This window comes from Fundulus heteroclitus, unplaced genomic scaffold (genome assembly GCF_011125445.2).
Source record: "Fundulus heteroclitus isolate FHET01 unplaced genomic scaffold, MU-UCD_Fhet_4.1 scaffold_41, whole genome shotgun sequence".
NCBI classification, from domain to species: Eukaryota; Metazoa; Chordata; class Actinopteri; order Cyprinodontiformes; family Fundulidae; genus Fundulus; species Fundulus heteroclitus.
Window position 1 is genome coordinate 1,934,719 of NW_023396824.1, and position 140,106 is coordinate 2,074,824.

The 140,106-nt window shown below is 48.2% G+C and overlaps 7 protein-coding genes and 4 long non-coding RNA genes across 22 annotated transcripts; 4 read left to right on the forward strand and 7 right to left on the reverse strand.

The window, feature by feature from the left end:
- Positions 1-1,501: 1,501 nt before the first annotated feature.
- Positions 1,502-8,150, forward strand: LOC105922556 (tripartite motif-containing protein 16). The gene is made up of 3 exons (XM_036131058.1): positions 1,502-3,091; positions 7,337-7,439; positions 7,909-8,150. The coding sequence occupies exons 1-3, from the start codon at positions 1,502-1,504 to the stop codon at positions 8,148-8,150; spliced, it is 1,935 nt and encodes a 644-aa protein (XP_035986951.1).
- camta2 (calmodulin binding transcription activator 2) lies at positions 7,498-42,420 on the reverse strand. 8 transcript variants are annotated; one of them, XM_036131061.1, is made up of 28 exons: positions 42,352-42,412; positions 39,816-39,899; positions 34,077-34,180; positions 33,904-33,971; positions 33,694-33,829; positions 33,360-33,431; positions 30,389-30,536; positions 30,170-30,298; positions 29,921-30,098; positions 27,900-28,743; positions 23,054-23,683; positions 22,453-22,579; positions 21,555-21,689; positions 16,631-16,809; positions 12,309-12,375; positions 12,149-12,278; positions 11,949-12,027; positions 11,601-11,850; positions 11,295-11,519; positions 10,640-10,839; positions 10,002-10,177; positions 9,508-9,712; positions 9,355-9,426; positions 9,241-9,261; positions 8,859-9,052; positions 8,538-8,612; positions 8,366-8,461; positions 7,498-8,316 (listed from the first exon to the last, which is right to left on the reverse strand). In XM_036131061.1, the coding sequence occupies exons 2-27, from the start codon at positions 39,847-39,849 to the stop codon at positions 8,407-8,409; spliced, it is 4,533 nt and encodes a 1,510-aa protein (XP_035986954.1). In that variant the 5' UTR covers positions 39,850-39,899; positions 42,352-42,412; the 3' UTR covers positions 7,498-8,316; positions 8,366-8,406. The 8 variants fall into 8 exon arrangements, with proteins under 8 accessions (XP_035986954.1, XP_035986955.1, XP_035986960.1 ...); XM_036131062.1 differs by lacking the exon at positions 7,498-8,316 and having other exon boundaries at positions 8,334-8,461; positions 39,816-39,902; positions 42,352-42,420; XM_036131067.1 differs by lacking the exon at positions 7,498-8,316 and having other exon boundaries at positions 8,334-8,461; positions 12,149-12,266.
- LOC118560242 lies at positions 24,747-27,727 on the reverse strand. The gene is made up of 3 exons (XR_004929208.1): positions 26,309-27,727; positions 25,039-25,610; positions 24,747-24,889 (listed from the first exon to the last, which is right to left on the reverse strand). It is a non-coding gene; the product is annotated as an uncharacterized LOC118560242 (long non-coding RNA).
- Positions 42,421-45,413: 2,993 nt separating the features above from the next.
- Positions 45,414-53,416, reverse strand: zgc:85858 (uncharacterized protein LOC405879 homolog). The gene is made up of 3 exons (XM_036131154.1): positions 53,104-53,416; positions 50,369-50,444; positions 45,414-48,670 (listed from the first exon to the last, which is right to left on the reverse strand). The coding sequence occupies exons 1-3, from the start codon at positions 53,185-53,187 to the stop codon at positions 48,630-48,632; spliced, it is 201 nt and encodes a 66-aa protein (XP_035987047.1). The 5' UTR covers positions 53,188-53,416; the 3' UTR covers positions 45,414-48,629.
- Positions 53,417-55,948: 2,532 nt separating this feature from the next.
- On the reverse strand, positions 55,949-58,788 carry si:ch73-265d7.2 (C-type natriuretic peptide 2). 2 transcript variants are annotated; one of them, XM_036131152.1, is made up of 3 exons: positions 58,424-58,788; positions 56,601-56,728; positions 55,949-56,446 (listed from the first exon to the last, which is right to left on the reverse strand). In XM_036131152.1, exons 2-3 carry the CDS (start codon positions 56,691-56,693, stop codon positions 56,138-56,140), a joined length of 402 nt encoding a protein of 133 aa, XP_035987045.1. In that variant the 5' UTR covers positions 56,694-56,728; positions 58,424-58,788; the 3' UTR covers positions 55,949-56,137. The 2 variants fall into 2 exon arrangements, with proteins under 2 accessions (XP_035987045.1, XP_035987046.1); XM_036131153.1 differs by lacking the exon at positions 58,424-58,788 and adding an exon at positions 58,268-58,359.
- Positions 58,789-61,358: 2,570 nt separating this feature from the next.
- Positions 61,359-73,176, reverse strand: eno3 (enolase 3, (beta, muscle)). Its single transcript, XM_036131109.1, has 14 exons — positions 73,064-73,176; positions 69,165-69,254; positions 68,993-69,088; positions 68,858-68,916; positions 68,052-68,121; positions 67,827-67,960; positions 67,281-67,397; positions 67,085-67,190; positions 66,803-67,000; positions 64,695-64,771; positions 64,491-64,615; positions 61,811-61,919; positions 61,675-61,733; positions 61,359-61,604 (listed from the first exon to the last, which is right to left on the reverse strand). Exons 2-14 carry the CDS (start codon positions 69,247-69,249, stop codon positions 61,535-61,537), a joined length of 1,305 nt encoding a protein of 434 aa, XP_035987002.1. The 5' UTR covers positions 69,250-69,254; positions 73,064-73,176; the 3' UTR covers positions 61,359-61,534.
- A 20,490-nt stretch (positions 73,177-93,666) lies between these two features.
- pfn1 (profilin 1) lies at positions 93,667-95,945 on the reverse strand. The gene is made up of 4 exons (XM_036131151.1): positions 95,836-95,945; positions 95,605-95,746; positions 94,169-94,361; positions 93,667-94,026 (listed from the first exon to the last, which is right to left on the reverse strand). Exons 2-4 carry the CDS (start codon positions 95,743-95,745, stop codon positions 93,929-93,931), a joined length of 432 nt encoding a protein of 143 aa, XP_035987044.1. The 5' UTR covers position 95,746; positions 95,836-95,945; the 3' UTR covers positions 93,667-93,928.
- Positions 95,946-99,614: 3,669 nt separating this feature from the next.
- LOC118560239 lies at positions 99,615-101,735 on the forward strand. Of its 2 annotated transcripts, XR_004929203.1 has the most exons (4): positions 99,625-100,228; positions 100,317-100,558; positions 100,658-100,866; positions 100,900-101,735. It is a non-coding gene; the product is annotated as an uncharacterized LOC118560239 (long non-coding RNA). The 2 variants fall into 2 exon arrangements; XR_004929202.1 differs by having other exon boundaries at positions 99,615-100,074; positions 100,251-100,558; positions 100,658-101,735.
- A 9,383-nt stretch (positions 101,736-111,118) lies between these two features.
- On the reverse strand, positions 111,119-116,515 carry slc25a11 (solute carrier family 25 member 11). Its single transcript, XM_036131118.1, has 9 exons — positions 116,288-116,515; positions 112,455-112,607; positions 112,230-112,347; positions 112,061-112,149; positions 111,890-111,980; positions 111,729-111,819; positions 111,532-111,631; positions 111,393-111,444; positions 111,119-111,295 (listed from the first exon to the last, which is right to left on the reverse strand). The coding sequence occupies exons 1-9, from the start codon at positions 116,350-116,352 to the stop codon at positions 111,140-111,142; spliced, it is 915 nt and encodes a 304-aa protein (XP_035987011.1). The 5' UTR covers positions 116,353-116,515; the 3' UTR covers positions 111,119-111,139.
- On the forward strand, positions 112,649-113,970 carry LOC118560237. 3 transcript variants are annotated; one of them, XR_004929195.1, is made up of 4 exons: positions 112,649-112,892; positions 113,210-113,368; positions 113,685-113,843; positions 113,946-113,970. It is a non-coding gene; the product is annotated as an uncharacterized LOC118560237 (long non-coding RNA). The 3 variants fall into 3 exon arrangements; XR_004929196.1 differs by having other exon boundaries at positions 113,923-113,949; XR_004929197.1 differs by lacking the exon at positions 113,946-113,970 and adding an exon at positions 113,901-113,924.
- On the forward strand, positions 113,977-114,686 carry LOC118560234. The gene is made up of 3 exons (XR_004929192.1): positions 113,977-114,103; positions 114,160-114,318; positions 114,500-114,686. It is a non-coding gene; the product is annotated as an uncharacterized LOC118560234 (long non-coding RNA).
- Positions 116,516-140,106: the final 23,591 nt, after the last annotated feature.

The following is a 140,106-nucleotide window of genomic DNA, read 5'->3' on the forward strand; positions in this document are numbered from 1 at the left end:
AACTGTGTGTAAAAATAGCATAACAATTGGCGTCCCTGGGTGGGAATTATCACATGGGCAGCTGGTTTATAAAGCTAATCCAGATGTACACTAGCTAATCATGAAGGAGCAGCTGACTGAGGACCAATCACAGAGCAGCGAGCTGTAGTGAGTTGTGAGGAGCCAAAGGCCCTCAGAGCACCAAGGCTGTAGTGAGTCTCATATGGAACAGGAGAAATAGGAGCACATAGCAGCAAAAACTATATACCGGTATATAAAAAATAATGACACTTATAATGTTTCTGTCTTTACTCAGAGCTTTGCAACACATTTTCTTCCATTGTAAATTGTGAATATGCCGTTGACTGATAATAAAGCCTGTCTAGGTCCATGTAGGCTACACCTGGTTCCTAGTCACCTGGTGACCGGGTGACGTAGAGCTGTGTGTCATCTGCATACTGCAGTTTGGTATCTGATGTTGTTGATATTTATAATCTAACCTAGAGGGAGCATGTAGATATTGAATAGAAGAGGATCCAAAATGGAACCTAGTGGAACCCTGCATGTGATTTTTGTGGTTTCTGATGTAAAGTTACTTACGAACTCTAAAGATGTGCAATCCTTCAAGTAAGGATACTACTGTACCACAGAGACTGACCCAGTTTTCGACGCGCTCCACACGTGATCACTATAATGTGGCTGAATACTTACATCTGTTTAGGACTAAAAGCTTTCTGGTTAAAGTTATTCCTACTTTGTAAAAATGATAAATCCCTAATTTCTTTGTTTATTTGGGTTTTAAACCCCAGTCTGACAATGGGTGGAGCCAGTATGCAAAAGCTAATTTGTTAAACAAAGCTGAGAGTAGTTTCTGTTCTCCAGAAGTGAAACAGCAATGCTGTTTGACAGAAGGCAAGTTTATTTATAAAGCACTACACTTTAGTAAATATATACTTACCTGTGTACAGGTGTGTTATCTTTAGATCCTTCCTTCTGTCATTAGTTCAGTTTTCTGTTCAGTGTTTATGTTAATAGTTTATTGTTGCATCTGTTAGAGTTTTAGTTGGTTACGCCCTCACTCCTTAGTTTCACTTCTCCCTCCATCCCTGCCAGCCCACTGCCCTTCCTCTCCTGCTTAATTGCTTTACCCCCCCCCCCCTATACAGTGGCTTGTAAAAGTCCTGACACAATCTTTATCCTGTCACACTATTCATTAAACTGTTACATTTTTATCCTGCAACTCGAAACTTGAAATACCCCAAAAGTTTGGATTTAAACGCTTTCAGTTTAAAAGTATCTGAAGTAAATGTCCAGCGAAGGTGTTCCAGGTGTTCTGGACCTTTTCCCTCCCAGCAGCACTCCTCCCTCTGCGCTCCCTGGTCCCCTCCCCTCCTGATCAGGAGGCTCGGGGGAGGAGCCGACGTGCATTTAAGAGCTGAGGGACTCCCTGCACAACCTGTGAGCTCAGCTGGATTCCTGTTTTAAGGACCTACAACTCGTACCTGCTCTTGTCAGACCTGCCATGGCGCACAAACGAGCTCAGCTGGAGGAGGAAGACGTGCACTGTGAGGTCTGCTTCGACCTGCTGAAGTTCCCGGTGACCATTCCCTGTGGACACAGCTTCTGTATAAACTGTATCAAAGGCCACTGGGATGAGGAGCCAGAAGGAAGCCACAGCTGCCCTCAGTGCAGGAGAACATTCGAGGCGGGGTCGTCTGAGAAAAGCTCGGCTCTGGCTGGTTTAGTGGAGCAGCTGAAGAAGATCAGGATCAAGGATGCTGCTCAGTGCCATGCCGGGGCTGGAGACGTGCTCTGTGGTTTCTGCGCTGGAGGGAAAGTGCAGGCCGTCAGCTTCTGCTTCGTCTGCCTCTTCTTTTACTGTGATAAACACGCTCACTCTCACCGGGAGAACCCTCCTTCAAAGAGACACAAGCTGGTGAAGCCCTCCGCCAGCCTCAGGCAGGACGTGTGCTCTCGCCACGGCGAGGTCTTCAGCATGTTCTGCCGCACCGATCAGAAGTGCGTGTGTGGCCTGTGCCTGCTGGACGCACATAAAGGCCACGACACGGTGCCGGCGGCGGCAGAGAGGGCCGAGAGGCAGAGGCGGCTGGAGGCCAGCCGAGGAGGCCTCCAGCAGGGCATCCTGGACAGGGAGAAAGACGTGAAGCTGCTGGAGGTGGAGCTGGACTCCCTCAATCGCTCTGTTGACCAAACAGTGGAGGACAGCCAGCAGATCTTCACGGCTCTGGTCCTGTCCGTGAAGCAGCAGCTCAGATGCCAGCAGGAACGTGAGGTGAGTCGAGTCAGAGAGCTGCAGGAGAAGCTGGAGCAGGAGATCTCTGAGCTGAAATGGAAAGACGCTGAGCTGAAGAGGATCTCAGACACAGAGGACCACAGCCAGTTCTTCCAGAACCTCCCCTCTCTGTCCGCACTCAGCCAGTCCACGCCGTCCTCCAGCGTCGCCGTCCGTCCTCTGAGACACTTTGGGGACGTGACGGCAGCTCTGTCAGAGCTCAGAGAGAAACTACAGGACATCCTGAGGGACACGTGGGCCGACATCTCACTGAGAATCACTGACGTGGAGGTTTCACTGTCAGAACCAGAACCACAGACCAGAGATGACCTCCTGAAGTACTGGTGCAACATAACGCTGGACCCAAACACAGCAAACACCAGCCTGTTCCTTTCAGAGGGGGACAGGAAGGTGACACGTGTAATATTTGGTCTTCCTTATTCTGCTCACCAGGACCGGTTCACTGAGTGCCACCAGATCCTGAGCAGAGAGAGTCTGACCAGACGCAGTTACTGGGAGGTGGAGTGGACTGACCATGACGTTTCTGTGGCGGTCGCATACAAAACCATAAGCCGAGCAGGGCGTGGAAAACAGTGTCGATACGGGCAGAATGACCGGTCCTGGGCTCTAGTTTGTTCACAGCATGGTTATGAGTTCTGCTACAACAACACGGAGACCTCCATCTCAGGTCCTCACAGCTCCAGAATAGGAGTGTACCTGGATCACAGAGCCGGAGTTCTGAGCTTCTACAGCGTGTCTGAAACCACGACTCTGCTCCACAGAGTCCAGACCAGCTTCACCAAGCCGCTGCACGCTGGAGTTAGGGTGCATTACACCGATGACTCTGCTGAATTTATTCAGCTTAAATAGAAAGATGAAACTTGATTTTAGTATTTCCTGCTCTTTAAACTGATGTTGGCTTTGGTTCTTTAGGTTAGACGTTCCTTTTCCAGCTCAGTAACAAAATAAATTATTTCCCAGGCTGAAAATGTGAAACCAGTTGTTTGTGCTTGTTCACATTTTGTTGAACCTTTTCTCCATTTCATGCTTTGTTGATTTTCAGAAGAAACTTGAGAATAAAGCTTTTATGCATCTTCACTGTTTAGCTCTGTTGATGAGGGCATGCTGCCCCCTACAGGACGACTGTGGTGTTAATTAGATGTTCCTGATGCTTCATTATGGTTAGTGATGCAGAACTAAAGCTTCTAGAATGGGTTTGTTTTTTCAATTTAAATAAAATTATTATTGGTGTGATTAAGTCTGTGTTTGTGAGCTCATTTCATGAAGAGTTCTTTATCAGTTTTTTTGCTATTAAGTTGTTAAAGGAGGATATTTTTATACTTTGAATGGCTCCGTTAACATCTATATTAGTATAGAGGCTCTGTAAATCCACGGTGAAACGAAGGAGTGTTCTCTTCAAGTTCAAGAATTTATTAACAGAAATAAATGAACATCCAGAGAACATCACAATATAATGCTGTTTATCTGAATTAACTCTATATTTCGATCACCAAATCCTCGCTACGAGGCTAGTGAAACTTAATTAAAACTACTAAGCAAATTAAGATAAAAAGGAACTAAAGAACTTTGTACACACAAAAGACAAAATAAAATGGTTGATAATCATCAGAATAATTCTGTGTCCTGGTTCACGGCAGATCTGAGTCAAAGAACCAAAGTTCATCTTAAAGAATGTGGAATGAACTTAAATTAGCTTAAATAACTTAAAACAACATTTGGTATGTGTTTTAAATCATTCACAATGCAAAACCTGAGTTAAACAGAACATTATATGATAAAAATAACATTGAAAAGAATGATTTGCTCAGTAAAATCAATAATATTTAGGACACTTTAATGTGATTATTCCTCCGGGAGCTAGGGGTCGCTGTAGTGATCGGTCGCTAAGGGGGTTAATCCTAAAGTAATACAAAAAACCTTTAAATCAACATTAATGTTTCATATTGATGTGTTAATAATCCTCATAGCACTATCAAACGATGGTGGAGCAAAACAAAAACAAAACTTATGTTTGAATCGAACCGTAGTTGTGTTGTCGAATAAATGTTATCCAGGAAGCTAATAGCATTATGCTAGCAGACGTTCAGCGCTAATTTTAAAAGGCCTTATGTTCTATTTTGGTCTTAATGAGCGGAAAGCACAAACATTACTGTTCCATCAATGTATAAAAACCGTAAAAAAAACCACTCAAATCAGCAACTCTTGGTTTCAAAATGCTAACAGGAGCTATATTTTCTGCGGCCTGATTTATGTGTTTCTTCGGTTGCTGTTGTGAATCCCAGTCAAACTTAGGAAGCTCTGCTGAAGTAGATAAAGGAAACTGCTGTGTAACTGCATCTTCCAAGGAAGAAATTACTAAAGACAATAAAGTTTCATCTGGCATATGGAACGTTTGAGCATCATTTTCAACATCATCTGCAGCAGAAGCGAGCACACAACATCCTAAAATGGCTCTACAATCAGCCAGGACCAGTTTTGTGCCTTTAGTCAGATGATTTAATCCAGCCGGCCACGATCGACCACCAGCAGCAATGCTGGGAAGTTTATTCACCAGGGGTTACACATCACCAAATGAATAAGGAACATATTCCTCTGCTCCTAAATTATTTTGTAACAAGGGCATTTGCATTTTAGTGGGAGTTTGAAAATGTGGTTGCATATGATGAATACTTTGGGATCCGTCCTTTAATTTTGTCTGTTCCTGCTAATTTCTGCCGATAAATTAGTATCTATAGTAAAACGATGCAAACCATTAACATTTGTCATACATTCTTCAACATCAGCTGCTGCATTTGAGGATAACTCCAAAACTGACTCATGACTAGATGCAGTGTTAACAAAATCTATTAAATCAGCAGCATTGTCCTTTTGCCAAACACGATTAAGCTCCATTTTAACCTTTAACGTTTAACTTTTAGTTCTGCTCACTCGTTATTCCCAGAGCTACAATCAGCAGAAGCTGTTAGTGGACTGTTTCCTGCTTTCATTTCATCAACCAGATTTAAGTCTGGTGTATTATTTTTAAACTAGGGCTGTCAAACAATTAAACATTTTAATCACAATTTAATCGCACATTATTTTTTTATTTCTGAAAGTGTAAAAGCTCATTTGGGCATTTTAATATGCAATTTTGCAATAAAAGACACTAGTTAAAATTATGCTTGTACAAAAGGTATCTTCCTTTTTTCTTTTTCAGTTGTCTCAAACAAATGTTTAATTCTCTCCGAAATATCAAACAACTTTTCCCAACTTCTAACCTCTTTCTGACTTTTAGCATACTGTTTTAATAAAAATTTCATATCCTAGCCAAATTCTCGCTCTAAGATGAACATGTTTTTACTTACTCCTCAACGCAAATGAAATCAACTCCAAAGTAATTTTCCACCACAAATCGCAGACACACACACACACACACACACATTCGTGTAAGACCTATGGAGTGAGGACCGAGTAAAAACACCTACAAAGTGAGGACCGGTAGTTCTGAGCTACTTAGAAAGATAACGTTTTTATTTTCTGTCACTAGGTGTCACCGACACACAATACACCACTTCAGATTTTGCAAAATTAAATTACCAAAAAAGTTTTTTACCATCAGTGTGAGGACCGAGGAGTTCAACTAACTTTTTTGACATTTTAAGTAATTAAGAAGTAAATGTATTTAAGATTTGAAAACATGTTTTTTACGTTTTACTGATAAATGCACTGAAGAATAATCCAATGCTGTACTAAAAATGAAAGCTTGAGGTTGTGTGGCTCTGATTTATTACCCCCTGATAAATTAACAATTTTAACAAAATAATCCATTGTACTTTGAATAATGTTTATTTTAGGGTCTGTTTATCAGTCCATCCTGGTCTCTGTCCAGATGTCCTCATGTCCAGATGTTCTCCTCAGCTGTTTGGTTGATCGTTGCTCACCTGGCTCTCCTGCAGTACATCACTCCTCAGCCTTAGCTAAGGTTCTGGTTCCTCCTGCTGGCCTCTGTTGCTCCTCGGTCTTCTAAGTTTTAGTTTCATCGTTAAACCTCATCGCCCCATCACGGCCCGGCACCGTCCCTGCCGCACCACAACCGCTCATCAGGACATCTTTACATCCTGTGAAATCTTTTCACTGCACCTGAACGGGCTCTCAGGGGCCAGCAGGTAGCGTTCTGCAGCTAAGGGTCTTGCTCAGGGACCCAGAGTGGCAGCCTGTGGGAATCAAACCGAGAACCTAGCAGCCTGTCCAGCAGACAACCTCTTCTTTGAGACACTGAGGGCGTGTAGAAAGGTAACCCTGAACAGGAAAGCGTTACTCAGACTGCCTGAAGGCGACCCAGGCGGCTGAAGCTAATTTCACACAAACCTTGAAGCGTTTAACTGAGAAGCTTCACTTTGTTTCTCAGTCAGAATCTGGAGGTTCCACAGAAACCCAAAGCAGACCCCCGTCCTCAGGTTCTGACCCACCAGAATCAGAACCATCCCACAGTTTTATCATTTACAGGCTTTCCTGTTTAAATCAGAGACCAACGATGAGCTGCATCACAGCGGCGGACCTGCAGATGGCGCTGCTGCACCTTAAAGTCCATCAGTCTCTGCAGACAGCCATGAGCTGACGGAGGACAGGAGGAGCTTCCACCAAAGCTCGGTAACCTTTTCTGCTCAAACTTCTAGTTTATTCAGATCTTTGTGGTTCTGGATCTGCTGCTGAGGCCGGCGGGCCCAGAGTGAAAACGGGCCTGATGGGAAAAAAACCAGAGCGCTGCTGGGAGTGATCCTGAAGGTTGTAACGCCGACCCGTTCACCTGAAAGGTTCTGACCCAGAACAGTTAAACTAAACCCACCAGCACCACGCCTCTGATCCTCCTCAGCACCCTGACTCTGACTGAGCTCTGTAAAAGAAACAAGGCAGGAGTCACACTGCGGCCCGTTTGGTCCGGTTAAAGCGGACCAAACGGGCCGCAGTGTCCTGGTAGCTGAGTTTAAAGGTTCTATTGAAGGTCCGTGGTTCCTGCGTTCCATGGGTTTAGGTGCATCTGTGTGGTCTTTGCGGTGCCTTCAGGGTCTGACCCTGGTTCTGGTCCCTGGTTCTGGTGCCTGGTTCTGGTGCCTGGTTCTGGTGCCTGACAGGAACAACAGCTCCAGGAGAATCTCGACCCGGTTCAGTAAGTCTCCCTGTGCACCAGCAGAACCTCGGCTCTTGGAGCAAGAACCAGACAGAGATGAGTAGTAAACAGCTGATTTATTGTCAGAACTTAACATCCCATAATTTCAGAAGCACAACAATGAAATAAAAACTCGTGCAAAGCTTCACGGCAACAAGAAAAGGAAGGTTCAGGTCCAACCAGCTGGTTCTGGAGAGCAGCCGGTGGTCCTCCAGTCTGTGGGACACTAGAAAGCAGCTGGGGGGGTTAAGACTTCAGTCAGTGCAGCACGACAGCAGCAGCCAGACGCTCACAACACTTCATGCTGTAATAAATAACACGTAGCAGCCCAGAGGTTCTGGTTCTGGTTCTGACTGCCTCTGCTGGGTCCGCTTAAATACAAGCAGCTGGGATTCATTTACAAGACCGCTGAGCTCCGTTCACAAGAGTCGCAGCTGAGACACGCAGACCATTTATACTGTCTGCTCAGCCAATCAGGAGACGGCCGACCAGGAGACAGCCAATCAGGAGACAGCCAATCAGGACAGGGCCAATCAGGAGACGGCCAATCAGGACACGGCCAATCAGGACACGGCCAATCAGGACACGGCCAATCGGAAGAAGGCCAATCAGGACACGGCCAATCGGAAGAAGGCCAATCAGGACACGGCCAATCAGGACACAGCCAATCAGGAGCTTTGTCTGCTGAGGCGTCTCAGTCTGCTTGTGTGAGTCCAGGTGGGCTCTGCCTCCTTTCAGGCAGCACTCAGGGCAAACTCCAGCAGGACCTTGGTGAACGGAGCTCTATGAGCTGCAGACAGACAGCTGCAGACAGACAGCTGCAGACAGACAGCTACATTCAGCGCGGGGAGACCCTCCCTCCCTCCATCATCCCTCCCTCCATCATCCCTCCCTCCATCATCCCTCCCTCCCTCCCTCATCCCTCCATCATCCCTCCATCATCCTCCCCTCGTCCCCTGCGGAGGCCTCAGGTGGTCAGTCCTCTCCTCTCCAGCTCCCTGCTCTGTTTCAGCTCCTTGATCCTGCAGAGAAGCAGCAGACATGAGCGGCCATCACCTGAGGAGGAAACACCTGCCTCACCTGCCTCACCTGTCTTACCTGTGTCTGCAGCGCCGCAGGAACCTCATGATCTTCCTGGCCGCCTGGTCCTGCTTCTTGGTCAGGAACGTCCCCCTGAGGGACAAGCAGGAGTCAGAACCCAGAGCCGTACTGTGGTCAGGTTCTGCTGGGGTTCTGCTCAGACCCGGTTCAGACCCGACTCAGACCCGGCTCAGACCCGGCTCAGACCCGGTTCAGACCCGGTTCAGACCCGGCTCAGACCCGGCTCAGACCCGGCTCAGACCCGACTCAGACCCGGCTCAGACCCGGCTCAGACCCGGCTCAGACCCGGCTCAGACCCGGCTCCACGGCCGTACTTACTTGATCTTGGGGTTGTGGGCGGCGCCCCCCCGCGGCGCCTGCTTCAGCCTCTCGTACTCCTTGTAGCTGCGGTAGTACTGCTGGATGAGGACGGCGGCCCGCCGGCTCTGCTGGAAGCGCTTCTGCTCGTAGTAGGACCGGAACTTGGACTGGATCAAGATGGCCGCCTGGGTCATCTTCTTGTAGAGGGCGTACTGCGGGGGGAGGAGTCAGAGCGTCAGACGCAGCAGGTTCCTCCCGCCGGAGGTAACAGCCTGGTAACAGCCTGGCCACCTGACCCACATGGGGCGGGCGGGGCCCACCAGAACCACATGGGGCGGGCGGGGCCCACCAGAACCACACTGACACACCGACCACACACTACACGTCTACTGGCAGTTACCTTCAGAGCTATCCATGTTAGCTATCCAGAGAGAGAAAGACAGCAGGTTAGCCCGGTTAGCGGCGCCGCCACGCACACGCCGCCACGCACACGCCGCCACACGCCACCACTCACCTGTTTGTACTTCCTGTAGCACCTCTGGATGACGGCGGCCGCCACGTCCTGCTGCTCCTTCAGCCGCCGGCCCTGCACACAGACACACAGGCGTCATGCCTCCACCCGGCCAGCAGGTGGCAGCAGGTCCTACCTGGCCGGCTCCACGCCTACCTTGTACCTCCTGAAGGCGTTCTGGATGATCCTGGCGGCCTCGTACAGCTCCCGCTGCTCGCCGTCCGTCAGCGTCAGCAGGGCAAAGTCTCTCTCCATCTTCCCATTGGCCGAGGCGTTCAGGAACTCCGCCCACGCCGCAGAGGAAGGGGGGCGGAGCCTCTGGAGAGCCAGAGCACTGAGGGGCGAGGGGGGGCACACCCGTCTGCAACAGAAACACAGACCTGTTCATTCCTGAAGGACCTCAGTGCCGGTTCTGGACCCTGGTTCTGGACCCTGGTTCTGGACCCTGGTTCTGGACCCGGGTTCTGGACCCTGGTTCTGGACCCTGGTTCTGGACCCGGGTTCTGGACCCTGGTTCTGGACCCTGGTTCTGGACCCTGGTTCTGGACCCGGGTCCCTGGGGGTCCTGAGGATGGATGGATCCAGCCTTCGGACCTTGGGGAACCAGGGAACCTTTCTGCAGAGCTCTGTGGGAGCCGTTCAGGCCTCACCTGGGCGGGGAGTGGCTGTCCACGGTTTCCAGGTAGGTAGCCAGCCAGGTGTCCTGGATAGCAGGGTTGTCCCGCCTCTCTCTGAGCGGAGACTCCGCCCCACTGGGGAAGTCCTCCTGTTTGATTCGCTCTGGGGTCGCCTCAATGATCTGCTCCGCCAGCGTCGCCATGTCGACCTGAGGAGTGAACAAGTTCATTCAGGTGCGGTCTGGACCCACAGATCTACTTCCTGGACCAATAGGTCTACTTCCTGGATCCACAGATCTACTTCCTGGACCCACAGATCTACTTCCTGGATCCACAGATCTACTTCCTGGAAAAACAGATCTACTTCCTGGATCCACAGATCTACTTTCTGAACCTACAGATCTACTTCCTGGATCCACAGATCTACTTCCTGGACCTACAGATCTACTTCCTGGACCCACAGATCTACTTCCTGGACCTACAGATCTACTTCCTGGACCCACAGATCTACTTCCTGGACCTACAGATCTACTTCCTGGATACCCAGAACTACTTCCTGGACCTACAGATCTACTTCCTGGATACCCAGAACTACTTCCTGGACCTACAGATCTACTTCCTGGACCCACATCTACTCCCTGATGATGCATGAGGGCAGGGCACTGACGTACCTGAAGCACCTCCTCCTCCAGGTACTCCTCCTCTCCTTCGTTCTCGGCGTTCTCGCTGTAGCTCAGCAGCTGCTCCTCCAGCGCCGCCGCCGGGTGTGGCAGGCGCCCCCCCACCGTGTCGGGGCGTGCGTCAGTGGGTGGGGCGTTCTCATAGTCCATGAGGAACAGGGAGGCGTCTCTGGAGCCGCCGGTGCTCAAACCTGTGACCAAGATAATGCAGTTTAGGAACAGCTTAACGTCATCACTGACAGGTTTGCCAGTTCTAGGCCCAGGTTGGTACAGAGGGACATGAAGACACTGAGACAGATTAGGACGGCACTAACGTCTCCAGAGGACATTAGGACGGCACTAACGTCTCCAGGGCAGGAGACGGTTGGACCGGATCAGCAGAACCTGCCGTCCTGAGTGGCTGTGAAACTAACGGGTTCTGTGGAGTTAAAGGGTCTTAACCTTAAAAGCTAAGGTGTGGTTAACGGCAGCAGACAGCGCCGCAGTGATCGGGTCACGACCCAAACATGTAGACAGAACCGGGTCAACTGGAGCTGATACAGAATTCATCTCTAGTCTAGAATCGTTCTGGAGGCGTCAGCCTCTGTTCTGGTTCCTTAACCATGAGGAACCGGACCTAGACGTGTTCTGGGTCAGATGAGGTCACCTGTGCTGAAGGCGGGGTCAGGCTCCTCCCTCCACATGGACACCGCAGGAAGGGAGGCGAGAGGGAAGGAGGGGGAGGGAGGAGACACGGGGAGGGAGGAGGAGGAGAGAGAGGACGGCGATGAGGGGCAGGTGTCCATGGGGGCGGGGCCGCTGGAGTAGGCGGAGCTTGGAGACGGCGAGGCGGGGTCACTGGGCGACGGGAGACTGCTGGAGGAGCTGAGACCTGGTGGAAGGAGACAGGAGACGGTTACAGCCAATCAGAGGGCAGGAATCAGGCCAGGTGAGCCGGGGGCGCGGCCGTTACCTGTGTCCGGGCTGGTGGACAGAGGAGACGGCGGCGGCGCGTCGGCTGCAGGCGTGGACGCGTCCCCGGCGTTCACCTGAGCGCGGCGCGTGTGCAGCTCCTCCAGGGCGGCGGCGAGGCGGGTGTGGCCCCGGGAGCGGGCCACGGCGAGCGGCAGGCGGCCCAGCGAGTCGGGGATGCCCAGCGCCCGACCGTTCCAGGTGTACAGGAGCTCCGCCGCCCTCTGGTGGCCCAGCGCGCACGCCCACATCTGCAACAGACACACCCCCGTAACCACGGCGCCCAGGTCAGTCCAGGTGAGTCCAGGTGAGTCCAGGTGAGTCGAGGTGAGTCCCGGCGGACGCTTACCAGCGGCGTGCAGGAGAAGTGGTCGACATTCAGCGGGTCGACCTCCTGCTCCAGGTCCAGACTGTCAGCGTTCTCCGTCCTGCAGCACAGCAGCAACAGGTGAGGGCAGCACCAGACAGGTGGGCAGCACAGCAGCAACAGGTGAGGGCAGCACCAGACAGGTGGGCAGCACAGCAGCAACAGGTGATGGGGGGGGTTACCTCCAGTGGATCAGGGTGTGGATCAGGTGAGTGTATCCCTGCGCTGCAGCCAGGTGGAGCAGAGTCATCCCCCGGTGGCGAGCCGAGTGATGAAGCCGGTCTCCTCCTCCTCCTCCTCCTCCTCCTCCTCCTCCTCCTCCTCCTCCTCCTCCTCCTCCCCCCCAGCGGGCTCCTCGCATCATCCGCTCACAGACGCCCACGATCCTCCTCTCAAACCACTGCGACGACTGAAACACACAAACACAACGCCTCAGAGACGGCCCTGCTGCTGAGCAATCACACCCAGACCCAGAACCAGACCCAGACCCAGACCCAGAACCAGAACCAGAACCAGGTCATTCCTGCCAGCCAGGTGGTTCATGGCTAGCAGGAGCAGAGGAACCAGCTCTGCCACCCTGACCCACGGACAGAGAGAGTAAACTAAAGGTCGTGGCGTGTCGTCCTCTCTGACAGAAACGTCTCTGACAGCAGACCAATGGGCTCGTGCCTTCCAGGTCACCTGACCCCCCGCTCCCCCCGGCATGAGCGGCTCTTCCTGTCCCAGAGTGACGCAGGCGGCCGGGCGAGGCTCCGTCTGATGGACGGCGTGGAGAGCGCTCCTGGCTGTCATCACTCCACACCTCCGTCCACCTGCCGTCCCTCCGTCCTGCTCCCCGACAGCTGCAGCACCAGAGCCCCCCCGGACACGCCGAGGGTCAGCTGGGTCCTCGTCTCAGCTGGGTCCTCGTCTCAGCTGGGTCCTCGTCTCAGCTGGGTCCTCGTCTCAGCTGGGTCCTCGTCTCAGCGTCCCACAGCGCCGGCCCGGCTCTGGTGCTGCAGCCAATCGGCCGGCAGAACCCGTCGTCGTGGTAATCATGACGACACGGAGGCTCTGGGAAGGTTCACGAGTGTTTTAATCTTTATAAAGCTGGTCACGTTCCTGTGTCTGGGACCTAAGACCGGTCCAGAGTCGGGTCCAGACCCGGTTCTGTTCAGGAAGCTGCTGCTTTCACTGGACAGACCAAAGCCTGGTTTACTGGAGTGACGTCAGAGAGGAGAACCTTCCAGGTCCTCCTCAGAAACCCAGGAGGACCGCTGCTCTGGTTCTGGCTACTACTGGCAACACCAGCCAACACCTGTTCCTGGCAGCCATGTTGGATCCATGTTGGACCCTGGCAGCCATGTTGGCTCCATGCTGGCTCCTGGAAGCCATGTTGGCTCCATGTTGGATCCTGGCAGCCATGTTGGATCAATGCTGGATCCATGTTGGATCCATGTTGGACCCTGGCAGCCATGTTGGATCCATGTTGGATCCATGTTGGACCCTGGCAGCCATGATGGATCCATGTTGGACCCTGGCAGCCATGATGGATCCATGTTGGATCCATGATGGATCCAACATGGATCCATGATGGATCCATGTTGGATCCATGATGGATCCATGTTGGATCCATGTTGGATCCATGCTGGATCCTGGCAGCCATGTTGGATCCATGCTGGACCCTGGCAGCCATGTTGGCTCCATGTTGGACCCTGACAGCCATGTTGGCTCCATGATGGATCCTGGCAGCCATGTTGGCTCCATGTTGGACCCTGGCAGCCATGTTGGCTCCATGTTGGATCCTGGCAGCCATGTTGGCTCCATGTTGGATCCTGGCAGCCATGTTGGATCTATGCTGGATCCTGGCAGCCATGTTGGATCCATGTTGGCTCCTGGCAGCCATGTTGGATCCGTGTTGGCTCCTGGCAGCCATGATGGATCCATGTTGAATCCTGGCAGCCATTTTGGATCCATGTTGGATCCTGGCAGCCATGTTGGATCCATGTTGGCTCCTGGCAGCCATGATGGATCCATGTTGGCCGAGCACAATGTTACTACAATGTTAATGCAGTCTGGAGATGTTGTGCAGAGACGTTGAGACAGAAATGCATTATGGGAATGTCTGGGAAGACACCGACAGCAGAACCAGCTGATCAGTCCTGTGATGTAGAACTTATTCAGCTATGTCTTTCCATCTCCTCTGTCAAACATTAACTTGTAAAAACTGAAACAGAGATTGAGGAAGTTATTTTGAATAATACCGTTCTCCCGTTAGATATTTCTAAATGCACATAAAAACATTGATGGACACACGGCTGGTGATGATTCTCTTCCCTCATGCTGGCTGATCCATGGTTCTCAAACTGTGGTACCGGTCCCACTGCTGGTAATTGGGCTGCTTTAGTGGTACTGAAGCTGACCCTAATAATGTAAACGTAGAGAAAATGAGGCCAAACCAACAGGAAGACCAGCACTGTGCGCTCTGCTTCAACTGGACCGTGCAGGTGGAGAGCAGAATAGGTCAATCAATCACAGGGAGTAGAGGGAACAAATCCTTACGCTCCATTTTCCTCTGAAACCACCAGCTGGATCCAGGAATAACAGCTAATCCACCTTGGCCCGGACCTCCAGAACCAGCAGGACGGAGCAGCTGCTACGGTCAGCGACCCGCTTAATCACCTGTACCACCGTATGGGTCGGTTCTGGTGTGTATGGACAAACATGTCCACCAGTACGTCAAAGAATACCAACAGATGAAGCAGGATAATAAATAACGAAGCCTGGTTTATTTTACTGTTCTACGCGTGGTTCTGGCCTGGTTCCTTCCTCTGAACACCCGGGAGGCTCTGCAGGTCCAGACCAGACCTGTTTAAGCTACTGAGCGTCAGATTAAGCTGCTCTGACAGGATTACCGGAGCTTTCTGAGAGTCAGGCTGCAGAACGTTTATGGGCCACGGAGAGAACACTGCTGAGGAACATCCCAGAGATGGAGGGGTTCTGCAGAACCTTCTGGCTGCAGAACGTTGGGCTGCAGGCTGAGGATGAGACGGGCTGAGCAGCAGCAGCTAGCTTCTGCAGCAGCAGTAATGGTTGCTTTGGGTCAGCTCCAGCTCCTCTCGTCACGCCGAGGCTATTTTAACCTCAGGACTCCCTCTGCCAACGTGCCATGACCTCAGCCAGACGGGGCGGAGCAGCCGCTCACGCTGCTCTGCTGGTCTCCAGCCGCCCTGCAGCCCGCTGCTCAGCGGGGGGAGGCCTCTGGCTGCCCCCCCCCCACCGGCTGGAGGCCAGCGGGGGGGCCAGGCGTGATTTATGGAGCCAAACAAGAAGCAACAACCAGGCTGCTGGAGAGCTGCAGGCTCCACATCCTCGTACCTGGAGAACCAGAGAGGAACCAGAGAGGAACCAGAGAGGAACCAGAGAGGAAGCAGAGAGGAAGCAGAGAGGAAGCAGAGAGGAACCAGAGAGGAACCAGAGAGGAAGCAGAGAGGAACCAGAGAGGAAGCAGAGAGGAAGCAGAGAGGAACCAGAGAGGAACCAGAGAGGAAGCAGAGAGGAAGCAGAGAGGAAGCAGAGAGGAAGCAGAGAGGAAGCAGAGAGGAAGCAGAGAGGAAGCAGAGAGGAACCAGAGAGGAAGCAGAGAGGAAGCAGAGACGAACCAGAGACGAACCAGAGAGGAAGCAGAGAGGAAGCAGAGAGGAAGCAGAGAGGAAGCAGAGAGGAAGCAGAGAGGAAGCAGAGAGGAAGCAGAGAGGAACCAGAGAGGAAGCAGAGAGGAACCAGAGAGGAAGCAGAGAGGAAGCAGAGAGGAACCAGAGAGGAACCAGAGAGGAAGCAGAGAGGAAACAGAGAGGAAGCAGAGAGGAACCAGAGAGGAACCGGAGAGGAACCAGAGAGGAAGCAGAGAGGAAGCAGAGAGGAACCAGAGAGGAAGCAGAGAGGAACCGGAGAGGAACCAGAGACGAACCAGAGAGGAAGCAGAGAGGAACCAGAGAGGAACCAGAGAGGAAGCAGAGAGGAACCAGAGAGGAAGCAGAGAAGAACCAGAGAGGAAGCAGAGAGGAACCGGAGAGGAACCAGAGAGGAACCGGAGAGGAACCAGAGACGAACCAGAGAGGAAGCAGAGAGGAACCAGAGAGGAAGCAGAGAGGAAGCAGAGAGGAAACAGAGAGGAAGCAGAGAGGAACCAGAGAGGAACCGGAGAGGAAGCAGAGAGGAAGCAGAGAGGAAGCAGAGAGGAACCAGAGAGGAAGCAGAGAGGAACCAGAGAGGAAGCAGAGAGGAAGCAGAGAGGAACCAGAGAGGAACCAGAGAGGAACCAGAGAGGAAGCAGAGAGGAACCAGAGAGGAAGCAGAGAAGAACCAGAGAGGAAGCAGAGAGGAACCAGAGAGGAACCAGAGAGGAAGCAGAGAGGAAACAGAGAGGAAGCAGAGAGGAACCAGAGAGGAACCAGAGAGGAAGCAGAGAGGAAGCAGAGAGGAACCAGAGAGAGGAAGCAGAGAGAGGAACCAGAGAGGAAGCAGAGAGGAAGCAGAGAGGAAGCAGAGAGGAACCAGAGAGGAACCAGAGAGGAACCAGAGAGGAAGCAGAGAGGAACCAGAGAGGAAGCAGAGAGGAAGCAGAGAGGAAGCAGAGAGGAAGCAGAGAGGAAGCAGAGAGCTGGCCTACCCTACTGCCTCACCTGTTGGTGGTCCTCAGGTAGAGGAGGGGGCGTGGCCAGCTGGTTCCCGTGCTGCTGCTGCTGCTGCAGCTGATGATGATGATGATGGTGACAGTGATGATGGTCCCTCGCCGCCATCTCGGCCATCCTGCGCTCCATCTGCTCCAGCCGCTCCAGGATGGACATCCTGAACTGGTTGTCTGCAGGTGGACAGAGAAGGTGTGAGACAGGAGGCTCCGCCCACCGCGGCCCAGGAGGCCCAGCCAGCCACGGAGGAGGTGCGGGCGCCGCGTCTCCTTCACGCCGCTGCTCAGACCCAACTGACGGATTAAAGCCCGGGCAGCCCAAAACTCCTCCTACATTACCCACAATGCAGCAGCGGCGTCAGAGGCCAACCTGGCCGCGGCGGGAGGTCCAGAGCTGATCCTGGAGATCAGAGCTCAGCCAATCAGCTGCTCGTCCATCACCCGGGATCAGTCAGCGAGGCCTCTGTGGACGGCCCTAACCAGGAGCCCCCCCCCCACTAACACCCCCCCCCCCCCCCCCCCCCGCATGGAGCCTGTCTCACATGGAAACTATCTGAGCGACTTCAATCGCCCGCCGCCTGGCTCTCTCACCGTGTGTTCAGGAAATAAAAGCACAGGCCAGATTTAGCCTGGTCCTCCGTGACCTGCAGGGACACACAGGGACACACACAGAGACACACACACAGGGACACACACACACACACACAGGGACCCACACAGACAGACATTTACAGACACACACACACACACACACACACACACACACACACACACACACAGACATTTACAGACACACACAGAGACACACACACAGACACACGGGGACATTTACAGGAATACACACAGACAGAGACACACAGAGGGACACACAGGGACACACACACACACAGACAGACACAGGGACACACATAGACAGACACACAGACACACGGGGACATTTACAGGAATACACACAGACAGAGACACACAGAGGGACACACAGGGACACACACACACACAGACAGACACAGGGACACACATAGACAGACACACAGACACACGGGGACATTTACAGGGACACACACAGACACAGGGACACACACAGGGACACACACACAGACACACACACAGACACATAGAGACACACATAGAGACACACACAAAGACACACACACAGGGACACACACAGAGACACACACACAGAGACACATAGAGACACACATAGAGACACACACAAAGACACACACACAGGGACACACAGACACACAGACAGAGACACACAGACAGGGACACACGGGGACTCCCAGCTACAGCTGCTCCTCCATCCATCCACACTCGGATTGTTTCAGGACTAAAATACTCAGATCTGCAGTTAGCAGAGGAACCATGAAGACAACATGTCTGAAATTAACCCTGACAGACCAACAGAACCATCTGAACCATTAATTAAGTTTATTAACATATTCATTAGGCTTATTAACATATTCATTAAGTTTATTAGCGTATTCATTGAGTTTATAAACAGTATTCATGAAGTTTATTAACAGTATTTATCAAGTTTATTATCAGTATTATGGTCATTAACATATTCATTACGTTTATTAAAGGCATTAATTCAGTTTATTAACATATTCATTAAGTTTACTAACAGTATTCATTAAGTTTATTATCAGTATTATGTTCATTAGCATATTCATTACGTTTATTAAAGGCATTCATTCAGTTTATTAACATATTCATTAAGTTTACTAACAGTATTCATTAAGTTTACTATCATATTAATTACATTTATTAAAAGCATTAATTACGTTTATTCACATATTAATTATGTTTACTATGATATTTGTTAAGTTTATTAACATATTCATTACATTAACAGTACACATGAAGTTTATTAAAGGCATTCATGAAGTTTATTAACATATTGACTAAGTTTATTAACAGTATTCATTAAGTTATTAAAGGCATTCATTAAGTTTATTAACATATTCATTAAGTTTATTAGCATATTCCCTGTGTTTATTAAAGGAATCCATAAAGTTTATCAACAGTATTTATTAATAAATACTGTTAATAAACTTAAGTTTATTATAATTATTATGTTCATTAACATATTCATTAAGTTTATTAACATATTCATTAAGTTTATTAAAGGAATTCATTGAGTTTAACAGGATTCATGAAGTATATTAGGATGAGGAGAGCCCACCTGCCCCCGCCCATCCTCACGACCTTCTACAGAAGCACCATAGAGAGCATTCTGACCTTCTACAGAAGCACCATAGAGAGCATTCTGACCAGCTGTCTCTCTGTGTGGTGTGGAGGCTGCAGCGCCTCCTACTGGAAGAACGTGAGGAGAGTGGTGAGGACAGCAGAAGGGATCATCGGGGCTCCTCTTCCCTCCATTAAGGACATTTCATCTCAGCGCTGTGTGTCCCGTAACATAATCAGGGACCCATCACCCCCCCCCCCCCCCGGACTGTTCTCCCGGCTGCCCTCTGGGAAGAGGTTCCACAGCATCAGCTGCAGGTCCACTAGGTTCTCCAAAAGCTTTTTCCCTGCTGCCATCAGACTGTTAAACTGCTTAAGTACAAAATGGACTCTGCACCACATTTGTACATCTGCGTCACTACATCTCTATCTGGCATTACCAATGCTGCCGAACTTTGTTTCCTTTTAATTATTCACAACTCAACGTAAATGCATTTTTGCACAAATGCCTTTTTGTATTCATTAAGTTTATTAGCATATTCATTTCATTTATTGACATTGATTAAATTTATTAATGTATTCACTAAATGTATTAACATAATAAATAAGTTTATTAGCATATTCATTGAGTGTATTGACATTCACTAAATTTAACATTCATTAAGATTATTAACAGCACCCATTATGTTTATTAGCATATTCATTAAGTGTATCAGCGTATTCATCAGGTTTATTAATAGTATTCATTAGGTTGATTAGCATATTCATCAGGTTTATTAATAGTATTCATTACGTTTATTAGCATATTCATCAGGTTTATTAATAGTATTTATTACGTTTATTAGCATATTCATTAAGTTTATTAGCATATTCATCAGGTTTATTAATAGTATTATTACGTTTATTAGCATATTCATCAGCTTTATTAATAGTATTTAATTTGTTTATTAGCATATTCATTAAGTTTATTAGCATATTCATCAGGTTTATTAATAGTTTTTAATTTGTTTATTAGCATATTCATCAGGTTTATTAATAGTATTTATTACGTTTATTAGCATATTCATTAAGTTTATTAGCATATTCATCAGGTTTATTAATAGTATTCATTACGTTTATTAGCATATTCATCAGGTTTATTAATAGTATTTATTACGTTTATTAGCATATTCATTAAGTTTATTAGCATATTCATCAGGTTTATTAATAGTATTTAATTTGTTTATTAGCATATTCATTAAGTTTATTAGCATATTCATCAGGTTTATTAATAGTTTTTAATTTGTTTATTAGCATATTCATTAAGTTTATTAGCATATTCATCAGGTTTATTAATAGTATTTATTACGTTTAACTGTATTTATTAAATTTTATCATATTCATTAAGTGTATTGGCATATTCATCAGGTTTATTAATAGTATTCATTAAGTCTATTAGCATATTCATCAGCTTTAATAATAGTATTTATTACGTTTATTAGCATATTCATCAGGTTTATTAATAGTATTTATTATGTTTATTAGCATATGCATTAAGTGTATCAGCATATTCCTCAGGTTTATTGATAGTATTAAGTTTATTAGCATATTCATCAGGTTTATTAATAGTATTCATTAAGTTTAACTGTATTTATTAAATTTGATCATATTCATTAAGGGTATTAGCATATTCATCAGGTTTACTAATAGTATTCATTAAGTCTATTAGCATATTCATCAGGTTTATTAATAGTATTCATTAAGTTTAACTGTGTTTATTAAATTGTATCATATTCATTAAGTTTATTAGCATATTCATCAGGTTTATTAATATACATTCATTAAGTCTATTAGCATATTCATCAGGTTTATTAATAGTATTCATTAAGTTTAACTGTATTTATTAAATTTGATCATATTCATTAAGGGTATTAGCATATTCATCAGGTTTATTAATAGTATTCATTAAGTTTAACAGTATTTATTAAATTGTATCATATTCATTAAGTCTATTAGCAGTAGGGTTGGTAGTCTTTCTACTGCCCACAGGGCTTCATGAGATGTTCCTGGTGGGTCTGAAGTGGACCTTCTGATTACGGGTTCCACACAGACAGAGCAGAACACAGGAAATAGGGCGGGTTCTGAATTAAACACAGAACCCACCACTTTAAACCAGCTGAAGACACCAGGTTCTGTTCTGGTTCAGGTCCAGTCTCAGTGGTTCTGATCCCTGAGCTGACCGAGCAGCCAGACAGCTGGAGCCTACAGAGCGGAACGTGACTAACCCACTTGTCTACAACCGGACCAGCACCGGTACTCTGGTTCTGCTGCTGGTCCGGATCTGGACGGATGCAGCGGATCTCAGGCAGACCGACCCGAATCCAGACAGGTCTGTAGGTCCACCTCTTTACCAAAATGGAAACATCGCAGAACCAGCTCCTCAGGTCCACCAGGACCCGTCCAGAACCTTTTCCTGGATCGGTTCTAAGCAGAAATCTACTGAGAAAACGTTACACCAGCGCCTCCTGCAGGTCATTTATTCTACACAGCCCACCTCCACCCACCCAGAACCACCCAGAACCGGTACTCACACGCATCCGGCCCCCCTTTAACCCATGACATGCTGAGCTATAGCAGAACTTCTCCAGCACACCAGAACTAAAACAGAACCAGAACCAGCCTCGCCCCTCAGGTGGCGGTTCAGTCACCGCTGAGGAGGAGGAGGGTGAGGAGGAAGAGCGGGGACTGACCGTCCAGGGAGAGCCAGTCGAGCTGGGAGCTGGGCAGGGAGCTGGCGTTCCTCGCTCTGTACTCGAACAGAACCGACGAGGAGACAGAACCTCCGGACTCCAGAACCTGCAGACACACCAGACCGGCCTCGTGGGCTGAAACACAGGAGAGACACGGTCCATCAGTTCCATCAGGTCCATCAGGTCCATCAGGACCATCAGGTCCGTCAGGACCATCAGGTCCAACAGGTCCATCAGGACCAACAGGACCAACAGGACCATCAGGACCATCAGGTCCAACAGGACCATCAGGTCCATCAGTTCCATCAGGTCCATCAGGACCAACAGGTCCGTCAGGTCCAACAGGACCAACAGGACCATCAGGTCCATCAGGTCCAACAGGACCATCAGGACCATCAGGACCATCAGGTCCAACAGGACCGTCAGGTCCGTCAGGTCCAACAGGACCAACAGGACCATCAGGTCCATCAGGTCCAACAGGACCAACAGGACCATCAGGACCATCAGGACCAACAGGACCATCAGGACCATCAGGTCCAACAGGACCGTCAGGTCCGTCAGGTCCAACAGGACCAACAGGACCGTCAGGTCCGTCAGGTCCAACAGGACCAACAGGACCATCAGGTCCATCAGGACCATCAGGACCATCAGGACCATCAGGTCCAACAGTTCCATCAGGTCCATCAGGACCATCAGGACCATCAGGTCCATCAGGTCCATCAGGACCATCAGGACCATCAGGTCCATCAGGTCCAACAGGTCCAACAGTTCCATCAGGTCCATCAGGACCATCAGGACCATCAGGACCATCAGGACCATCAGGACCATCAGGTCCATCAGGTCCATCAGGACCATCAGCGACCCGATCCAGAGGCCTGCCGGTTCTGCCCACACAGACCTGGACAGTAGCAGCGCAGAACTCCGGGTTGGATCAGGGAGGCCGGGACCGGGCTCTGGTCAAACACACACGAGTACCGACCCGACGGCTCGCTCCACGGCCCGGTGATCAGAACCTTCACTCCACCCTGCAGAGAGAAGAGCAGAGGCAGCGTTGCAGTCAGCGGCAGAACCTGCAGAACCTGTAATGTTCTACAGGGACCGAGTTCCTGACCCAAACTAACATCTGATAAACATACCGAGGGATCCTTTAGTCTAAGAACAGTGGAACAGGACCGCTAGGCGGCAGGTTCTGATTAGAGCAGAACCTCTGGACGGGTTCTAACCGTTCCGTCTCTTCATCAGACGGAGACATTTCCACAATTAGAACCCGTCCTGAGGTTCTGCTACTGGTTTGTCTACCTGGATCATTGGATCAGGACCTTCAGCCAGTAGAACCAGTACCGGCTGGTACCCAGGCAGAACTCTGACCCGGTACCAGTAGGAGGATTTAGACCACAGCAGGTCCAGACTGGGTTACAGCCTCTATCTGGGCCAGAACCACGGTTCTCTTCAAACAGGACCGGTTCCTATAAGACAGGAGCGGTTCTGAGCGACCTTACCTCTGGGTAGGACCACTCCGGGGAGAAGTCGGTGATGGAGGCGAGGCGGGTGGAGGAGGCGGGCAGCGGGTGAGGAAAGGGGAGGAAGGAGGTGGAGGGCGAGGGCTGCGGCGGGACCACGTAGCGCACGGCGGTGGGGAACATGGCGGCAGGGGGCGGAGCCTCAGCGGGGCCCGGCTCCTCGGTCATGAGGTCGGAGATGAGGTCGGGGAACTGGCTGTCGAAGGAGATGTCCAGGTCCTCCCCTCTGCGCTCGCCGGGCTCCGCCTCCTCCAGGGACTGCGTGTCCATGCGGGTCTCCTCCGAGTCGCGCCGCCGCCTCCTCTCCGGCACCGCGGCCGTTGCTAGGGAACCGGCGTCGACGGCAACGGGTTCAGAGCCGGCGAAGGACACCGACGGCGGTGGCAGATCAACGGGCCGACGGGAAAGCTCGGCTGGGGGCGGAGCTTCAGCTCCAGGCAGGTGATTGGTTGGTTGCAGGACCAACGGCTGCTGGTCTTCCGCCTGGCATTGCATGTGATTGGACGACTGGGACGGTTCTGTTGACCCGTCCTGGACACCCAGCAGGAGGGAGGCGGAGCTGCTGTCTGTGTGTTGCCTAGGAGACGCGCTGGAAGGGGCGTGGCTTGTCTGAGTGGGATGAGTCACACAGAGGTCATGTGAATGAAAGGACATAGAATCAGGAAGTAGTCCCTGTGACTGTGGGACAGAGTCTGTCCCAGTTCAGGGCTGCGTCCCTGGAATGACCCCGTCTACCTGGACCGCGGGAAAGAGAAGACTTTCTGAACGATTGTTAAATCAGTTTATTTGTAGAGAATAATAATGAAGAACTAACCAAACGTTAAATATCTGAATTATTTTTTCCAGGTGATGGAGCAGACAGAGGATGTTTTATCATTCTCTTCCCTTTATCTCTTCTTTCTTTCACCTCTTCTTTCTTTTTTTTTTTTTCTTGTTTTTCTTTTACTCTGCTACTTTCCCATTGTAGTGTCCATATAATTTGAAATTCTCCTTGCAGGAATCACAATAAAGCTATTTACACGCACAAATCAAGCGGAGCATTATGGCGAAAGCCGTTTGCTCCACTTGTGAAACCAAAATCTGTCGAGCTCTATTTGGCATTAAGATATCAATTCTTATTGCCACATTGCTAGACAGGACACTGGATAAAAAATAAAAAAAAATAAAAAAAATCTGAATTATTTCTCAGTGTAAAACCGGTAGAGAGTCTGGAAGGAGGCGAGCCGCTGTGGTCCGAACACGTCAGAAAGGTTTTACATTAAGAGAGATGTCAACAAACCGGGCAGATAATCCAGGTTAAGGTAGATAACTTCTGGCCTAAAAGCTTTTTAAACGTTACTTTATGTCACAGAGCGTAAGAAATCCACATTTATCCACAGCGTTTCACCTCCACCATCACTGTTTCTGGTTAAAAGGTTCTGATCAACCTGCAATGAATCCTGGGATAGGATTAACGATGGAGGACACACGGGACCCATCGGGGAGAAGAAGGACGCCTTAGAAGGAGTGTTAGAAGGAGTGTTAGAAGGAGGCTTAGAAGGAGTCTTAGAAGGAGTGTTAGAAGAAGTGTTAGAAGGAGGCTTAGAAGGAGTGTTAGAAGGAGTGTTAGAAGAAGTCTTAGAAGGACGCGTCTGAAGGAGCCTTAGAAGGAGTCTAAGAAGGATACCTTAGAAGGACGCGTCTGAAGGAGCCTTAGAGGGATTCTAAGAAGGACGCAAGTAAAGGAGCCTTAGAAGGAGTGTTAGAAGGAGCCTTAGAAAGAAACCTTAGAAGGACGCTTCTGAAGGAGCCTTAGAGGGAGTCTTAGAAGGATACCTTAGAAGGACGCGTCTGAAGGAGCCTTAGAGGGATTCTAAGAAGGACGCAAGTAAAGGAGCCTTAGAAGGAGTGTTAGAAGGAGCCTTAGAAAGAAACCTTAGAAGGACGCTTCTGAAGGAGCCTTAGAGGGAGTCTTAGAAGGATACCTTAGAAGGAAACCTTAGAAGAAAGCGTCTGAAGGAGCCTTAGAAGGAGTCTAAGAAGGAAACCTTAGAAGAAAGCGTCAGAAGGAGTCTTAGAAGGAGCCTTAGAGGGAGTCTTAGAAGAAAACCTTAAAAGGACGCGTCTGAAGGAGCCTTAGAAGGAGTCTAAGAAGGAAACCTTAGAAGGAAGCGTCAGAAGGAGTCTTAGAAGGAGCCTTAGAGGGAGTCTTAGAAGAAAACCTTAAAAGGACGCGTCTGAAGGAGCCTTAGAAGGAGTTTTAGAGGGAGTCTTAGAAAGAAACCTTAGAAGGACGCTTCTGAAGGAGTCTTAGAAGGAAACCTTAGAAGGACGCTTCTGAAGGAGTCTTAGAAGGAAACCTTAGAAGGACGCTTCTGAAGGAGTCTTAGAAGGAAACCTTAGAAGGACGCTTCTGAAGGAGCCTTAGAAGGAGTCTTAAAAGGACGCGTCTGAAGGAGTCTTAGAAGTAGTCTTAGAAGGAAACCTTAGGACGCTTCTGAAGGAGCCTTAGAAGGAGTCTTAAAAGGACGCTTCTGAAGTAGTCTTAGAAGGAAACCTTAGAAGGACGCTTCTGAAGGAGTCTTAGAAGGAAACCTTAGAAGGACGCTTCTGAAGGAGTCTTAGAAGGAAACCTTAGAAGGACGCTTCTGAAGGAGTCTTAGAAGGAAACCTTAGAAGGACGCTTCTGAAGGAGCCTTAGAAGGAAACCTTAGAAGGACGCTTCTGAAGGAGTCTTAGAAGGAAACCTTAAAAGGACGCGTCTGAAGGAGCCTTAGAAGGAGTCTTAGAAGTAGTCTTAGAAGGAAACCTTAGGACGCTTCTGAAGGAGTCTTAGAGGGAGTCTTAGAAGGAGTCTAAGAAGGAAACCTTAGAAGGACGCGTCTGAAGGAGCCTTAGAAGGAGTCTTAGAAGGAAACCTTAGAAGGACGCATGTGAAGGAACCTTAGAAGGACGCATGTGAAGGAGCCTTAGAAGGAGTCTTAAAAGGACACGTCTGAAGGAGCCTTAGAAGGAAACCTTAGAAGGACGCTTCTGAAGGAGCCTTAGAAGGAAACCTTAGAAGGACGCATGTGAAGGAGCCTTAGAAGGAGTCTTAAAAGGACGCGTCTGAAGGAGCCTTAGAAGGAGTCTTAGAAGTAGTCTTAGCAGGAAACCTTAGAAGGACGCTTCTGAAGGAGCCTTAGAAGGAGTCTTAAAAGGACGCGTCTGAAGGAGCCTTAGAAGGAGTCTTAGAAGGACGCCTTAGAAGGAAACCTTAGAAGGACGCTTCTGAAGGAGCCTTAGAAGGAAACCTTAGAAGGACGCTTCTGAAGGAGCCTTAGAAGGAAACCTTAGAAGGACGCTTCTGAAGGAGTCTTAGAAGGAAACCTTAGAAGGACGCATGTGAAGTAGCCTTAGAAGGAGTCTTAAAAGGACACGTCTGAAGGAGCCTTAGAAGGAGTCTTAGAAGTAGTCTTAGCAGGAAATCTTAGAAGGACGCTTCTGAAGGAGCCTTAGAAGGAGTCTTAAAAGGACGCGTCTGAAGGAGCCTTAGAAGGAGTCTTAGAAGGACGCCTTAGAAGGAAACCTTAGAAGGACGCTTCTGAAGGAGCCTTAGAAGGAAACCTTAGAAGGACGCTTCTGAAGGAGCCTTAGAAGGAAACCTTAGAAGGACGCTTCTGAAGGAGCCTTAGAAGGAAACCTTAGAAGGACGCTTCTGAAGGAGTCTTAGAAGGAAACCTTAGAAGGACGCTTCTGAAGGAGCCTTAGAAGGAAACCTTAGAAGGACGCTTCTGAAGGAGCCTTAGAAGGAGTCTTAGAAGTAGTCTTAGAAGGAAACCTTAGAAGGACGCTTCTGAAGGAGCCTTAGAAGGAGTCTTAAAAGGACGCGTCTGAAGGAGCCTTAGAAGGAGTCTTAGAAGGAAACCTTAGAAGGAAACCTTAGGACGCGTCTGAAGGAGCCTTAGAAGGAGTCTTAGAAGGAAACCTTAGAAGGACGCATGTGAAGGAGCCTTAGAAGGAGTCTTAAAAGGACACGTCTGAAGGAGCCTTAGAAGGAGTCTTAGAAGTAGTCTTAGAAGGAAACCTTAGAAGGACGCTTCTGAAGGAGCCTTAGAAGGAGTCTTAAAAGGACACGTCTGAAGGAGCCTTAGAAGGAGTCTTAGAAGGATGCCTTAGAAGGAAACATTAGAAGGACGCTTCTGAAGTAGTCTTAGAAGGAAACCTTAGAAGGACGCTTCTGAAGGAGTCTTAGAAGGAAACCTTAGAAGGACGCTTCTGAAGGAGTCTTAGAAGGAAACCTTAGAAGGACGCTTCTGAAGGAGTCTTAGAAGGAAACCTTAGAAGGACGCTTCTGAAGGAGCCTTAGAAGGAAACCTTAGAAGGACGCTTCTGAAGGAGTCTTAGAAGGAAACCTTAAAAGGACGCGTCTGAAGGAGCCTTAGAAGGAGTCTTAGAAGTAGTCTTAGAAGGAAACCTTAGAAGGACGCTTCTGAAGGAGCCTTAGAAGGAGCCTTAGAAGGACGCGTCTGTGGGAGTCTTAGTGGGAGTCTTAGAAGGAAACCTTAGAAGGACGCGTCTGTGGGAGTCTTAGTGGGAGTCTTAGAAGGAAACCTTAGAAGGACGCTTCTGAAGGAGTCTTAGAAGGAGTCTTGGAAGGAGTCTTAGAAGGAGTCTTGGAAGGAGCCTTAGAAGGAGTCTAAGAAGGAAACCTTAGAAGGACGCATGTGAAGGAGCCTTAGAAGGAGTCTTAGTGGGAGTCTTAGAAGGAGTCTTAGAAGGAGCCTTAGAAGGACGCTTCTGAAGGAGCCTTAGAAGGAGCCTTAGAAGGACGCAGCCCTGCACTGAGACACACCCACAGACTCACCTGGAGGAGGACCAGCTTGGTGGGCGGAGCCCTGCCTTCATCATCGTCATCATCATCAGTCTGCTCCTTCACCTCCTCCTCCTCACGCCTAGACTCCTCCCGTACGCCATCTGACTCCCCCAGAGCTCCCAGCTCCAGGCAGAGGGGGAGGATGGGAGGCGCCACAGAGGAGGTGGGAGACAGAGAGAGGCTGAGTGGGGGGGGGAGGCCGGATGACGGAGGGGAAGCAGAGGACGAGGAGGGGGAGGTGGAGAGGGAGGAGAGGGAGGAAGGGGGAGAAACAGAGGAGGGAGGGGTGGAGGTTGTGGGGGACAGGGAGAGAGCGAGGGAGGGGTGAGAAAGGGAGGGGGAGGTCCTGACGACGGTGGGGGAGGGAGGGGGACCCCCGTACGTCTGTCCCTGCTTGGGGGAGTTTAGGAAGGAGTCGGGGTCGAAGGCTGGAGGGAGGGAAGGGGGAGGTGGGGGTGGACAGGGGGAGGAAGGGGGGGAGGCGGGAGGAGGAGACTGACGGGAGGCGGAGGTGTGGGATGAGGAGGGGGTGAGGAGGAGGCCCCCGATGACGGGGGACGGAAGGAGGGTGAGGGAGAGGGTGGTGTGCACGGGGGCCGGGGGAGGGGAGGGGGAGGCGGGCTTCCCAGCAGGAGCAGGGAGGGTGGGGGAGATCAGCAGCGAGCCGAAGCTGCGCCTCTGCCCCGCCTCCTCGGGCGTTGCCATGACGATGACGGCGTTCTGGGGCAGCGCCACCGCGGCCATGTTGCTGTGCCGGTCGCTGTAGAAACCGTTGCCGTGGTTACCGACGGCGATGGTGGCGCTGCGGGGAGGCGGGGAGGAGGAGGAGCCGGAGCTGTGGAGCAGAGTTAGCTGCAGGTTAGTCCCTCAGGCCTAACGAGCCCCCCCCCCCCATTAACCAATCAGCTTCCTCTGAAACCTCAGGCCTAACGAGCCCCCTCCCCCCCCTCATTAACCAATCAGCTTTCTCTGAAACCTCAGGCCTAACGAGCCCCCCTCCCCCCCATTAACCAATCAGCTTCCTCTGAAACCTCAGGCCTAACGAGCCCCCCCCCCCCCATTAACCAATCAGCTTCCTCTGAAACCTCAGGCCTAACGAGCCCCCTCCCCCCCCTCATTAACCAATCAGCTTTCTCTGAAACCTCAGGCCTAACGAGCCCCCCTCCCCCCCATTAACCAATCAGCTTCCTCTGAAACCTCAGGCCTAACGAGCCCCCCCCCCCATTAACCAATCAGCTTCCTCTGAAACCTCAGGCCTAACGAGCCCCCCCCCCATTAACCAATCAGCTTCCTCTGAAACCTCAGGCCTAACGAGCCCCCCCCCGCATTCACCAATCAGCTTCCTCTGAAACCTCAGGCCTAACGAGCCCCCCCCCCCCCCCCCCATTAACCAATCAGCTTCCTCTGAAACCTCAGGCCTAACGAGCCCCCCCCCCCCCCATTAACCAATCAGCTTCCTCTGAAACCTCAGGCCTAACGAGCCCCCCCCCCCCTCATTAACCAATCAGCTTCCTCTGAAACCTCAGGCCTAACGAGCCCCCCCCCCTCCTCATTAACCAATCAGCTTCCTCTGAAACCTCAGGCCTAACGAGCCCCTCCCCCCCCTCATTAACCAATCAGCTTTCTCTGAAACCTCAGGCCTAACGAGCCCCCCCCCTCCTCATTAACCAATCAGCTTCCTCTGAAACCTCAGGCCTAACGAGCCCCCCCCCATTAACCAGCTTCCTCTGAAACCTCAGGCCTAACGAGCCCCCCCCCCCCTCCTCATTAACCAATCAGCTTCCTCTGAAACCTCAGGCCTAACGAGCCCCCCCCCCTCATTAACCAATCAGCTTCCTCTGAAACCTCAGGCCTAACGAGCCCCCCCCCCCTCATTAACCAATCAGCTTCCTCTAAAACCTCAGGCCTAACAAGCCCCCCCCCCCCCCCCATTAACCAATCAGCTTCCTCTGAAACCTCAGGCCTAACGGCCCCGGTGCCTCCTGCCCGTCACCAGCAGGGGGCAGACTTACGTGGACGAGGCGCTGGGGGAGGAGCCGGGGCTCTGGGCCTGCAGCTGGGGCAGCCTGCTCTCCTCCCTCCCCGCCTCCCCCGCCTCGGAGGAGAGGGGGGAGCAGGGCGGCAGCTTGGGGGAGATGATGCGGTGCTTGGTGCTGTTGCAGCGGTGGGGAATGTTGGCTCCTGACGACGCTGTGGAGACAGGGAGGTCAGCGTGAGGTCACGGTGAGGTCACGGTGAGGTCACGCTGCGGCAGCTCCTACCCGGGGGGCAGCTGCAGAGGCAGGCGTGGGTGCGGGGCTGGGGTCTGGGCCTCTGGCGGTCCAGGATGTGCTGCACCAGCTCCTCGATGCTGAAGTCCCTGAAGCCCAGCGAACACTTGACGCTGTGGACTGAGCACAGAGAGGGGGGGGGGGGGGGTCAGACCCGGTCAGAACCCGTTCAGAACCGCACCGCCGGCTCGGGTCTGCTCGGTGCCGTACACATGGGCTTCAGCTGGCTCAGCAGGTCGTCCCGGCTCCACCGCAGGGCGTCGTGGCGGCCGCACACCGCGCACAGCAGCGGACTGCATTTCCCAGAATCCTCGGGCGACGGCACGTTCAGGTAGTGGACGAGCACGATGTCCGGGTTCTGTTAGAGAAACACACCTGGTTACGGGTTCTGGAGAACCTGAGGGGAACCTCAGACAGCGGGACGGGTCAGAGGTTCCAGGCGGTGACCCTGGAAACGCTCTGCTGCTGCTGCAGAACCTCAGGAGGAACCAGAACCCAACTCTGGAGAACCAAACCGTTTCTGGGCCACGTTCTCCAAGAACCCTCAGACTGACAGCAGCTCTTAGTGACGTGGTTTTAGGGAAATAAACAATGACAGGTGGGATGATGACAGCTGAACACAGGCTGGACTAAACATTCCCAGCTGTTGCCTTCAGGGACCGTGGGACGCAGCAGGCCATGGAGGTGGAGCTGTGGTCTGATGCTCCTGTTTGGTTCCTCTGTTTAGATCAAAGAGCGTCAGAACGTCAGACTGGCTGAGCTCATCAGATTCATCAGCTTTAGATTCTTTCCACTGAGGCTCGTGTTGCTGGTTGACATCAGCAGCTTCCATCAGTGAAGCACTAAAGACGTCCCCAGTTCCCACGGTCCCTGAACGCAACAGCTGGGAATGTTTAGTCATGATCCCCCCCAAGTTATCTGAGGCCCCCACAGGGCCAAACGCCTGAAAATTAAAGGTAGTTTTAAATTGTTTTTTCAGTTTTAAACCTTTTTCTTTCAGTTTATTTTTTTATTTATTTATTTATTTTTGTTTTTGTTCAGTTTAAAATCTCTTGTTCAGTGAAAACACCCCGAATTACCTCCACAGAGAGCTGATTGGCTGATCCACTGAACAGAGGGAGCTGATTGGCTGATCCTTCTAAACAGAGACAGCTGATTGGCTGATCCTCCTGAACAGAGACAGCTGATTGGCTGATCCTCCTAAACAGAGACAGCTGATTGGCTGATCCTTCTAAACAGAGACAGCTGATTGGCTGATCCTCCTGAACAGAGACAGCTGATTGGCTGATCCTCCTGAACAGAGACAGCTGATTGGCTGATCCTCCTGAACAGAGACAGCTGATTGGCTGATCCTCCTGAACAGAGACAGCTGATTGGCTGATCCTCCTGAACAGAGACAGCTGATTGGCTGATCCTCCTGAACAGAGACAGCTGATTGGCTGATCCTCCTGAACAGAGGAGGAAATTAGCTCAGAAAAAGCTTCAATCAGAAAATTATTACTATGTAGATAAGATAAACTTTATTGTCCCCATAGAGGGAAATTAATTAGTTTCAGCGCCCAGACGAGTTAAAGGAGCGGCTCTAGTAACGTAATTTTATTGAGGATAAATAAATAGTAATAAAAATGTTGGTTAATCGTTAATAAAAATGGAGAAATTAACAAAAAATATACATAAAAGAGGTGAGAAAGTGTTTTCTGTATTGGATGATGACGTCAGCGGCCTAAAATGTCGTCTAGAAGTTTGTTTGATCTCAGTATGCAGCGCTTCATGCTCCAGGCTGGTGCATAAATTAATTAATTCATTAATTCGATTCTAAGTACGTGTAATTACGCCGTCATCCAGGGACCAATTTAAACACTTTACCTTTAAACACTCACAGAGCTGGCAGCTTGTTTCCTACCTGCTGTTTTACAAACTCCAGCCGCTTTATACGGCAGGTGATCCCAGTAAAAGGCGACAGGTGAGTCCGCATGTCACACAGGTGAAGCAGTAAAATGAATAAAGTCTAAATAATTTGATAGAGGAGCCGTTGTTGTTTTCTCCTTTTCAGCCAATCACAGCTCTTAAAAGAAAAGCATCACACTAAGCTAAACATGGCGGCCGTCTCCGTCCTCAGCAGCGTGTGAATCCCTCTGAAGACTCCTGGAGAACACAGCCCTGGACCTGAACCTGAATCTGGACCTGGTCCTGGTCCTGGACCTGGTCTTGAATCTGGTCCTGGTCCTGAATCTGAATCTGGACCTGAACCTGAACCTGAACCTGGACCTGGATCTGGACCTGAATCTGGACCTGAATCTGAATCTGGACCTGAACTGTGACAGTGACCCGCACCTGCACCTGGACCTGGTCCTGAATCTGGACCTGAACCTGGTCCTGAATCTGGTCCTGGATCTGGATCTGGACCTGGACCTGGACCTGGTCCTGAACCTGGACCTGAACTTGGTCCTGGTCCTGGTCCTGAATCTGGACCTGGATCTGAACCGGAACCTGGACCTGGTGCTGAGCCTGGACCTGAACTTGGTCCTGGTCCTGAATCTGGACCTGGATCTGAATCTGGACCTGGACCTGAACCGGAACCTGGACCTGGACCTGGTGCTGAACCTGGACCTGAACTTGGTCCTGGTCCTGAATCTGGACCTGGATCTGAATCTGGACCTGGACCTGAACCGGAACCTGGACCTGGTGCTGAACCTGGACCTGAACTTGGTCCTGGTCCTGAATCTGGACCTGGATCTGAATCTGGTCCTGAACCTGGACGTGGACCTGAACCTGAACCTGGTCCTGAATCTGGACCTGGATCTGAATCTGGACCTGAACCTGAACCTGGTCCTGAAACGTAAACCTGAACCTGAACCTGGTCCTGAATCTGGATCTGGACCTGAACCTGGTCCTGAATCTGGTCCTGAACCGGAACCTGAATCTGGTCCTGAATCTGGATCTGAACCTGAACTGTGACATTGACCTGGACCTGGACCTGAATCTGAACCTGGACTTGGTCCTGGACCTGAACCTGGATCTGGACCTGGACCTGAAATGTGACAGTGACCTGGATCTGGACCCTGAAACGTAAACCTGAACCTGAACCTGAACCTGAATCTGGATCTGGACCTGAACTGTGACAGTGACCTGCACATGGAGCCAGGAGGGCTAGTCCCACCTGTCAGAGTGTGGTGTTTACCTGCAGCAGCCAGTAGCATCGTCTGTGGAATGTTGGCATGATGGAGGAATGGACGTAGCAACCGTAGAGGCACTGAAAGACGGAGAAACAGCAGGTCAGCTGCAGGAAACACTGCCTCCACCTCCTGGAACGTCTCCAGCCCTCTGCAGACCCCCCCCCGGGGAGCAACTGGGAGGACTTTACCTCAGATACGCTCTTTATGCATGTCTGCAGATGCTTTAACCACCGGCCACCAGCAGGTGGTGCTGTAACATCTACCAAGCTCTGCAGGCAGAGGTGCTGCAGAGGAGCAACGCTGCCTGGCCTGCCAGACGCAGCCCAGGGTGTGGCCTACCTCCATGCCCTGGACCTTCAGCTTCATGTGGTCCTCTCTCGTGGTCTTTCCATCCTTCCTCTTCTTCCAGCAGTAGCCGTCATTCCTGTACCTCACCTTCTTCCTGTTGTACAGGATGATGCTGCCGTTCTTGGGCCTGAAACACCCAAACAGCACCAATGAGAACCGTGCGCCCTGGGCTGCGTCTGGCAGGCGCTGGCGGGGCGGTACCTGGTCTTCAGGGTGCAGGAGAGCCACTCGTCATGTCTGTCAAAGGAGATCAGGTAGGAGGCGATCTCCTGCAGAAGACAGAGACACCCTGTTAGGGAGGCCCGACCCGACTGAGGCCCGGTTTCTGGACGCCACGCCGCAGGAAGCAGGGTCAAGATGGCCGCCCCACTCACCTCGTTAGTGTTCCACCTGAGCCGCTCGTTAGGCAGGGAGGACGAGCGCGGAAGACAGTCCAGCAGCTTGTTGGGGACAAACACCTTCCTCTGGCCTTTGTTCTCTGCAGAGAGACGGGTCAGAACACGGTTCTGGTCAGAGACACGGGTCAGAACACGGTTCTGGTCAGAGAGACGGGTCAGAACACGGTTCTGGTCAGACAGACGGGTCAGAACACGGTTCTGGTCAGAGACACGGGGCAGAACACGGTTCTGAACAGAGAGACACGGGTCAGAACACGGTTCTGGTCAGAGACCCGGGGCAGAACACGGTTCTGGTCAGAGACCCGGGTCAGAACACGGTTCTGGTCAGAGACCCGGGTCAGAACACGGTTCTGGTCAGCAGGCAGTTTTTATTGGAGCAGTCCTCTGACCAGTTTATGGGAAATGTGCTAAAGAGGAAACTTCTCACCATGGACCAGCTTCCTCTGCGTGTCTCTGGTGAATATAATCTAGTCCACAGACTAAAGACAGTCTTTCCTACTCAGAGACTCACATCTGGACTTTTCAGACACATCCAGCAACTTTCATAAAAAAAAAGAGACTAGAAACTAATCTAGTGACTTTTCTCTGTGTTTGTGTACCGTCTACATTATTGTCTACCTTACTGTCTACCTTACCGTTTACCGTTTACCTTACTGTCTACCTTACCGTTTACTGTCTACCTTACCGTTTACTTTACTGTCTACCTTACTGTCTACCTTACCGTTTACTTTACTGTCTACCTTACTGTCTACCTTACCGTTTACCTTACTGTCTACCTTACCGTTTACCTTACTGTCTACCTTACCGTTTACCGTTTACCTTACTGTCTACCTTACCGTTTACTGTCTACCTTACCATTTACTTTACTGTCTACCTTACTGTCTACCTTACCGTCTACCTTACCGTTTACTGTCTACCTTACTGTCTACCTTACCGTCTACCTTACCGTTTACTGTCTACCTTACTGTCTACCTTACCGTTTACTGTCTACCTTACCGTTTACCGTTTACTTTACTGTCTACCTTACCGTTTACTGTCTACCTTACCGTTTACCGTTTACTTTACTGTCTACCTTACCGTTTACTGTCTACCTTACCATTTACTTTACTGTCTACCTTACTGTCTACCTTACCGTTTAGTGTCTACCTTACTGTCTACCTTACCGTCTACCTTACCGTTTACTGTCTACCTTACTGTCTACCTTACCGTTTACTGTCTACCTTACCGTTTACCGTTTACTTTACTGTCTACCTTACCGTCTACCTTACCAATTACCGTTTACTTTACTGTCTACCTTACTGTCTACCTTACCGTTTACTGTCTACCTTACCGTTTACTGTCTACCTTACCGTTTTACTGTCTACCTTACCGTTTTACTGTCTACCTTACCGTTTACCGTTTACTTTACTGTCTACCTTACCGTCTACCTTACCGTTTACTGTCTACCTTACCGTTTACCGTTTACTTTACTGTCTACCTTACCGTCTACCTTACCAATTACCGTTTACTTTACTGTCTACCTTACTGTCTACCTTACTGTCTACTGTCTACCTTACCGTTTACCGTTTACTTTACTGTCTACCTTACTGTCTACCTTACCGTTTACTGTCTACCTTACCGTTTACTTTACTGTCTACCTTACCGTCTACCTTACCAATTACCGTTTACTTTACTGTCTACCTTACTGTCTACCTTACCGTTTACTGTCTACCTTACCGTTTACTGTCTACCTTACCGTTTACTGTCTACCTTACCGTTTTACTGTCTACCTTACCGTTTTACTGTCTACCTTACCGTTTACCGTTTACTTTACTGTCTACCTTACCGTCTACCTTACCGTTTACTGTCTACCTTACCGTTTACCGTTTACTTTACTGTCTACCTTACCGTCTACCTTACCAATTACCGTTTACTTTACTGTCTACCTTACCGTCTACCTTACCGTTTACTGTCTACCTTACCGTTTACCGTTTACTTTACTGTCTACCTTACCGTCTACCTTACCAATTACCGTTTACTTTACTGTCTACCTTACTGTCTACCTTACCGTTTACTGTCTACCTTACCGTTTACCGTTTACTTTACTGTCTACCTTACCGTCTACCTTACCAATTACCGTTTACTTTACTGTCTACCTTACTGTCTACCTTACCGTTTACTGTCTACCTTACCGCTTACTGTCTACCTTACCGTTTACTGTCTACCTTACCGTTTTACTGTCTACCTTACCGTTTTACTGTCTACCTTACCGTTTACCGTTTACTTTACTGTCTACCTTACTGTCTACCTTACCGTTTACCGTTTACTTTACTGTCTACCTTACCGTCTACCTTACCAATTACCGTTTACTTTACTGTCTACCTTACTGTCTACCTTACCGTTTACTGTCTACCTTACCGTTTACTGTCTACCTTACCGTTTTACTGTCTACCTTACCGTTTACTGTCTACCTTACCGTTTACCGTTTACTTTACTGTCTACCTTACCGTTTACTGTCTACCTTACTGTCTACCTTACCGTTTACTGTCTACCTTACCGTTTACTGTCTACCTTACCGTTTTACTGTCTACCTTACCGTTTACTGTCTACCATACCGTTTTACTGTCTACCTTACCGTTTACTGTCTACCTTACCGTTTACTGTCTACCTTACTGTCTATCTTACTGTCTACCTTACCGTTTACTGTCTACCTTACCGTTTACCGTCTCATCTTACTGTCTACCTTACCGTTTAACCGTCTACCTTACTGTTTACCGTCTATCTTACTGTCTACCTTACCGTTTACCGTCTACCTTACTGTTTACCGTCTATCTTACTGTCTACCTTACAGTTTACTGTCTACCTTACTGTCTATCTTACTGTCTACCTTACCGTTTACCGTCTATCTTACCGTTTACCGTCGATCTTACTGTCTACCTTACCGTTTACCCCGTCTACCTTTACCGTTTATCGTCTATCTTACTGTCTACCTTACAGTTTACTGTCTACCTTACCGTTTACCGTCTACCTTACCGTTTACCGTCTATCTTACTGTCTACCTTACCGTTTACCGTCTACCTTACCGTTTACCGTCTATCTTACTGTCTACCTTACCGTTTACCGTCTACCTTACCGTTTACTTTACTGTCTACCTTACCGTTTACTGTCTACCTTACTGTCTACCTTACCGTTTACTGTCTACCTTACCGTTTACTGTCTACCTTACCGTTTTACTGTCTACCTTACCGTTTACTGTCTACCATACCGTTTTACTGTCTACCTTACCGTTTACTGTCTACCTTACCGTTTACTGTCTACCTTACCGTTTACTGTCTACCTTACTGTCTATCTTACTGTCTACCTTACCGTTTACTGTCTACCTTACCGTTTACCGTCTATCTTACTGTCTACCTTACCGTTTACCGTCTACCTTACCGTTTACCGTCTATCTTACTGTCTACCTTACCGTTTACCGTCTACCTTACCGTTTACCGTCTATCTTACTGTCTACCTTACAGTTTACTGTCTACCTTACTGTCTATCTTACTGTCTACCTTACCGTTTACCGTCTATCTTACCGTTTACCGTCTATCTTACTGTCTACCTTACCGTTTACCGTCTACCTTACCGTTTATCGTCTATCTTACTGTCTACCTTACAGTTTACTGTCTACCTTACCGTTTACCGTCTACCTTACCGTTTACCGTCTATCTTACTGTCTACCTTACCGTTTACCGTCTACCTTACCGTTTACCGTCTATCTTACAGTCTACCTTACCGTTTACCGTCTACCTTACCGTTTACTTTACTGTCTACCTTACCGTTTACTGTCTACCTTACTGTTTACTGTCTACCTTACCGTTTACTGTCTACCTTACCGTTTACCGTCTACCTTACCGTTTACTGTCTACCTTACTGTTTACTCTTTACTTTACTGTCTACCTTACCGTCTACCTTACCATTTACTTTACTGTCTACCTTACCGTCTACCTTACCGTTTACTGTCTACCTTACTGTTTACTCTTTACTTTACTGTCTACCTTACCGTCTACCTTACCATTTACTTTACTGTCTACCTTACCGTTTACTTTACTGTCTACCTTACCGTCTACCTTACCGTTTACTGTCTACCTTACTGTTTACTCTTTACTTTACTGTCTACCTTACCGTCTACCTTACCGTTTACTGTCTACCTTACCGTTTACTGTTTACTTTACTGTCTACCTTACTGTCTATCTTACTGTCTACCTTACCGTTTGCTGTTTACCTTACCGTTTACTGTCTACCTTACCGTTTACTGTCTACCTTACCGTCTACCTTACCGTTTACCGTCTACCTTACCGTCTATCTTACTGTCTACCTTACCGTTTGCTGTTTACCTTACCGTTTACTGTCTACCTTACTGTTTACTGTTTACTTTACTGTCTACCTTACCGTCTACCTTACCGTTTACCGTCTACCTTACCGTCTATCTTACTGTCTACCTTACTGTCTACCTTACCGTCTACCTTACCGTCTACCTTACTGTCTACCTTACTGTCTACCTTACCGTCTACCTTACCGTTTACCGTCTACCTTACCGTCTATCTTACTGTCTACCTTACTGTCTACCTTACCGTCTACCTTACCGTCTACCTTACTGTCTACCTTACTGTCTACCTTACTGTCTACCTTACCGTCTACCTTACCGTCTACCTTACTGTCTACCTTACTGTCTACCTTACTGTCTACCTTACCGTCTACCTTACCGTCTACCTTACTGTCTACCTTACTGTCTACCTTACTGTCTACCTTACTGTCTACCTTACTGTCTACCTTACCGTCTACCTTACTGTCTACCTTACTGTCTACCTTACTGTCTACCTTACCGTTTGCTGTTTACCTTACTGTCTACCTTACCGTTTACCGTCTATCTTACCATCTACCTTACCGTTTACTGTCTACCTTACTGTCTATCTTACTGTCTACCTTACCGTTTACTGTCTACCTTACTGTTTACTGTTTACTTTACTGTCTACCTTACCGTTTACCGTCTATCTTACCATCTACCTTACCGTTTACTGTCTACCTTACTGTTTACCGTTTACCTTACTGTCTACCTTACCGTTTACTGTCTACCTTACTGTTTACCGTTTACCTTACTATCTACCTTACCTTTTACTGTCTACCTTACTGTTTACTTTACTGTCTACCTAACTGTCTACCTTACTGTTTACTGTTTACCTTACTATCTACCTTACCTTTTACTGTCTACCTTACTGTTTACTGTTTACTTTACCGTCTACCTTACCGTTTACCGTCTACCTTACTGTCTACCTTACCGTCTACCTCACTTCTGCGAATCCGGGTCTTTCTTTACTGCTCCGGACCAGAACCAGCAGCACATTCCTCCAGACGAGACCCTGGTCTGTTGGTTCTGGTCCATCCTGCCAGCGATCAGAACCAGAACCTTCACAGGGAACCCTGATTATGGGCTGCTGCTCCCTGTGAGAGGCTGCAGCTAACTACAAGCTGTTCTGGGCCCTGGTTCTAACAGTAGGTCCAACCCTGGTTCTGGTCGTCTTCTGTGCCCTGGTTCCGGTCTACAGGCCAGCTGTTCTGGGCCCTTGTCCTGGTCTAATGTCAGGTCCAACCCCTAGAAACAGATCTTAGCCCAGTAACAACAGGAACCACCTGTGGACCCAGCTTTGGACCCGTCCTCCCCTCAGAACCTCCGTCTGTCTCCCGGGGACTGACCTGTCTCCGGGGAAACCATGTCCTTGTTGCTCATGGCGACAGGTCCATGCAGGTCTCAGAGGACGGACGTCCACCGGTTCTGTTCTGCTGAGGACACAGAGACGCGAATCAGCACCGGAGCCCAGTTTCCTAGCAGCAGCCCGTCTGGACCCACTTTCCACATAGCGTCACTGTGGACGTGGACACTTATATAACAATATTTAACATTATAATTTAACATTAACAGTATTTACCATTATTATTTAACATTAACAGTATTTACCATTATAATTTAACATTAACATTATTTAATATTATAATTTAACTCAATTTAATTTTCAATTCAATTTTATTTATATAGCGCCAATTCAGGAAACATGTCATCTCGAGCCACTTTACAAAGTCAGAATCAATCAGATTATACAGATTGAGTCAAAATGTCCTATATAAGGGAACCAGTTGATTGTCCCGACAAGCAGCATTCACTCCTGGGGAACCGTAGAGCCACAGTGGACAGTCGTCTGCATTGTACATGGCTTTGCAGCAATCCCTCATACTGAGCAAGCATGAAGCGACAGTGGAGAGGAAAACTCCCCTTTAACAGGGAGGAGAACCTCCAGCAGAACCAGAACCAGGCTCAGTGTGAACGCTCATCTGCCTCCACCCACTGGGGCTTAGAGAAGACAGAGCAGAGACACAGAAAGCACAGAAGCTCACATTGACCCAGGAGTACTTTCTATGTTAGAGAAGACAGAGCAGAGACACAGAAAGCACAGAAGCTCACATTGACCCAGGAGTACTTTCTATGTTAGAGAAGACAGAGCAGAGACACAGAAAGCACAGAAGCTCACATTGACCCAGGAGTACTTTCTATGTTAGAGAAGACAGAGCAGAGACACAGAAAGCACAGAAGCTCACATTGACCCAGGAGTACTTTCTATGTTAGAGAAGACAGAGCAGAGACACAGAAAGCACAGAAGCTCACATTGACCCAGGAGTACTTTCTATGTTAGAGAAGACAGAGCAGAGACACAGAAAGCTCAGAAGCTCACATTGACCCAGGAGTACTTTCTATGTTAGAGAAGACAGAGCAGAGACACAGAAAGCACAGAAGCTCACATTGACCCAGGAGTACTTTCTATGTTAGAGAAGACAGAGCAGAGACACAGAAAGCACAGAAGCTCACATTGACCCAGGAGTACTTTCTATGTTAGAGAAGACAGAGCAGAGACACAGAAAGCTCAGAAGCTCACATTGACCCAGGAGTACTTTCTATGTTAGAGAAGACAGAGCAGAGACACAGAAAGCTCAGAAGCTCACATTGACCCAGGAGTACTTTCTATGGTAGAGAAGACAGAGCAGAGACACAGAAAGCACAGAAGCTCACATTGACCCAGGAGTACTTTCTATGGTAGAGAAGACAGAGCAGAGACACAGAAAGTTCAGAAGCTCACATTGACCCAGGAGTACTTTCTATGGTAGAGAAGACAGAGCAGAGACACAGAAAGCACAGAAGCTCACATTGACCCAGGAGTACTTTCTATGTTAGAGAAGACAGAGCAGAGACACAGAAAGCTCAGAAGCTCACATTGACCCAGTAATCTGTTCTACATTAGATGGTAGTAGCGGGTGATCTGTCTTCTCTGGATGATGTCACAATTTAACATTATTTAAAATGATAATTTAACACTAACATAATTTAACATTAACATTATAATTTAACATTATTTAACAGTATTTATCAATATTTAACAGTATTTAACATTATAATTTAACATTTTAATTTAACAATATTTAACATTATAATTTAACAGTATTTAACATTATAATTTAACATTATAATTTAACATTATTTAACATTAATTAACATTATTTAACAGTATTTATCAATATTTAACAGTATTTAACATTATAATTTAACATTTTAATTTAACAGTATTTAACATTATAATTTAACAGTATTTAACATTATAATTTAACATTATAATTTAACAGTATAATTTAACATTATAATTTAATATTAATGAACACACATCTGACGGCCCGGTCCGGTCCGGCTTCCCTCTAATTAAACATGTTTAAACCACCAATAAACGCTTAGTGTGGCTCATTAAACGCCTTTAATGATTAAATAAAATTCTTAAACCGCCGGGACTGACAGCCCTGCTCCCGTCCAGGAGGCCGCAGCTGGACCGCGGACTCTCCTGGCTGCTGCAGCCGCAGCTCGGCGCCCCTGCCCGGCTGAGGCCCGTCCTGTTTACAGCTAGCGGCGGGAGGCTAGCGCTACTTCCGGACCAAACCGAGCGGTGCCCCGTCCAACCGTGACAGCGGCCAGCCGCAGGTAACCCGGGCAGGTGATGCCGCGGTGGCCAGGAGGATAAACACCTGTAGCAGCCGAGCACCAGGGTGGCAGCCCCGGGTTAACGGGCCCTGACCGCGGCCAGCCTCCTGGCCGCCATCTCCCGCAGCGTCGTGGGGAATAACCCGACAGAAACCGAACCTACGACACCGAACCAGGACGTGTTTTCAGCTAAAATGTCAGTTAAAGCTCATTTACCTTCCGCCTTCAGCACAGCCGCCATGTTCTCTGCCTCTGACGTCACCGCGTAGCAACGGAGGGGGGCGGGCCGGTCTGGATGTCCATTATTTGTTGTTGATGCTGTGATCAGAGCAGGATGTTATGGACCAGAAGGTTCTAAGAATGATCTCAGGGTTCTGTCCCATCTGCCGGTTATGTTTATTCATGTGGGACAGAGTCAGAGCTAAAGTTAACCCAGATTATTTAAATGGGACAAAGTCAGAGCTAAAGTTAACCCAGATTATTTAAATCGGACAGAGTCACAGCTAAAGTTAACCCAGTTTATTTAAATGGGACAGAGTCAGAGCTAAAGTTAACCCAGATTATTTAAATGGGACACAGTCAGAGCTAAAGTTAACCCAGTTTATTTAAATGGGACAGAGTCACAGCTAAAGTTAACCCAGATTATTTAAATGGGACAGAGTCAGAGCTAAAGTTAACCCAGTTTATTTAAATGGGACACAGTCACAGCTAAAGTTAACCCAGTTTATTTAAATGGGACAGAGTCACAGCTAAAGTTAACCCATTTTATTTAAATGGGACAGAGTCAGAGCTAAAGTTATACCCAGTTTATTTAAATGGGACAGAGTCACAGCTGAAGGTAACCCAGTTTATTTAAATGGGACAGAGTCACAGCTAAACTTAAGATAAGCTTTATTGATCTCACAGTGGAGAAACCCAGTTTATTTAAATGGGACAGAGTCAGAGCTGAAGGTAACCCAGATTATTTAAATGGTACAGAGTCACAGCTAAAGTTAACCCAGATTATTTAAATGGGACAGAGTCACAGCTAAAGTTAACCCAGATTATTTAAATGGGACAGAGTCACAGCTAAAGTTAACCCAGATTATTTAAATGGGACAGAGTCACAGCTAAAGTCAACCCAGTTTATTTAAATGGGACAGAGTCGCAGCTAAGGTTAACCCAGAATATTTAAATGGGACAGAGTCACAGCTAAAGTTAACCCATCTTATTTAAATGGGACAGAGTCACAGCTAAAGTTAACCCATTTTATTTAAATGGGACAGAGTCAGAGCTAAAGTTAACCCAGAATATTTAAATGGGACAGAGTCAGAGCTAAAGTTAACCCATCTTATTTAAATGGGACAGAGTCACAGCTAAAGTTAACCCATTTTATTTAAATGGGACAGAGTCACAGCTGAAGTTAACCCAGATTAGTCTACAGGTCCAGTCCCTGATGACCCAGAATCCAGGTGGTGGTCCTCAGTGTCCGCCTCTGTTTCCAGGAGCTCCAGTGTCTTGGTGATGGTTGGATGGAGCAAGAGACGGTGGACACACTGGGGACACGCAGCAAGGTGGCCGTAGGGTGAATCAGGTGCCGTACAAGGGTCGCTTGAAGAGTCACCGTCGCTTTAAGGCGATTACTTTCTAAAACTGGGTTAATTCTGCTCCATCGTGGTCAAACTAATCCTGCAAAGTTTTCCTGTAAACCGCTGGAAACACCTGCGGTGGCTTACGGTGACGTCCTCCGTCCACTGTCTCCGGACGCTCAGCGGTGTGTAGCCGGGGGTCACTGACGTTTATTAAAGTGGGTGTCCCACTTTACCCATCATATGCCACAGTCTCTGATCCACAGATGTTCTGCAGGTTGTAGTTCACTTTCCACGTGAAATGCAGCCAAACTGCATCATGCATTTTGGAGATCCTGTCTGGTCCTCATTGGTCGACAGGAGGACATGTCCATCTCTCAGCCATTATTGAAGCATAAAGGAGAACATGTCCAGAGGAGGAGCCACATGTGGACATGTCTCTAAGGGTCCAGAGTGAGACCTTCTACCAGCAGAGGTTCATCTGCTCCCTGACTTCAGGTCTCCTGCCTGGACCTCCAGCTGATTAGATCCAGCTGCTCACAAACACAAGGAGGACCTCCAGGAACGTTCTTGTGGGTCAGAACGTTCTGGTTCTGACCCACAAGGCTCTGATCGGCCAGCCTGTCAGCTTTTAGCCATTCTGCTCCTCGTTGCTTCCTGTCCCAAATCCAGAACCTCCTGGATGATCTTCAGCTGCAGCGTAGGGGAACCGGACTTTCCAGTCTGGGTCTCCTAAGCTTTGCTGACCCTGTAGAGGCTGTTATGTCCAGACTTTGATCTTTTTACGTGGCTTTGAGCTTTATAATAAAAACCAAGCTTTATAAATAAGCCAGACTTACTAATCAACAGCTGGTAAACCCAGTTTCATAAATAAGCCAGACTTACTAATCGACTGCTGGTAAACCGAGCTTTACATATAAGCCAGACTTACTAATCAACAGCTGGTAAACCGAGCTTTATAAATAAGCCAGACTTACTAATCGACTGCTGGTAAACCGAGCTTTACATATAAGCCAGACTTACTAATCAACAGCTGGTAAACCAAGCTTTATAAATAAGCCAGACTTACTAATAAACAGCTGGTAAACCGAGCTTCATAAATAAGCCAGACTTACTAATCGACCATTCGTAAATCAGGCTTCATAACCTGAAATACTGTCCACCCTGGCTGCACCTCATCTCTATAAACATTGTTTTACATCAGCCAAGATACAGATGAAAATAAGGGAATTTGGTGTTAAATCAAAGATTTTCATATAATTTGTCAACTTTAGATGTTTAAACCTTCAACTATTTGGACCTTCCACAGTGGAAATTATGTTTTTATTATGGTATTTAAATGTAATAATGACAATAAATGCAGGTTTTAGAATTTTTTTCTTGGACTAATTGCTTTTCACAACAGAATGATGCTAAAAGTGCCAGTAATATTTAATTTAAATCGCTAACTTTTTCATTATATTAGAAACTATGATTTTTTTTACATAATTATCCACAAATATCCACACTTTTTTTTAAACCTTAAAATAAACATAAAAGGGCGTTTCTTTAACGATGACAATATATTTCCTACAGCAGACTTTATCATAAATTATAACATTTGGGGCTCAGAGCGAGTTTAAATCAAAAGGCTCTTTAGGCTGTAAAGGCTTCAGGCCCCTGCTCTCCCTGATTTATTCCACATTAGTGCATTAAAGACAGGAGTCTGGAGCGAGTAGAGAAAATATCAGAAGTTTTATTTTGTATAAAAGTGGAGAAAGTGGTCCAGCGGGGGGAACGCGAGCAGAGCAGATGGTTCCTCAGCTTGTTTCAGGTACTTTACAGAGAAATCCAGACAGTGGAGCTCAGGTGGAGCTGCCGTCTTTAAGGGAGGAAAGGGAAACCCTGGAGACCGCCGCCTCGTTTAAACAGCTCCTGTAACCTTTTAAGCTCACTCTATAGGCTTTTATTCTGAAATACACACAGCGGGTCAACTTTCACAGCTTTACAGAGAGTGGTGAACTACTTCAGGACGACTGTGAGCTTTATGGCTTTCAGGAAGGGTTCCACGGCAGACTCGTTATAAATATCTTTAAATAATTACCACAACCAGTGATGAAGTCTGAGGGACCAAACCAAGCTTTCCAGGATTTAAGAGCAGAATCTCCCTTTAAATCAGCAGCAGAGACAACAGCAAGCAGCTGGACGACTGGAAGGAAAACGGTTTAAGACTTCATCTGAAAATCAATCAGCGACCCAGACCAGCAACCGGCTTCATCCACAGAAAATAATAAAGACAATAAAACAAAAAAATAAAAAAAAAGTATTTTAGTTAAAGGAGGGAGAAAACAGAGTTTGCTTCATCCACAGAAAACAATAAAAACAATAAAATAAAAATAAAAAGTCTTTTAGTTAAAGGAGGGAGAAAACAGAGTTTGCTTCATCCACCGAAAATAATAAAGACAATAAAACCAAAAAAAAAAAGTCTTTTAGTTAAAGGAGGGAGAAAACAGAATTTGCTTCATCCACAGAAAACAATAAAAACAATAAAACCAAAATAAAAATTATTTTAGTTAAAGGAGGAAGAAAACCAGAGTTTAACGCCACAGGAACAACTTTGTGTTCTGGTCTTTCTGCCTCTGTGGGGACCGGGTGGTTAACCACCAAAGTGAGGACCGTCTGCACTATGGGGACGTGTCTTCACTGGGAGGACATGACTTTACTATGAGGACGTGACTTCACTGTGAGGAACTGTCTTCACTGTGAGGACATGTCTTCACTGTGAGGATGTGACTTCACTGTGAAGACTTGTCTTCAATGCGAGGACTTGTCTTCACTGCGAGGACTTGTCTTCACTGCGAGGACTCGTCTTCACTGCGAGGACTCGTCTTCACTGCGAGGACTCGTCTTCACTACGAGGACATGTCTTTACTGCGAGGACGTGTCTTCACTGCGAGGACGTGTCTTCACTGTGAGGACGTGACTTCACTGCGAGGACTTGTCTTCACTGCAAGGACGTGACTTCACTGCGAGGACTTGTCTTCACTACGAGGACATGTCTTCACTACGAGGACGTGTCTTCACTGTGAGGACGTGACTTCACTGTGAGGAATTGTCTTCACTGTGAAGACTTGTCTTCACTGTGAGGACATGTCTTCACTGTGAGGACTTGACTTCACTGTGAGGACTTGTCTTCACTGTGAAGACTTGTCTTCACTGTGAGGAATTGTCTTCACTGCGAGGACTTGTCTTCACTGCGAGGACTTGTCTTCACTGCGAGGACGTGACTTCACTGCGAGGACGTGACTTCACTGTGAAGACTTGTCTTCCCTGTGAGGAATTGTCTTCACTGTGAGGACTTGTCTTCACTGTGAGGAATTGTCTTCACTACGAGGACGTGACTTCATTGCGAGGACGTGACTTCACTGCGAGGACGTGACTTCACTGCGAGGACTTGTCTTCACTGCGAGGACGTGACTTCACTGCGAGGACTTGTCTTCACTGCGAGGACGTGACTTCACTGCGAGGACGTGACTTCACTGCGAGGACGTGACTTCACTGTGAAGACTTGTCTTCCCTGTGAGGAATTGTCTTCACTGTGAGGACGTGACTTCACTGTGAGGACATGTCTTCACTGTGAGGATGTGACTTCACTGTGAAGACTTGTCTTCAATGCGAGGACTTGTCTTCACTGCGAGGACTTGTCTTCACTGCGAGGACTCGTCTTCACTGCGAGGACTCGTCTTCACTGCGAGGACTCGTCTTCACTACGAGGACATGTCTTTACTGCGAGGACGTGTCTTTACTGCGAGGACGTGTCTTCACTACGAGGACGTGTCTTCACTGTGAGGACGTGACTTCACTGCGAGGACTTGTCTTCACTGCAAGGACGTGACTTCACTGCGAGGACTTGTCTTCACTACGAGGACGTGTCTTCACTACGAGGACGTGTCTTCACTGTGAGGACGTGTCTTCACTGTGAGGACGTGACTTCACTGTGAGGAATTGTCTTCACTGTGAAGACTTGTCTTCACTGTGAGGACATGTCTTCACTGTGAGGACTTGTCTTCACTGTGAAGACTTGTCTTCACTGTGAGGAATTGTCTTCACTGCGAGGACTTGTCTTCACTGCGAGGACGTGACTTCACTGCGAGGACGTGACTTCACTGTGAAGACTTGTCTTCCCTGTGAGGAATTGTCTTCACTGTGAGGAATTGTCTTCACTGTGAGGAATTGTCTTCACTGTGAGGACTTGTCTTCACTGTGAGGAATTGTCTTCACTACGAGGACGTGACTTCATTGCGAGGACGTGACTTCACTGCGAGGACTTGTCTTCACTGCGAGGACGTGACTTCACTGCGAGGACTTGTCTTCACTGCGAGGACGTGACTTCACTGCGAGGACGTGACTTCACTGCGAGGACGTGACTTCACTGTGAAGACTTGTCTTCCCTGTGAGGAATTGTCTTCACTGTGAGGACTTGTCTTCACTGTGAGGAATTGTCTTCACTACGAGGACGTGACTTCACTGCGAGGACGTGACTTCATTGCGAGGACGTGACTTCACTGCGAGGAATTGTCTTCACTGTGAGGACGTGACTTCACTGTGAGGACGTGACTTCACTGTGAGGACATGTCTTCCCTGTGAGGAATTGTCTTCACTACGAGGACGTGACTTCACTGTGAGGACGTGACTTCACTGTGAGGACATGTCTTCACTGTGAGGAATTGTCTTCACTACGAGGATGTGTCTTCACTACAGGGACATGGTTTTGCTGTGAGGACAGTCTTCATTGTGAGGACAGTCTGCATTACGGGGACGTGTCTTTGCGGTCCTTCCCGTCCTCATCAGAGGGACAGAGCTGCAGATGCGAGCTGGAGTCCCCACAGAGTCAGAAGGACCTCGGTGTGTTGAGATGAAGGCAGGCTGGCTGGGGGTCAGAGGTCATCACATGCCGTGGCGGATGCTCTGGATGATCTGGAAGATGGCTGCAACACAGAGAGAACCGGGTTAAAGGTTCTGGAGGTTCTGGAAGATGGCTGCAACACACAGAGAACCGGGTTAAAGGTTCTGGAGGTTCTGGAAGATGGCTACAACACAGAGAGAACCGGGTTAAAGGTTCTGGAGGTTCTGGAAGATGGCTGCAACACAGAGAGAACCGGGTTAAATGTTCTGGAGGTTCTGGAAGATGGCTACAACACAGAGAGAACCGGGTTAAAGGTTCTGGAGGTTCTGGAAGATGGCTGCAACACAGAGAGAACCGGGTTAAATGTTCTGGAGGTTCTGACTGTGAACCGGGTTAAAGGTTCTGGAGGTTCTGACTGTGAACCGGGTTAAATGTTCTGGAGGTTCTGACTGTGAACCGGGTTAAAAGTTCTGGAGGTTCTGGAAGATGGCTGCAACACAGAGAGAACCGGGTTAAAGGTTCTGGAGGTTCTGGAAGATGGCTGCAACACAGAGAGAACCGGGTTAAAGGTTCTGGAGGTTCTGACGGTGAACCGTGTTAAATGTTCTGGAGGTTCTGACTGTGAACCATGTTAAATGTTCTGGAGGTTCTGACGGTGAACCGGGTTAAATGTTCTGGAGGTTCTGACGGTGAACCGGGTTAAATGTTCTGGAGGTTCTGACGGTGAACCGGGTTAAATGTTCTGGAGGTTCTGACGGTGAACCGGGTTAAAAGTTCTGGAGGTTCTGACGGTGAACCGGGTTAAAAGTTCTGGAGGAACTAAGGAACATGATCCTCACAGCGCTGCCTGACATGTAAACAGGATATAAATGAAGCTTCTGTTCTGGTTCTGGACCCATTCTGGACCCCGGATCCTGGCGGGCATGAAGTTCTGGTTCCTGTTCCCCACCCTAGGATCCAACAGAACCAACAGAACCAATACCTGAGCCCGTCAGAGGAAACTTGCTACTGACACCCGGTGGTTCCACCTCGGTGTCGTCACACGACCCGTCTGCACTGAAACCGGGTCAGGACTGAAACCGGGTCAGGACTGAAACCGGGTCAGAACTGAAACCGGGTCAGAACTAACACCGGGTCAGGACTGAAACCGGGTCAGGACACTCACAGTTCCTGAAACCCAACAGGTGATCAGAACCCCACCTTGGTTCTGAGACGCAGATGTGTGCCCGGTTCGGTCCGACCCGACAGCCTGCTGTGACACCGTCAGAAGGTGAGGCTGTCAGAGGACGGAGACAGACGGTACCATCGGATCGACCCGGTTCTGACAGCAGCCCACCTCACTGACCAGCTTTAGGCCTCTCTACCCACAGCGGAACCTGAACCCAACACCCCGGATCAGAACCGTGACCCAGAACCAACCGGGCCTGAACCCAACACCCCGGATCAGAACCGTGACCCAGAACCAACCGGGCCTGAACCCAACACCCCGGATCAGAACCGTGACCCAGAACCAACCGGGCCTGAACCCAACACCCCGGATCAGAACCGTGACCCAGAACCAACCGGGCCTGAACCCAACACCCCGGATCAGAACCGTGACCCAGAACCAACCGGGCCTGAACCCAACACCCCGGATCAGAACCGGGAGCGCTGCGGAGGTCAGACCTGCTTCACGAGGGCAGGCCGAGCTGGGAGAGCTTCCTGGGTTCTGATCCGTCACCGTGAGACCCGGCAGAACCGTCCAGAACCGGGTCGCAGCAGATCCTGCAGGCAGACTCACCTGATCCACAAACCACGAAGACGAAGAGGGCCAGCAGCCAGGGGCCCACCGGGGACTTGTCCTCGTTGACTGGCCGCTGAAAGAGACAGAAGGAGGTTCTAAGAGGAGGTTCCTGGACCTTTCATCTTTACCTACTGTGGTTCTGCTGCAACTCCAGGGGCCCCATCTAGTGTTCTAAGGACCCCATCTAGTGTCCTAAGGGCCCCATCTAGAGTTCTAAGGGCCCCATCTAGTGTTCTAAGGGTCCCATCTAGTGTTCTAAAGGCCCACCTAGTGTTCTAAGGGCCCCATCTAGTGTTCTAAGGGCCCCATCTAGTGTCCCAAGGGTCCCATCTAGAGTTCTAAGGGTCCCATCTAGTGTTCTAAGGACCCCATCTAGTGTCCTAAGGGCCCCATCTAGAGTTCTAAGGGTCCCATCTAGTGTTCTAAAGGCCCATCTAGTGTTCTAAGGGCCCCATCTAGTGTCCCAAGGGTCCCATCTAGAGTTCTAAGGGTCCCATCTAGTGTTCTAAGGACCCCATCTAGTGTCCTAAGGGCCCCATCTAGTGTCCTAAGGGCCCCATCTAGAGTTCTAAGGGTCCCATCTAGTGTTCTAAAGGCCCATCTAGAGTTCTAAGGGCCCCATCTAGTGTTCTAAGGGCCCCATCTAGTGTCTTAAGGGTCCCATCTAGAGTTCTAAGGGTCCCATCTAGAGTTCTAAGGGTCCCATCTAGTGTTCTAAGGACCCCATCTAGTGTCCTAAGGGCCCCATCTAGAGTTCTAAGGGTCCCATCTAGTGTTCTAAAGGCCCATCTAGTGTTCTAAGGGCCCCATCTAGTGTCCCAAGGGTCCCATCTAGAGTTCTAAGGGTCCCATCTAGTGTTCTAAGGGCCCCGTCTAGTGTCCTAAGGGCCCCATCTAGAGTTCTAAGGGCCCCATCTAGAGTTCTAAGGGTCCCATCTAGTGTTCTAAAGGCCCATCTAGTGTTCTAAGGGCCCCATCTAGTGTTCTAAGGGCCCCATCTAGTGTCCCAAGGGTCCCATCTAGAGTTCTAAGGGTCCCATCTAGAGTTCTAAGGGTCCCATCTAGTGTTCTAAGGACCCCATCTAGTGTCCTAAGGGCCCCATCTAGAGTTCTAAGGGTCCTATCTAGTGTTCTAAAGGCCCATCTAGTGTTCTAAGGGCCCCATCTAGTGTCCCAAGGGTCCCATCTAGAGTTCTAAGGGTCCCATCTAGTGTTCTAAGGACCCCATCTAGTGTCCTAAGGGCCCCATCTAGTGTCCTAAGGGCCCCATCTAGTGTCCTAAGGGCCCCATCTAGAGTTCTAAGGGTCCCATCTAGTGTTCTAAAGGCCCATCTAGAGTTCTAAGGGCCCCATCTAGAGTTCTAAGGGCCCCATCTAGTGTTCTAAGGGCCCTATCTAGTGTTCTAAGGACCCCATCTAGTGTCCTAAGGGCCCAATCTAGTGTTCTAAGGGCCCCATCTGGAGTTCTAAGGGCCCCATCTAGTGTTCTTAGGGTCCCATCTAGTGTCCTAAGGGCCCCATCTAGTGTCCTAAGGGCCCCATCTAGTGTTCTAAGGGCCCCATCTAGTGTTCTAAGGGCCCCATCTAGTGTCCTAAGGGCCCCATCTAGTGTTCTAAGGGCCCCATCTAGTGTTCTAAGGGCCCCATCTAGAGTTCTAAATAAATCAGAATAAAAAGCGTTGTGTAAACCAGCCAATCAGAACACGGCAATGGGACTGAGCTCAATGGGAGTGAAATTATAATCTGAATGAGACGAGTGGTTTATGCTGATAATCTGATAAACGTTTTTATAAACTCTGGTCAGGATCAAGTTATTCTGAATGAGGTAAACTGATCCTGACTGAAGCTAAACTGCCGTAGCTCCTGATCAACCTTTCTGTTCTAAAAAATAAAAGAGCTAAAATTGTTGCTTTACTCAATAACGTATCAGCTGTAATTAGAACATCATGCTAGTCCTTTCTGGGCGCTGGGAAGACTAACGAACTATAAAACTGCTCTGTTCACGATATCTGTTGTTCAGCAAAAAGAAGTTCTTCTTCTGTGGTTTTTTAGGAGTATAAGTGGTTCTGTCAGAACATGGATGTGTGGCCATGCTGGCTGAACCCAACGTCTGCAACGCTAGAACACCGGATTGGAACAATCAGCACCATCAGTACAGATCTACACGGAACCGAAGCACCTAGAACCCCCTGGGGTTCTTCTAGCTGAGGAACCAGCTCCTATCACAGCCAGACCTGCTGGTCTGGAGAACCTGCTATGTTCTCCAGGACCTGATCAGGAGAACACAGCGGGTTCTTCTCCTAAGGCAGAAGCAGACTCTGGACCGGTGGTTCCGGTCCGGTTCCAGCGGGCAGCACCGGCCGGGAAGCCCAGCTGATCAGCGCCTCAGCGGCGGGGCTGCTGATTGGCTGACCACCGCTAACAACCTGGAGCGGTTATGTAACACTTCAATTAGCTCCAACAAACAAAGAACCGAACCCAGACTATGAGCCGAACTGAACACGGGTTCCGGTCCGCTCAGATAATCCTCTTAAATCATGATTTTACAGATTTTGGCTCTAATTAAACCAGAAATCCCCTAAAACCCACCGTTTTGTGGAGGGAGTTTCTCACTTCCTGCTGTAAACACGTTAGCTGACAGCTATTAGCCACTGACCATATATGTGCATGTTTCCGGTCCATTTCCAGTTGGATCGGACATAAAGGCGCTTAGCCTCTGTGACAGAACCCACCGATGTCTTCTGGACGTGTCCCCGCTGGGTGATCGTCTTGCTGTGCCGCTCGTTGGCCACCTTCATCCGCTGGACCGCAGACATGTTTTCCGCCGTGACTACCGGAGCCGAGAAGCCGGAGAAGAGCGGGTCGGAACCGGGTCAGACAGGGCAGCAGTGGGGGCAGGAGGCTGCGTGGAGGAGTGGGAGTCCCAGAGGAGCGGGTCGGGCTCGGGTTGGCTTCGTGCCGCTCCGCAGGCAACCTCCGAGGAGACGAGGCTAACTGTTAGCCGCTAGCCGCACTCACAGGAAGTGACGTCATCGCGTGACACGGGTGGAGCGCCGCTGAACCCCTCTACCGCCTTCTGGTGGCGGGACAAGCAGGTTACAGGAAGAAAGCGACCACAGGGAAAATGGCCGATGTGCCCTGAGTAGAAAAAGCTGCTGCTCTGATAAATAAAATAAAAAATACCCACCTTAAAAATTTATCAAAATAAACTACAAAATACAGCAGCCAAAAAATTTATCAAAATAAAATACTGTATTTTTTGTTTTATTTTACTACAAATACTTCACTATAAGCGCCTTTTTCTTCTATCCTTCCACTTGTACACTATCTGGAAAACCATATGCTGACCGCTCATGTTAGACACCCCAATATTAACCTCTGCCCTGAGAAATGTTCATTACCTCAAGAAGCCCTTCCTTAAGTATGCTTATTTACTCTATTGGTGGAATAGATTGCCCACTATGAATCAGCCACAATAACAAAGACAAACAATCCAAATAGGCCGTGGGCCAGAATCTGTAGGGTGACTTTTCATATGAACTGTCAGGGGGAAACTTTCTTCCACCAGGATCAGTTGCTACACATAGCAGTGATCTCAAAACACCAATGTTCCCACGTTTTCACTTTAACATTAAGAAGTTATAGCCGATAAAAAAAATATAAACTGTTGCGCTCAGGTCCAAGAGATCACGTGATTCGATTTTTTCTGCTCAGCCAATCAGATCGCTGTATTGTCAGCTGAGCGCGTTCACCAGTTCATCATGGCTGCGCCCGTAAGATGTTTGTATGCATCTGTTTCCAGACGAAGAAAGCCCAATAATAGCATTTTCTGGTGCCAGTTACATCTCATACACAGAGACGCAGCTCGGTAGGTAATTTGGGGTAAAGTGCCTTGCCCAGGGGCACATCGACATGTGGCAAGGGGAAGCTGGAATCTAACCCACAACCTTCTGATTGCAAGACAACTACTCAACCCATCAAGCCACAGTTGCCCCACATGGTTCTCCTTGGAGCCAGAGTTGAACCAGCAACCTAAGGATGTCCAGCATTCCTCTCTAGAGTCCGCTCTACCAACTGAGCTAGCCAAGGTCTTTTGTAAAATATGTTTTCAGCTGAAGTAAAGTTATTTAGGTGAAGAAATGTTCAGTAGCCCAAACGGTGTGTGTGTGTGTGTGGGGGGGGGGGGGGGGGGGGGGGGGGGAGGTAGAGAATAAATTATTGCTTTAATTCTGTGTAGTTCTGTAGTTCATCTTGTGGGTCTCTGACTATAAAACACCTTTAAACCATAACTGAGAGCAACAGTAACATTCCTGACATCCAGCCGCCTCTGAAAGCATCGTCTACGTCGTAGAATCTACGTCGTAGAATCTACGTCATTAAAAGCTGCTGCTGGAGTAAAAACGGAGAGCAGCACAGGGACAATGTTCAGACCTGACAGCGTCCCTCTGGTTAGAGAAGTTATGAGAATATTAAGATAAGTCAGTGACAATACATTAATAAAATACATTAATCCAGAAATGAGCAGACCTGTCCAGGGTCCAACCTGTCCACTATGTAACCTGTCCAGGGTGTTACCTGTCCACTATGTAACCTGTCCAGGGTGTTACCTGTCCAGGGTGTTACCTGTCCAGGGTCCAACCAATCCAGGGTGTTACCTGTCCAGGGTGTTACCTGTCCACTATGTAACCTGTCCAGGGTGTTACCTGTCCAGGGTGTTACCTGTCCAGGGTCTAACCTGTCCAGGGTGTTACCTGTCCAGGGTGTTACCTGTCCAGGGTCCAACCAATCCAGGGTGTTACCTGTCCAGGGTGTTACCTGTCCAGGGTGTTACCTGTCCACTATGTAACCTGTCCAGGGTGTTACCTGTCCAGGGTGTTACCTGTCCAGGGTCCAACCTGTCCAGGGTGTTACCTGTCCAGGGTCCAACCTGTCCAGGGTCCAACCTGTCCAGGGTGTTACCTGTCCAGGGTGTTACCTGTCCAGGGTCCAACCTGTCCAGGGTCCAACCTGTCCAGGGTGTTACCTGTCCAGGGTGTTACCTGTCCACTATGTAACCTGTCCAGGGTCCAACCTGTCCACTATGTTACCTGTCCAGGGTGTTACCTGTCCAGGGTGTTACCTGTCCAGGTTGTTACCTGTCCAGGGTGTTACCTGTCCACTATGTAACCTGTCCAGGGTGTTACCTGTCCAGGGTGTTACCTGTCCACTATGTAACCTGTCCAGGGTGTTACCTGTCCAGGGTGTTACCTGTCCACTATGTAACCTGTCCAGGGTGTTACCTGTCCAGGGTGTTACCTGTCCACTATGTAACCTGTCCAGGGTCCAACCTGTCCAGGGTGTTACCTGTCCAGGGTGTTACCTGTCCAGGGAGTTACCTGTCTCTGACCCAATAGAACCCTCCAATCATGAACCTGCGTGGATCAGCGGTTAAAGAGGATGAATGAACTTTAAAGTTTAAATTAATCTTTAAACAGTTTGTTCAGTTCTTCTCAGCCGTGAATCATGAACCAGCAGCAGAACCAGGAGATCCAGAGACCCGCTTAGAACCCGGCGGTTCTGATGAAATGAATCCAGACCAGCTTTTTATTCTGTTTATTGCAGCTTGAGCTTAGTCAGCATTAACAAACATGTTACACAGGTCCACCACCAGAGTCTTCATCGCTTCAACATCTGTCTGCGTCTGCGGTTAGTAAAGTCCAGCATGGAGCCTCCACCGCATGGACCAGGAGCTCATGCAGGGTCACCATGGTAACAGCGCGCCACGCCCTAACAGCCCAGCCCGCTGAGGGAGCCGATGCGGTCCAGCTTCATCCCGAAGCATCCTCCTCCTCCCGCCATGGACTTGCGGCTCCGCCTCCTCGTCTTCGCCTGCCGCCGCAGGAAGTCCAGGAGGGAGCGAGGGACCGCCTCCTGCCGGGCCGCCGGGCCGCCGCCGTTCCCACGGCGACTCGGGGCCGACGCCCCGGATGGAGGCGGGAATGTTGGCGTGGTAGCGGAGCCCTCGGTGATGTCATCAGGGGTGGGCGTGGCCTGAATGAGCGAGGTGAGGCGGGAGCCAAAAAGAGAACGTAGCACCTGAGGAATGAAGCAGGAAGTCAGTTATTAACCAGTCTGATCACATGATCAGGACCAGCCAATCATCTGGCAGATCAGGGACTGAGTGAGGCAGGTGATGAAGAAGAAGGGTGTAACATGAAGAATGATGAGGAAGACGAAGGTCTGCACGGACCTGCTTGTCATCGTCAGGAGGTGAGGGCCTCGTTTCCACGGTAACTGAGAGGAGGAGGAGGAGGAGGACAGGAACGAAGGAGGAGGCGGCCATCTTTATTTGGAGGAGACCAAGTGATCCTTTAAAGCCTGTAAGAACATCAGATGTTTATTGATATTTTATACGTTTTCATCAAAGTGAAACAAAAATGTGGGAAGAAACATTAGATGTTAATTTACACATTTATTTTATTTCAACTAAATGAACTCATGGCAAGGCAAGAAAATTATATATATTAATATAATTTATAAAGCACTTTTCAGTACAAAGACAATTCAGCCGATGTCCTCCTCTTATGGGTCCCACGATTCAGCCGATGTCCTCCTCTTATGGGTCCCACGATTCAGCCGATGTCCTCCTCTTTGGGTCCCTTGCTTAAGCTGATGTCCTTCTCTTATGGGTCCCATGATTCAGCTGATGTCCTCCTTTTATGTGTCCCATGATTCAGCTGATGTCCTCCTCTTATGGGTCCCTTGCTTAAGCTGATGTCCTTCTCTTATGGGTCCCATGATTCAGCTGATGTCCTCTTATGGGTCCCATGATTCAGCTGATGTCCTCCTCTTATGGGTCCCATGATTCAGCTGATGTCCTCCTCTTATGGGTCCCTTGCTTAAGCTGATGTCCTTCTCTTATGGGTCCCATGATTCAGCTGATGTCCTCCTCTTATGGGTCCCTTGCTTAAGCTGATGTCCTTCTCTTATGGGTCCCATTATTCAGCTGATGTCCTCCTCTTATGGGTCCCATGCTTCAGCTGATGTCCTCCTCTTATGGGTCCCATGATTCAGCCGATGTCCTCCTCTTATGGGTCCCATGATTCAGCCGATGTCCTCCTCTTATGGGTCCCTTGCTTAAGCTGATGTCCTCCTCTTATGGGTCCCATGATTCAGCCGATGTCCTCCTCTTATGGGTCCCATGATTCAGCCGATGTCCTCCTCTTATGGGGCCCATGCTTCAGCTGATGTCCTCCTCTTATGGGTCCCAGACACTAACCCAACCTAAAGCAACGCGTTCTGCAGCTTTTCTCAGAGCCACATGAAGGGTTTCCACCAGATCGGTGTCCCTGCAGGCAGGACGGATGGAGGACCAAGTGTCCTCCATCCGTCCTGCAGCAGGCTGACTGGACAGGAAGTCCAAGGAGACAGGACGTGTCCAGGATGGAGACGCTGACCCGTAATAACCAGACTGGAACCCAGAGCAGGTGAACCTGAGGCTTCACAGCTAAAGAACCTGTTTCAGGTTTAAAACCTGCTCCTGGTTTAATGTCAACAGGAAACGGTCGTCACGCTGCCTTGCTCAGCGGCACTGCGGCACCACTACCTTCATGCATAATTACTTTATTTATTTATTTTACTCTTCAGGAGCGCCAGACTCTGTTCCTCAGAAACCAATATTTTTATCTCAGGGTCAGAAAGATTTAGTTTTACTGGTGAAAAATGTTCAAAACACAAAACTTTGTTTAATTTAATTCAGTGACATCAGCATTTATTACAGACACAGCAGCTAAAATCATTAGTGTCTTATTTTTCATCTCAAACAAATAAATGAAATCCAATAATTTATTAACATGAGAAGTTTATTAAATGACATAAAATGAACGCTGGTGTTCCTGATTTAAAGTTCTGACTGACCTGTGCAGGTTCTGCTCCTCTATCACGGCTTAAAGAACGTAAAGAACTTAAAGAACGTAAAGAACGTAAAGAACGTAAAGAACTTAAAGAACGTAAAGAACGTAAAGAACTTAAAGAACTTAAAGAACGTAAAGAACGTAAAGAACTGAAACCTACGTCCAGAAAAGTCCAACAAAGGTCCAGATGCGCTGGTTGCTGCTCGTCGGGTCCAGTAAAGACGCTTTATGAAGACATAAAGTCTCAGCTTTGGTTTGTCGGTCCTGAGACGATCCAGGACGGGTCGGGTCTGCAGAACCTCCACGGAGAACCGCTTTTATGGCGCTGGGCGCTGTGATGTCACACATTCTTCAGGTCGCTGGGGTCTTCCTGCCGTCTCCACGGCGACGCTGTCTCACACACGAGGTCAGGGACGAGAGAGCCGGACGGTCCAGAGACAGGCGGGACCCGGGGTTCTAACGGGTTCTCCAGAACACTGCTTCTGGCCCAGAACCCTCCTGGACACTAGCTGGTTCTGTCTGCTGGTTCTGCTGGTTCTCTATCTGCTGGTTCTCTATCTGCTGGTTCTGTGTCTGCATGTTCTGTGTCTGCAGGTTCTGTGTCTGCTGGTTCTGTGTCTGCTGGTTCTGAGTTTGCTGGTTCTCTGTCTGCTGGTTCTCTATCTGCTGGTTCTGTGTCTGCTGGTTCTGAGTTTGCTGGTTCTCTGTCTGCTGGTTCTGCTGGTTCTGAGTCTGCTGGTTCTGTGTCTGCTGGTTCTCTATCTGCTGGTTCTGCTGGTTCTGTGTCTGCATGTTCTCTATCTGCTGGTTCTGCAATTTCTGTGTCTTCAGGTTCTCTATCTGCTGGTTCTGTGTCTGCTGGTTCTGAGTTTGCTGGTTCTCTGTCTGCTGGTTCTGCTGGTTCTGTGTCTGCAGGTTGTGAGTCTGCAGGTTCTGTGTCTGCTGGTTCTCTATCTGCTGGTTCTGTGTCTGCTGGTTCTGAGTTTGCTGGTTCTCTGTCTGCTGGTTCTGGTGGTTCTGAGTCTGCTGGTTCTGCTGGTTCTGTATCTGCTGGTTCTGTGTCTGCTGGTTCTCTATCTGCTGGTTCTGTATCTGCTGGTTCTGTATCTGCTGGTTCTGTGTCTGCTGGTTCTGTGTCTGCTGGTTCTCTATCTGCTGGTTCTGCAGGTTCTCTGTCTGCTGGTTCTGCAGGTTCTGTATCTGCTGGTTCTGTATCTGCTGGTTCTGTATCTGCTGGTTCTCTATCTGCTGGTTCTGCAGGTTCTCTGTCTGCTGGTTCTGCAGGTTCTCTGTCTGCTGGTTCTGTGTCTTCAGGTTCTCTGTCTGCTGGTTCTGCTGGTTCTGTATCTGCTGGTTCTCTATCTGCTGGTTCTGCAGGTTCTGTGTCTGCTGGTTCTCTATCTGCTGGTTCTGAGTCTGCTGGTTCTGCTGGTTCTGTGTCTTCAGGTTCTCTGGGTTCCGTGGGTTCCCCTGACTGGTGGAGGCGGTGTGATTCTGCGGGCCTCTCCCTCCTGGAACAGGCTTCTCGTCTCTGGAGGACTTCTCAGAGGGGACATCCAGGTGAGATGTTCTCATGAGTTCTCCTGAGGGATGAAACGGTTCTTCAGGAGGTTCCTGCTCGCCCCCATAGAGCGGGCTTCCTTGGTTCTGGACTGGAGAAGATGGACCAACCGGTTCTGACCTCCTCTTGACATTAGACCTGGTGAGTTCTCCAAGGACACGTCCAGAGTCAGGACCAGCGTCTCAAACCAAAGGTACCTTCATGTTGTCTCTCTGGTCTTCTGGCCCGCCTGATGTCCTGTTCTGTCAGAGCAGTTTGAGAACCTTGCTTGGTCTGAACCCAGAACATCTGACTTCTGTGCAGGTCTACATGGAGCCTCAACGCTGAAGTCAGTGCAGAGAAACGTCGTCCAGATGGAGAACTTAATGGAGATCCTGTCTGAAGGAAGATCCTGGAGACCTCTGAGGACTTCCAGCTCAAGCTTCATGGTGAGAAATGTAGAAGACATGGAGACAAGGCATCAGAAGGTCCAGCTGAAACCCCTCACCATAAGGACCTCAGGCTTTGAAGGAAGTTCTCAGCAGGTCTAAAGTCTTCCTTTGGGGACTTCCTGGAGATGTTCTCCATTGCTTCACTGAGAGCTGCAGAGGTAACTCAGATGGTTCCAGATTCCAGGGAGGAACGTCTTTTTAGGCCTGAAGCGACTGAAACGCCCTGCAGAGCTTCCAGGATCTCCAGGAAGGTCCCTGAAGGCTCCATTAGATGTTCACCTGGTTCTGGTGGTCGTGTTCCTACGAGCTCTGCAGGCCTGCAGGTCCCTGAGACGCCCTGAAGATCAGGATGAAGAACCAGACGCCTCCCTGCAAAGCCAGGCACTGTTCCTCTCTGCTGCTCCGTGACCCCTGACCTTCTCCTGAACCGTCGCCACGGGGACCATGCTGCTGTCAGGAAGTATTTCCTGTGGAAGGGGGCGGGGCTACACACGTCTCACATGGTCTGAAGGATGGTGTTTAATGACCCCCCGCCGTCTTTGTCCCCGTCAGACCAAGCCCCGCCCCCAACCCAGCCTCTGACGTCATCAGGCCCACATAAAACACCCCCCCCCCATCCATCAGCGGGGCAGACAGAGGTCATAACAGCTGGAGACTAACCTGTCTCCTGTCTCTGGGGACAGACGTCCCTGCAGGTCCCACTAAACTGGACAGGTCTGAAGACACCACCTGCGTTCCAGTTCTGCTGGGTTCTGCTGGGTTCTGCTGGGTTTACAGGAAGTCCAGGAGCCTGCTGAGGTTCTGGACTTTTAGAGCAGAATGCGTCAGCCCCCCCCCCCCATGGGTCAGCTCGGTTCTGGGCGGCCCGGTTTCAGTCAGAGGCCCGACACGCCGGCTGGTCATCGCCAGGCAACATGCTGCCTGCAGCCCAAACTCCTCAGCCAATCAGCATTGACGTCACTGAACAACAGGACATGAACAACAGACCCCCCCCCCCCCCCCCCCGGTGCGTCTGAGATTCACTTTCAGGCTGAAATTAGAACCGGGTCTGGACTTTATGACTTTGTGAGACGCTCCGTTAACACCAACAACTGAAGCATGACTCAGGACAAATGCTTTTATTTGTTTCTCTTTACTTTTATAGAAAACATTGGTTATGGAATAACAGCCGGCAGGGTGGAGCCAGAACCCCGTGACTTCCCCCCTGCGGGGGGGGGGGGGGTCTTCAGGGACCGCCGGTGTCAGTCAGAGGCCACGGTGGCAGCAGGTAAGGCGGGTCTCAGTTGATCTTTGGGTGGCGGAAGTCTTTGCCGGCGAACTTGGCCTTGTCTCCCAGCTCCTCCTCGATCCTGCAGGAGGCAGAAGGTTAGTTTGGCTCCTGCTCTGAGGAACAACGTCTGCTGCAGGACGCAGGCTCACCTCATCAGCTGGTTGTATTTGGCCAGACGCTCTGACCTGCAGGGGGCGCCGGTCTTAATCTGAGAGACGGAGGCAACCTCATTAGGAGGAGACGAGGCAGGTGGTTCTGGAATGATCTACCTGTGGCCCAACGTACCTGTCCAGTGCACAGTCCAACCACCAGGTCAGAGATGAAGGTGTCCTCAGTCTCTCCAGAACGGTGGCTGACCATCACACCCCAACCACTGCTCTGAGCCAGCTTACACCTGCCCACAGGTGGACAGGACAGGAAGTTCAGACGGACAGGTGTTCAGATACACAGGTGTTCAGATAGACAGGTGTTCAGACAGGTAGGTGTTCAGATAGACAGGTGTTCAGACAGGTAGGTGTTCAGACAAACAGGTGTTCAGACAGGCAGGTGTCCAGATAGACAGGTGTTCAGACAGGCAGGTGTTCAGACAGGCAGGTGTTCAGACAGGTAGGTGTTCAGATAGACAGGTGTTCAGACAGGTAGGTGTTCAGATAGACAGGTGTTCAGACAGGTAGGTGTTCAGACAAACAGGTGTTCAGACAGGCAGGTGTCCAGACAGACAGGTGTTCAGACAGGCAGGTGTTCAGACGGACAGGTGTTCAGACAGGCAGGTGTTCAGACAGACAGGTGTTCAGGCAGGCAGGTGTTCAGATAGACAGGTGTTCAGACAGGCAGGTGTTCAGACAAACAGGTGTCCAGACAGACAGGTGTTCAGACAGGCAGGTGTTCAGACAGACAGGTGTTCAGACAGGCAGGTGTTCAGATAGACAGGTGTTCAGACAGGTAGGTGTTCAGACAGACAGGTGTTCAGACAGGCAGGTGTTCAGACAGACAGGTGTTCAGACAAACAGGTGTCCAGACAGACAGGTGTTCAGACAGGTAGGTGTTCAGACAGACAGGTGTTCAGACAGGCAGGTGTTCAGACAGGCAGGTGTTCAGATAGACAGGTGTTCAGACAGGCAGGTGTTCAGACAGGCAGGTGTTCAGACAGGTAGGTGTTCAGATAGACAGGTGTTCAGACAGGCAGGTGTTCAGATAGACAGGTGTTCAGACAGGCAGGTGTTCAGATAGACAGGTGTTCAGATAGACAGGTGTTCAGACAGGCAGGTGTTCAGACAGACAGGTGTTCAGACAGGCAGGTGTTCAGACAGACAGGTGTTCAGACAGGCAGGTGTTCAGACAGACAGGTGTTCAGATAGACAGGTGTTCAGACAGGCAGGTGTTCAGACAGACAGGTGTTCAGACAGGCAGGTGTTCAGACAGGCAGGTGTTCAGATAGACAGGTGTTCAGACAGGCAGGTGTTCAGATAGACAGGTGTTCAGACAGGCAGGTGTTCAGACAGGCAGGTGTTCAGACAGACAGGTGTTCAGACAGGCAGGTGTTCAGACAGACAGGTGTTCAGACAGACAGGTGTTCAGACAGGCAGGTGTTCAGATAGACAGGTGTTCAGACAGGCAGGTGTTCAGATAGACAGGTGTTCAGATAGACAGGTGTTCAGACAGGCAGGTGTTCAGACAGACAGGTGTTCAGACAGGCAGGTGTTCAGACAGGCAGGTGTTCAGACAGGCAGGTGTTCAGACAGACAGGTGTTCAGACAGGCAAGTGTTCAGATAGACAGGTGTTCAGACAGGCAGGTGTTCAGACAGGCAGGTGTTCAGACAGACAGGTGTTCAGACAGGCAGGTGTTCAGACAGGCAGGTGTTCAGACAGACAGGTGTTCAGACAGGCAGGTGTTCAGACAGACAGGTGTTCAGACAGGCAAGTGTTCAGATAGACAGGTGTTCAGACAGGCAGGTGTTCAGACAGGCAGGTGTTCAGATAGACAGGTGTTCAGACAGGCAGGTGTTCAGATAGACAGGTGTTCAGACAGGCAGGTGTTCAGATAGACAGGTGTTCAGACAGGTAGGTGTTCAGACAGACAGGTGTTCAGACAGGCAGGTGTTCAGACAGACAGGTGTTCAGACAGACAGGTGTCCAGACAGACAGGAAGTTCAGACGGACAGGTGTTCAGACAGGTAGGTGTTCAGATAGACAGGTGTTCAGACAGGCAGGTGTTCAGACAGACAGGTGTTCAGACAGGCAGGTGTTCAGATAGACAGGTGTTCAGACAGGCAGGTGTTCAGACAGGCAGGTGTTCAGACAGACAGGTGTTCAGACAGGCAGGTGTTCAGACAGGCAGGTGTTCAGACAGACAGGTGTCCAGACAGGCAGGTGTTCAGACAAACAGGTGTCTAGACAGACATGTATTCAGACATACAGGTGTCCAGACAGGCAGGTGTCCAGACAAACAGGTGTCCAGACAGACAGGTGTCCAGACAGACAGGTGTTCAGACAGGTGTCCAGACAGACAGGTGTTCAGACAAACAGGTGTTCAGACAGGCAGGTGTCCAGACAGACAGGTGTTCAGACAGACAGGTGTTCAGACAGACAGGTGTTCAGATAGGTGTCCAGACAGGTGTCCAGACAGGCAGGTGTCCAGACAGACAGGTATTCAGACAGGCAGGTGTTCAGACAGGCAGGTGTCCAGACAGACAGGTGTTCAGATAGGTGTACAGACAGACAGGTGTTCAGACAGACAGGTATTCAGACAGACAGGTGTTCAGACAGACAGGTATTCAGACAGACAGATGTTCAGACAGACAGGTATTCAGACAGGCAGGTGTTCAGACAGGGAGGTGTTCAGATAGGTGTCCAGACAGACAGGTGTTCAGATAGATGTCCAGACAGACAGGAGTTCAGACAGACAGGTGCTCAGACAGACAGGTATTCAGATAGACAGGTATTCAGACAGACAGGTGCTCTTACGCCTGGATGGACTCGGTGACAGAGCCGATCTGGTTGACTTTGAGCAGAAGACAATTGCAGGCCTTCTTCTCCACTGCCTGTTGGATCCTCTTAGGATTGGTCACTGTCAGGTCGTCTCCTACAATCTGATTGGGTGGAGACAGACACGGTTCAGTCAGGCTAACCGTGTAGGAAACAGGAGACACCTCTCCGTCCCCGTCTCACCTGGATGTCTACAGAAGAGGTGAACTTAGCCCACTGTTCCCAGTCATCCTGGTCAAAGGGATCCTCGATGGACTGGACTGGAGTAAGACACAGAGATCATGAGTTTCACAAGGCCTGCTAAGCTACACCCTACAGGTGTAACAATGCTAAGCTACACCCTACAGGTGTAACAATGCTAAGCTACATCCTACAGGTGTAACAATGCTAAGCTACACCCTACAGGTGTAACAATGCTAAGCTACATCCTACAGGTGTAACAATGCTAAGCTACATCCTACAGGTGTAACAATGCTAAGTTACACCCTACAGGTGTAACAATGCTAAGCTACATCCTACAGGTGTAACAATGCTAAGCTACACCCTACAGGTGTAACAATGCTAAGCTGCCCCCTACAGGTGTAACAATGCTAAGCTACACCCTACAGGTGTAACAATGCTAAGCTACATCCTACAGGTGTAATCATGCTAAGCTGCCCCCTACAGGTGTAACAATGCTAAGCTGCACCCTGCAGGTGTAATCATGCTAAGCTGTCCCCTGCAGGTGTAATCATGCTAAGCTGCACCCTGCAGGTGTAATCATGCTAAGCTGCCCCCTACAGGTGTAATCATGCTAAGCTGCACCCTGCAGGTGTAATCATGCTAAGCTGCACCCTGCAGGTGTAATCATGCTAAGCTGCCCCCTACAGGTGTAACAATGCTAAGCTGCCCCCTGCAGGTGTAATCATGCTAAGCTGCCCCCTGCAGGTGTAATCATGCTAAGCTGCCCCCTACAGGTGTAACAATGCTAAGCTGCCCCCTGCAGGTGTAATCATGCTAAGCTGCCCCCTGCAGGTGTAATCATGCTAAGCTGCCCCCTACAGGTGTAATCATGCTAAGCTGCACCCTGCAGGTGTAATCATGCTAAGCTGCACCCTGCAGGTGTAATCATGCTAAGCTGCCCCCTACAGGTGTAACAATGCTAAGCTGCCCCCTGCAGGTGTAATCATGCTAAGCTGCCCCCTGCAGGTGTAATCATGCTAAACTGCCCCCTGCAGGTGTAATCATGCTAAGCTGCCCCCTGCAGATGTAATCATGCTAAACTGCCCCCTGCAGGTGTAATCATGCTAAACTGCCCCCTGCAGGTGTAATCATGCTAAGCTGCCCCCTGCAGGTGTAATCATGCTAAGCTGCACCCTGCAGGTGTAATCATGCTAAGCTGCACCCTGCAGGTGTAATCATGCTAAACTGCCCCCTGCAGGTGTAACAATGCTAAGCTGCCCCCTGCAGGTGTAATCATGCTAAGCTGCCCCCTGCAGGTGTAATCATGCTAAGCTGCCCCCTACAGGTGTAACAATGCTAAGCTGCCCCCTGCAGGTGTAATCATGCTAAGCTGCCCCCTACAGGTGTAACAATGCTAAGCTGCCCCCTGCAGGTGTAATCATGCTAAGCTGCCCCCTGCAGGTGTAATCATGCTAAGCTGCACCCTGCAGGTGTAATCATGCTAAGCTGCCCCCTGCTGGTGTAATCATGCTAAGCTGCCCCCTGCAGGTGTAACAATGCTAAGCTGCCCCCTGCAGGTGTAATCATGCTAAGCTGCCCCCTACAGGTGTAACAATGCTAAGCTGCACCCTGCAGGTGTAATCATGCTAAGCTGCCCCCTGCAGGTGTAATCATGCTAAGCTGCACCCTGCAGGTGTAATCATGCTAAGCTGCCCCCTGCAGGTGTAACAATGCTAAGCTGCCCCCTGCAGGTGTAATCATGCTAAGCTGCCCCCTGCAGGTGTAATCATGCTAAGCTGCCCCCTACAGGTGTAACAATGCTAAGCTGCCCCCTGCAGGTGTAATCAAGCTAAGCTGATCCCTGCAGGTGTAATCATTGTAAGTTGCCCCCTACAGGTGTAATCATGCTAAGCTGCCCCCTGCAGGTGTAATCATGCTAAGCTGCCCCCTACAGGTGTAACAATGCTAAGCTGCCCCCTGCAGGTGTAATCAAGCTAAGCTGATCCCTGCAGGTGTAATCATTGTAAGTTGCCCCCTACAGGTGTAATCATGCTACAGCATGTCTGGGTTTAACAGGTTTCCCTGGTAGCTGTGTGTGAATGAGCTGCATGAGTCCTGGGTGTCTTTACCTGGGTAGCCCTTGATGAAGCTGCGGTACAGGTCTCCCAGCTTCTCTCCACTGATGTGTCTGGACGGGTCGTCGGGGGACTTGAAGTCCAGGTCGTACTTGCCGTTGCGGTAGAACTCAGAGGCAGCCACATCCATGCCGATGATGATCTTATCTGGGTAGCCGGCCTTCTCGATGGCTGTTTTCAGCAGCTCCAGGGCTGCAGAGACAGAGACTCTGAGTTACAACTGGAGGTAGAGAAGCATAACCGCTGAATAACACCACCAGAACGCCAGAGCCTCACCCTCGTTGTTCTCCAGGATGTTTGGGGCGAAGCCTCCTTCATCTCCCACGTTGGTGGCATCTTTGCCGTATTTGGCCTTGATGACGTTCTTCAGGTTGTGGTAGACCTAAACTTACACAATGAGGAGAACATCACTGGAGAACGTGATTGCATCTGAGGGGGGGGGGGGGGTGCTGTAAGCTGAGGCTCATGGTACCTCTGCTCCGATCCTCATGGCCTCATGGAAGTTTGAAGCTCCAACAGGCAGAATCATGAACTCCTGCATGGCCAGTTTGTTTCCAGCGTGACTCCCACCGTTGATCACGTTAAAGGCCTGAAGACAAAGAGGACATGTAGATAACCACAACTACAGGACAGAGACACTGCTGTCCAGTAAGACAAGACCTTATGATTCAACCCCTCCCTTCTGCAGAAGCCCCGCCCCTCACCAGAAGCTCCTCCCACTCACATTTAACCCCTCCTTTCTGCAGAAGCTCCGCCCCCTCACCAGAAGCTCCTCCCACTCATATTTAACTCCTCCCTTCTGCAGATGCTCCGCCCCCTCACCAGAAGCCCCGCCCCTCACATTTAACCCCTCCCTTCTGCAGAAGCCCCGCCCCTCATTAAAGGCCCCTCCCCACTCACATTCAACCCCTCCCTTCTACAGAAGCTCCGCCCACTCACCAGAAGCTCCTCCCACTCACATTCAACCCCTCCGTTCTGCAGAAGCCCCGCCCCCTCACCAGAGGCCCCTCCCACTCACAGGTACGGGAAGAATGACGTCCTTGTGTCCTGCGAGGTCGGCGATGTGGCGGTAGAGTGGGACTCCCTTCTCTGCGGCTCCCGCCTTACAGACAGCCAGGGACACGCCCAGGATGGCATTAGCTCCAAACTTAGCTGCAGAGACATGGACTCACAGGTGAGAGACAGATGGGGACAGACACAGGTAGAACAGACAGGTAGAACAGACCGGCTGACTGGTCCTCACATTTGTTCTCTGTGCCATCCAACTCCAGCATGAACTTGTCAATCTTTTCCTGCTCAACAACGCTGATTTTCTGGAAGACAGGTGGACAGATGTGAGAAGACATGGGCACAGACAGGTAGACAGACGTCAGGAAGGACAGGTAGACAGACAGGTGGAGAGATGAGAGGAGACATGGGGACAGACAGGTAGGCAGACATGAAGATGGGTAGGTAGACATGGCAACAGACAGGTAAAAAGAAGTCAGGAAGGACAGGTAGACAGACAGGCAGGTAGAAGTGAGGAACCAACAGGTAGACAGACAGGTGGACAGATGAGAGGAGACATGGCAACAGACAGGTAAAAAGACATCAGGAAGGACAGGTAGACAGACAGGCAGGTAGAAGTGAGGAACCAATAGGTGGACAGACATGAGGACAGACAGATAAGTAGACATGAAGATGGGTAGGTAGACATGGCAACAGACAGGTAAAGAGACAACAGGAAGGACAGGTAGACGGACAGGCAGGTAGAAGTGAGGAACCAATAGGTGGACAGACATGAGGACAGACAGATAAGTAGACATGAAGATGGGTAGGTAGACATGGCAACAGACAGGTAAAAAGAAGTCAGGAAGGACAGGTAGACAGACAGGCAGGTAGAAGTGAGGACCAACAGGTAGACAGACAGGTGGACAGATGAGAGGAGACATGGGGACAGACAGGTAAAGAGACAACAGGAAGGGCAGGTAGACGGACAGGTTGGTACCGTGGGTTCCACAGTACCAGAACCCTTCCAGAACCATTTGAAGAGGGAGAATGAACAGATACCTTCTCAATCAGCTTGGGGGCGATCTCCTTGTTGACGTGGTCCACAGCCTTCTGGGTACCTGCAGACACTCAGGTGTTAGCAGCTGTTTGGGAGGCACTTTTCAGCCTCACCTGTCCATGCAGGTGTCTTCCTACCTTTGCCCAGGTAACGGCTCTTGTCTCCATCACGGAGCTCCAGGGCCTCGTGGACTCCGGTGGACGCACCGCTGGGGACAGCAGCCCTGAAAAGACCTGAGACAGGCGTGGACTTTAGTTCCGTGACCCTAAGGAACACCTGAGACTCGTCGAGGAAGCTGCTGCTACTCACCTTTGGCCGTCCACAGGTCCACCTCCACGGTGGGGTTTCCTCTGGAGTCCAGAATCTCACGAGCGTGAATCTTGGTGATGGACATCCTGACTGAGGACACGAGAGGACACAGTGGTAGAACAGAAGTGTATATGCAGCTGTCTGAGGCGTTCACACACTGATCCGGTTTAATCCAGCAGGAGCTTGTTGCTCTGCTCCCTGAGGAATTAACCGGCTCAGAGCTGAAACTGAATCCTGCCCAGGACACACAGACTGGCTAGGCGTCCTCTCCTGAGGAGTGGGGAACACATGTGGACCCTAACCCCGGACTACCTGAACATAGCTGGACCTTGTGTCCCACCTAGAGGACATTTAGATATGTCCACTAGGTGGCTTTGACTCAAAGGGCCCTGTCCCTGCTGTGGTTGGACGATCAGCAGTAAAGTTAGAGACAACCATTGGTCTTTTTTCTCGTCTCAGCCAGACGGACCGGTCCTTTAGCATTGAGGACACACATCTGACCCTTGGGCAGAGGCCCAAGGGTCAGATGTGTGTCGGTGCGGGAATCAAACCTGCAGCAGAAATCCTGCTGGACGCCATGACTTCTCCACAGCGGCTCCATGCAGCAGGAAGCCCGGCCCACCCCGCCAACCGGCCAATCAGAGCAGCCGACAGCTGACAGGAGGGTGAGCGGCGTGCCGGCGGAGGGGGAGGAGGAGGGGGGGAGGGGGGGGCGGGGGTTATTTTTATACTGCAGCAGGAGGAGCTCTGACCTTTTCCTGGACCTTTCTGAGGAGGTCAGGCTAGAAGGTCCACGTCTGACCTTTGAAGGCATCTGAGGGCTGATAGCAGCTCACACGTACTTCAGAGTACTACCTTTCAGTGGCCGTAGTCTGGACCTGCAGTACTACTACAGTACGAGGGACCTGCAGTACTACTGAAGTACGAGGGACCTGCAGTACTACTGAAGTACGAGGGACCTGCAGTACTACTGAAGTACGAGGGACCTGCAGTACTACTGAAGTACGAGGGACCTGCAGTACTACTGAAGTACGAGGGACCTGCTGTACTACTGAAGTACGAGGGACCTGCAGTACTACTGCAGTACGAGGGACCTGCTGTACTACTGAAGTACGAGGGACCTGCAGTACTACTGAAGTACGAGGGACCTGCAGTACTACTGAAGTACGAGGGACCTGCTGTACTACTGAAGTACGAGGGACCTGCAGTACTACTGCAGTACGAGGGACCTGCTGTACTACTGAAGTACGAGGGACCTGCTGTACTACTGAAGTACGAGGGACCTGCAGTACTACTGAAGTACGAGGGACCTGCTGTACTACTGAAGTACGAGGGACCTGCTGTACTACTGAAGTACGAGGGACCTGCAGTACTACTGAAGTACGAGGGACCTGCAGTACTACTGAAGTACGAGGGACATGCAGTACTACTGAAGTACGAGGGACCTGCTGTACTACTGAAGTACGAGGGACCTGCAGTACTACTGCAGTACGAGGGACCTGCTGTACTACTGAAGTACGAGGGACCTGCTGTACTACTGAAGTACGAGGGACCTGCATTACTACTGCAGTACGAGGGACCTGCTGTACTACTGAAGTACGAGGGACCTGCTGTACTACTGAAGTACGAGGGACCTGCAGTACTACTGAAGTACGAGGGACCTGCTGTACTACTGAAGTACGAGGGACCTGCTGTACTACTGAAGTACGAGGGACCTGCATTACTACTGAAGTACGAGGGACCTGCTGTACTACTGAAGTACGAGGGACCTGCAGTACTACTGAAGTACGAGGGACCTGCTGTACTACTGAAGTACGAGGGACCTGCAGTACTACTGAAGTACGAGGGACCTGCAGTACTACTGAAGTACGAGGGACCTGCAGTACTACTGAAGTACGAGGGACCTGCTGTACTACTGAAGTACGAGGGACCCCCATGAGAGGAGCTTTAACCCCCCCCCACCATCACCTCATCAACACTGGTAGTAGTGGTGGGGGGGGGGGGTTATTTCTGCAGAACAACAGCTGGGCTAAAGAGCACTTGAAGCCACAGATGATCCCCCCCTGCACCCCCCCCCCTGCACCCCCCCTGTACCCCCCCCCCCCCTGCAGCACCCCCCTTCCTCCCTCTCCTGCCCTTCCATCTTTAATGGGACTTTACTTTGACCTCCATTGATTTCTTTTGCCCCTAAAAGTTCCTAAAGTTCAACGTCCGACTGAAGTATCTCCTCTCAGTCAGATGGAGGAGGTTCTGCCTACGCCTGGAGGTGCTGCAGAGCTCCGGTTCTGCACCTTTCCTCAGGTTCTCCACATCACAGTGAAGCCGTGGTAAAGAATGGGTTCCCAGGAGCTCCAGGGGAAGTTCTCGCTGGTGTCCACCGGACCATGAGCACCACCAGAACCTGAGTAACGGTCAGTGACTCCTAATAGAACCGAACACACCAGAACCTGCGTAACTGTCAGTGAGTCCTAATAGAACCGAACACACCAGAACCTGAGTAACGGTCAGTGAGTCCTAATAGAACAGAACACACCAGAACCTGCGTAACGGTCAGTGAGTCCTAATAGAACCCAACACACCAGAACCTGCGTAACTGTCAGTGAGTCCTAATAGAACCGAACACACCAGAACCTGAGTAACTGTCAGTGACTCCTAATAGAACCGAACACACCAGAACCTGAGTAACTGTCAGTGAGTCCTAATAGAACCGAACACACCAGAACCTGAGTAACTGTCAGTGAGTCCTAATAGAACCGAGCACACCAGAACCTGCGTCACGGTCAGTGAGTCCTAATAGAACCGAACACACCAGAACCTGCGTAACGGTCAGTGAGTCCTAATAGAACCGAACACACCAGAACCTGCGTAACGGTCAGTGAGTCCTAATAGAACCGAACACACCAGAACCTGAGTAACGGTCAGTGAGTCCTAATAGAACCGAACACACCAGAACCTGAGTAACTGTCAGTGAGTCCTAATAGAACCGAACACACCAGAACCTGCGTAACGGTCAGTGAGTCCTAATAGAACCGAACACACCAGAACCTGCGTAACGGTCAGTGAGTCCTAATAGAACCGAACACACCAGAACCTGCGTCATGGTCAGTGAGTCCTAATAGAACCGAACACACCAGAACCTGCGTAACGGTCAGTGAGTCCTAATAGAACCGAACACACCAGAACCTGAGTAACTGTCAGTGAGTCCTAATAGAACCGAACACACCAGAACCTGAGTAACGGTCAGTGAGTCCTAGTAGAACCGAACACACCAGAACCTGAGTAACGGTCAGTGAGTCCTAGTAGAACCGAACACACCAGAACCTGCGGGCAGGTTCACCGTTCTGGGTGTGAAGATCACAGGTTCTAGCGGACGGACCCGGTCCTGCTGAGCTTATTAAGTATCAACCTGCAGGCAGAAGAAGGTGTTTGGACCATGATCTGGTCAGAACCTTCTCCCTGGGGGTTATCTGCTCCGTGGCCCCTCCAGCCTCCTGGGGGGGGCAGTGTGGGTCTGAGTGAGTGTTCTGTGGTGGGTGGATCTGTGGACTCTGAGCCACAGATGATCCCCCCTCCAGCCTCCTGGGGGGGGGCAGTGTGGGTCTGAGTGAGTGTTCTGTGACTCGGTGGGTGGATCTGTGGACTCTGAGCTCCTCCTGCTGTCTGCCAGACTTCAGCTCTGTGACCTTCAGCGCGCTCACAGTCAAACCTCGGTCACCTTCTGCTCCAAAGCTACCAGGAAACCAAACGTCCCCTAACTGCATGTGGCGTTAAATAAGTTCTCCTCCAAAATAAAAGCATGCCGGCAGGCGGCGTGGTCGGCGGCAGCGTGAGCCGGGACCAACCAGGAAGCAGCTCTCTGGCTGACTTCACGTCTAAATGAGTGTCCTGAGGGGACTCACCTGGAGAGAAGCTCTGGGAAGAGAGGAGGGGTCGTCTCTGGCCGGTGACTGACGTGGAAAGTGTCTGTCGCCGTCTGCGCCGGCCTTTATAGCCCTGCTGTGCAGGGGGAGGGAGGGGGAGGGGGGGGGAGAGGGAGAGGGAGGGGGAGGGGGAGGGGGAGGGAGGGGGAGGGGGAGGGAGGGAGAGAGAGAGGGAGGGAGGGGGAGGGGGAGGGAGAGGGGGAGGGGGAGGGAGGGGGAGGGAGGGAGAGAGAGAGGGAGGGAGGGGGAGGGGGAGGGAGAGGGGGCAGGAAGGAGGGGCAGGGAGCGTCTGACAGTGGCAGGAGCAGCAGAGACGAAAAGGCTAAAACAGGAGGACGTCTCTGGTTCTGGTTCAGGACCGGTTCTCTGGTTCTGGTTCTGGTTAGGACCGTCTCTCTGGTTCTGGTTCTGGTTCTGGACCATGGTTCTGGTTCTGGTTAGGACCGGTTCTCTGGTTCTGGTTCTGGTTAGGACCGGTTCTCTGGTTCTGGTTCTGGTTCAGGACCGTCTCTCTGGTTCTGGTTCTGGTTCTGGTTCAGGACCGTCTTGGCAGACTTCCTGGGTTCTAGAGGCAGATCAAAGTGTCAGAGCGTCTCCAGGGACGTTGGTGGAGGGCAGAACCTTAATCAGCGTGTTTGGGCCCGGTTCTGTTAAGCTGTGCTCTGACCCATTTTCCTCACTGTGGTTCTGAAGCTGAACTTTGCTGACGGTCCCTAAATGTGAGAGAAGGTTAAAGTTCATGTGGAGGAGAAACCTGAACCTGGATCAGCATTCGCTGCAAAGGGCAGAAACCCCGAGACGCCTTGCCTCACATTTTACCCTTTAGCCTCACCTTTGGTGCTGCAGGCCATAAATATATCTGCTGCTGTAGTACTCTGAAGTACTGCTGCAGGCTGAAGTACTCTGAAGTACTGCTGCAGGGTGAAGTACTCTGTAGTACTGCTGCAGGATGAAGTACTCTGTAGTACTGCTGCAGGGTGAAGTACTCTGAAGTACTGCTACAGGGTGAATCACTCTGAAGTACTGCTGCAGGGTGAAGTACTCTGTAGTACTGCTGCAGGGTGAAGTACTCTGTAGTACTGCTGCAGGATGAAGTACTCTGAAGTACTGCTGCAGGATGAAGTACTCTGAAGTACTGCTGCAGGCTGAAGTACTCTGAAGTACTGCTGCAGGGTGAAGTACTCTGTAGTACTGCTGCAGGCTGAATCACTCTGAAGTACTGCTGCAGGGTGAAGTACTCTGTAGTACTGCTGCAGGGTGAAGTACTCTGTAGTACTGCTGCAGGATGAAGTACTCTGAAGTACTGCTGCAGGATGAAGTACTCTGAAGTACTGCTGCAGGCTGTAGTACTCTGAAGTACTGCTGCAGGATGAAGTACTCTGAAGTACTGCTGCAGGCTGAAGTACTCTGAAGTACTGCTGCAGGGTGAAGTACTCTGTAGTACTGCTGCAGGGTGAAGTACTCTGAAGTACTGCTGCAGGGTGAAGTACTCTGTAGTACTGCTGCAGGGTGAAGTACTCTGAAGTACTGCTGCAGGGTGAAGTACTCTGTAGTACTGCTGCAGGGTGAAGTACTCTGTAGTACTGCTGCAGGATGAAGTACTCTGAAGTACTGCTGCAGGATGAAGTACTCTGAAGTACTGCTGCAGGATGAAGTACTCTGAAGTACTGCTGCAGGCTGTAGTACTCTGAAGTACTGCTGCAGGATGAAGTACTCTGAAGTACTGCTGCAGGCTGAAGTACTCTGAAGTACTGCTGCAGGGTGAAGTACTCTGTAGTACTGCTGCAGGGTGAAGTACTCTGAAGTACTGCTACAGGGTGAATCACTCTGAAGTACTGCTGCAGGGTGAAGTACTCTGTAGTACTGCTGCAGGGTGAAGTACTCTGTAGTACTGCTGCAGGATGAAGTACTCTGAAGTACTGCTGCAGGATGAAGTACTCTGAAGTACTGCTGCAGGATGAAGTACTCTGAAGTACTGCTGCAGGATGAAGTACTCTGAAGTACTGCTGCAGGCTGAATCACTCTGAAGTACTGCTACAGGGTGAATCACTCTGAAGTACTGCTGCAGGATGAAGTACTCTGTAATGCTGCTGCAGGATGAAGTACTCTGTAGTACTGCTGCGGGATGAATCACTCTGAAGTACTGCTGCAGGATGAAGTACTCTGAAGTACTGCTGCAGGATTAAGTACTCTGAAGTACTGCTGCAGGATGAAGTACTCTGAAGTACTGCTGCAGGGTGAAGTACTCTGTAGTACTGCTGCAGGATGAAGTACTCTGTAGTACTGCTGCGGGATGAATCACTCTGAAGTACTGCTGCAGGATGAAGTACTCTGAAGTACTGCTGCAGGATGAAGTACTCTGTAATACTGCTGCAGGGTGAAGTACTCTGTAGTACTGCTGCAGGATGAAGTACTCTGAAGTACTGCTGCAGGGTGAAGTACTCTGTAGTACTGCTGCAGGATGAAGTACTCTGTAGTACTGCTGCAGGATGAAGTACTCTGAAGTACTGCTGCAGGATGAAGTACTCTGAAGTACTGCTGCAGGATGAAGTACTCTGAAGTACTGCTGCAGGCTGAATCACTCTGAAGTACTGCTACAGGGTGAATCACTCTGAAGTACTGCTGCAGGATGAAGTACTCTGTAATACTGCTGCAGGATGAAGTACTCTGTAGTACTGCTGCGGGATGAATCACTCTGAAGTACTGCTGCAGGATGAAGTACTCTGAAGTACTGCTGCAGGCTGAAGTACTCTGAAGTACTGCTGCAGGGTGAAGTACTCTGTAGTACTGCTGCAGGATGAAGTACTCTGTAGTACTGCTGCAGGATGAAGTACTCTGAAGTACTGCTGCAGGATGAAGTACTCTGAAGTACTGCTGCAGGATGAAGTACTCTGAAGTACTGCTGCAGGATGAAGTACTCTGAAGTACTGCTGCAGGCTGAATCACTCTGAAGTACTGCTACAGGGTGAATCACTCTGAAGTACTGCTGCAGGATGAAGTACTCTGTAATACTGCTGCAGGATGAAGTACTCTGTAGTACTGCTGCGGGATGAATCACTCTGAAGTACTGCTGCAGGATGAAGTACTCTGAAGTACTGCTGCAGGATTAAGTACTCTGAAGTACTGCTGCAGGATGAAGTACTCTGAAGTACTGCTGCAGGGTGAAGTACTCTGTAGTACTGCTGCAGGATGAAGTACTCTGAAGTACTGCTGAAGGATGAAGTACTCTGTAGTACTGCTGCAGGTGAAGTACTCTGTAGTACTGCTGCAGGGTGAAGTACTCTGTAGTACTGCTGCAGGATGAAGTACTCTGTAGTACTGCTGCAGGATGAAGTACTCTGAAGTACTGCTGCAGGATGAAGTACTCTGAAGTACTGCTGCAGGATGAAGTACTCTGAAGTACTGCTGCAGGCTGAATCACTCTGAAGTACTGCTACAGGGTGAATCACTCTGAAGTACTGCTGCAGGATGAAGTACTCTGTAATACTGCTGCAGGATGAAGTACTCTGTAGTACTGCTGCAGGATGAAGTACTCTGAAGTACTGCTGCAGGCTGAAGTACTCTGAAGTACTGCTGCAGGGTGAAGTACTCTGTAGTACTGCTGCAGGATGAAGTACTCTGTAGTACTGCTGCAGGATGAAGTACTCTGAAGTACTGCTGCAGGATGAAGTACTCTGAAGTACTGCTGCAGGATGAAGTACTCTGAAGTACTGCTGCAGGATGAAGTACTCTGAAGTACTGCTGCAGGCTGAATCACTCTGAAGTACTGCTACAGGGTGAATCACTCTGAAGTACTGCTGCAGGATGAAGTACTCTGTAATACTGCTGCAGGATGAAGTACTCTGTAGTACTGCTGCGGGATGAATCACTCTGAAGTACTGCTGCAGGATGAAGTACTCTGAAGTACTGCTGCAGGATTAAGTACTCTGAAGTACTGCTGCAGGATGAAGTACTCTGAAGTACTGCTGCAGGGTGAAGTACTCTGTAGTACTGCTGCAGGATGAAGTACTCTGTAGTACTGCTGCGGGATGAATCACTCTGAAGTACTGCTGCAGGATGAAGTACTCTGAAGTACTGCTGCAGGATGAAGTACTCTGTAATACTGCTGCAGGATGAAGTACTCTGTAGTACTGCTGCAGGATGAATCACTCTGAAGTACTGCTGCAGGATGAAGTACTCTGAAGTACTGCTGCAGGATGAAGTACTCTGTAGTACTGCTGCAGGGTGAAGTACTCTGTAGTACTGCTGCAGGATGAAGTACTCTGTAGTACTGCTGCGGGATGAATCACTCTGAAGTACTGCTGCAGGATGAAGTACTCTGAAGTACTGCTGCAGGGTGAAGTACTCTGTAGTACTGCTGCAGGATGAAGTACTCTGTAGTACTGCTGCGGGATGAATCACTCTGAAGTACTGCTGCAGGATGAAGTACTCTGAAGTACTGCTGCAGGATTAAGTACTCTGAAGTACTGCTGCAGGATGAAGTACTCTGAAGTACTGCTGCAGGGTGAAGTACTCTGTAGTACTGCTGCAGGATGAAGTACTCTGTAGTACTGCTGCGGGATGAATCACTCTGAAGTACTGCTGCAGGATGAAGTACTCTGAAGTACTGCTGCAGGATTAAGTACTCTGAAGTACTGCTGCAGGATGAAGTACTCTGAAGTACTGCTGCAGGATGAAGTACTCTGAAGTACTGCTGCAGGGTGAAGTACTCTGTAGTACTGCTGCAGGATGAAGTACTCTGTAGTACTGCTGCGGGATGAATCACTCTGTAGTACTGCTGCAGGATGAAGTACTCTGAAGTACTGCTGCAGGGTGAAGTACTCTGAAGTACTGCTGCAGGGTGAAGTACTCTGAAGTACTGCTGCAGGATGAATCACTCTGAAGTACTGCTGCAGGGTGAAGTATTCTGAAGTACTGCTGCAGGGTGAAGTATTCTGTAGTACTGATGCAGGATGTAGTACTCTGAAGTACTGCTGCAGGGTGAAGTATTCTGTAGTACTGCTGCAGGCTGAATCACTCTGAAGTACTGCTACAGGGTGAATCACTCTGAAGTACTGCTGCAGGATGAAGTACTCTGAAGTACTGCTGCAGGGTGAAGTACTCTGAAGTACTGCTGCAGGCTGAATCACTCTGAAGTACTGCTACAGGGTGAATCACTCTGAAGTACTGCTGCAGGATGAAGTACTCTGAAATACTGCTGCAGGATGAAGTACTCTGTAGTACTGCTGCAGGATGAATCACTCTGAAGTACTGCTGCAGGGTGAAGTACTCTGAAGTACTGCTGCAGGGTGAAGTACTCTGAAGTACTGCTGCAGGATGAATCACTCTGAAGTACTGCTGCAGGGTGAAGTACTCTGAAGTACTGCTGCAGGGTGAAGTACTCTGTAGTACTGCTGCTGCTGAAGTACTCTGAAGTACTGCTGCAGGGTGAAGTACTCTGAAGTACTGCTGCAGGGTGAAGTACTCTGAAGTACTGCTGCAGGATGAAGTACTCTGAAGTACTACTGCAGGATGAAGTACTCTGAAGTACTGCTGTAGGCATAATCACTCTGAAGTACTGCTGCAGGATGAAGTATTCTGTAGTACTGCTGCAGGATGAAGTACTCTGAAGTACTGCTGCAGGATGAAGTACTCTGAAGTACTGCTGCAGGATGAAGTACTCTGTAGTACTACTGCAGGATGAAGTACTCTGTAGTACTGCTGCAGGGTGAAGTACTCTGTAGTACTGCTGCTGCTGAAGTATTCTGTAGTACTGCTGCAGGCTGAATCACTCTGAAGTGCTGCTGAAGGATGAAATACTCTGTAGTACTGCTGCAGGATGAAGTACTCTGAAGTACTGCTGCAGGATGAAGTACTCTGAAGTACTGCTGCAGGATGAAGTACTCTGTAGTACTGCTGTAGGCTGAAGTATTCTGTAGTACTGCTGCAGGCTGAATCACTCTGAAGTGCTGCTGAAGGATGAAGTACTCTGTAGTACTGCTGCAGGATGAAGTACTCTGAAGTACTGCTGCAGGATGAAGTACTCTGAAGTACTGCTGCAGGATGAAGTACTCTGAAGTACTGCTGCAGGATGAAGTACTCTGAAGTACTGCTGCAGGCTGAATCACTCTGAAGTACTGCTGAAGGATGAAGTACTCTGTAGTACTGCTGCTGCTGAAGTACTCTGAAGTACTGCTGAAGGATGAAGTACTCTGAAGTACTGCTGCAGGATGAAGTACTCTGAAGTACTGCTGCAGGATGAAGTACTCTGAAGTACTGCTGAAGGATGAAGTACTCTGTAGTACTGCTGCTGCTGAAGTACTCTGAAGTACTGCTGAAGGATGAAGTACTCTGAAGTACTGCTGAAGGATGAAGTACTCTGTAGTACTGCTGCTGCTGAAGTACTCTGAAGTACTGCTGAAGGATGAAGTACTCTGAAGTACTGCTGAAGGATTTAGTACTCTGTAGTACTGCTGCAGGCTGAAGTACTCTGAAGTACTGCTGAAGGATGAAGTACTCTGAAGTACTGCTGAAGGATGAAGTACTCTGTAGTACTGCTGCAGGTGAAGTACTCTGTAGTACTGCTGCAGGCTGAAGTACTCTGAAGTACTGCTGCAGGATGAAGTACTCTGTAGTACTACTGCAGGATGAAGTACTCTGACGTACTGCTGCAGGATGAAGTACTCTGTAGTACTGCTGCAGGCTGAAGTATTCTGTTATACTGCTGCAGGCTAAATTACTCTGTAGAACTGCTGCAGGGGGAAGTACTCTGTAGTACTGTTGCAAGGGGAAGTAATCTGTAGTACTGCTACAGGCTGAAGTACTCTGAAGTACTGTTGCAGGTGAAGTACTCTGTAGTACTGCTGCAGGGTGAAATACTCTGAAGTACTGCTGCAGGCTGAAGTACTCTGAAGTACTGCTGCAGGGTGAAGTACTCTGAAGTACTGCTACCTTCAGCACTAAGGTCCACCTTCAGCACTAAGGTCCACCTTCAGCACTAAGGTCCACCTTCAGCATTGAGGTCCACCTACAGCACTAAGGTCCACTTTCAGCACTAAGGTCCACCTTCAGCACTGAGGTCCACCTTCAGCACTAAGGTCCACCTTCAGCACTGAGATCCACCTTCAGCACTGAGGTCCACCTTCAGCACTAAGGTCCACCTTCAGCTCTAAGGTCCACCTTCAGCACTGAGGTCCACCTACAGTACTAAGGTCCACCTTCAGCACTGAGGTCCACCTTCAGCACTAAGGTCCACCTTCAGCTCTAAGGTCCACCTTCAGCACTGAGGTCCACCTACAGTACTAAGGTCCACCTTCAGCTCTAAGGTCCACCTTCAGCACTGAGGTCCACCTACAGTACTAAGGTCCACCTTCAGCACTAAGGTCCACCTTCAGCACTGAGGTCCACCTTCAGAACTAAGGTCCACCTTCAGCTCTAAGGTCCACCTTCAGCACTGAGGTCCACCTACAGTACTAAGGTCCACCCACAGCACTAAGGTCCACCTTCAGCACTGAGGTCCACCTTCAGCACTAAGGTCCACCTTCAGCTCTGAGGTCCACCTTCAGCACTAAGGTCCACCTTCAGCACTGAGATCCACCTTCAGCACTAAGGTCCACCTTCAGCACTGAGGTCCACCTTCAGCTCCACCTTCAGCTCTAAGGTCCACCTTCAGCTCTAAGGTCCACCTTCAGCACTGAGGTCCACCTACAGTACTAAGGTCCACCTTCAGCACTAAGGTCCACCTTCAGCACTGAGGTCCACCTTCAGCACTAAGGTCCACCTTCAGCTCTAAGGTCCACCTTCAGCACTGAGGTCCACCTACAGTACTAAGGTCCACCCACAGCACCAAGGTCCACCTTCAGCACTGAGGTCCACCTTCAGCACTAAGGTCCACCTTCAGCACTAAGGTCCACCTTCAGCACTGAGATCCACCTTCAGCACTAAGGTCCACCTTCAGCACTAAGGTCCACCTTCAGCTCTGAGGTCCACCTTCAGCACTAAGGTCCACCTTCAGCACTAAGGTCCACCTTCAGCACTAAGATCCACCATCACCACTAAGGTCCACCTTCAGCTCTGAGGTCCACCTTCAGCTCTGAGGTCCACCTTCAGCACTAAGGTCCACCTTCAGCACTGAGATCCACCTTCAGCACTAAGGTCCACCTTCAGCACTGAGGTCCACCTTCAGCTCTCAGGTCCACCTTCAGCACTAAGGTCCACCTTCAGCACTAAGGTCCACCTTCAGCTCTGAGGGCCACCTTCAGCTCTGAGGTCCACCTTCAGCACTAAGGTCCACCTTCAGCACTGAGATCCACCTTCAGCACTAAGGTCCACCTACAGTACTAAGGTCCACCTTCAGCACTAAGGTCCACCTTCAGCACTAAGGTCCACCTTCAGCACTAAGATCCACCATCACCACTAAGGTCCACCTTCAGCACTGAGGTCCACCTTCAGCTCTCAGGTCCACCTTCAGCACTAAGGTCCACCTTCAGCACTGAGATCCACCTTCAGCACTAAGGTCCACCTACAGTACTAAGGTCCACCTTCAGCACTAAGGTCCACCTTCAGCACTAAGGTCCACCTTCAGCTCTGAGGTCCACCTTCAGCACTAAGGTCCACCTTCAGCACTAAGGTCCACCTTCAGCACTAAGATCCACCATCACCACTAAGGTCCACCTTCAGCACTAAGGTCCACCTTCAGCACTAAGATCCACCATCACCACTAAGGTCCACCTTCAGCTCTGAGGTCCACCTTCAGCTCTGAGGTCCACCTTCAGCACTAAGGTCCACCTTCAGCACTGAGATCCACCTTCAGCACTAAGGTCCACCTTCAGCACTGAGGTCCACCTTCAGCTCTCAGGTCCACCTTCAGCACTAAGGTCCACCTTCAGCACTGAGGTCCACCTTCAGAACTAAGGTCCACCTTCAGCTCTAAGGTCCACCTTCAGCACTGAGGTCCACCTACAGTACTAAGGTCCACCCACAGCACTAAGGTCCACCTTCAGCACTGAGGTCCACCATCACCACTAAGGTCCACCTTCAGCTCTGAGGTCCACCTTCAGCACTAAGGTCCACCTTCAGCACTAAGGTCCACCTTCAGCACTGAGATCCACCTTCAGCACTAAGGTCCAACTACAGCACTGAGGTCCACCTTCAGCACTAAGGTCCACCTTCAGCACTAAGGTCCACCTTCAGCACTAAGATCCACCATCACCACTAAGGTCCACCTTCAGCTCTGAGGTCCACCTTCAGCACTAAGGTCCACCTTCAGCACTAAGGTCCACCTTCAGCACTGAGATCCACCTTCAGCACTAAGGTCCACCTTCAGCACTGAGGTCCACCTTCAGCACTAAGGTCCACCTTCAGCTCTAAGGTCCACCTTCAGCACTGAGGTCCACCTACAGTACTAAGGTCCACCTTCAGCTCTAAGGTCCACCTTCAGCACTGAGGTCCACCTACAGTACTAAGGTCCACCCACAGCACTAAGGTCCACCTTCAGCACTGAGGTCCACCTTCAGCACTAAGGTCCACCTTCAGCTCTGAGGTCCACCTTCAGCACTAAGGTCCACCTTCAGCACTGAGATCCACCTTCAGCACTAAGGTCCACCTTCAGCACTGAGGTCCACCTTCAGCTCCACCTTCAGCTCTAAGGTCCACCTTCAGCTCTAAGGTCCACCTTCAGCACTGAGGTCCACCTACAGTACTAAGGTCCACCTTCAGCACTAAGGTCCACCTTCAGCACTGAGGTCCACCTTCAGCACTAAGGTCCACCTTCAGCTCTAAGGTCCACCTTCAGCACTGAGGTCCACCTACAGTACTAAGGTCCACCCACAGCACCAAGGTCCACCTTCAGCACTGAGGTCCACCTTCAGCACTAAGGTCCACCTTCAGCACTAAGGTCCACCTTCAGCACTGAGATCCACCTTCAGCACTAAGGTCCACCTTCAGCACTAAGGTCCACCTTCAGCTCTGAGGTCCACCTTCAGCACTAAGGTCCACCTTCAGCACTAAGGTCCACCTTCAGCACTAAGATCCACCATCACCACTAAGGTCCACCTTCAGCTCTGAGGTCCACCTTCAGCTCTGAGGTCCACCTTCAGCACTAAGGTCCACCTTCAGCACTGAGATCCACCTTCAGCACTAAGGTCCACCTTCAGCACTGAGGTCCACCTTCAGCTCTCAGGTCCACCTTCAGCACTAAGGTCCACCTTCAGCTCTGAGGGCCACCTTCAGCTCTGAGGTCCACCTTCAGCACTAAGGTCCACCTTCAGCACTGAGATCCACCTTCAGCACTAAGGTCCACCTACAGTACTAAGGTCCACCTTCAGCACTAAGGTCCACCTTCAGCACTAAGGTCCACCTTCAGCACTAAGATCCACCATCACCACTAAGGTCCACCTTCAGCACTGAGGTCCACCTTCAGCTCTCAGGTCCACCTTCAGCACTAAGGTCCACCTTCAGCACTGAGATCCACCTTCAGCACTAAGGTCCACCTACAGTACTAAGGTCCACCTTCAGCACTAAGGTCCACCTTCAGCACTAAGGTCCACCTTCAGCACTAAGGTCCACCTTCAGCACTAAGGTCCACCTTCAGCACTAAGATCCACCATCACCACTAAGGTCCACCTTCAGCTCTGAGGTCCACCTTCAGCTCTGAGGTCCACCTTCAGCACTAAGGTCCACCTTCAGCACTGAGATCCACCTTCAGCACTAAGGTCCACCTTCAGCACTGAGGTCCACCTTCAGCTCTCAGGTCCACCTTCAGCACTAAGGTCCACCTTCAGCACTGAGATCCACCTTCAGCACTAAGGTCCACCTTCAGCACTGAGGTCCACCTTCAGCTCTCAGGTCCACCTTCAGCACTAAGGTCCACCTTCAGCACTAAGGTCCACCTTCAGCTCTGAGGGCCACCTTCAGCTCTGAGGTCCACCTTCAGCACTAAGGTCCACCTTCAGCACTGAGATCCACCTTCAGCACTAAGGTCCACCTACAGTACTAAGGTCCACCTTCAGCACTAAGGTCCACCTTCAGCACTGAGGTCCACCTTCAGCACTAAGGTCCACCTTCAGCTCTAAGGTCCACCTTCAGCACTGAGGTCCACCTACAGTACTAAGGTCCACCTTCAGCTCTAAGGTCCACCTTCAGCACTGAGGTCCACCTACAGTACTAAGGTCCACCTTCAGCACTAAGGTCCACCTTCAGCACTGAGGTCCACCTTCAGAACTAAGGTCCACCTTCAGCTCTAAGGTCCACCTTCAGCACTGAGGTCCACCTACAGTACTAAGGTCCACCCACAGCACTAAGGTCCACCTTCAGCACTGAGGTCCACCTTCAGCACTAAGGTCCACCTTCAGCTCTGAGGTCCACCTTCAGCACTAAGGTCCACCTTCAGCACTGAGATCCACCTTCAGCACTAAGGTCCACCTTCAGCACTGAGGTCCACCTTCAGCTCCACCTTCAGCTCTAAGGTCCACCTTCAGCTCTAAGGTCCACCTTCAGCACTGAGGTCCACCTACAGTACTAAGGTCCACCTTCAGCACTAAGGTCCACCTTCAGCACTGAGGTCCACCTTCAGCTCTCAGGTCCACCTTCAGCACTAAGGTCCACCTTCAGCACTGAGATCCACCTTCAGCACTAAGGTCCACCTTCAGCACTGAGGTCCACCTTCAGCTCTCAGGTCCACCTTCAGCACTAAGGTCCACCTTCAGCACTAAGGTCCACCTTCAGCTCTGAGGGCCACCTTCAGCTCTGAGGTCCACCTTCAGCACTAAGGTCCACCTTCAGCACTGAGATCCACCTTCAGCACTAAGGTCCACCTACAGTACTAAGGTCCACCTTCAGCACTAAGGTCCACCTTCAGCACTGAGGTCCACCTTCAGCACTAAGGTCCACCTTCAGCTCTAAGGTCCACCTTCAGCACTGAGGTCCACCTACAGTACTAAGGTCCACCTTCAGCTCTAAGGTCCACCTTCAGCACTGAGGTCCACCTACAGTACTAAGGTCCACCTTCAGCACTAAGGTCCACCTTCAGCACTGAGGTCCACCTTCAGAACTAAGGTCCACCTTCAGCTCTAAGGTCCACCTTCAGCACTGAGGTCCACCTACAGTACTAAGGTCCACCCACAGCACTAAGGTCCACCTTCAGCACTGAGGTCCACCTTCAGCACTAAGGTCCACCTTCAGCTCTGAGGTCCACCTTCAGCACTAAGGTCCACCTTCAGCACTGAGATCCACCTTCAGCACTAAGGTCCACCTTCAGCACTGAGGTCCACCTTCAGCTCCACCTTCAGCTCTAAGGTCCACCTTCAGCTCTAAGGTCCACCTTCAGCACTGAGGTCCACCTACAGTACTAAGGTCCACCTTCAGCACTAAGGTCCACCTTCAGCACTGAGGTCCACCTTCAGCACTAAGGTCCACCTTCAGCTCTAAGGTCCACCTTCAGCACTGAGGTCCACCTACAGTACTAAGGTCCACCCACAGCACTAAAGTCCACCTTCAGCACTGAGGTCCACCTCAGTGCTGAGATCCACCTTCAGCACTAAGATCCACCTTCAGCACTAAGGTCCACCTTCAGCTCTGAGGTCCACCTTCAGCTCTGAGGTCCACCTTCAGCACTAAGGTCCACCTTCAGCACTGAGGTCCACCTACAGTACTAAGGTCCACCTTCAGCACTAAGGTCCACCTTCAGCACTGAGGTCCACCTTCAGCACTAAGGTCCACCTTCAGCTCTAAGGTCCACCTTCAGCACTGAGGTCCACCTACAGTACTAAGGTCCACCCACAGCACTGAGGTCCACCTTCAGCACTGAGGTCCACCTTCAGCACTAAGGTCCACCTTCAGCACTAAGGTCCACCTTCAGCACTGAGATCCACCTTCAGCACTAAGGTCCACCTTCAGCACTAAGGTCCACCTTCAGCTCTGAGGTCCACCTTCAGCACTAAGGTCCACCTTCAGCACTAAGGTCCACCTTCAGCACTAAGATCCACCATCACCACTAAGGTCCACCTTCAGCTCTGAGGTCCACCTTCAGCTCTGAGGTCCAACTTCAGCACTAAGGTCCACCTTCAGCACTGAGATCCACCTTCAGCACTAAGGTCCACCTACAGTACTAAGGTCCACCTTCAGCACTAAGGTCCACCTTCAGCACTGAGGTCCACCTTCAGCACTAAGGTCCACCTTCAGCTCTAAGGTCCACCTTCAGCACTGAGGTCCACCTACAGTACTAAGGTCCACCTTCAGCTCTAAGGTCCACCTTCAGCACTGAGGTCCACCTACAGTACTAAGGTCCACCTTCAGCACTAAGGTCCACCTTCAGCACTGAGGTCCACCTTCAGCACTAAGGTCCACCTTCAGCTCTAAGGTCCACCTTCAGCACTGAGGTCCACCTACAGTACTAAGGTCCACCCACAGCACCAAGGTCCACCTTCAGCACTGAGGTCCACCTTCAGCACTAAGGTCCACCTTCAGCACTAAGGTCCACCTTCAGCACTGAGATCCACCTTCAGCACTAAGGTCCACCTTCAGCACTAAGGTCCACCTTCAGCTCTGAGGTCCACCTTCAGCACTAAGGTCCACCTTCAGCACTAAGGTCCACCTTCAGCACTAAGATCCACCATCACCACTAAGGTCCACCTTCAGCTCTGAGGTCCACCTTCAGCACTAAGGTCCACCTTCAGCACTAAGGTCCACCTTCAGCACTGAGATCCACCTTCAGCACTAAGGTCCACCTTCAGCACTGAGGTCCACCTTCAGCTCTCAGGTCCACCTTCAGCACTAAGGTCCACCTTCAGCACTAAGGTCCACCTTCAGCTCTGAGGGCCACCTTCAGCACTGAGGTCCACCTTCAGCTCTCAGGTCCACCTTCAGCACTAAGGTCCACCTTCAGCACTAAGGTCCACCTTCAGCACTAAGGTCCAACTATAGCACTGAGGTCGACCTTCAGCACTAAGGTCCACCTTCAGCTCTAAGGTCCACCTTCAGCACTGAGGTCCACCTACAGTACTAAGGTCCACCTTCAGCACTAAGGTCCACCTTCAGCACTGAGGTCCACCTTCAGCACTAAGGTCCACCTTCAGCACTAAGGTCCACCTTCAGCTCTAAGGTCCACCTTCAGCACTGAGGTCCACCTACAGTACTAAGGTCCACCTTCAGCTCTAAGGTCCACCTTCAGCTCTGAGGGCCACCTTCAGCTCTGAGGTCCACCTTCAGCACTAAGGTCCACCTTCAGCACTGAGATCCACCTTCAGCACTAAGGTCCACCTACAGTACTAAGGTCCACCTTCAGCACTAAGGTCCACCTTCAGCACTGAGGTCCACCTTCAGCACTAAGGTCCACCTTCAGCTCTAAGGTCCACCTTCAGCACTGAGGTCCACCTACAGTACTAAGGTCCACCTTCAGCTCTAAGGTCCACCTTCAGCACTGAGGTCCACCTACAGTACTAAGGTCCACCTTCAGCACTAAGGTCCACCTTCAGCACTGAGGTCCACCTTCAGAACTAAGGTCCACCTTCAGCTCTAAGGTCCACCTTCAGCACTGAGGTCCACCTACAGTACTAAGGTCCACCCACAGCACTAAGGTCCACCTTCAGCACTGAGGTCCACCTTCAGCACTAAGGTCCACCTTCAGCTCTGAAGTCCACCTTCAGCACTAAGGTCCACCTTCAGCACTGAGATCCACCTTCAGCACTAAGGTCCACCTTCAGCACTGAGGTCCACCTTCAGCTCCACCTTCAGCTCTAAGGTCCACCTTCAGCTCTAAGGTCCACCTTCAGCACTGAGGTCCACCTACAGTACTAAGGTCCACCTTCAGCACTAAGGTCCACCTTCAGCACTGAGGTCCACCTTCAGCACTAAGGTCCACCTTCAGCTCTAAGGTCCACCTTCAGCACTGAGGTCCACCTACAGTACTAAGGTCCACCCACAGCACTAAGGTCCACCTTCAGCACTGAGGTCCACCTCAGTGCTGAGATCCACCTTCAGCACTAAGATCCACCTTCAGCACTAAGGTCCACCTTCAGCTCTGAGGTCCACCTTCAGCTCTGAGGTCCACCTTCAGCACTAAGGTCCACCTTCAGCACTGAGATCCACCTTCAGCACTAAGGTCCACCTTCAGCACTGAGGTCCACCTTCAGCTCTCAGGTCCACCTTCAGCACTAAGGTCCACCTTCAGCACTAAGGTCCACCTTCAGCTCTGAGGTCCACCTTCAGCACTGAGGTCCACCTACAGTACTGAGGTCCACCTTCAGCTCTAAGGTCCACCTACAGTACTGAGGTCCACCTTCAGCTCTGAGGTCCACCTACAGTACTAAGGTCCAACTACAGCACTAAGGTCCACCTTCAGCATTGAGGTCCACCTTCAGCACTAAGGTCCACCTTCAGCTCTGAGGTCCACCTTCAGTACTGAGGTCCACCTTCAGCTCTGAGGTCCACCTTCAGCACTAAGGTCCACCTTCAGCTCTGAGGTCCACCTTCAGTACTCAGGTCCACCTTCAGCACTAAGGTCCACCTACAGTACTGAGGTCCACCTTCAGCTCTGAGGTCCACCTTCAGCTCTAAGGTCCACCTTCAGCACTAAGGTCCACCTACAGTACTAAGGTCCACCTTCAGCACTAAGGTCCACCTTCAGCGCTGAGATCCACCTTCAGCACTAAGGTCCACCTTCAGCACTGAGGTCCACCTTCAGCTCTCAGGTCCACCTTCAGCACTAAGGTCCACCTTCAGCTCTAAGGTCCACCTACAGTACTGAGGTCCACCTTCAGCTCTAAGGTCCACCTACAGTACTAAGGTCCAACTACAGCACTAAGGTCCACCTTCAGCTCTGAGGTCCAACTACAGCACTAAGGTCCACCTTCAGCTCTGAGATCCACCTACAGTACTGAGGTCCACCTTCAGCTCTGAGGTCCACCTTCAGCACTAAGGTCCACCTTCAGCACTGAGATCCACCTTCAGCACTAAGGTCCACCTTCAGCACTCAGGTCCACCTTCAGCTCTCAGGTCCACCTTCAGCACTAAGGTCCACCTTCAGCACTAAGGTCCAACTATAGCACTGAGGTCAACCTTCAGCACTAAGGTCCACCTTCAGCTCTAAGGTCCACCTTCAGCACTGAGGTCCACCTACAATACTAAGGTCCACCTTCAGCACTAAGGTCCACCTTCAGCACTGAGGTCCACCTTCAGCACTAAGGTCCACCTTCAGCACTAAGGTCCACCTTCAGCTCTAAGGTCCACCTTCAGCACTGAGGTCCACCTACAGTACTAAGGTCCACCTTCAGCACTAAGGTCCACCTTCAGCACTGAGGTCCACCTTCAGCACTAAGGTCCACCTTCAGCTCTAAGGTCCACCTTCAGCACTGAGGTCCACCTACAGTACTAAGGTCCACCCACAGCACTGAGGTCCACCTTCAGCACTGAGGTCCACCTTCAGCACTAAGGTCCACCTTCAGCACTAAGGTCCACCTTCAGCACTGAGATCCACCTTCAGCACTAAGGTCCACCTTCAGCACTAAGGTCCACCTTCAGCTCTGAGGTCCACCTTCAGCACTAAGGTCCACCTTCAGCACTAAGGTCCACCTTCAGCACTAAGATCCACCATCACCACTAAGGTCCACCTTCAGCTCTGAGGTCCACCTTCAGCTCTGAGGTCCAACTTCAGCACTAAGGTCCACCTTCAGCACTGAGATCCACCTTCAGCACTAAGGTCCACCTACAGTACTAAGGTCCACCTTCAGCACTAAGGTCCACCTTCAGCACTGAGGTCCACCTTCAGCACTAAGGTCCACCTTCAGCTCTAAGGTCCACCTTCAGCACTGAGGTCCACCTACAGTACTAAGGTCCACCTTCAGCTCTAAGGTCCACCTTCAGCACTGAGGTCCACCTACAGTACTAAGGTCCACCTTCAGCACTAAGGTCCACCTTCAGCACTGAGGTCCACCTTCAGCACTAAGGTCCACCTTCAGCTCTAAGGTCCACCTTCAGCACTGAGGTCCACCTACAGTACTAAGGTCCACCCACAGCACCAAGGTCCACCTTCAGCACTGAGGTCCACCTTCAGCACTAAGGTCCACCTTCAGCACTAAGGTCCACCTTCAGCACTGAGATCCACCTTCAGCACTAAGGTCCACCTTCAGCACTAAGGTCCACCTTCAGCTCTGAGGTCCACCTTCAGCACTAAGGTCCACCTTCAGCACTAAGGTCCACCTTCAGCACTAAGATCCACCATCACCACTAAGGTCCACCTTCAGCTCTGAGGTCCACCTTCAGCACTAAGGTCCACCTTCAGCACTAAGGTCCACCTTCAGCACTGAGATCCACCTTCAGCACTAAGGTCCACCTTCAGCACTGAGGTCCACCTTCAGCTCTCAGGTCCACCTTCAGCACTAAGGTCCACCTTCAGCACTAAGGTCCACCTTCAGCTCTGAGGGCCACCTTCAGCACTGAGGTCCACCTTCAGCTCTCAGGTCCACCTTCAGCACTAAGGTCCACCTTCAGCACTAAGGTCCACCTTCAGCACTAAGGTCCAACTATAGCACTGAGGTCGACCTTCAGCACTAAGGTCCACCTTCAGCTCTAAGGTCCACCTTCAGCACTGAGGTCCACCTACAGTACTAAGGTCCACCTTCAGCACTAAGGTCCACCTTCAGCACTGAGGTCCACCTTCAGCACTAAGGTCCACCTTCAGCACTAAGGTCCACCTTCAGCTCTAAGGTCCACCTTCAGCACTGAGGTCCACCTACAGTACTGAGGTCCACCTTCAGCACTAAGGTCCACCTTCAGCACTGAGGTCCACCTTCAGCACTAAGGTCCACCTTCAGCTCTAAGGTCCACCTACAGTACTAAGGTCCACCCACAGCACTAAGGTCCACCTTCAGCACTGAGGTCCACCTCAGTGCTGAGATCCACCTTCAGCACTAAGATCCACCTTCAGCACTAAGGTCCACCTTCAGCTCTGAGGTCCACCTTCAGCACTAAGGTCCACCTTCAGCACTAAGGTCCACCTTCAGCACTAAGATCCACCATCACCACTAAGGTCCACCTTCAGCTCTGAGGTCCACCTTCAGCACTAAGGTCCACCTTCAGCACTAAGGTCCACCTTCAGCACTGAGATCCACCTTCAGCACTAAGGTCCACCTTCAGCACTGAGGTCCACCTTCAGCTCTCAGGTCCACCTTCAGCACTAAGGTCCACCTTCAGCACTAAGGTCCACCTTCAGCTCTGAGGGCCACCTTCAGCACTGAGGTCCACCTTCAGCTCTCAGGTCCACCTTCAGCACTAAGGTCCACCTTCAGCACTAAGGTCCACCTTCAGCACTAAGGTCCAACTATAGCACTGAGGTCGACCTTCAGCACTAAGGTCCACCTTCAGCTCTAAGGTCCACCTTCAGCACTGAGGTCCACCTACAGTACTAAGGTCCACCTTCAGCACTAAGGTCCACCTTCAGCACTGAGGTCCACCTTCAGCACTAAGGTCCACCTTCAGCACTAAGGTCCACCTTCAGCTCTAAGGTCCACCTTCAGCACTGAGGTCCACCTACAGTACTAAGGTCCACCTTCAGCACTAAGGTCCACCTTCAGCACTGAGGTCCACCTTCAGCACTAAGGTCCACCTTCAGCTCTAAGGTCCACCCACAGCACTAAGGTCCACCTTCAGCACTGAGGTCCACCTCAGTGCTGAGATCCACCTTCAGCACTAAGATCCACCTTCAGCACTAAGGTCCACCTTCAGCTCTGAGGTCCACCTTCAGCACTAAGGTCCACCTTCAGCACTGAGGTCCACCTTCAGCACTAAGGTCCACCTTCAGCACTAAGGTCCACCTACAGTACTAAGGTCCACCTTCAGCACTAAGGTCCACCTTCAGCACTGAGATCCACCTTCAGCACTAAGGTCCACCTTCAGCACTGAGGTCCACCTTCAGCTCTCAGGTCCACCTTCAGCACTAAGGTCCACCTTCAGCTCTAAGGTCCACCTACAGTACTGAGGTCCACCTTCAGCTCTAAGGTCCACCTACAGTACTAAGGTCCAACTACAGCACTGAGGTCCACCTTCAGCACTAAGGTCCACCTTCAGCACTAAGGTCCACCTTCAGCACTAAGATCCACCATCACCACTAAGGTCCACCTTCAGCTCTGAGGTCCACCTTCAGCACTAAGGTCCACCTTCAGCACTAAGGTCCACCTTCAGCACTGAGATCCACCTTCAGCACTAAGGTCCACCTTCAGCACTGAGGTCCACCTTCAGCTCTCAGGTCCACCTTCAGCACTAAGGTCCACCTTCAGCACTAAGGTCCCCCTTCAGCTCTGAGGGCCACCTTCAGCACTGAGGTCCACCTTCAGCTCTCAGGTCCACCTTCAGCACTAAGGTCCACCTTCAGCACTAAGGTCCACCTTCAGCACTAAGGTCCAACTATAGCACTGAGGTCGACCTTCAGCACTAAGGTCCACCTTCAGCTCTAAGGTCCACCTTCAGCACTGAGGTCCACCTACAGTACTAAGGTCCACCTTCAGCACTAAGGTCCACCTTCAGCACTGAGGTCCACCTTCAGCACTAAGGTCCACCTTCAGCACTAAGGTCCACCTTCAGCTCTAAGGTCCACCTTCAGCACTGAGGTCCACCTACAGTACTAAGGTCCACCTTCAGCACTAAGGTCCACCTTCAGCACTGAGGTCCACCTTCAGCACTAAGGTCCACCTTCAGCTCTAAGGTCCACCTACAGTACTAAGGTCCAACTACAGCACTAAGGTCCACCTTCAGCTCTGAGATCCACCTTCAGCACTAAGGTCCACCTTCAGCACTCAGGTCCACCTTCAGCTCTCAGGTCCACCTTCAGCACTAAGGTCCACCTTCAGCTCTAAGGTCCACCTTTAGCACTAAGGTCCACCTTTAGCACTAAGGTCCACCTTCAGCACTAAGGTCCACCTTCAGCTCTGAGGTCCACCTACAGTTCTGAGATCCACCTTCAGCACTAAGGTCCACCTTCAGCTCTGAGGTCCACCTTCAGCACTAAGGTCCACCTTCAGCACTAAGGTCCACCTTCAGCTCTGAGGTCCACCTTCAGCTCTGAGGTCCACCTTCAGCTCTGAGGTCCACCTTCAGCTCTGAGGTCCACCTTCAGCTCTGAGGTCCACCTTCAGCACTGAGGTCCACCTTCAGCACTAAGGTCCACCTTCAGCTCTGAGGTCCACCTTCAGCTCTGAGGTCCACCTTCAGCTCTGAGGTCCACCTTCAGCTCTGAGGTCCACCTTCAGCTCTGAGGTCCACCTTCAGCTCTAAGGTCCACCTTCAGCACTGAGGTCGACCTTCAGCACTAAGGTCCACCTTCAGCACTGAGGTCCACCTTCAGCTCTGAGGTCCACCTTCAGCTCTGAGGTCCATGGCTCTGGGTTGTGTGTGTTGTAGTGTAATTACCATTTTACCAGAAATATACTACATTGTGAGGACCTGCTGCTGTGGGGAAAGGGCTTTGGTCCCCACAAAGAAAAGCAAAGTCCATGGTCCTGTTAATGAATGCAGACCGTCATGTGTGTGTGTGTGTGTGTGTGTGTGTGTGTGTGTGTGTGTGTGTGTGTGTGTGTGTGTGTGTGTGTGTGAGAGGAACACAGAAACAAGCAGACCAGGGTCCATAAACTCTCTTTATTAGTTCAGGTGTGTGGACGACGTGAAACATGTAACACTGCTCCCTGTCTGAAACAAAGATGGCCGCTGGTCACATGACCGGCGGCCTCACACGCTCAGTCACTGAATTCTGGTTACATGGAGGAAAACGCTGGTCCCTGGTGGCGGGGAGGGACGCCGGAGACTACTGAAGCTCAGAATGTGGTGGGGGGACAGAGGGACGGGGTCAAAGGGCGAGGAGGGCAGGCGGCCATGTTGGATTCACATGCCGGCCTTCTGAAGGTGGCTGACGACGGTGAATATCTTGGCGGACAGCTGTCCACCGCTGGCGTCTTTGGTGCCCTTAACTATGACTATAGCTGTGGGACGAAGGGGACAGAGGGACAGAGGGGGACAGAGGGACAGAGGGGGACAGAGGGTGTGTGAGACATAGAGACTCAGCTACAGATAACAGAATAGTTCACCTCTTCAGTTTCTCAGGTGTTTTCATTACAGTCTCACCTGTCTTGGTCTTTCCAACACAGACTCCAAACGTGTTGCCATCAGCATCAGCTGCAGTCTTCAGGTCCAGAGCGAAGACGGGGTCAACGTCCAACTGGTCCCGGATCAGCCGGCACCTCGTTCCTCCGATGTAGGCGCCGTTCTGAGCGAAGCTGGACCGGTCCTTGCTCGCCAGCTTCTTGATTTCATCCGCCTGACCAGGAGAGAGAGAAGCCCAGCAGTCAGAGAGCGCTCCGGATTCCCAGCCCCCTTGAACTGCTCACGGTTACTGAAGCTCAAAGGTTAACAGCCCCTGTTCTGTTTGCTGATAAGCCTCATGGGTTAAAGCAACACCTGCGCAGACAGAAGAACCGTCTGCAGAACCGGGTCTCATCAGAGATCCAGATGGTCTGAAGTCATGAAAAAGACCATCAGGGTGAACTTCTGCTGATGTTTGGGGGAAACAGCAGCTGAGCTGCAGGAGAAAGGAAGAATGTGGGACAAGTGGCGACACGAAGGTGCAGAGGCACTTCCTGAAACCAGCAGCCAATCAGAGAGCAGGCCTGCAGGGAGCTGATTCTACTCCTCTTCCCCCCGACAACCATTTACGCACACAGGAAGTTAACCTAAACTCTGGTTTTAGGTTAGTAAATTAATGATTTTAACCACGCAGAGAGCGGAGCGTGACGCTGAGGCGTGTTGCAGCGCGTCTCTGACTGACAGGAGAAACAAGAAGTGAGCGCCTCAGCTTCCTGTATTCGCTCTGCGCCGCTCTGCCCTTATAAGGCAGCTGAACCCTCTCTGAGCTGACGGGCCCTGAACCCCCCCCCCCCCCCCCCAGGAACCCGGAACCTGCAGGATCCTGCCCTGAAGACACCTCCATCACCTGCTGCACAGATCTGGCTGCACGGCTCACCTGTGGGCGCAGAACCGCAGCAGGGAACGGTGGGACCCATCATGTTCTGAGAGGTTCTGCACCCATCAGTGCCCCGCTGGGCTTCACGGCACCACCTACGGCCCGTTGGTCAACAGGAAGTGTCTCCGTACGAACAGGAAGTCGGCATCAGAGAGCTGGCCTCTTCTGACATGTTGTAACTGACATGAGGAAGGCAGCCGGCCAATCAGGAGGCCCGCTGGGCGCTGCGGTTTCAGACCTGCAGACTGAGCTTTCTGCAGCACCATCCGCTCCACCCGCATCTGCTGAGCGAGCGGGAAGCAGCTGAGCGACGCCCCACAGCCCAGAAGAAGAAGAGAGTGAAGTTTTCTCTGAGAGCAGGGGGAGAAGCAGCCAATGGGGAGGCGGCTGGTCAGGTGATGTCACCTGCCGTCGCTGCAGTGGATTTTAGAGCAGAAAGTGTTGCTGGAGTGTGTGATGCTGCTGCTGTCAGCGGAACAGGCCGCAGGTGGACCTCCAGAAGGAGGAAGTGAGGTTCTGGTAGTCAGAGTGTGTTCCTCACCGTGATGTTGGCCAGGCCAGTGGTGCTGACCCACACGCTCTCCTGGCCGGCGCTGATGCCGCAGATGGCCGCCTCGGCGACCGGAGCCGTGCCGCTGTGGTCCGGCGACTTCAGGGTGTCGATGTAGGCCTGCCACGACATCCTGGAGGAGCAGACACAGGTTAGAGGACCGCCCTGAACCCCCCCCCCCCCCCACACCTAAACCCCCCGTGAGGTGAGGGCGCCACTTACCTGTGCAGGTAGAGTCTCAGGTCTGAAGCAAACAGAGGACAGAGGAGAAATGCAGAAAGCAGGAAGATGAGCCGTCCTTTATAGGTCAGACCACTCCCCGCCCGCAAGTAGCTTCCTGCACCCCCCCCCCCGTGTCTCTCTCTCTCTCTCTCCTCTTTCTCTCTCCTCTCTCTGTCTCTCTCTCTCCCTCCTCTTTCTCTCTCTCTCTCTCTCTCTCTCTGTCTGTCTCTGTCTCTCTCTCTCTCCTCTCTCTTCCTCTCTCTCCTCTCTCTCTTTCTCTCTCTCTCCCTCCTCTTTCTCTCTCTTCCTCTCTCTCTGTCTCTCTCTCTCTCCTCTCTCTCTCTCTCTCTCTCTCTCTCCCTCCTCTTTCTCTCTCTCTCTGTCTCTCTCTCTCCCTCCTCTGTCTCTCTCGCTCTGATTCACTAACTCTGAAACCTAATTCCAGGTATTGATCCTCACCTGCAGGAACTAAACTTCTGAACTTCTTCCCCTGCGTTCAGAAACATCTTCCCTGTCAGGACTAAAGTCTCCCTGCCTTCCCTGTCTCACCTCCAGCTGTCTCACCTGTCAGGACTAAAGTCTCCCTGCCTTCCCTGTCTCACCTCCAGCTGTCTTACCTGTCAGGAGTAAAGTCTCCCTGCCTTCCCCGTCTCACCTCCAGCTGTCTTCCCTGTCAGGACTAAAGTCTCCATGCCTCCCCTGTCTCACCTCTGTCTCACCTGTCAGGACTAAAGTCTCCCTGCCTTCCCTGTCTCACCTCCAGCTGTCTCACCTGTCAGGACTAAAGTCTCCCTGCCTCCCCTGTCTCACCTCCAGCTGTCTCACCTGTCAGGACTAAAGTCTCCCTGCCTCCCCTGTCTCACCTCCAGCTGTCTCACCTGTCAGGACTAAAGTCTCCCTGCCTTCCCCGTCTCACCTCCAGCTGTCTTACCTGTCAGGGCTAAAGTCTCCCTGCAGCAGCAGACTGTGGACAGGGACAGTCCTCTCGTCTCTCTGTCTCACTGTTTGGTGTCCTCGTCCTCCGCATCAGGGAGGACTTCCTTTCTTAAAGGACGGCACCTGGAAGATGGAGGACGTTGTGGGCGGAGCTACAGGTGCGGAGCTACAGGTGTGTCCACAGGATCAACAGAGGGCTGTGACCCTGAGAACCACAGATGTTTGTTTAGATGAAGTCTGTGTTTGGGGCGTAGATCTGCTCCCTGCACCAGAAAACTGAACAAGGAGGCTGAGTGGAAAGCTGGACCTGGTCTGGACCCGGTCAGAACCACGTTCTGATCCGGTCCTGATCCGTTCCTGATCCAGTCCTGGACCGGTCCTGAACTGGTCCTGAACCAGTTCTGATCTGGTCCTGATCCGGTCCTTTTAGCAGCAGGGTCTTCTTGGTCTGGTCTGGATGGTGGGAGGATCAGATCTAAATCCAGATCGTTTCTGGACCTGAATTATGTCTGAATGCAGTCAGAGCATTTAGTTAGATTAGTTCTAGATCAGGTATGGATAAATGCTAGATTAGGTCTGGATTAGGTCTAGATTAGTACTAGATTAGGTCTAGATTATGTAAATGTCAAATATGTCTGTCATAGATCTCAATAACGTCTAAATGTTTAGCTCCAAATTAAATGTTTAGTTTGTAAACTAAACAGGTGATGCTCTATTAGCGTGGTGTTTACATGGTTTTAAGTAGTCTTGACATGTTTTATGCTGTTTGCTAAACTGATTGTGGTCTTTTGCGGTTTGTGTTTGACAGATGACAGCCGCTGTGATGCAGAGGCTGACCGGACCGCTCCATAATCAGAGTCACCTATGAATAAAGATGCTGACACTACAGCCATCAATGATCACACCTAGGAGAAAAGAAGAAGAATGTATGTGGCTGGCTTCCTGGAGTATCTTCGTCCTGGTGATGAAGTGACGGCAGACAGAGGCTTTACCATCGGAGATCTGCTGTTAGAGAAGCAGTTTAACCTTATTCTACCAACATTCACTGATAAAGGAGAACATTCCTCTGATGAGGATGTAACTGCCACAAGGAGGACTGCAGATGTCCACATACATGTGGACAGATTATCAGGAGGCTCAAAGTTTCTACAATAATCTCCCAGACTGTAACAATCAACTTGGTTTATAAAATAGACCTAATCTTTAGAATCTGTGCAGCTCCTGTGAGCATGCAGGAGAAATCATGAGGAAGCAGAGAAGTTTACATGTCAACAAGAGCCTGATTAGTTATATTTTACTGTAAACCAGTGGAATTATAATACACAAGAAAGTGTTTTGGATTTCTGCTTTTAAATATTTCTTTATTTAGCACCTTGAGGTTTTACATTTTGGAATTACTTTTCATTTTTAATAACTTTTCAAGTATTGTATATCCTTATTTCCAGACTATTTATAGTGACAACTATAAACTGTCCATATTTTCTACTTCCTGATAAATATCCAAATTGCCACTAAAGATTAGAATGTTATGAATTAGAATGCAGGACTTACACTAACAGACAGGAAGAGGTGGTGTGCTGACAGAATTTTACCCAAACTTGAATGACCTTAAGCAGCATCAACGAACAAGAGATCAGAAAACTTTATTCATATACCAAATTTTATTTCACAAATGTTTTAAAGCCAAGGTTTTCATAAGCTAACACTGATACTCTAAAAAATAAACTAGAAATAAAGTTACAGCTCACTTACATTTTAATGTGACAAGCTCACATTAAGAGCTTTAAGATCACAACAGATTGGTACAATTTCAAACTTCAAGCCTAAACATTGAAAACTGAAGGACTTCCCCTGGAGCCGCAGCACCAGAGACTCCAGTAGAGCCGGGTGATGCAGTCTGGATCCAGCAGAGAGAACGTTGGACTTGCTTTGGCCTGAATGGCCATCAGCCTCCAGGTCATCCGTGTTGCTCTTTATTAACTAACTTTTCCACTGCGGAGGTTCACCTCAGTAAAGTCTTATTGCAGAGCTGTCCACACCAAGCGACGACAAAATGGTTAAAAAAAATTTCCTTGTTCGTTATGAGGCCACTTCTTCATGTCATCCTCTCAGTCATGAATAGTTTCAGGCTCTGGCTCTGACCTGCCACTTTCATCGCTCTGCAATTTTTGGAAATGTTGCTGCGACAGTTTATCATTTCAGTCAAGCTAATGGTAGTTGACCTAGGGAAGCGCTGAAACTGAAGTATCGCATCTAAAACGGAAGTTTGACCCAAAGTTACTTCCATGTTCGAATGGATAACGTCTGGATCAGGTCTGGATGAAGCCTGGATAATCTCTGGATCAGGTCTGGTTATTGTCTGGATAATGTCTGGATCAGGTCTGGACTAGGCCTGGATAATCTCTGGATCAGTTCTGGTTAATGTCTGGACTAGGCCTGGATAATGTCTGGATCAGGTCTGGTTAATGTCTTGACTAGGCCTGGATAATCTCTGGATCAGGTCTGGTTAATGTCTGGACTAGTCCTGGATAATGTCTGGATCAGGTCTGGTTAATGTCATGACTAGGCATGGATAATCTCTGGATCAGGTCTGGTTAATGTCTGGACTAGGCCTGGATAATCTCTGGATCAGGTCTGGTTAATGTCTGGACTAGTCCTGGATAATCTCTGGATCAGGTCTGGTTAATGTCTGGACTAGTCCTGGATAATGTCTGGATCAGGTCTGGTTAATGTCATGACTAGGCATGGATAATCTCTGGATCAGGTGTGGTTAATGTCTGGACTAGGCCTGGATAATCTCTGGATCAGGTCTGGTTAATGTCTGGACTGGTCCTGGATAATCTTTGGATCAGGTCTGGTTAATGTCTGGACTAGTTCTGGATAATGTCTGGATCAGGTCTGGTTAATGTCTGGACTAGTCCTGGATAATGTCTGGATCAGGTCTGGTTAATGTCATGACTAGGCATGGATAATCTCTGGATCAGGTGTGGTTAATGTCTGGACTAGGCCTGGATAATCTCTGGATCAGGTCTGGTTAATGTCTGGACTAGGCCTGGATAATCTATGGATCAGTTCTTGTTAGTGTCTGGACTAGGCCTGGATAATGTCTGGATCAGGTCTGTACTAGGCCTGGATAATCTCTGGATCAGGTCTGGATAATGTCTGGACTAGGCCTGGATAATGTCTGGATCAGGTCTGGTTAATGTCTGGAATATGCCTGGATAATCTCTGGATCAGTTCTGGTTATTGTCTGGACTAGGCCTGGATCATCTCTGGATCAGGTCTGGTTATTGTCTGGATCAGGTCTGGATAATGTCTGGACTAGGCCTGGATAATCTCTGGATCAGGTCTGGTTATTGTCTGGACTAGGCCTGGATCATCTCTGGATCAGGTCTGGTTATTGTCTGGATCAGGTCTGGATAATGTCTGGACTAGGCCTGGATAATCTCTGGATCAGGTCTGGACTAGGCCTGGATCAGGTCTGGATAATGTCTGGACTAGGCCTGGATCATCTCTGGATCAGGTCTGGATAATCTCTAGATCAGGTCTGGTTATTGTCTGGATCAGGTCTGGATAATGTCTGGACTAGGCCTGGATAATGTCTGGATCAGGTCTGGTTATTGTCTGGACTAGGCCTGGATCATCTCTGGATCAGGTCTGGTTAGTGTCTGGACTAGGCCTGGATAATCTCTGGATCAGGTCTGGTTAATGTCTGGATGAAGCCTGGATAATCTCTGGATCAGTTCTGGTTAGTGTCTGGACTAGGCCTGGATAATGTCTGGATCAGGTCTGGACTAGGCCTGGATAATCTCTGGATCAGGTCTGGACTAGGCCTGGATAATGTCTGGATCAGGTCTGAACTAGGCCTGGATAATCTCTGGATCAGGTCTGGTTAATGTCTGGACTAGGCCTGGATAATGTCTGGATCAGGTCTGGTTATTGTCTGGACTAGGCCTGGATAATCTCTGGATCAGGTCTGGATGAAGCCTGGATAATCTCTGGATCAGGTCTGGTTAATGTCTGGACTAGGCCTGGATAATCTCTGGATCAGGTCTGGTTATTGTCTGGACTAGGCCTGGATAATCTCTGGATCAGGTCTGGATGAAGCCTGGATAATGTCTGGATCAGGTCTGGTTAATGTCTGGACTAGGCCTGGATAATGTCTGGATCAGGTCTGGTTAATGTCTGGATCAGGTCTGGTTAATGTCTGGATCAGGTCTGGATAATCTCTGGATCTGGCCTGTGACTCTGTAGAGAACACTGTGAGAAGCAAAGTTTAGACACCAAGCAGGAAGCAGCAGAGAAACCGTCGTCTCAACACAAACCACTTCCTCCTGACCCGTTTCAGTTCACATCGACTCCACTGTGCTGATGAAGACAAGCAGAAAACACGTGTAGACAACCAGAACCTCCTTGTTGCTGGAGTTTTGCGTGTTTCTGCAGCTTGGCAGCTTGTTGCTCTAAGAGAACATTTAATCTTTGGTTACACTGGGCCTGTTGTGGGTCTCTGCGGTTTGGTGTGGTGGGTTTTGCCAGTGTTGTCACTCTCAGTGCTCCTCTACAGAAGCTGTGAACTCCACCCAGAGAGCAGGAGGCCTGCACACAACCCTCCAGAGGCACTCGCTGGGAGATGCAGCAGCAATGCATTCTGGGAGATGCAGCAGGGAAAGTTCAGGTGTGTTGCAAGACAGAAATCTGTGAAAGTGAAGATAGTGCAAGAGTCTCGCTCCACCCCCTCCCCACATCTTTGATTTAAATACAAAGTGAGGACCTTGCCTTGACTTCCATTCATTTTCACCCCTTTCTGTGGTTTTACCCTAACCCACCCTACCCTGTACCACTATATACCTGAGCCTACCCTATACTGTACCAGTGTTTACCTAATGACCGCTCATACTGAGCCTGGTTCTGGTTCTGATGGAGGTTTTCCTTCCCGCTAATGGATGGTTTTTCTTCCCACTGTCACTTCATGCTTGCTCAGTATGAGGGATTGCTGCAAAGCCATGTACAATGCAGACGACTCTCCCTGTGGCTCTACGCTCTTTCAGGAGGAGTGAATGCTGCTTGGAGAGACTTTGAAGCAATCAACTGGTTCCCTTATAAAGGAAATTTTTGATCAATCTGTATAATATGATTGATTTGACTTTGTAAAGAGCCTCGAGATGACATGTTTCATGATTTGGCGCTATATAAATAGAATAGAATAGAATTGAATTGACCCACTCTAACCTGTACCAGTATATACGTAACTCTACTCTAACCTGAGCCTCATTGAGACCTCAGAGCTAAAGCTAACCCCTAACCAAGAATAAGCAGTCCTCTCTTTACTAGGAAAATGAGCCAACATGTTCTCACTCAGCTGGGTGTACACATTCACACACACTGCATTTCTCTGAATCCCCCCCACACACATACCTGAGCCCGTTCGGACCTGTGCATCCAGTACGAGCCCTATCGCTGCAGGAATCAGCCATGCAGCCGACAGTCAGAGAAGGTGTGGTGATCTCACTCACTAGTTTATACAAGCAGACGTCTGCAGTATTCCTTCCCTGAGGACACGTTCTGGGCCTCCAGAACATCTCAGTCAGCTCCTAAAGAACAAAGACTGTGTTCCTAAAGACTAACGCTCAGTTCTGGAGGATGTCTGACAGTATCAGAGGCCTTCTGTGCTCCATGTTTGAGGCCCAGACTATTCTCCAGATATAATTCACATGAAGTTATTAAAAACCAGAAAGGCAGAAAGGTCTGAGACTTCAGAACTTCCTCAGACGTTCCGGGCCGAGCTCTAGCTGTCAGCACCAGTCAGCTCACAGATTAGAGCAGCAGTTTCCATTTATGGAGCTTAAAGCAGAAGCTGCAGCGGTGCAGAGGAGGAGATGAAAGTCACACACACACACTTCCTCAATAACGGCAAACCCGTTTTCTGAGTCAAGCCGAAAGACGGCGAAGCGAGAGAAGAGGAAGTGGTGTTGTCTTGACTCTCATTATGCTGCAGCCTCACAGTGTGAACTGTGCGCTGATGAAACACGTGTTGGCATGATGGCGCCTCCTCTGCTGCAGACGCTGTGAGGGAAACTTCTTCACAGGACCCGCCCACTTCCTGTCAACACTTCCTGCTTCTTCACAGGACCCGCCCACTTCCTGTCAACACTTCCTGCTGGGAGGATCAAAGGCCTGTGATCTGCTGGCTGATCAGCTCCGTCAGCAGGTGGACGACAGCAGGAAATCTCTCCTAGGGCTCCTGATGAAGGGCCCCTAACAGAGTTAACGAGCTCATTATGATCAATTAACAGAGCTAACGAGCTTATTATAGTAAATTAACAGAGCTTTTAATTACCCCATAGTGCGTCAACAGAGCATCACCGTATAATATTTGTAGAACAATAACTGGACCATATGTTGCTCCCATATTTCAACACCTTTTCCATCATCTGCTGGGGTGGCAGCATCAGAACCAGCAGGTACCAGGAAAAGGTTCTGCTCAGAGGAAGCCCTCAAAGCTTGTCTTTGGGTCTTTGATGCACCGTGCCAGCCACATGGAGAGGACATCAGTGCCATGGCTGAGTGTGTGATGGACTATAAACGTCCATGTGGACAACGCCGTCCCCACCAGAACAGTGAGACGCTTCCAAACAGCAAACACTGGATCAGCAGAAACCTGGAGGACCTGAGTGAGAAGACAGACCGGAGGTGTCCAGGAAGAAGCTGCAGAGCAAGCTCCAGCAGCACATAGTGGTGGTCAGAGATGAAGAAGATCACAGGCTTCCAGCAGAAGGAGCACCGGACAGTCTGGTCAGAACCAATGAGCTGAAGACGTTCTTCAGAAGGTTCAGGAAGCAGCTCAGCATCCTCCTATGCTGGCATCACACCCTCCTCTGACTCGGTTTCAGGAGAAACAGGACCTGGAGGCTCAGAAACCTTCGTCCTATGCAGCAAGGACCATGAAAGATGATTAACATGTAAATGCAGGTTTAATCAACTCAGTGATCGACTCACGGTGAGGTAGTGCTGCAGGACCTCAGGGTTTACCTGCAGGAGCAGATGATCTGATGGCGGTGGAGCAGAGCATGTTAGCTCCACCTGAGACACGTTAGCTCCAGCTGAGGACACGTTAGCTCCACCTGAGGACACGTTAGCTCCAGCTAAGACACGTTAGCTCCTGCTGAGACACGTTAGCTCCACCTGAGGACACGTTAGCTCCAGCTGAGACACGTTAGCTCCAGCTGAGACACGTTAGCTCCTGCTGAGACACGTTAGCTCCACCTGAGGACACGTTAGCTCCTGCTGAGACACGTTAGCTCCACCTGAGGACACGTTAGCTCCAGCTGAGACACGTTAGCTCCACCTGAGACACGTTAGCTCCAGCTGATGACACGTTAGCTCCTGCTGAGACACGTTAGCTCCACCTGAGGACACGTTAGCTCCAGCTGAGACACGTTAGCTCCAGCTGAGACACGTTAGCTCCACCTGAGACACGTTAGCTCCAGCTGATGACACGTTAGCTCCACCTGATGACACGTTAGCTCCACCTGAGGACACTTTAGCTCCACCTGAGACACGTTAGCTCCAGCTGAGACACGTTAGCTCCAGCTGAGACACGTTAGCTCCTGCTGAGGACACGTTAGCTCCTGCTGAGGACACGTTAGCTCCACCTGAGGACACTTTAGCTCCACCTGAGGACACGTTAGCTCCAGCTAAGACACGTTAGCTCCTGCTGAGACACGTTAGCTCCACCTGAGGACACGTTAGCTCCAGCTAAGACACGTTAGCTCCTGCTGAGACACGTTAGCTCCACCTGAGGACACGTTAGCTCCAGCTGAGACACGTTAGCTCCAGCTGAGACACGTTAGCTCCTGCTGAGACACGTTAGCTCCACCTGAGGACACGTTAGCTCCAGCTGAGACACGTTAGCTCCACCTGAGACACGTTAGCTCCACCTGAGACACGTTAGCTCCAGCTGATGACACGTTAGCTCCAGCTGATGACACGTTAGCTCCACCTGAGGACACTTTAGCTCCACCTGAGACACGTTAGCTCCAGCTGAGACACGTTAGCTCCAGCTGAGACACGTTAGCTCCTGCTGAGGACACGTTAGCTCCTGCTGAGGACACGTTAGCTCCTGCTGAGGACACGTTAGCTCCACCTGAGGACACTTTAGCTCCACCTGAGGACACGTTAGCTCCAACTGAGACACGTTAGCTCCAGCTGAGACACGTTAGCTCCAGCTGAGACACGTTAGCTCCAGCTGAGACACGCTAGCTCCACCTGAGGACACGTTAGCTCCAGCTGAGACACGTTAGCTCCACCTGAGGACACGTTAGCTCCAGCTGAGACACGTTAGCTCCTGCTGAGGACACGTTAGCTCCAGCTGAGGACACGTTAGCTCCAGCTGAGACACGTTAGCTCCACCTGAGACACGTTAGCTCCTGCTGAGGACACGTTAGCTCCAGCTGAGACACGTTAGCTCCAGCTGAGACACGTTAGCTCCACCCGAGGACACGTTAGCTACAGCTGAGACACGTTAGCTCCTGCTGAAGACACGTTAGCTCCAGCTGAGGACACGTTAGCTCCAGCTGAGACACGTTAGCTCCACCTGAGGACACGTTAGCTCCAGCTGAGACACGTTAGCTCCAGCTGAGACACGTTAGCTCCTGCTGAGGACACGTTAGCTCCTGCTGAGGACACGTTAGCTCCAGCTGAGACACGTTAGCTCCACCCGAGGACACGTTAGCTCCAGCTGAGACACGTTAGCTCCACCTGAGGACACGTTAGCTCCAACTGAGACACGTTAGCTCCAGCTGAGACACGTTAGCTCCACCTCAGGACACGTTAGCTCCAGCTGAGACACGTTAGCTCCAGCTGAGACACGTTAGCTCCTGCTGAGGACACGTTAGCTCCAGCTGAGACACGTTAGCTCCAGCTGAGACACGTTAGCTCCACCTGAGGACACGTTAGCTCCAGCTGAGACACGTTAGCTCCAGCTGAGACACGTTAGCTCCTGCTGAGGACACGTTAGCTCCGGCTGAGACACGTTAGCTCCTGCTGAGACACATTAGCTCCACCTGAGGACACGTTAGCTCCTGCTGAGACACGTTAGCTCCAGCTGAGGACACGTTAGCTCCTGCTGAGGACACGTTAGCTCCGGCTGAGACACGTTAGCTCCTGCTGAGACACGTTAGCTCCGGCTGAGACACATTAGCTCCTGCTGAGACACGTTAGCTCCAGCTGAGACACGTTAGCTCCAGCTGAGGACACGTTAGCTCCAGCTGAGACACGTTAGCTCCAGCTGAGACACGTTAGCTCCACCCGAGGACACGTTAGCTCCACCCGAGGACACGTTAGCTCCAGCTGAGACACGTTAGCTCCAGCTGAGACACGTTAGCTCCACCCGAGGACACGTTAGCTCCAGCTGAGACACGTTAGCTCCAGCTGAGGACACGTTAGCTCCAGCTGAGACACGTTAGCTCCAGCTGAGACACGTTAGCTCCAGCTGAGACACGTTAGCTCCACCCGAGGACACGTTAGCTCCAGCTGAGACACGTTAGCTCCAGCTGAGACACGTTAGCTCCTGCTGAGACACGTTAGCTCCAGCTGAGACACGTTAGCTCCTGCTGAGGACACGTTAGCTCCAGCTGAGACACGTTAGCTCCACCTGAGGACACGTTAGCTCCAGCTGAGACACGTTAGCTCCAGCTGAGACACGTTAGCTCCAGCTGAGACACGTTAGCTCCACCTGAGGACACGTTAGCTCCAGCTGAGACACGTTAGCTCCTGCTGAGGACACGTTAGCTCCAGCTGAGACACATTAGCTCCAGCTGAGACACATTAGCTCCAGCTGAGACACGTTAGCTCCAGCTGAGAAACGTTAGCTCCTGAGAAAGGAGCTAAATAAAACACAGAACACCATCTGAGGACCTTCAGACGGTGGCGGGTCTTCCGGTTCTGATCCAGAAGCTTATAACTAGCCTCTAGTGATGAGATTGAAGTTTCTGAGGTAAATTAACGACACAGCAAATCAAAAACCGGACCTGAGAGGAGAACCTCTTCTAGCAGTAGAACCAGAACCTTTGGGCTCAGCTGCTGTGGAGAGGAGACTTCCTGCTGGTTCTGGTGCTGCTAAAGCGGTTCTGTTGGGTCCGGATCAGCTCTGAGGGGTGTGCTGTAAAAGTGATGATGCGACAGGAGCGGTGCCGCTGACATCCAGGCTGACCCGTTGACCAGAACCTCTGCGTTGCTTTCTGCCCACAAACCGGGCCGGTTTCCCTGCCGGTACCGGTACCAGCTCTCCTCGTTTATCCCTGTGATGGGAACCACTGAGGAGCTCAATGACAGGATAAATGTACCATTTAACCTGGACTTAGAGGAAACTGAGCGGTTCTTGCTTAGGAGAACCGGGTCAGTCTGATCCGCTGCTACATGTTCCAGCAGAACCTCTGAGAACCCGCTCCCTACAGCAGCACCAACGCTGCCATCGACCCACAACTACGGAGCTGACTGGTTCTGAGTTCTGATCCGACCCGGTTTCTGTCCCTCAGATGATCCACAGACTCATCTCCATCCAGATGTGACAGAACCAGGGAGACTTCCCTCATCTCCTTGTTGGTGGGGCTCAGTGTGGTTCTGGTTCTACCGCTTTGACCCAGAAAAGCTCAAAGTCATAGAAACTTCAGCTTTAAATTAGTAAATAAACCTGATCTGAGTTCTATTCCAGGGGATCCGGGTCAGTTTCAGGACTTTACATCAACATGAAGGAGACTTTAGGTCATTGCTTTCAGTGAATTATGACACTTTTAATGCTAAAAACTCTTTATTATGACAACTGTGCATTAACTAAGACACCAGAACCATCATAACTATAACAGGTCTAATTAGAAAGCTTTAAAGGGTACGTGGAGCCGTGCTAACATGCGTCTAAATACCTGAACAGTCATAAAGATGACAGTAATGTCAGTCTGAAGCACAGCGCTTCATTTAAAATGTTCTATAAATATAAATTTATACGTCAGTCTGGTTCAGTATGTTCTTCCTACAAAACAGAACAAACAGAACATAAATTACAAGCCAGTGTCAACACTAACAATCTATCAACTATATATCTATCTCTATGAACATCCACAGCTACTCGTCTGCTAAGCCTAAAGAATATTTATTTAGTGCCTTTAACACAGAGCAATCACAACATTTAGAATAAAATAATGAAAATAGGATAAAATGACAATAAAAACGCCTTTAGCTGCAACCTCAGCCTAACTCATTATTTTATAACTCCCACAGAAACCAGACCAGCTGATTCCCGACATGAACTGATCTACACAGAACTAACAGCGCCCCCTGTCGACCAGGCCTAAAACTGCACCACCGTTCAGAACAGGGTCCAGATAAATAACCCAAAACTCACCATAAAACTCTTAGAATCAATTATTTCTACAATCACACACATAATCAGAATATTTTCATTTTATGAGAAGAAAATAGTCTGGTTCCTGTTCCAGTATATTTAAATCTACATATAAACCTGTTATAGAAATATACAGAATTCAGTGGATTTAAATATGAAAAATGATTATTCCATAAAAATGCTTAATTAGGTTTTAGCAACATGTCAACAGAAATAAAAGATTTTAAATGCCTGACATGGTTTTAGCCAGTTTATAGCTATTTATATATTTATTCTAAAAGTGCAGCTTCTGTAGAAATTTATGGAAATACCGGAAAAAGAACCAAAGCTGGCCCAGTTAGAAATAATAATAATGTATTTTATACTGAAGGTTAATAGAAGTAAAGAAATGAAAGCCTGAAGGATGAAGGCTTTATTTAGGAGAACATGCTCAGCTCAGACAGAACCACTGGTTCTCTTCAGACGTCATGGGTCGTCCCTCTGGCTGGTACCGGGGAACCTTAGCAGAACATCTCTGAGGTTCTGCTGGAGCTCCAGACGTCTGGAGTTTAATGAGCTGCTGGGGCCAGCGGGGCCCTCAGGCCTGATAAACGGAGCTGCTTAGAGGCGGAAATGTTGCTTATCTGCTGGCAGAAGGCAGCGTCCCATGTCTGTTTTTATGATTAACGGTTTAATTTTATATTTTCAGAATTCAACACAACAAAAAGCAACGTACTCCCACCCAGACAGCTTCCTACCCCGTCACTTTTCTGAGAAATAACAGCTGGTTAGAAAAGCGGCTCATCTGCTGGCAGAAGGCAGCGTCTCCTTCCTGATAAATGTCCTCTGCAGGACTACTGCTGTAAAAAGTTTGATTTTACAACGTAAAACGTTTCCAGACATTTTCTTCTGTTATGTAGACCTTTGTGGTAAATTGTGGCGTCTGCCTTTACCGTGTCTATAGCAGGGGTCACCAACATGGGGCCCGTGGGCACCAAGCGGCCCCTGAGGGCCACGTATGGGGCCCATGAGCCTGTTCTGAAAACAGCCCCATCCCCAGTGAGCTGCAGCTAAAACTTTTATTCTTCCTGTTTAGTCACACCTCCATTTACACAGATTTAAAAATGATAATAACATTTTACATAAAGTTAAGCTCTGTTTCAGCAGGTCAGTGACTCCTGGTCCATGAGTTTACCTGAGGAAGTCCAGACTGGTTCTGCTGCCCCCTGCTGGACCGGTGCTGAACCAGCTGTTAGACATAATATAAGAGTAGACCCCGCATTGACTGTCGCTGCGCAGGAATTACAGCCGCCATCTTGGGGAGGTCGATCTGCTACCCTAACCTGCTGATTCAAGCTGAACACACTAATGATACCTCAGCACTGTGCGGATGATTTTTGTTTAAATCAACGGACTATTTACATCAGAGCTCGGGGGATAACTTTTCACAAGATGAAAATACATTGTTTGTATTTTTGATTAGAATGTGACTTTTCTAATATTAAACAGAAAGATACAGATCTACACGTCCAAGTCTTTGACTTAGTCTCTCCATAATTGCATCTGCTATGTGAGGGCATCAGAGTAACAGTATATATATATATATATATATATATATATATATATATATATATATATATATATATATATATATATATATATATATATATATATATATGTGTGTGTGCTGTTTATTAAAATGTCTAAAGCTCTAAAGTAGTAAAAAATATATATATAAATGTATGAGTGGCTGTGTTTTGCAACATTCATACATCCTGTCAAAATATTCTACTGCTTTTAACCCCGCTAAGACTATTTAAACGCACTGGACCATTTGTTATAATAGTTTTAAAGTTTTAAGCTAAAAAACGTGAAAATTAGTTCAATATTAAACGAGTTATAGTTGATTAAAATTGACTCTGCGTCTGGTCAACACATTACAATGAGCAGAGCTGTCGACCTCCCCAAGATGGCGGTCCTAAATATTATGTCTATGAGCATTACTGTGTCACTACCTGAGGACCCCTGAGCTGTCTACCAGACTGCCTGACTGTAATGTCTAAACTAGCAGTTCAGCAAAGCTCCACCTCAGGTCAGCGGCAGGACGGGCTAAACACCTCTAGTGGTTTTACCGTTTTACTCCATCAACATTCACTGAGATCAGGGACATTTCTGGGGACATGTCTCCAAAACGGGGGCTGTCCCTGGAAATGGGGGACGTCTGGTCACCCTACCTGAGGCGTAGGTAGAGTAATGAACCTTATAGTCAGAAAAATACGGTTCATGACATCAGAAAGCAGACGGACACAATCTGAGGCTACAAACGTTTATTTCTCACTCAGTAACCATGGTAACCAGGTACCACGGTGTCGGGGGGGGGGGGGTACAGTTCTACAGTAAGACGTTTGAATGTCTGCAGAGGTCAGATCTGAGCAGTGATGAGTTTACATCCAGAGAGGAGGCCTGACCATGTGATGGTGGTGGGGGGGTCTGGAGGGGGCGGTGGAGTGTGTGCGCCCCGGGGGGCTGGGGGTCCCTGGGGGCACCAGGGGGGGCTGGGGGCACCAGGGGGGTGGGGTCTGGGCTGGGAGGGCATGGGGGCACCAGGGGGGGCTGGGGGCACCAGGGGGGGCTGGGGCACTGGGGGCACCAGAGGGAGCTGGGGGTCCCTGGGGCACCAGGGGGGGCTGGGGGCACCACAGGTTTCCTGGGGCACCGGGGGGGCTGGGGGGGCATGGGGGTCCCTGGGGGCTCCAGGGGGGCACCAGGGGCACCAGGGGGGTTCCTGGGGCACCAAATGGGTCGCTGGGGGTCGGGGTCTGGGAACACCTGGGGGGGGGTCTGTGGCGTGTGTAAATGTGCGTCCCAGCTTTAACACCTGCCTCACCGGGTTCCCTCCGGTGAGTGCTGTCATTGTGAAGCAGCAGAACTCCTCGGCGCTGACCCGGTTCCTCCTCCGGACCGGCCGGCGCCGGGGCCCCCATGGGGGCGCTAGCGGTCCAGGACGTAGGTCTTGTAGAGGCGGTTCATCTGCTCCAGGAAGATGAAGGTGAGGACGGTGTGGGGCCCCAGGCGGGCGTAGTACGGCGTGAAGCCCTTCCACAGCGAGAAGAACCCCTCCCTGCCCACGACCCGCATCAACACGTCCTGAGGGACAAACGGGCCGGGTCAGAACCCCAACAGAACCACACCGACCAGCACCAGGTCTCTCCAATCACGGCTGCTTCTGAAAGCAGAAACTCACCAGACCGTTCTTGTACTCCGGTTTCCCGTCGATCATCCTCATGTTCTGGATCCTGAAACAGCAGAACAGGTTCTGGATCAGCTTCTGGCGACCCGGGCCTGTCAGAACCGGGTTCTGGCGTGTTCTAACCGGGTCTCACCTGGTCTTGACGATGTCGACGGGCATGGACGCCGCGGTGGTCACCAGCCCGCTGATCATGCTGGCGCAGAAGTGGCACAGGATGTCGTCACCGAAGTACCCTGCAAGCAGAACACCGGTGAGGTCCGGTAGAACCCTGAGAGCAGAACACGGGCGAGGTCCGGTAGAACCAGGCGGCGCCGGTTCTGAGAGACGCACCTGAGTCCAGCAGAGCCTGCTTGGACTGGGAGTAGGAGGCCAGCTGAGCCGCGTTCACCACCACCGCGCGGGCCATGGTGGGCACGCACCCCTGCAACACACACACAGTCAGAACAGAACCGGGTCTGGACCCGGACCCGGCCCGGTTCTGCAGCACCGACCCGCCACAGCGTGGTGAGCCCCTCCTCTCTGGTGATGCGGGCCAGGGCGTTGAAGACGTTGGTGTAGCCCCTCCTCTGGTCGGCGGGAAGTCTGCGCACACAGAACCGCGGTCAGAACCCCCCCAGCTGAAACCAGAACCAGAACCGGAACCAGAACCGCGCTCGTCTTACCGTCCGTCAGCCGTCATCCGGATCAGCGCCACCTCCGCCGGCGTTCCCACGAAGGCTCCGGTGGCGCCGGCTGTCATCCCGATAAGCGCCTGCGGGGGGAGCGAGACGTTAGCGTTTGGGTCAGAACCGGGCCAGAACCGGGCCTGGTGGCGGCGGGACGCGGTCGGACCTTCATCAGGAAGTTGGGAGGCCGGCCGTCGGCGCCGGTCAGCTTCTCAAACAGGATGGTGTAGATGCCCAGGCGGGTGGTGGTGTAGGTGGCCTGGCGCAGCAGCCCTGCAGAGAGGCTGAGCACAGAACCGCAGTGAGCCAGAACCCAGAGCCCAGAACCGGGCCGGCAGAACCCAGAACCGGGCCGGCAGAACCCAGAACCGGGCCGGCAGAGCGGACCTACCCGGTGTAGATGCCGCCCACGCCTTCGTTCCTCAGGATGGAGAAGAGGGCGTGGAAGCTGGTCTTGTACTCGCGGGCCTTGGTTCCCTGACCGCTGAGCTGCATGCGGTTCTTCACCAGGTCCAGAGGCTGCACGAACACCGTGGCCCCCATGCTGCGGAGAACGGGTCAGAACCGGGTCAGAACCATGGAGAGAACCGGGTCAGAACCAGGGAGAGAACCAGAGAGAGAACGGGTCAGAACCATGGAGAGAACCGGGTCAGAACAGGTCCAGAGGCTGCACGAACACCGTGGCCCCCATGCTGCGGAGAACGGGTCAGAACCGGGTCAGAACCAGAGAGAGAACCGGGTCAGAACCAGAGAGAGAACGGGTCAGAACAGGTCCAGAGGCTGCACGAACACCGTGGCCCCCATGCTGCGGAGAACGGGTCAGAACCGGGTCAGAACCAGAGAGAGAACCAGAGAGAGAACGGGTCAGAACCAGAGAGAGAACCAGAGAGAGAACGGGTCAGAACCAGACAGAGAACCGGGTCAGAACCAGAGAGAGAAACGGGTCAGAACCAGAGAGAGAAACGGGTCAGAACCAGAGAGAGAACCGGGTCAGAACCAGAGAGAGAACGGGTCAGAACCAGAGAGAGAACGGGTCAGAACAGGTCCAGAGGCTGCACGAACACCGTGGCCCCCATGCTGCGGAGAACGGGTCAGAACCGGGTCAGAACCAGACAGAGAACGGATCAGGACCAGGGAGAGAACCAGGTCAGAACCAGAGAGAGAACCGGGTCAGAACCAGAGAGAGAACCAGGTCAGAACCAGAGAGAGAACCGGGTCAGAACCAGAGAGAGAACGGGTCAGAACAGGTCCAGAGGCTGCACGAACACCGTGGCCCCCATGCTGCGGAGAACGGGTCAGAACCGGGTCAGAACCAGACAGAGAACCAGAGAGAGAACGGGTCAGAACCAGAGAGAGAACCAGAGAGAGAACGGGTCAGAACCAGACAGAGAACCGGGTCAGAACCAGAGAGAGAAACGGGTCAGAACCAGAGAGAGAACGGGTCAGAACCAGAGAGAGAACCGGGTCAGAACCAGAGAGAGAACGGGTCAGAACCAGAGAGAGAACGGGTCAGAACAGGTCCAGAGGCTGCACGAACACCGTGGCCCCCATGCTGCGGAGAACGGGTCAGAACCGGGTCAGAACCAGACAGAGAACGGATCAGGACCAGGGAGAGAACCAGGTCAGAACCAGAGAGAGAACCGGGTCAGAACCAGAGAGAGAACCAGGTCAGAACCAGAGAGAGAACCGGGTCAGAACCAGAGAGAGAACGGGTCAGAACAGGTCCAGAGGCTGCACGAACACCGTGGCCCCCATGCTGCGGAGAACGGGTCAGAACCGGGTCAGAACCAGACAGAGAACCAGAGAGAGAACGGGTCAGAACCAGAGAGAGAACCAGAGAGAGAACGGGTCAGAACCAGACAGAGAACCGGGTCAGAACCAGAGAGAGAAACGGGTCAGAACCAGAGAGAGAACGGGTCAGAACCAGAGAGAGAACCGGGTCAGAACCAGAGAGAGAACGGGTCAGAACCAGAGAGAGAACGGGTCAGAACAGGTCCAGAGGCTGCACGAACACCGTGGCCCCCATGCTGCGGAGAACGGGTCAGAACCGGGTCAGAACCAGACAGAGAACGGATCAGGACCAGGGAGAGAACCAGGTCAGAACCAGAGAGAGAACCGGGTCAGAACCAGAGAGAGAACCAGGTCAGAACCAGAGAGAGAACCGGGTCAGAACCAGAGAGAGAACGGGTCAGAACAGGTCCAGAGGCTGCACGAACACCGTGGCCCCCATGCTGCGGAGAACGGGTCAGAACCGGGTCAGAACCAGAGAGAGAACCAGAGAGAGAACGGGTCAGAACCAGAGAGAGAACGGGTCAGAACAGGTCCAGAGGCTGCACGAACACCGTGGCCCCCATGCTGCGGAGAACGGGTCAGAACCAGGGAGAGAACGGGTCAGAACCAGACAGAGAACCGGGTCAGAACCAGAGAGAGAACCAGGTCAGAACCAGAGAGAGAACCGGGTCAGAACCAGAGAGAGAACCGGGTCAGAACCAGAGAGAGAACCAGACAGAGAACCAGGTCAGAACAGGTCCAGAGGCTGCACGAACACCGTGGCCCCCATGCTGCGGAGAACGGGTCAGAACCGGGTCAGAACCAGAGAGAGAACGGGTCAGAACCGGGTCAGAACCAGAGAGAGAACCGGGTCAGAACCAGAGAGAGAACGGGTCAGAACCGGGTCAGAACCATGGAGAGAACGGGTCAGAACCAGAGAGAGAACCGGGTCAGAACCAGAGAGAGAACCGGGTCAGAACCAGAGAGAGAACCAGAGAGAGAACCGGTCAGAACAGGTCCAGAGGCTGCACGAACACCGTGGCCCCCATGCTGCGGAGAACGGGTCAGAACCGGGTCAGAACCATGGAGAGAACGGGTCAGAACCAGAGAGAGAACCGGGTCGAGGGTTTCAGAACCGCAGCAGCAGAGATCAGCGGTGCCGTTATCAGAGCTGATTAGAACCTTATCAGCGGGTCAGAGTCCAGACCGGACCTCTTATCTGCTCCAGAACCTCCTCACACAGAACCAACCCAGACGGTTCTGGAGTCCGTTTCAGACGGGTCACCTGCGGTTCTGGACCGCTTCTGTTCTGGTGGTAATGACCCGGTGACCGGCGTGGTTCCCCTGAGGAACCCGAGAGGTTCTGCTGGTCCAGTCAGGATCCAACAGAACCACGTGGCCGCTGCGGTTCTGTCCAGTTCTACCATAAGACCCGACCCGATCACACGCTGGGTTCTGAACTGGGTTCTGAAGGTGCCGTCCCAGTTTGACCCAGAGGTTCTGTTCGGCTCCAGCCTGCAGACACGGACCGGGTCCAGAAGCAGAACCTGGAGGCTCCTCGGTACCGCCAGCAGAACACCAGGTGGTTCTGATGGTTCTGGTCAATAGTCCGGTCTGGAACCTCAGCAGAGACCCAGGTTAGTTAGACGGAACCACGGCCCAGCAGAACCTAAACAGAACCATCGTGTGACCCAACTGGATCAGAACCTGTCATGGTTCTGAGCGCTAACAGAACCGCTCTGACGGGGCCCGGCAGCCAAAGCGGCGTTAATGCTAGCAGCTAACGGAACCGGCTAACATGTTCTGGTAGGTTCGGCTCCCTGAGAGACACCAGCGGCCCACAATCAGCAGCACTCTGACCCGGACAGGTCCTCCCTGTCCCCGGTCCCCCGGTCCTCCCGGTCCCCCGGTCCTCCCGGTCCTCCCGGTCCCTCTGTCCTCCGGTCCCTCTGCCCTCCGGTCCCCGGTCCCCCGGTCCTCCGCTCCCCCGGTCCTCCGGGCCCCCGGTCCCTCTGCCCTCCGGTCCTCCCGCTCCCCGGTCCCCCGGTCCTGACCCCTGACATTAGCCCGTTAGCACCGCGGCTAGCAGCAGCACTCTGACCCGGACAGGTCCTCCCTGTCCCCCTTGTCCCCCGGTCCCTCCACTCCCCCGGTCCTCCGGGCCCCCGGTCCTCCGCTCCCCGGTCCTCCCGGTCCCCCGGTCCTCCCGGTCCCCCGGTCCTCCGGTCCTGACCCCTGACATTAGCCCGTTAGCACCGCGGCTAGCAGCAGCACTCTGACCCGGACAGGTCCTCCCTGTCCCCCTGTCCCCCGGTCCCTCCACTCCCCCGGTCCTCCGGGCCCCCGGTCCTCCGCTCCCCGGTCCTCCCGGTCCCCTGGTCCCCCGGTCCCCCGGCCTCCGGTTCTGACCCCTGACATTAGCCCGTTAGCACCGCGGCTAGCAGCAGCACCTACCCGGCCAGACCTCCGAACAGGAACTTTATGGCCTTCGGGGAGGTCTTCGGCTTTGTGTCCGCCATGTCGACCCGGTTCGGTCGGTGGCTGCAGAGTCCGGCTCTATTCCCGCTTCCACCGGGCTTCCCTGGTGCCTTTGGGCCGGACGGTTCTTCTGCTCCTTCCCCGGTACAGCAGCAGCGGCGGCGGCTGAAGCAAGGTGACTCTGCTGGAGCCGCAGCCTGCAAACACTTGGAGCCCGACGAGCCAATCAGGAGGCGAGGAGGGAACCCACGGAGCTCAGCGGACCAATCAACAAACAGGGGCCGGGACCAGGGCGATAAACGGACCAATCAGCGGGCGAGGATCAAGGGCACGAAAATGAACGAATAGAAACGAGTTTGGTTCGATGTTACCACTGCAACTATTTTAGAACTGGCGTTTAAAAGCCGCTTTTACAGGATAAACAGCAACTTATTCAAATACTGATTCATTTTTATTCATTCAATTCAATATTTATCTATTTTTCCAAAGATATATTATTTTCAGGAGTTATGTGTTTATTTCAAGTTTTATTGATTTATTTTTTCAAGATTAATTTGGTTATTTCATAATGATATTTTGTTTAGTAAGGCAAGTTTATTTCAGGATATTTTTATTTCAGACCCTGGGCTGAGGTCTAATTGGTAAGATTTAGCCAAAGCAGAAGTGCTTCATGAACAGTGCTGTCCGAATAGTGCAGTCAGTGAGGAAGGAGGTAGAAAAGTAGCCTGTAAGCATCCTATCATAGTTCCTTTAGCATAGGAAGCTTACTGGTGTTAAGGAGCTATAAGGAATCCCACAATCCTTTGCATTGTAACGCACAGACCATAGACATCATATACGTAGACGCCCCATTGTATGCTGCCGGCTGCTACGCTGACGTGCCTACAGGGCGGCCATCTTGGGTCAGACCACAGATCAGACATCTGCTGTCAAAATGAATAGGAGAATAGGAGGCAGCTCAGATTTAATTTAAATCATATGCTCACAATGCTGGTGAGCTTTCAGACAGATTACACATATTTATTCAGAACAAAAACAATTTAAACTGAAGTCTAACGGGATGATATATATACTCACAGTTATATAGTTTCAGTTACATATTAATATAATAAACACAAATTATACACACATCTCTCTCTCTCTATCTATACATATACATATATAAATATACATATATTATAAATATATATATATATATATATTATAAATATAAATATATATATATATATATATATATATATATATATATATATATATATATATATATATATATATATATATATATATATATATATATCCTCAGTCAGATCTTTTAGAAATCAGGGTGTTTAATGTACTTTTCTCCGCTTCCATCCCTGCTACCCATTAGCACATAATATGTTTGTGCCGGAAAAAACTGTAACTGTAAAGTATAAGGATTAACTATCATAAAATCTTACTTGTGGAAGGTAATTCCCCGGGATCTGGTTTGTAATGCCCTTTTATTTGCGCACCCATAAGCCGAGCAAAAGTCGGGCATCCTGGGACGGAGCTCTGGAAGTTTGCTGACTGTCAATATAAAATCGAAATTATGTATTAAGTTAGACAATTGTTATGGGAGTTTTGGGTGGAATTCTAAACAATAGTAACTGAGTTCCCATCTTTACTAAATGACGAGACGGTGGTATAACGTTCCAGCACTTTTATTGAGAAACAGAGCAGAGATTCACATAGTTGGAAAGTAATCGCACCCCTCGGTTCCGCTGCGGTCTGCGTCTGCCCTGTCTCTGTCTGTCTCACTTTCCGGCTTCCCCTAATACTGCACTGTGGCCTTGGCTAGAGACATAACAAAGACAGTCTATCATAGACAATAATCATTCTACGCAGCATTTAGCCTTGCACTCAGCAAACAGTGGATCTTATACACAGACATCATGTCTCCAGGCCTCCTATGTCCGAGTGGTGTGAGGCCATAGTGACTTCAGAATAATAATTCTTATAACATTCCTCTCTTTTTTTTTTTTTTGATGATGGCGTTGTCAGCATCAAGACAAAACAAGATGACCCATCACTTGAAAATGTGAACAAAGCACAGAGGAACCATTTCTGTAAACTCGTAAAGTGGGACCCAAAGGGTTCCCGTGTTGGAACCGGGCAGTGCTGGAACTTTTAGTACAGATCAACATGAATGCTTCATAGAGCTTTAACACACAAGATCAAAGGTTTAGCTTTCATCTACAATTTAGGATTCATCTAATTAAGTAAGGCCTGTTTTAGGTACCTATGCGCACATTATTTTAAAATTACATTAGACTATGGTAAGCTAAACCTGTTCAGTAACCAAGGTCGAATCCGTCTACTCTGACCCACCCTGAATACCCTCCTACTCCTTTCTCCACTCACCCCTACGATGGACAATAATCCACCACTCCAAACTTACAACACCAGGAGCAAAGGCAGGAGAGGTTCAGTGCGGGCAGGGGAACCCCAGAAAACGCTACCCCAAGGGGGTAGTAAAAACTGGCAAGCCCCCCTCCCAGGGAGATCTGCTCTCGGCCAATCTGAGCCTGAAAACCCTGTATTGAATCTATGTGTTAACATTACCAGCTAATATTAAAGGATCTTTAGAGCCAATCCGACCCTGGTTCTTCCTATATCAAATCAAAAAGGTGCATCAACCATAGATCCTTGTGTGTCTGAAGCAAACAGTTTCCATTTTTTACCATAAAACCATATTGATCAACATGATGTAATATTAAAGTGTAGATCTCATAACACAAAAAAAATCAAACATGTGAGTCAGTGGAACAGAGCAGTTAAACAAACAATAACACAAAATGAGAAGAGTCTGAAACGTCAAGAACGCAAAGTTAAGGAAGCCTTCAGGCCTTTCAGGCACAAGGCAGAAAATAATCTAATCGCCCTTAGGGTCTCTTCAGGCAACTCCTCCCGTTGAAGAATAAGGAATCAGAGTTCTCTGGCTTCTTCATCCCCAGTCCTCTTCTTGGTTCCTCCTCGCAGGCTGGACGATTGAGCTGGATGGTAATAAGTGTTCAGTTCTGGATGGGCACTGAGCATTTTATTTTGCATTTCTCTCTAATAAAACACTTTGTGAAGATGGTCTGCAGACACGAGTCCTTGTTTCCACTGGAGAACAGAAACAAGGTGTAATTAGTGTTCTTATAAAAAAAACATTCATGTGTCATTTATTAAAACATCCTCCAAGCACTTTCACTTTCAAGATATTTCTGTCCACAATTATTTAGCTCTCAGAATTCTGCAATTGAATTATTAGTTAAAAGAGTAATCTTTAAGTTCAAATGTATCTGCAGTAAATTCATAATAATTCTTAACAGAATGCTTTTAATGTGTGTCTTAACTGTTGTTGTCTGACAGTTGAACTTCTCTGCAACATAAGTTCATCAACATATTCGTTTCATGACATTTCCCGTTTTATTTTGAAAACCCAACTGAGAAAAAGAAAGCTTTTCCATGTGAAAGCCTTTTCCCTCTCTCCCTCTTTTTTTTAAAGTGAGGTGCTGTTCTGCACAGAAAAGACAAAATATTTATACCATGCTGTTACTGTTAAAGGACGCCAAGGTTCTACAAAACAAAGCAGTGAGCAGGAGAGAACAGGAGCTTTTGAAAACGTTCTAATATTGTTGAACAACCAAAGCTACTTAAGCAAATCAGAATTAGTTCCCAAATTAATCCTAAAATAAAGTAAACCTTACATTTTGTACATTGTGATTTTTTATTCTATTTATCTTCTTAAACTGAGGATTAAGGACTTTGATTAAGAAGTTCTTGGATAAACGAGTCTCCGCGTTCCTATTTGTCTAGGCCCCGGTAATCTGATCTATGTTCTGAGTGCCTGGTCAGGAAAGGTTAAGGTTCTCTGAAGCTTTCTGTTTTCAGCAACCCTGAAAACCCAGAACCCTTTACAGTCAGTGTCAGGTGTCAGGTAACCTGTGTGACCACCTCGTCGTCTCTCTGGTTCCACCAGCTGTGTCAAGTCCACAGCAGCTAGATAGTTGAAAGATATTAAATCTCCATAAATATTGTACCCATTTTACCCTGATGCTTTAATCCTAAATTTACCCATGTTAGTTAGTAGGATGTGTCATTATGCAAATTTTATTGCAACATTACCCCTTTTAGCCAGTAATCTTTCTTTGCGTTTTATTGATGCCTGCCAGAGTAGCAGAAATCAGCTTACACTAAGATGTTCATTAAATGAAATGCTATTTAAAAGTTCACATTACTCTACTTATATAGTGAAAACTAATTATTTCATTATTCATTTAATTGTTGATATAATATCCACTTAATTTATTAAGTTGCTCTATGATTCCATCAAGTTACTTCTTTAAAAGTTTTCACCTTTACATAATCCTAATGTGTTTCGTAATGTGTGTTTTGTTTTAATTGTGTACAAGAAAATCTGAAGTAAAATGCATGAAGTCGTGTCTGCAGAACTCATCTGTGTTTGTTGTCGAAGGTTGTCCGATGCCTCAGTCATAGTCCTTCAATGTCCTTTTCAGTCCAATGTCTGGCTTAAGCACAACATTCTCCTTCCCTTCAACAGTCCATCCTCCAGTCCTCACACCTGCAAACAGAATAAATTCTGCCAGCATTTTTTGCCAAAGAAACGCTCCATAGGTTGAAAAGAAATTACAGCAAAGCAGTCACAAACATTTTAACTACAGTGTTCCCTCTAACATGACAAACATAAAAGAAATAAAAGGATAAAAAATAAATAAAACTTTGTCTCTGACAAAATAAAACTCAAAATTGGATCAGGCTGAAGTCAATGACATCACCTTTAGTCCTTGTCCCAAGGATCAGTCTCCCCCTCACTGCGGCACTGTTATGGTATTCTCTCGCATCTGCCTTTATCTAAAATTAATTAGGACTAAATCTCCATGTTAGCACATTCCTGTCATATTGACCAGGTTTCTTTGCAAAGAAAAAGAAGCAGAAAGATAGAGCTGTTAATAGCAGAAAGCAACAAACATCTTTAAGACACCACCTTTCCTGCTGGAAGATCTGGCATTACTTGGTTAAAACTAAGTATAATTTAGTGTCCAAATCTGATTATAACTCCTTACCGCACTGCTAGCACTGTCTTCTCAGAGTCTTCTGTTGGCAGAAAGGTGGCATCTCCTTTAATCTGAAAGCAATAACTCAGAGAAAAAACAAGAGTGTTAATTGCATGCAGTTAAAAACCCTGGTCCCCTTAGTGTCCCTTTAACGTGATGTTTTCCCCTTTTTTTCTGATCCTGGGAAGGTTTCTATTCTTGACCTTTCCTTTGAAACTCTGTTCAAAACGCCTCCAAAAGAAAGAAAACAAAAAAATAACCAAAAAACTAAAACAAAATTGTCTCCCAAGGAGCAAAGTTATGTATTTTCCAATATGTCATACATTATTAACTTATTACAACTTTTGATATCTTTCTGGTCCTTTTTACTGTAGTAATACTTTTATTCATATATTCCTTTTCAATCTAAATTGGTCAAGTGTGAAACTTTAAAACAATGATTTTTCCCTTTTAGTGTTTATCTGAACTTCTAGTGTTTCTCAATAAATGATAAGAGTTTTCCCCATAATTCAGCACATTGAGAAGGCTACCCAAAACAAACCAAGATTAGAATTAGAGTTTAACCCTCCAGGAGCTGGCTTTATTTTATTTTTTCCCTCTGACATAGTTTTCGTGCTCCCAGGCCAGAACACACAGACCCAGCCTCGCCATAAACATTCAGATGTTTACATCATGGTCAGAGTTGTTTATCATATCTACTGTCCTTCTCAGGTTATACTGTCCCTCTGAGGTTCACCTCAGTTCAGCATAACTAATAACATCAGATGATTTTGTAATAATAATTCTTATAACAACAATCAATCTTTTAATTACTGTGAATGCAGTAGGCATTCACAGTTATTGAGATCCTCTTCCGCCTTTTTACTGTTTAAAGTTTGATTCGCTTCTCCTCCTACAATTTTTTTCCGATTTCAACCATTCAACTTTTAAACTATTCAGCTTCTTCTGGAATGGATGGCTATGTATTTTTGTACTTTTAACTCTTCAACTTTTTAAAATATTCAGCTTTTTCTGCAAATTTTCAGCTTTTTTTCTCCCATAGGAAATGAATGTAATTCACAAAAATTCCGCTCATTTCAGCTGCTTTTTGACAGCTTACTGCTTCAGCCTACTTTCAGCTAGAAACGTCATTCAACTTTTAAAATGTAGTGATATCTTTCAGCTATTATGATATATTTCAGCTTTTTCATATCTTTTACCATTTTCATATAGTACCTCCTTAAAATAATTTTGGCTTTTCAAGAAATTCAGCAAATAACATGCGTTGCTATGGTCGTCAAGGAGGCAGTTATAGAGTGCGCACTCTAGAAATTCAACAAATTCTTCATCTCCGAACAACTTCTTCTCACTCGCTCAATTTTCAACCTATCCACATAAATTATACATCAAAACGTAGGAATTTTTGTCTGGATTCAGGAAATGTAACCCTCATTGGTGTAGCATGTATAGATTTTTCGCAAATCACCTCAGAGCGACACAAACCCGAAACCTCCCCCATTCATTTCCTATGGAGCGCTTTTGAAAAATGACGTCTGAAAATCCAAAACATCACACGTTTTCGCATCGTCGCTACTCCTAAACCGTTTGATGTACAGGCATGAGACTTTCACATATGAATGTCCCAACCCTTCTGGCACTCACAAAAAAGGAATTTTGTGGATAACTGTTACGGTTTTTCCGCAGGAACAATTTGTTCGGGAGTAGTGAATTTGCAAAATCCTGAAGACGCTTTGGACCTCCATCACCCCAAATTATCCACTTTTTTACATCGTCGCTGTGCCTACACCGATTTTTGTACAAACATAAAAATGAGCAACATAGTCCTCAAAGGCCTGCTGATACTCACAGTGAAATAATTGTTTTGATATCTCTTATACTTTTTCAGCTAGAGCGTTTTGTTCGGGACCGTTTTCGTAGGATTTTTGAAATTCCTTAAAAATACCCTTTATATCATAATTTTTTACGCCTTTATTAAAATATTTCCTGCAAAAACCGATAGCAAGTCTTCTTCCCCTATCCGTTAAGAAATAAACGCAGAAAAAATTACGTCTCTACCATTTACGGATCAGGATATATGGAGCGTTGTGCGAGGCAAAGTTCTCCATTATAACCCAATGGGACTTATTATGAGCAAAGTGTCTGCACTTGAGTAGACTTGCCCCCTGCAGGTGTGTGAGTGAGTTTCCATGACGACGGAACTCTGAGGGCCAGAGGGAGACGCTCCACTGGGATACAATGGCAACTTTCGATGCCCGCTGCAGCAGCTGTGATTAATGTAGGAATCTGAAATTCGCACAGTCACTTCCTCTTGACATTTTAAAATTTTCAAGTGACTTTCAGTCATGTGTCACTTTTCTGTCCAATTTTGGATTCCACATGCTTTCCTATTGGGCCTTTGCTTCCAACAGGACCTGGCATGATGCCCAGACACGACCCAATTGGCCAATACAGCACCACCCACCTGTGGGAAATGGCGCTACACGCCATTTTGCTCAAATGTTGAGTTCTGGGCCCAGATGTGGTGAGGCTTAGTTGCTAAAGGAGGCTGATCTGACCCAAGAACCTTGGTGACGTTTGGTGACATTAAGTATTGGCACCCCTTTTTGAGGCACTTTCCAGTACAGGATTTGGACCAAACTGACAGAGTACAATCACCCGGGGATACTGAACACAACCATGTTAGCGGCTAACGGTTAGCATGTTGCTAATCGGAAGTAGCTCTAGGAAGCTCGGACAAACTTCTGCTTTACAGAGTCTGTACCTCCTTTATACAGAATGCTCCACAATAAGTTTGGGCCTCGTCACATAAAGCATCTCCAAGTTAGGAGGTGTCAAACATCCAATGCTTTTCAATGGGGGCGAAACCCCTTATACTCCTAGAAATGCAGGCCCACATATGGCTACAGTATATTCAAGTTTGAAATTCTACTTCTGCTTTGTTAAACGATTCAGTGTTTAGAATGAGTTAGGAAATGTTTGGTGCCTTTCCCTCAGTTTTTTCTTCTTCTAATCATTCAGCTATTGTTCTTTCATGTTCAAATTCTTCAACTCTTTCAAATTCTTCAACTTTTTCAACTTCTTCAACTTTTTCATCTTCTTCAATGCTTTTCAGCTATTTTTTCTCTTCTTCAAAGATCTTCTGCATCTTTTGCTTAATCATTCAGCTATCTGCATTCACAGTGCATTTTCGCAGGAAATGCAAATTTTTCTAGTTCAATCAATTGGTCCCATGTAGCCCCTAAAGGGGTGACGTCTTCAGTCAGCTAATTTATCTGGAAATTGGTTGAGAATTCACCGGATTCAGAGTGTCTGAAAACATAAAGCACCACTTGCCTGAACTGACTTGTATTCTGTCTGACTGCAGCTTGGTCTGACCTAAGATGGCCGCTCTGTCGGCACGCCTCTCAACCGAGAACGTGGCGTCTACATATTCATGTCTGTGGCACAGACAACCAGAGAACCTGATGTTGAAACCAGACACAATCATTTAAGAATGAATAAAACCTGACCAGGTGTAGGCTGCTTACTGCAGCAGATGTTGGCTGGATAGGCTGCAGACTGAGAGCTGGTCAAACTGGGTCATGCACAGGAGCAGATAGGTCTGGTGCCTGGCTGTGACCAGAACCACAAAGCTGGTGAGCAACATCAAGGTGTAACAGGACAATCCAGGACATTACTGGTATTGTTAACCCCAAACTGGGTGCAATTTGCTGGGGGGGATGGGGGGGATTTATCCCCCCTCTGGTCATTCGTGTTTTATCTCTGGGGGGGGGGGTACATTCCTCCCCCCTCTGATCTGAATAAGTAATATTATCAGGGGTTAAATTTTACGATAGATTCCGTCATTTTATTTATTTATTTATTTATTTTTATTTTCACAGATCAAAATAAAAACTCAGAATACATCAATAGAATAAAAAATAAAAAATGTGATGGAGTGTGACAGAAACCCCTTAGGGCTTATACCAAAGGCCACACCCCTAAACCAACAAAACATCAGGCAGCTCACATTATGAAAGTCCTTTCAGAGAAAACAGAATAGACATGTACAGTAACATTATTTTTACATTTTAGCATTCAGATTTCAGGGGGTCAATATTTGTAAAATCATACATCACTGTCTTTTTTGGATAACAGTATTTTTTTCAAAGACTTTCTACCATTTATTTCTGAAGATTCCAAATGTTTTCCATATTCATTCCATAATTTTGCACCACGATGTCGAAAAGAAAATTGCACTTGAGTTTTAATACTTAACGGTAAATGAAAAGACAAAGCTTGTCTAGTATTATAAGAATGCACTTGGCAGTTCTTAACAAAATATTTCTTGAAAGTATCAGGAGACTGACCTTGTTTTATCATAAAAACAAAGGTACATGTTTGATAAGTATTAATTTCAAAAATATTCAACAGCTGTAATTTGGAAAAAATAGGAGCACTAGCTGCATCAACTTTAGAAAATGTTGCTAAGCGAACAAAAGCTTTTTGTAAAATAGTATTTTTTTAAGATAACTAGGAAATTTACTTGCCCAAACAATATTACAGTATGACAGGTATGGATAGATTAATGAATAATATAGAGTTAACATCACTTTATTGTGAACAAAATTTCTAATCCTTCTCAAAATACCTAGAGATTTAGTGACTTTTTTGCAGACTGTACCAATTTGTTCTCTCCAAAGGAGTTTGTCGTCAAGTTGAACACCCAAAAAACGAACAGTAGAAACTTTATCAATTTGTTGGTTTTGAATACAAATTCTTATATCATCAAATGTATAATTTATGTGCCCAGCAAAAACCATGAAATTACATTTTTTCACATTCAAAGATAACTTATTGGCTTGGAACCAGGTTAAAAATTGGGCTAGATCTCTGTTCAATTTCTCTGTAATAGTAGTCAAGTCTTTATGAGAGATTAGAAAATTTGTATCATCTGCAAACAAAATAGGTATTGTAGAACTTGTGACATTAGCAAGATCGTTAATGTAAACTAAAAACAATAAAGGTCCTAGGATGGAGCCCTGCGGTACTCCAAATTGTATTGAATTTTGCTTTGAATCAAGACCATTCATTGACACATACTTATATCTATTTTTTACATAACTAGTAAACCATTTATGAAAAAGACAATTAAACCCATATTTGAATAACATTTTAAATAAAAATTTCATGATGAACAGTATCAAATGCTTTAGAGAGATCCAAGAACACTCCTATTGTATATTCATTATTGTTTAACGCAGTTAATATTCTGTCAGTAAGTTCTACAAGTGCCATATAGGTGCAATAATTCTTCCTAAAACCATATTGATACTGATAAATTATATTATGTGTATTTAAATGTTTTAATAATCTTTTATAAATCAATTTTTCTAGAACTTTTGAAAAACATGGTAAAACGGAAACAGGACGGTAATTTGTAAACATACTTGGGTCACCAGTTTTAAATACAGGGATGACTTTAGCTACTTTTAAATCTGTAGGGACAATACCAGTAGTCATTGACAGTGCACATATGTGTGTCAGAGGTTTGCTCAATGGAGTCTGTACATCTTTTATCAGAGAGGCTCTAATGCCATCATGCCCTGGAGCTGAGTTTTTTAACTGCATTATAACCTCACACACTTCATTACTGTTTGGAAGATCAAAGCTATCCATTGTTGGAAATGAATCTTTAATATAATCAACTGGATCAATCGTTGTGTTTTGGATCTTGTTGGCAAGTGTGATACCTATACTTGAAAAAAAACTATTAAAATGACAAACAATTTTATATGGATCAGACAGAACAGAGTTTCCATTAACAAAAGTTGAAGGAAACTTTGATGCAGCCTTTTTTCTTTGTAATAACTGGTTAATTGTTTTCCAAGTGTTTTTTATATTATTTAAACATTTTCTAAACTGATTGCTGTAATATTTTTTCTTAGATGCTCTCAACAAATGAGCAAATTTATTTTTATATAATTTATATGTAGCCAGGTTTAGTGGAGTTGGGCATGTAAGATATTTTTTATATAATTTATTTTTAATTCTAGAAGATTTTTTCAAGCCACTTGTAAACCAAGGGTTATTTTTCCTCACAACTCCATACATTAATGGGAAACATTTATCAAAACAAGAATTAAACAGTTTTATGAACACTTTATAGGCAGAATTTGGTTCATTTTCATTATAAACTTCATCAAAAGAAATTTCTTGTATCATTTTTTGAAATTTGATTTTATTTGATTTACTAAAATTTCTAAAGTATTGAGTTTCAACTTGTCTTGTCTTCACCTTTTCATTATATTTTGCAAAATGAAAAACTGGTAAATGATCAGTTATGTCTGTAAATAATAGCCCAGACATCGTATCATATGACAAAGTATTAAACAGTATATTGTCAGTATAACAGTATAAATCAGAGTTGCAGATTGACTAGTTATCCTGGTTGGTTTGTCTATAGCTGGAAAAAAATAATTAGCATGCAGCATATTTAGAAATTCATTTGTTGGACCATGAATTTCACTTTTCAAAATATTATTATTAAAATCTCCCATAATATAACATATTTTGTCTTCTTGATTTATTTTTCCAAGAACTTTGTTCATTCCATCATTAAATTTAATAATATCAACATCAGGTGGCTTATAAATTTGACCAATCACAATATTTTTGTTTTTTGAAGTCTCAAGCTCGACAAACGTTGATTCTATATTAAATTCTTCATTATTGAGAATTAGATCATCTCGTTGAATAAATTTAAAATTTTGTTTCACAAAAATTGACAGCCCTCCCCCTGTCCGGCTCTGCCTGATAGTATGGACAGAGTTGTATGCCAGGATACAATAAACTGGTTCATATAAACCAGATTCTTTGGAATTTTCTGTAAGCCATGTTTCACTGAGGCCAACAACCGAAAATGAATGATTTAATGTAGATAAGAATGTGACTAAGTGATCATAATTTTTAGGAAGACTACGTATATTCAAATTGAGAAGAGAAAATACACTATCCTTAGATGAAGACTCCAACAAAAGATAAAATTTTTCTTCATTATAGTATTTGCAGGAACGATTATTTAGAGTACCACAAAAGAAGTTAATATCAGGATCAAAATCATCATTATAAAAATTGTCAAGATCGTTCAAATCAAAGGGGTGAAATATTAATACATTTTCATCCAAATTTCTATCCATAGTATTTTCGTTATGACTTGAAAGCAAGTTCTCATCATCAAGCATGTAAAAAGGAAACTCAGCAGAGCAGTCTCTACAAAACCAAGAGAGCCAGAGATTAGAATAATGTCCAGTTATATGAGTACATTTTAAATGAAATCCTCTTTTACAAATAGAACATGGTACTTGACATTTCATTGCCTTTTGGCATTTAGAACAACTATCTTTGCTGTTCATGTCAAACATAATCAAGTAAAGTCATTCACTTCATGATCATTTACATTATTGTTCTTTTGCTTAGTTTGTGGGATGGTGTGTTATGAGTTTATCAAATCTCAGATAAGCTATGTCCCCTCGCTTTCTGGCTTCTTTCATGGCAGGAATAAGTTCTTTGCGCTTTTGTCTCACAGTCTCAGAGTAATCCTCATTGATGTAGATGTTCGATCCTTTGAGGTATCTTGCCTTCTCCAAAACAGTATTCCTGTCTTTGAAACGAAGAAACCTGGCCACAATTGGCCTTGGTTTTTCATCTTTAGCAGGTGGCTTTCCAGAGCAATGGACACGCTCAAGCTCAATGTGTTTTTGGTCTAGTTTGAGTTTTTCACTCAGGATCTTTCTTATTTTATCCTCTGAATCACTCCATTTTTCATGTCCAGACTCAGGGATTCCATCAAAAACCAGGTTTTTACGCCGAGACTGATTTTCCAAATAGCCAATTTTCACATTCACAGTGTTCATCTTTGAATTGAGCATGTTGACATCATTGTTCAGGTCTTTACAGTTTTGGGACAACTTTTCTGCATGAAGCTTTTCATCCTCAAAATCCTTCTGAGTGAACTGAAGGCTTGCCCTCAGGTCACACAGATCTTTTGTGAGTCCATCCAGTCTTTTGTTGAATGAATCCATGAGCATTTGCACAAAGCCTTTGTATGTATTTTCTTGCTGTTTTAACAACTCCATATAAACAGACTTCTGCTGCTCCAGTAGATCACGTACCTGAGTAGCAGTGATGAAGTCCTCCTCATTTTTCATCTTTGGAGGCATTTTGTTGTCCACATGTGAATATTAATCCCAATCCAAAGCTTAAGGGAGGTTCTCCTAGTGTTAGGCCTAGCACTTACGTATCCAAATGTATGCACTTCAAAAAGTCTATTCTCCAAAAATATGTTGAGAAATCTCATTTGGAAAATGAGCGCAAAATGTTCCGTCTAGACTTTTTATTCAAGATTTTAAACAGAAGCTCCGCTCAACCAATGAAATCTGGCAGAGCCAGGACATTAGCCAATCAGAAAGGGAGTAGGGCGGGTCTTTGTATAACAGAGGTCTCCCATCTGAGGATTATCGGTGTTTAATCATTTTAACTTTTGGAAGAACATCTCAAACTGACCACAGATGCTATGAATGAGAGTAGCGGTGGTCAAAGGTTTTCTTTGGATTTATGTGAACCAGCAGGTCAGAAAGTTCAGCGAATAGAACAGCTGACAACAACTTCCCTCGGTAAGTGTGTCTGTCGCTGCTCCTGCAGCTAATTAATGAGTTATTTCCACCTGTGGCCATGTCACCTGTCAGTGTTTATTCACTGGCTTCCAGTACTTTGGCTGATAAACGCAGCGACTAACCAGGGATCTCCTCATGATTCACTGTTACGTTTTATTTAAAACTTGAAGAGTAACGTTCTAGCTCGGCTAATTTAGCATGACCGCTTTTTTTTTTTAAGAAGAAGAAGGATCGGAATGTGAAAAGATGTCCCGCTTTGACTGGGTCTGATTCGGAAAAAGTAAAAAAAAAAAAATCATAAATATTATTTTCTGTAACTAAGAAGGCAGAGCTGCAGTCAGAGCGGCTGTCAGTCAATAAGCAGCAGCCTCCACCTCATGAGCAGCTGAACCAGGACACTCGTTAAATAAAATGACAAGGATTTTGATGCATACAGATTATTAAGGAAACTACATCAAAAATAAACTGCAGCTACAACTGGAGAACGGGTGCTAACTGTGTGAGACCAGAGAAAGGCGATTCTCAGAGAGTTTTTGTAGTTATTTGTTATTTTTACACGGAGTGGAGCGTGATGTGAAGCGAGTCGCACCAGAAACATGTTAAACAGACTCCTGTGAATCTATGGACTCATTTTACTCCAAGCCAAAACACCTGCCAGACAGACAAGCTAAACCAGCCAAGATTACCTTCAACAATATTTAACTTAGCAGATGTTTAATAACATTTTTTTATTGTTCTTTGAAAGCAAGTTACGTTTTTTTCTGATAAACTTTAAGCAATTTTACTAAACTTTTTAAAAATGGAACCTCCCATCCATGGATTTTCTATACCTTCTTTTCCGTACAGGTGTTACGTCATGCCGTATCTGATTGGAAAACGCAGCTTGACGTAACACAGGGTCGTGGAGGAGCTGGTGACTCTCCAGCAGTCAATGAGCGAGAGGTGGGGACACATTGTCCATCCTGGACATGTCACTGGGCTAAAATATAACCGTTTTTATAAACTTCAAAAAAAGTTAATGCCTTTTTATAAACTCATGAGTTGTGATAATTAATTGGTGAGCAATAACGGGCAAAGCAGAGACTGATTATTGTAATGTGCGATCTGTGTCGTGTTGGTTTTGTGCCCCTCTTTGTCCATGGCTGCCTTGTATGATCATAGGATTGATTTATATTGAATGTGACAGTAGAGTTAATGTACAGCTGTGAAGAAGATGATGTAATGATGAAGCTGCTGTCTTTTGAATTAGCTGCAGTTTATGGAGGGTTTTGAAATTGTAAAGTGGAAAGGTGAGTGGACTGTGGACCAGTTTGGCAAAAGTGTGAAGGAAGAACTTGATGCTGTAAATATGAAAGTTAACCAGGTGATGATGTGGATGTGGAAAGTGAAGGAGATTATGGAGAGGGCTGTCCAGGATGGTGCAAAGGCTCTGAAGCTGGAAGGTGGGAGAGATACAGGAATTATCAATGGAACTACCAGATTTGGTTGAAGTGGACTTGATACAATAAGAAAATGAGGTTACTAAGGTGGAATGACGTCCACGGCCCGGGAATATATGGGCTGACTAGAAAATGGTTTCAGTCAAATTGATTAATTTTGTTTTAACCCCTGAATATTATGGATTTATATTAATACATGTCTTGTGTCCTTCACATTTGTAAATTAATTTTGTTGTTTGTATTTAAAGAGTATTATTACATTTTCTGCTCAAAGCGGTTAAAGTAAATTAATACCCACTCCTGAGTCCCGACAGTAGATGGCGCAAGTTTAAAAACAAAAGTCTAACCTACTGGATCTAGCTAGCTACCTGAAAGAACAGCTGCTAGCTAACCATTATTAATAAAACTTTGATTCATTAATACAACTTTTGAAATGATCCCCCCCTCTGTTTTTTTTGCAAATCGCACACTGACCCCAAAATACATTCTCTTGAATATTCACAATAAAATTAACAGTTTTACTTAAATATCGAACGCAAACCCCTCTTTTTGCGGCAAAAAAGAAAGCAAATTTGTTATTTCAAATTTAGTTTGAAATGTTGTAATCCTCTCCCAATAGATGAGCATTCTGCTTGTAAAGACCATGATTACATGCTCTCCTCGGGATCAGAGGAACTTTGGAGCGCAGCTAGACTAGGGTGACCAGACGTCCCCGATTTCCGGGGACTGTCCCCGTTTTGGACCACCTGTCCCCGGCTAAAGCTGTCCCTGGAAATGTCCCCGATATTACCGAGGGGGAAAATGTTGCGCGTAGACTGTTATTACGGTAGCTGGTTGTGCTGCTGATAATATAAAGATGAGGAATAGAGCGCACCACTATGTGCACAGTGCTGAGGCATCATTAGTGTGTTCAGCTTGAATCAGCAGGTTAGGGTAGCAAGTCGACCGCCCCAAGATGGCGGCCGTAATTCCTGCGCCGCGACAGTCAATGCGGGGTCTACTCTTATATTATGTCTATGGGTAGCACGATCCGTACACTGAGCTATATTATATAGCTCAGTGGATCCGTACCATCAGCTCATTTGCGCGAACAGAATAACTTCCGGGTCGCCAAAATTTTTTTTTAATTACGGTACTGAAAATACTTATTAATATACTTTAATCATTCAAGAATGCTAAACTATATCGAAAATAAAATATTGAAGACTTTTCTGAAAGAAATTTATACGTTTTACCTTCTCTCCATTGTATTGTTTGACGTCATCATCAGATATGCTCAGAAGTCCGGGAAGATATCATTGCGTAATGTTTATCTGTATTGTCTGAATGCACTCTGTTAGTTTTAGTTTTAGTTTGTTAATTTCTCTGTGATCTTCTGATATGAGGCTCTTAGGAGTTGCTGTAAATCATTGTATTTAAATAATAACTGTTGGTCTTAAATCACATTGAGCTGCTGCATTACCGCCAGGCTTTGCAGAGGGTCAGGCTCGGTCCAGCATTATTTAGTGATTTAATAGTTGCCATCTGGGTGTCTGGTGGTTATGTAATGCTGCCAGTAGATGGCGCCCCGTCTGTTTATATCTTATTATCTCGCCTGTTGCTGGGGTTCCATTTCCAAGAGGGATCATATTTCTTCAATTTTAGCTTCCCTTCATTGGCTTCCTGTTAAATCAAGAATAGAATTTAAAATTCTCCTTCTAACGTATAAAGCCCTTAATAATCAAGCTCCATCATATATCAGAGCTCTGATTACCCCGTATGTTCCTAACAGAGCACTTCGCTCTCAGACTGCAGGTCTGCTGGTGGTTCCTAGAGTCTCTAAAAGTAGAATGGGAGGCAGATCCTTTAGCTATCAGGCTCCTCTCCTGTGGAACCAACTCCCAGTTTTGTTCCGTGAGGCAGACACCCCGTCTACTTTTAAGACTAATCTTAAAACTTTCCTTTGTGACAAAGCTTCTAGTCAGAGTGGCTCATGTTACCCTGAGCTACCTCTATAGTTATGCTGCTATAGGCTTAGGCTGCTGGAGGACATCAGGGTCTATTTCTCTCTCTCTATAGAGTTCTACTGTTCTCTAGTTTTGCATTGCATTGCATTGAAATGACTGTTTCAGCTGTTTGACATTTCAGCTTTTAACTTTTTGTTCTCTCTCTTTTTCTTCATAGTAGGTACACCTGGTCTGACGTTCTGTTAGCTGTGACATCATCCAGAGAAGTGCCTTGAGATGACATGTTTCATGAACTGGCGCTATATAAATAAAATTGAATTTAATTTAATTTAATTGAACTAAAAACATAACCAGAAGGTACTTGATGCTCAGAACTGATGAGATGTTAGTTTCCACACCTCCAGCTCTGCTGACTTCCTGCTGCAGACCGAGTCCATCAAGAAGGAAGTGCTGAGGCTCACACTGATCTCGGTTCAGACAGGATGAGGTCTGTCTCCGTGCTGCTCGGTGAGTTTGATGCAGCAGCTGGAACCACAGCTGGAACCACAGCTGGTTCTGCCTGCTGAGAGGTGGGTCCAGTCAGGGTTCTACCTGCAGAACATCCTAACCTGCATCGTTCCCTCCCCCAGGTTTGTGTGTGCTGCTGGTTCTGCTGCTCGCACTGGTCTTCACAGGTCAGTTTATGGAGGTCAACCCAAGATTAGATGGCAAGAGATTAGTTCCAGTGTTATTTCAAGTTCTGAGAATAATTTAAGATGTGTTTGAAAAACCTGAAACAGTATTTTACTGACTGATTTTTTTCTAGATGTTTGTGACAGGCCACAGCAAAACCAGGAAAATGTCTCCCCAAGTGGACTCCAAGCTTTCCACTGATGTTAAACTTTTAAAAATCAACAAAGAATTGAAGAAGATGTGACCATTTTAATGACGCAGGTCATATGTGTGTAAATATTGCCCATTGTAGGTAAATCGGTAAATGTTGCACATTGTAGGAAAAAAACTGTAAATACTGCACATTGTGGGACAAAAACGGTAAATATTGCCCATTGTAGGATAAAAATTTTAAATATTGCACATTGTAGCATAAAAACTGTAAATATTTAACATTATACGATAAAAACGGTAAATATTGCAGGTGGTAGAGTTACGTTTAATAACCCTTTTATCCTGGAAAGAAAACCAACACAAACACAAGTTTAGACTCTTCCTTCAGAAAGAGGGCAGAGGGGCCAGAAACGTGAGGCCAGTTCCATCACTGTCTCTAACTCTGTTTCTTTGCCTTTATTGTTAGACATCAAAGAAGGGACAGGAGGATTCAGGAGTTCACAACATGGGGGTTAAGAAACAAAAGAAAGGAGAAGGGGGGTTTTACAGCATGGGGTTGGCATACAAAGAGGTGTAGGATTAACATATACGGCAAGAGATGCCTTGTCTAGGAGAAACATCTGGTTCTTCCTGTGTGACTTTAAAACAGTAGAATATTCCTTAATAAAAAGAAAATGATTACATTCACATTTTTTTAACAGTAGGATAAAAACTGTAAATGTTGCACATTGTAAGATCGAAATGGTAAAAATTGCACATTGTAGGATAAAAACTGTAAATATTGCACATTGTAGGATAAAAACTGTAAATATTGCACATTGTAGGATAAAAACTGTAAATATTGCACATTGTAGGATAAAAACTCTAAATATTTAACATTATACGATATAAACTGTAAATACTGCACATTGTAGGATAAAAAGGGTAAATATTGCACATTGTAGGATAAAACTGTATAAATATTGCACATTGGTGGATAAAAATGGTAAATAATTAACATTCTAGGATAAAAACTGTAAATATTTAACATTATACGATATAAACTGTAAATATTGCATATTGTAGGATAAAAACTGTAAATATTGCACATTGTAGGATAAAAACTGTAAATATTTAACATACGATGTAAACTGTAAATACTACACATTGTAGGATAAAAACTGTAAATATTGCACATTGTAGGATAAAAACTGTAAATACTGCACATCGTTGGATAAAAACTGTAAATATTGCACATTGTTGGATAAGATAAGATAAGATAAGCTTTATTGATCTCACATTGGAGAAATTCACATGTCACATCGGCTCAGTAATCAGTAGTCATAGGAAAGAGGAGTGAAGTAGGACGAGGTGCATCAAATATATACACATATAACAATATAAAAACGGTAAATATTGCACATTGTAGGATAAAAACTGTAAATATTTAACATTATACGATATAAACTGTAAATATTGCACATTGTAGGATAAAAACTGTAAATATTGCACATTGTTGGATAAAAACTGTAAATACTGCACATCGTTGGATAAAAACTGTAAATATTGCACATTGTAGAATAAAAACTGTAAATATTGCACATTGTAGGATAAAAACTGTAAATAATTAACATTCTAGGACAAAAACTGTAAATATTTAACATTATACGATATAAACTGTAAATACTGCACATTGTAGGATAAAAAGGGTAAATATTGCACATTGTAGGATAAAACTGTAAATATTGCACATTGTAGGATAAAAATGGTAAATAATGAACATTCTAGGATAAAAACTGTAAATATTTAACATATGATATAAACTGTAAATACTGCACATTGTAGGATAAAAACTGTAAATATTGCACATTGTTGGATAAAAACTGTAAATACTCCACATCATTGGATAAAAACTGTAAATTTTGCACATTGTTGGATAAGATAAGATAAGCTTTATTGATCTCACATTGGAGAAATTTACATGTCACATTGGCTCAGTAATCAGTAGTCATAGGAAAGAGGGGTGAAGTAGGACGAGGTGCATCAAATATATACACATATAACAATATAAAACGGTAAATATTGCACATTATACGATATAAACTGTAAATATTGCACATTGTAGGATAAAAACTGTAAATATTGCACATTGTTGGATAAAAACTGTAAATATTTAACATTATACGATATAAACTGTAAATACTGCACATTGTAGGATAAAATCGGTAATATTACACATTGTATGATAAAAACGGTAAATATTGCACATTGTACGATAAAAACTGTAAATATTGCACATTGTAGGATAAAATTGGTAAATATTACACATTGTAGGATAAAAACGGTAAATATTTCACATTCTAGTATAAAAACTGTAAATATCTCACATTTTAGTATAAAAGATTTAAATATTGGACATTGTAGGTTAAAAACTGTAAATATTGCAAATTGTTGGATAATATAAGATGAGCTTTATTGATCTCATATTGGATAAATTCACGCGGCTCAGTAATCAGTAGTCATAGGAAAAAGGAGTGAAGTAGGACGAGGTGCATCAAATATATACACATATAACAATATAAAAACGGTTAATATTTCACATTATACGATATAAACTGTAAATATTGCACATTGTATGATAAAAACTGTAAATATTGCACATTGTTGGATAAAAACTGTAAATACTGCACATCGTTGAAAAAAACTGTAAATATTTAACATTATACGATATAAACTGTAAATATTGCACATTGTAGGATAAAAACTGTAAATAATTAACATTCTAGGATAAAAACTGTAAATATTGAACATTGTAGGATAAAAACTGTAAATATTTAACATTATACGATATAAACTGTAAATACTGCACATTGTAGGATAAAACTGTAAATATTGCACATTGTAGGATAAAAATGGTAAATAATTAACATTCTAGGATAAAAACTGTAAATATTTAACATGTATGATATAAACTGTAAATATTGCACATTGTAGGATAAAAACTGTAAATAATTAACATTCTAGGATAGAAACTGTAAATATTGAACATTGTAGGATAAAAACTGTAAATACTACACATCGTTGAAAAAAACTGTAAATATTTAACATTATACGATATAAACTGTAAATATTGCACATTGTAGGATAAAAACTGTAAATAATTAACATTCTAGGATAAAAACTGTAAATATCTCACATTTTAGTATAAAAGCTTTAAATATTGGACATTGTAGGATAAAAACTGTAAATATTGCACATTGTTGGATAAGATAAGATAAGATAAGCTTTATTGATCTCACATTGGAGAAATTTACATGTCACATCGGCTCAGTAATCAGTAGTCATAGGAAAGAGGAGTGAAGTAGGACGAGGTGCATCAAATATATACACATATAACAATATAAAAACGGTAAATATTGCACATTGTAGGATAAAAACTATAAATACTGCACATCGTTGGATAAAAACTGTAAATATTGCACATTGTAGGATAAAAACTGTAAATATTTAACATTGTAGGATAAAAACTGTAAATATTGCACATTGTTGGATAAAAACGGTAAATATTGAACATTGTAGGATAAAAACGATAAATAATTAACATTCTAGGATAAAAACTGTAAATATTTAACATGTAGGATAAAAACTGTAAATATTGCACATTGTTGGATAAAAACGGTAAATATTGCACATTGTAGGATAAAAACTATAAATACTGCACATCGTTGGATAAAAACTGTAAATATTGCACATTGTAGGATAAAAACTGTAAATATTTAACATTGTAGGATAAAAACTGTAAATATTGCACATTGTTGGATAAAAACGGTAAATATTGAACATTGTAGGATAAAAACTGTAAATATTTTAAATTATACGATATAAACTGTAAATACTGCACATTGTAGGATAAAAGGGTAAATATTGCACATTGTAGGATAAAAACGATAAATAATTAACATTCTAGGATAAAAACTGTAAATATTTAACATGTAGGATAAAAACTGTAAATATTGAACATTGTAGGATAAACACTGTAAATATTTAACATTATACAATATAAATTGTAAATACTGCACATTGTAGGATAAAATCAGTAAATATTACTCATTGTATGATAAAAACTGTAAATATTTAACATTGTAGGATAAAAACGGTAAATATTACACATTGTACGATAAAAACGGTAAATATTTCACATTCTAGTATAAAAACTGCAAATATCTCACATTGTAGTATAAAAGCTGTAAATATTGCACATTGTAGGATAAAATCGGTAAATGTTGCACATTGTAGGATAAAATCGGTAAATGATGCACATTGTAGGATAAAATCGGTAAATATTACACATTTTAGGATAAAATCTGTAAATAATACACATTGTCACTATATGGCAGTGGTAACGTTCTGTTTTGCTGCCGTATCAAACTGTGACAGGATGTCAGCAGCCTCTCCGATGACGATGGGTAGAAGGTAAGCAGGTTGGAGTCTGGTTTGTACTTCCTGAGGACTCTCATCACATAAAAAATAAATAAGAAAATCCCTATTTTCTCAGAAATTGAAGGTTTTCACTTTGTTCTCAGATTCTCACTTTTGCTGTGGCCTGTGACATTTGTTCAGAGTTTGTTTTGGAGACTTTTATGAATTGCATTCATTTCTAATCACGTTTTACAGATTATATTCTCTGCTTCTCTACGGGCAGGGCTTTCTGCGAAGGGTGAGGGGGTAAAGGGAAGATGTGTTTCTATTGGTGTTTCTAAGGCAAGCTCAAGAAATTCTGTTGGTCAGCTTGGATATGAAATGTGAAGTGTTTGTTTTTGGTCTGAAACTTCTTAGCCACAGAATAACCACAGGGTTCTGAGCAGATGTACCGACCACCGACAACAAAGTCCAGGTAGTCAGAGCCAACACGCTGCCTTTTGATGTTAGTCTGAGTCGCTGACGTCAACCAAGACCAATGTGTCACCAGCCCAGAGCCCTGCACCGCTGCCGGCAAGGCCTGCCTCTGGGCCGTTAGCCGGAGAACCCCCCACTCACCCACCCTGTCTTGGTTTTGGTTTTTTAGCTTTTTTTACAGCCTTTTTTGTCAAGTTTGTAGGTGTCAAGGTTTATTGAGACGTTGACTACTGGCAGACGAGGCCGGCAGGATGGAACAGGAGGGAGACCAGAGGATGCAGACAGAACCAGACTGACCAGGAGTTGCAGGCAATGATTAACCGGAATAAGGCAGAAGTTGACTTGAGCAGATTATTATCAAACCATTGTCTTCAACCCCCAACAAGTCATGGCATAGAAGGACACGCTTAACCTGTCCTTCCAGTCTTGGCAAAGGTATCAGATTCCTGGTATCTGCCAGGTCCCCATACCAGGAATATGATTCTGGATTGTTGATCTTCTGCCATGATGGCAGTAGTGCAGTAATAAACGTCAGTCACAGTCTGCAGTCTGAATGCACTAGAAACAAGCAGACTGAAGCAATGGAGCAACGAGCAACGAGCAGAGAGTAGAGGATGCAGGAACAGTGTCTTTCCTTGCTGAGGAGTTGGCAACAGTGGACATACCTGTCCAATCTGTAAGAAGCTATTTCCAAAAGAATGCAATTTATAAAACTCTGTCTCCAAAACAAACGTCTGAAAATTATAATCTAAAAAGATACAAACTGCAGAAATGTCTTCTGCGTAGATCTGAACCCTTTACTCTGTTCTCATCCAGTCAGTTACTCCATCTCCCCGTTTTCTCTGAGGTGGAGTCTGCTGAAGCTGGTGGTTGTAATCCCTTTCTTCATCTCCACCATGAAGATGTTGGGCCTCCTCAGAGCCATGATACCCGGTAAGAATCCAACCCTCTGGTATCCTGCAGAATCTGACAGAA

What these genes read in the sequence shown, in the direction of transcription:
- LOC105922556 (XM_036131058.1), top strand. Translation starts at nt 1,502, where the DNA reads ATGGCGCACAAACGAGCTCAGCTGGAGGAGGAAGACGTGCACTGTGAG. An exon ending in CCAAGCCGCTGCACGCTGGA is followed by an intron (nt 3,092 to 7,336) that starts GTTAGGGTGCAT and finishes CGGTGCCTTCAG; the next exon opens with GGTCTGACCCTGGTTCTGGT. An exon ending in GAGAATCTCGACCCGGTTCA is followed by an intron (nt 7,440 to 7,908) that starts GTAAGTCTCCCT and finishes CTGTCTGCTCAG; the next exon opens with CCAATCAGGAGACGGCCGAC.
- camta2 (XM_036131061.1), bottom strand. Translation starts at nt 39,849, where the DNA reads ATGAGCAACAAGGACATGGTTTCCCCGGAGACAG. An exon ending in CACACCCTGATCCACTGGAG is followed by an intron (nt 12,028 to 12,148) that starts GTAACCCCCCCC and finishes GCTGTGCTGCAG; the next exon opens with GACGGAGAACGCTGACAGTC. An exon ending in TGACCCCGCCTTCAGCACAG is followed by an intron (nt 10,840 to 11,294) that starts GTGACCTCATCT and finishes TCTTGGTCACAG; the next exon opens with GTTTGAGCACCGGCGGCTCC.
- zgc:85858 (XM_036131154.1), bottom strand. Translation starts at nt 53,187, where the DNA reads ATGTCTGCGGTCCAGCGGATGAAGGTGGCCAACGAGCGGCACAGCAAG. An exon ending in GACACGTCCAGAAGACATCG is followed by an intron (nt 50,445 to 53,103) that starts GTGGGTTCTGTC and finishes TGTCTCTTTCAG; the next exon opens with CGGCCAGTCAACGAGGACAA. An exon ending in CTTCGTGGTTTGTGGATCAG is followed by an intron (nt 48,671 to 50,368) that starts GTGAGTCTGCCT and finishes TCTGTGTTGCAG; the next exon opens with CCATCTTCCAGATCATCCAG.
- si:ch73-265d7.2 (XM_036131152.1), bottom strand. Translation starts at nt 56,693, where the DNA reads ATGGCCGCCTCCTCCTTCGTTCCTGTCCTCCTCCTCCTCCTCCTCTCA. An exon ending in CTCCTGACGATGACAAGCAG is followed by an intron (nt 56,447 to 56,600) that starts GTCCGTGCAGAC and finishes TTCATTCCTCAG; the next exon opens with GTGCTACGTTCTCTTTTTGG.
- eno3 (XM_036131109.1), bottom strand. Translation starts at nt 69,249, where the DNA reads ATGTCCATCACCAAGATTCACGCTCGTGAGATTCTGGACTCCAGAGGA. An exon ending in CCCCCAAGCTGATTGAGAAG is followed by an intron (nt 68,122 to 68,857) that starts GTATCTGTTCAT and finishes CCTGTCTTCCAG; the next exon opens with AAAATCAGCGTTGTTGAGCA. An exon ending in GGATGGCACAGAGAACAAAT is followed by an intron (nt 67,961 to 68,051) that starts GTGAGGACCAGT and finishes ATGTCTCTGCAG; the next exon opens with CTAAGTTTGGAGCTAATGCC.
- pfn1 (XM_036131151.1), bottom strand. Translation starts at nt 95,745, where the DNA reads ATGTCGTGGCAGGCCTACATCGACACCCTGAAGTCGCCGGACCACAGC. An exon ending in CTGGCCTGGCCAACATCACG is followed by an intron (nt 94,362 to 95,604) that starts GTGAGGAACACA and finishes TCTCCTGGTCAG; the next exon opens with GCGGATGAAATCAAGAAGCT. An exon ending in TGTTGGAAAGACCAAGACAG is followed by an intron (nt 94,027 to 94,168) that starts GTGAGACTGTAA and finishes TTCGTCCCACAG; the next exon opens with CTATAGTCATAGTTAAGGGC.
- slc25a11 (XM_036131118.1), bottom strand. Translation starts at nt 116,352, where the DNA reads ATGGCGGACACAAAGCCGAAGACCTCCCCGAAGGCCATAAAGTTCCTG. An exon ending in CTCCCAACTTCCTGATGAAG is followed by an intron (nt 112,150 to 112,229) that starts GTCCGACCGCGT and finishes CTCCCCCCGCAG; the next exon opens with GCGCTTATCGGGATGACAGC. An exon ending in GGCTCACCACGCTGTGGCGG is followed by an intron (nt 111,820 to 111,889) that starts GTCGGTGCTGCA and finishes TGTGTGTTGCAG; the next exon opens with GGGTGCGTGCCCACCATGGC.